At 44.6% G+C, this 122,647-nt stretch overlaps 1 protein-coding gene, 1 long non-coding RNA gene and 1 gene segment (V, D, J or C); all 3 read right to left on the bottom strand.

The window, feature by feature from the left end:
* Positions 1 to 22,343: 22,343 nt before the first annotated feature.
* LOC309354913 lies at positions 22,344 to 25,068 on the bottom strand. Its single transcript, XR_014162389.1, has 2 exons — positions 24,576 to 25,068; positions 22,344 to 22,774 (listed from the first exon to the last, which is right to left on the bottom strand). It is a non-coding gene; the product is annotated as an uncharacterized lncRNA (long non-coding RNA).
* Positions 25,069 to 30,964: 5,896 nt separating this feature from the next.
* Positions 30,965 to 60,271, bottom strand: LOC309354874 (Ig kappa chain V region Mem5-like). The segment is given in 5 exons: positions 60,190 to 60,271; positions 59,806 to 60,094; positions 36,193 to 36,230; positions 33,234 to 33,302; positions 30,965 to 30,993 (listed from the first exon to the last, which is right to left on the bottom strand).
* Positions 60,272 to 68,858: 8,587 nt separating this feature from the next.
* Positions 68,859 to 84,710, bottom strand: COX18 (cytochrome c oxidase assembly factor COX18). The gene is made up of 6 exons (XM_081886602.1): positions 84,347 to 84,710; positions 82,086 to 82,186; positions 78,722 to 78,885; positions 75,551 to 75,672; positions 74,552 to 74,659; positions 68,859 to 69,164 (listed from the first exon to the last, which is right to left on the bottom strand). Exons 1-6 carry the CDS (start codon positions 84,701 to 84,703, stop codon positions 68,994 to 68,996), a joined length of 1,023 nt encoding a protein of 340 aa, XP_081742728.1. The 5' UTR covers positions 84,704 to 84,710; the 3' UTR covers positions 68,859 to 68,993.
* Positions 84,711 to 122,647: the final 37,937 nt, after the last annotated feature.

Here is a 122,647-nt window from a genome sequence, read left to right as displayed (position 1 = left end):
TCAGAGTCTGTAACTTTCATAATAGGCAGATTATATGCGGCATTTAATTAGGACCAAATGCAAAAGCTTCATTTGGTGAGTTGAAATTCTTGCTGGTTCATCTCCTTTACGACACTGAGTATGAGGAATCCACCAACAGGACTAAGGAATAATCGTCTTAATTAAAGGTACCCCTGCCCACACGGGCCAGTCGTGTCTGACTCTAGGGTTGTGCGCCCATCTCACTTAAGAGGCCGGGGGCCAGTGCTGTCCGAAGACACTTCCGGGTCACGTGGCCAGCGTGACGAAGCTGCTCTGGCAAGCCGGCACCAGCGCAGCACATGGAAACGCCGTTTACCTTCCCGCTATAAAGCGGTACCTATTTATCTACTTGCACTTAGGGGTGCTTTCGAACTGCTAGGTGGGCAGGAGCTGGGACCGAACGACGGGAGCTCACCCCGCCGCGGGGATTCGAACCACCGACCATACGATCGGCAAGTCCTAGGCCCTGAGGTTTTACCCACAGTGCCACCCGCATCCCAATCGTCTTAATTGTTGTTGTTGTTGTTGTTTAGTCGTTTAGTCGTGTCCGACTCTTCGTGACCCCATGGACCAGAGAACGCCAGGCACCTCTGTCCTCCACTGCCTCCCGCAGTTTGGTCAAACTCATGCTGGTAACCTCGAAAACACTATCCAACCATCTCGTCCTCTGCCGTCCCCTTCTCCTTGTGCCCTCCATCTTTCCCAACATCAGGGTCTTCTCCAGGGAGTCTTCTCTTCTCATGAGGTGGCCAAAGTACTGGAGCCTCAGCTTCACAATCTGTCCTTCCAGTGAGCACTCAGGGTTGATTTCCTTCAGTATGGAGAGGTTTGATCTTCTTGCAGTCCATGGGACTCTCAAGAGTCTCCTCCAGCACCATAATTCAAAAGCATCAATTCTTCGGCGATCAGCCTTCTTTATGGTCCAGCTCTCACTTCCATACATCACTACTGGGAAAACCATAGCTTTAACTATACGAACCTTTGTTGGCAAGGTGATGTCTCTACTTCTCAAGATGCTGTCTAGGCCTGTCATTGCCCTTCTCCCAAGAAGCAGGCGTCTTTTAATTTCGTGGCTGCTGTCACCATCTGCAGTGATCATTGAGCCCAAGAAAGTAAAATCTCTCACTACCTCCATTTCTTCCCCTTCTATTTGCCAGGAGGTGATGGGACCAGTGGCCATGATCTTCGTTTTTTTGATGTTGAGCTTCAGACCATATTTTGCGCCCTCCTCTTTCACCCTCATTAAAAGGTTCTTTAATTCCTCCTCACTTTCTGCCATCAAGGTTGTGTCATCTGCATATCTGAGGTTGTTGATATTTCTTCCGGCAATCTTAATTCCGGCTAGGGATTCCTCCAGCCCAGCCTTTCGCATGATGAATTCTGCATATAAGTTAAATAAGCAGGGAGACAAAATACAGCCTTGTCGTACTCCTTTCCCAATTTTGAACCAATCAGTTGTTCCATATCCAGTTCTAACTGTAGCTTCTTGTCCCACATAGAGATTTCTCAGGAGACAGACGAGGTGATCTGGCACTCCCATTTCTTAATTAGTTGTGGTTAATTAATTTCCACAAACAGTGGCACATAAAACTGATGGTATCACCACACCTTTAAAATTAAACATTTTATAATGTCGATATACGATCTTTCAAAGAAGCTGAACATTTGATAAATGAAAGAGGCTAAACTGGACGCCTGAGCCTAGTCTTTACTTTGCCTAAGAGTTTTTTTCCTGATTCCCAATGATTGGGAATAAAAAATATTTTCTATAGGTCCACGAGTTTAATATTTTCTTTTCTGACAGCAAATTTTCATATCCTTTTGCAATGTTGTGTGTGTGGTGTCCTCATTACGGTGGTGACGGCCATAGTTCCCATTTCTTATCTTTCTATTTCTCCTATTCTGATTCAGGTGAAGCAACATAAGTGAAGAACTGGTGCCTGGAATCTGTTATGGACTGGAAGAGGATCAATAAAGGGAAACTTAGGCTCCGTCTGCACTTTGTGCTTAAAGCAGTTTCATACCACTTTAAACATCATGGGAACTGTAGGCTTACAGTTAAGGGCATTGAGTGTTGTTAGGAGACCATAGTCCTCTCACAGGGCTACAATTCTCAGAGCGGTCCAAAAATCAATGCCTCTTCACAGGGAACTCTGGGAATTGTAGCTCTGTGAGGGGAGGAGCTGTGACTTTTTTAAAGTGCCATGCTACAGTGTTAAATGTAAAATGTACATGGGGCCTTAATCAGTGGCGGAGCAACATGGCGCACCCCCCAGAGTGAAGAACAGGTGGGGGCATGGCTGGCGCGCATCCTGAGGGCGTGGCACGTGGCGTGGGGGCATGGGGTGCGTCCCAGGAGGGTGCGGCGAGCGGTATGCGTCTCGGGGGCGGTCACGATGGCACCCTTCCCCCAAATGGTACCCGGTGCAGCACGCTCCCCTGTCCCCCCTTCATACGCCAGTGGCCTTAATCCCAGCAAGGTGGCGGTTATGTGGGGAGGCAATTCTTCTGCTCCTGCTCAGGGAGATGGTATTCAACCTGTTCTTGAAAGGACTGCACTCCAACAGTAGGATCAGAGCCACTGTCTAGGGCTCCTTTCAGAACCCCCTCCCTCAAGCTGGTACCATGATGTTGAACTATTAACTGCCATTATCCCCATTTTGGCGTTGAGCCTACTTTGGAATTAAGCCTATGAGTACTGTAGCAGTATTGGCACCAGTATTATTAGTATTATTCTCTGACTACTGGACAAGCTAGGGACGTGGGTGGCGCTGTGGGTTAAACCACAGAGCCTAGGGCTTGCTGATCGGAAGGTCGGCGGTTTGAATCCCTGCGACAGGGTGAACTCCTGTTGCTCAGTCCCTGCTCCTGCCAACCTAGCAGTTCGAAAGCACGTCAAGTGCAAGTAGATAAATAGGTACCGCTCCAGTGGGAAGGTAAACGGCGTTTCAATGCGCTGCTCTGGTTCGCCAGAAGTGGCTTAATCATGCTGGCCACATGACCTGGAAACTGTATGCTGGCTCCCTCAGCCAATAAAGCGAGATGAGCGCTACAACCCCAGAGTTGTCCGCAACTGGACCTAATGGTCAGGGGTCCCTTTACCTTTACTGGCCAAGCTGACTGGATCTTTGGAAGTTCAGCAACACATCTGGAGCACACCTGAGATCCAGGTAGCCTCTATGGCGAGGAGTGCCTTTCATCAGGCTAGACTGGTGCACTAACCTATTTTAGGCAAGGATAGCTAAAGTCATCCATGCTCTGGGAGCTATCAGAATTGACTACTGCACAGTGTTGTATGTGGGGCTTCCTTTGAAGACTGCTTGGGCACTGCATCTGATTCGCAACAAGGCACTTGGCTGCTAACTGTGACCAGTCATTGGGAAGATACCTTCCAGGTACTTGAAGATCTTCTGGTCTGTTTCTGAGTTCAATGGGCTGGTGCTTACCTTAAAAGCCCTATGCTGTTTGGTACCTGGGAACCTGAAGGAATACCTTCACCCTATTAAAAGGGGGTAAAGGACCCATGATAGTCAGTGGCATAGCGTGGGTTGTTAGCACCCGGGGCAAGGCAAGTAATTTGCGCCCCCTAACCCGTAGATTTAGCAGGGGGCAGAGAGCTGCAAGTGCGAGCGCGCCCCCCCCAGATGTTGCGCCCGGCCCCCCCTGCACCCCCCACGCTACGCCACTGATGATAGTTAAGTCCAGTCACGAATGACTCTGGGGTTGCAGCGCTCATCTCGCTTTACTGGCCGAGGGAGCCGACGTTTGTCTGCAGACAGTTTTTCCGGGTCTTGTGGCTAGCATGACTAAGCCGCTTCTGGCGAACCAGAGCAGTGCACGGAAACGCTGTTTACCTTCCCACCAGAGTGGTACCTACCATATTTTTTGCTCTATAAGGCTCACTTTTCCCCTCTTTTTTGCTTCCCTCTTTTTCCTTTTCCTTCCCTCTTTTTGCTTTTCCTCACTTTCCCCCTCTTTTTTGCTGCTTTCACTGCGCAGCTGTTCTGGCTTCTGAGATTCAGAATATTTTTTTTCCTTGTTTTCCTCCTCCAAAAATTAGGTGCATCTTGTGGTCTAATGTGTCTTATAGAGCGAAAAAACCGGTATTTATCTACTTGCACTTTGACGTGCTTTCGAACTTTTAGGTTGGCAGGAGCTGGGACCGAGCAACGGGAGCTCACCCTGTCATGGGGATTCGAACTGCCGACCTTCCGTTCAGCAGGCCCTAGGCTCACCCTATTAGCATGTTGAGGTACGTTTCAGAAGATCTTTTCTGAGTGCTTCTACCAAACGAAGTCAGGGGGCAGGGGGTTGACCAAAGCTTCATTGTTGGTGGCAACCCCTGGCAGACTCACCTGGAACCAACATGCTCGCATGTTTTGCTCCAGCCAAATTCCTTTTTAATAATTTCTCCCCAGCCATAAAAGTTCTTACTGTTTTTAAACTTTTCTAGTGGTCTTCATAATATTTTGTTTCTATTGTGCTTCCATTTTGATAAAAACAAGCATGTCTAAAAGGGGATTCATAGATTTTAAAAACAAACATAATAGTCCTTAAGGTCCACAAATGATAACACTTTGGAGGTCCCAGGTCGCAAGGTGGTTAGATTGGTCTCAACTAGGGCCAGGGCCTTTTCAGTACTGGCCCTGACTTGGTGGAACGCTCTGTCACAAGAGACCAGGGCCCTGCGGGACTTGACATCTTTCCGCAGGGCCTGCAAGACAGAGCTGTTCCGCCTGGCCTTTGGTTTGGACTCAGTCTGACCCTTATGTTTCCCTTATGGTTTTGATCTATGGGGTACTATTAAAATGAGGCTGCATTTTAAATTGCATTTTAATCCATATTTTAAATTGGGGGTTTTTTTCTCCCCCCTATTATGTTTTTATTATAATTTTACTGGTGTTAGCTGCCTTGATCCTGGCTCTGGCCAGGGAGGGAGGGGTATAAATAAAAATGTATTATTATTATTAATAATAATAATATTTCTGAGTCATTGTGCCTGGCAAAGTAAGAGGCAATCCATTGAAGCTCTCAGGCATAGGAGAACCATTTTCTTCCAGATCTTCCTTTTGCCTGGGCAAAAAAATTAATTGCTTCTAACACATTATAATGAATGAACTTTATTACGGTCACAGACCAGGATAAAAAACAAACCAATAAACAACCGATAATTGTTAGAGCAAATAAGGACAAAGAAACAAGCATAGGATAAAACCTCTGAATATCTGAATAAAATACAAGATTAAACAAGGATAATGGATGGTAAAAACTGATAATTAAAACAGATAAGACCTAAAAACAAATAAAAACTCGCAGTTAAAACACCTGTAGGAGCATAAGAACTAAAAGATCCGCAGTTAAAACAACTATAACAGGCTGCAGAGTAGAAGCCTCTGAAATAGAGGACACTCACAACATTAGAAACTGATGTGCAAATATGGTTAAAACAGACAATTAAAACAATGTACAACCATAAATTTAGAAACAATGTATAACAATAAACTATCCCAGGGAGTTGACTCAGAGTCACCCATGGTACCGAGTTTGGGGATTTTCATGCCGGACTATTTTGAGTTGGGCGATGGTCTGCGCCTACAGATCTGTACACAGAATCTGGCGACCATCCAGGTCATCTTCTGATCTTTGCCTAACAGCAAAAGGTCAAATTTTTGTTTTTGCGGGAGGTCGGCAAGCCTCACCAGTAGGGGATCAATGATCTTACTACGTGCCTCTTCATAAAAGGGACATCCAAGGGTTCTGGGCTTCCTATCTCTCCCAATGGACAGGTGCAAAGTCTCTGAGCATACACATTATAATGCTTCAGGCAACGATCCTATGCCCACTTACTTGGGAGTATGTTACGTTGCACTCAATGGGACTAACTTCTGATAGCATTGTAGTGTTAGCTTTGCTTTTCTGTGGGTAAATATGAAATTATGTTTGTGACATGCTTGGAACACCTAAAATCCTCCTCCTCCTCCTCCTCCTCCTCCTTCTTCTTCTGGTTGAGCAACCATAAGCTTCAGAGACTGGTGTGCTGTTTGCGATGCTTCCAGGTGCGTTGCGGTTTTGGGGTTTCGGTTCCTCATAACGGGGCCCCAACTGATACTGTTGCCTTGGTGATCTCTAAATTGGCCGATGCGGCTACTCCCTTGAGGCCTGTTTAGACTTTCGAAACAAGTCAGGTAGAAACCGTAACCTGTAGAAAAAGTTGATTCTCTTATTCTCAGTATGGGACAGGTGTCCCTGGACTTTTTGGCCTTCGCTACCGGCTGGATGAGAGAGAGCTCCCCACACATTTCAGTTCAGATATAACATTATACTGTTATAGGTTTTTCCAAGATGTGGCATTCTGGTGTTTAAGGCTGTTCTTGCAAAGCAACACAAATATCTTTCCATTGCAGGCCAGGCAACCATTTTTATGACGCTATTTCTCCCACTGCTTCAATTGCTAGCTCAGTTCAGCAAAATGGGTACTAAGATCAGATTTGTGAGTCTTTACCCTGAAGGCTGCTTAGATGTGATGACGGAGCATTTAAATATGGGACGCAAGAGTTGAGAGTTAAGAACTTTTTTTGGCAAAGTTGTTTGGCCCTTTTTTTCTTTTTTTTTAGTTTTGCCTGAAGTTGTTGAGCTTTTCTTGCAAACTCTCAAAAAACTATTTTTAAATTTGCCAAAATCTAGACTTACAACATTGGTTGCCGTATGTCCAGATTTGCTCCAGGATGCTACTTGCGTGTCGAGGTCCCCAGGGCCACCCCAATAACTCACACATCACACAGAATTTTTGTTTAAGGTTTTTGGCATAATTTTGGCCACAACTTTATTAAAATACAAATTTGTGAGTGGTTGCTTAGGCATTGGTTGCGACTATCTGCCCCCCCCATGGGGGACAGACTGACATTCCGCACGCCTGCGAAAGTCAGAAAAGGGGAATACACTTGGGGGTTACGCGGAGCAGGGAACCTGCCCTCACCCCAAATGCAACCAGGAGCTCATTGCTATGGCCCGAGCCCCCTTGACAGAGTGGACAAGCAATAGTTAGCCCCCAATTCCTTTAACGGAATCCCTTGCAGCAGCAGCATTAGAGGGGCAGGCACAGCCAATCCATGCCCCTCAACCAACCAAACCATAAACCAATGCCTAACCGCAATCTTACAAGTTGTGACAATTTGCTAAGCAGTAGGCAAAAACCAAATGGCCCCAGCCAATCAGCCAGATGGACAAAATTCCTACCAGGCCCCCGCTCCAAAGCAGACGACCCCATGACAGGCATAGCAAGGTCAAAGCAAACAACCCTATTCTAGGGAGGGGGGGACGGGCAATCCGCTGCATGGGCGAAAAGAGGAAGCCCTAGCCTCGTGCAAGGAGTTTTAGCATTTCTGGCTGTCAGTCGATAAATGGCAACATTAATTTCTTCCCAACAACAAGGGAAGCCCCAATCGCATCAGTGGCCAACTATCAGTTAGCCCGCCCCCAACTTTGGAGTGTCCCGGCGGCCCCCACCGCAACACGTGCTCTCCATGAAGGAGAACACGCTTTGCAGGGCTGAATCTCGGACTGATGGCAACCCTAATTTAGTGTCATGCTACTTCAGTCATAGCTTTCCCCAAAGAATCTTCAGAATTGCAGTTTGTTAAGGGTGCTGTATGTTGTTAGAAATTTCCCAGAAGCTACGGCATGCACTGATCCATTGACATCATCGTCTTATGTCATGCAACTTCCTGCAAACGTATTCTAATATGACTTCATTGTGTCAATTAATATTACATATAGATATGCATCTGTAATGTATATACAGTGGTACCTCGGGTTAAGAACTTAATTCGTTCCGGAGGTCCGTTCTTAACCTGAAAGTGTTCTTAACCTGAAGCACCACTTTAGCTAATGGGGCTTCCCACTGCCGCTGCGCCGCACAATTTCTGTTCTCATCCTGAAGCAAAGTTCTTAACCCGAGGTACTATTTCTGGGTTAGCGGAGTCTGTAACCTGAAGCGTATGTAACCTGAAGTGTCTGTAACCCGAGGCACCATTGTACAAGCTGAAGATACCGGTAGGTACTTCATAGTTACCGGTAATTAAATTTCCTTTTCTTAGATGACTGTTTCCATCTTTGAACACGAGGTATGTAACTGGGTGTATAATCAAACTAAATTGGGAGTCCCACCCAAAATGTATTTTGTAAAGGCACCACAACCAAGCCTTGCCACTGCTGGATCTGTGCATTATTATTTCAGTTACAAAGCGGACAATGAACACCATCTCCATTCCATACTTTTACATGTCCAATATGTTAGAGTAAAACAACAACAACAACCACCACCAATTTGCCAGACCTTCTTTTATTTGGGGAGGTGGGAAGGGAGAATGCTGAGCATTACAGTTCACCCTTTAAACTCACTGAAATCACAGCACAAAACACGCCGATGGGAATAAAATAAGGATTGCTTCTGCTGGCCTGAAGCTGAACACATTTCCTTAGGAGGAAGCACCATTTTTTTGTAGAGAAGAATAATATATTTTAATGCAAAAATGATGGTGAAGGAGGTGAGGACAGGTGACCCCACCTAGGCCCGAAGTCACACCCACCCCCCAAAGCAGGCTCAAAGCTTCTCAAAATCATTTTCTCAGCAGCTAAGCATCTGCTCATTTGCTCTGCTGTTGCAAGGCAAAACCGTTACTTTTATCAGCACAAGAAGGCTTCAAAAAGCTAATGAATAGACTCTGTCAGAGCAGGCCTGAGAACTGAATCTTATCTCATTCAGTTGCAACATCTTGGACATGCTGAACCACCTGGGCTCCTCGACCCCTTGGCTCTCACCCCCATTTCCTGGGAAGGGTGCCAAGAGTCCAATAGTCCCGAGGCAGCTTTCTGTTCATGCTCAGGGAACTCAAGGCAGGACTCCTGAGGGAGGAGAAAGGGGAGGGAACTAGAAGGGGAATATAGTCTGTGCATATGACTGTGAACTCGTGCATGCTTTTTGTGAGTTATCACACTTGCTCCTTCTACCAGTTCATGGATGGTAGAAAGAAAGCTTTTTCTCCAAAACTATTCCTTGAGTATCTGTTGACTCCCATCTCCCTTTCCCGGGCGCAATATTTTCCCCACCCGAGGGCAAAGCCTCATAAGGCTACATTTCAACGAACACCTGTAACAGGCCAGCCTTTTCCTGACTGTAAAATGTCCTTTAGAAACAATAGGATTAGAAATGATTTTGCAGTGACCAGTGTCAGCTCTGACAGGGCTTGGCATGCTTATGGCACGCCTGCTCTCATCACCTGCCACTCTCTGGGCAGGGGTTACTGGGAACCCTGGGCTATGGAGTCCTTTTTGGTCCAGTGGTCTAGCTCTGAGTGCACTGTTTGCAAGAGCCAAACTCAAAATCTAAATGACTTAGATCATGCACAAGGAACATGAGAGAAAGTCAATAAACCAAGGAACCTAGGAAAAGAGAGAACATAGGAGCATGGATGTTTACCTATTCAGGAGAGGGTGGAAGATACAGAAGCTCTTTCCTGAGTGCTCATACTGGCCCATTTACTGGAGCCCCATCAAACAGATTATGGTTGGGTAATCAGCCCTGCCCTGTACTTTGAGGTAGGACACGCAGGCCCCCTACCCAAGAGTAGGAGAACATCTGGAGGGCTGCAGGTTGGGGGTGCCTGTCCTAGAGGCCTACGAAAGGCCTACTCTCCAACTTTAACAGCACGATCCTATGCATGCCAGTTCAGAAGTGAAGCTCATTGACTTCAATGGGGCTTAAAGGTAAAGGTAAATGTACCCCTGACCGTTAGGTCCAGTCGTGGCCGACTCTGGGGTTGCGGCGCTCATCTCGCTTTATTGGCCGAGGGAGCCGGCGTACAGCTTCCGGGTCATGTGGCCAGCAGGACTAAGCCGCTTCTGGCGAACCAGAGCAGCGCACGGAAATGCGCTTACTCCCTGGTAAATATGTATAGCACACTAACTGAGAAAAGAAAAGCTATGAAACTATGTCGCTAAGCCTGTATGGTTTTGTCCCAGAGCATCTCCTCCCATGGGCAGATGCCAAGTTTTATTTGTCGATTTGTAGAGCTCTTTCTCCTCAGTACGCCAATAAAGGTTGGTTGATTGATTGATGTTTAGGATTGCAGTTTGCTGCAAAAAGGGGGGGGGGGAGACAAGTGCATTCAAAGTACTTTTTTTTAGATATAAATTTTCTTCATTGAATTTTGATGATACAGAAAAAGAAAAATATGTAAACAAACAGAAATAGGCTACTATTTACACAAACACCATTTATTGCCCCCATCCCTGTGACAACCCATTACCACTCCCCACCGCTTCCCTCCACCTTGACTTCCATATATTTTCAGTTTGGTACAAAACATTGCAATCTTTTGGGTTTTGTATTTTAATCTCTTTATAACATGACTTATTAATGGTTTCTTTTCTGCTTTACTCCTTTGATCTAAACATATCAGCATATTCTTTTTTTGAACAGTGTTTATCCATATATTATTCAAAGCATTGTCTATGTTTTTGATTTGAATGCATTCTTATGTATGCTGTTAGTTTTGCCATTTCCATAAATTCACTTAATTTATGTAACCAGCCATCTTTTGTAGGTATTGTCTCATTCTTCCATTTGCTGGCAAACATAATCTTGGCAGCTGCTGTAGCGTATAGGAAAATTCCTTCCTTTTTCTGGGGTATATCTTTCCCCAGTGGCCCTGATAGAAACGCCTCTGGTTTCTTTTGTATAGACACATTTAGCATTTTTTAAAAGTTCTTCGTAAATCGTACCCCAATATATCTTAGATTTTTCGCAAGTCCACCAGGCATGGGAAAAGGTTCATTTTACTTTCCTGCATTTCTAGAATCATAGAATCATAGAGTTGGAAGAGACCACAAGGGCCATCGAGTCCAACCCCCTGCCAAGCAGGAAACACCATCAGAGCACTCCTGACATATGGTTGTCAAGCCTCTGCTTAAAGACCTCCAAAGAAGGAGACTCCACCACACTCCTTGACAGCAAATTCCACTGTCAAACAGCTCTTACTGTCAGGAAGTTCTTCCTAATGTTTAGGTGGAATCTTCTTTCCTGTAGTTTGGATCCATTGCTCCGTGTCTGCTTCTCTGGAGCAGCAGAAAACAACCTTTCTCCCTCCTCCATGTGACATCCTTTTATATATGAACATGGCTATCATATCACCCCTTAACCTCCTCTTCTCCAGGCTAAACATGCCCAGCTCCCTTAGCCGTTCCTCATAAGGCATCGTTTCCAGGCCTTTGACCATTTTGGTTGCCCTCCTCTGGACACGTTCCAGTTTGTCTAGCAAAGGTTGGATTTCTCTTTGTAAATTTTGGCAAGCATAGATGGTGTTTGGTACCACCTGAAAAACATCTTCTTAAAATTCTCTTTTATCACATAACAAGCGGCAAACCTAATGTCTTTATGCCAAAGTCTTTCCCACCTTTTTAAATACTTCACAGTACCCAGTAATATAGCAGCTTCTGGGGAATCATCGTATGTTGGCAGTGCACATACTATATACCTTTTTAAGCACATTGTTTTCCTCAGAGAATTGTGGGTGCTGAAGTTTAGCCTTCACAGTGTTACAATTCCCAGCATCCCAGCAAATGGAAGTACACAGTGGGAGTTGATGGTTCTCTCAGTATCATCTCTGACTAGAACCACAACAAAATGGTTCCCTGGCCTACAGTGAAAGGAGATGTGTTTTGCTTTGCTTTGCTTTGCTTCGTTGGGTGAAAAATTGGATAGCCTTACACACCAGAATGTCACAGTCCAGAAACACTATAACTTTAATGTTCAGGGTTATAGTGGACATTTATCTCAATCGGAAATGTGTGGCGAACCCCCCTCTCTCGTCCACCCACCCAGGGCTGGGACCATAAAAGTCCAGTGACATCTGTCCTCTACTGAGAATAAGCCAACTGAGTGCACCAACATTTTCTGCAGGTTACGGTTTCGCCCTGATGTGTTTCGGAAGTATAAACAGATGTCGAGGGAGTGGGCCCATCGGCCAGTTTTAGCGATCTCCAAGGCAACAGTATCAGCCAGGGCCCCATTTTGAGGAACCGAAACCCCAAGCCGCAATGCACCTGGAGGCATCGCAAGAAGACCCAACGGGTGTTTTCCATCTCGGAAGAGGAGCTGAGGCTGACTGCTTGACAACAAATGTTGAACCAGAAGAAGAAACAGTAGCATTAGTGTCTCAGGTGTTTAGAGCATGTCACAAACATGATCTCCCAAGCGTCTTTATTCATAGAAAGATGAAGCTAATAGGGCGAGCCTTTCCATGTCTACTCAGAAGTAAGTCCCCTCGAGTCCAGTGGACAGAGAGGGGACTGAAGCCTGAATTACGGCAATGTGAACGTAACAATTCTTTGCAGCCCAGGAAGACCGGAAGTGGTACTTATCCTGCCTAAAATTCCTAATGGGTTGCCTATTACTAATCTGGCAGCATCATGACAGGTAGAAAAAGGAAAAAAACCTGCCCAGGTGACTATCAGGTATACAGTGGTACCTCTGGTTACGTACTTAATTCGTTCCAGAGGTCTGTTCTTAACCTGAAACTGTTCTTAACCTGAGGTACCACTTTAGCTAATGGGGCCTCCCGCTGCTGCTGCGCTGCTCTGTTCTCATCCTGAAGCAAAGTTCTTAACCCAAGGTATTATTTCTGGGTCAGCGGAGTCTGTAACCTGAAGCGTATGTAACCTGAAACGCATGTAACCCGAGGTACCACTGTACAGTAAATGCATATTTTATTTGTTTTCAAAACAATTTTATTGAAGGTTTGTAACATATTGAGCACTACGATCCCAAAGACATTCATAAAATGATAATAAAAAGCAATATATCCAAAGAGAAATTATATATAGAGAGAGAGAGTGTGTGTATAACATAGCTGTCAACGTTTCCCTTTTTTAAAGGGAAATTCCCTTATTCCGAATAGGATTCTTCACAAGAAAAGGGAAAAGTTGACAGGTATGCAGTATAATTATTAAATATTATAATTATAAATTATGTAATTATAAAAGAACACTCATGGTCCTTACAAAACACCATTCTATAGAAAAGAGAATGAGTAAAAGCATGTTGAGGTAGTTAGGGAAATGGAGTCACAACATCAAAACTTGTTTTGTTTACCTACAATGCCTGTTCAGTGTAAGGACTATGCACATGGTGCAATAAACATGCCTATTCTGGGGCCAGGGTTTGCTGCTGTAATCTCCCTCTCCATTATGCACATTCACGGAAAGTATGTTGCACACAGGAGCAATCGTAGGAAGACAGGAAGCTGTCAGGTCAGCAGGGGCGGAGGGGGGAGGCGGTGGGGGCAGTGCGCCCCGGGTGTCACCACCGAGGGGCGTGACAAAATGCTGGGCAGCCCTCACCACGGGGCCTGCAGCGTGCCCGAGCCACGCGTCTCTCCTGGGAGTGGCATGGTGGCTTGGTTGCACGCAGGCTCTGCGCTGCCCCAAATGGTCTGCCCTCCGCCTCCCCCTCAGCTATAGGGTGGCTGAGTGGGAGGAGGCAGGCAGACTCCTCAGAGGCCCCACGGAACGTCCTGCGGCAGCCCTAGGCGCCCGATCGGCTTGCTCCGCCACTGCAGGTCAGTGGTCCACCGAGCTCAGGGGACATTGCTATTAGGATATAGTTCCGTTCCACCTTAAAGGGAACAGGCTGTTGTGTGTCACGCGCCTGTTTACTTCCAGCTTCTCGCTGGGTATAGTGGTGCCCCGCAAGACGAATGCCTCGCAAGACGGAAAACCTGCTAGACGAAAGGGTTTTCCGTTTTGGAGGAGCTTCGCAAAACGAATTTCTATGGGCTTGCTTCGCAAGACGAAAATGTCTTGCGAGTTCCTGCGGGGTTTTTTTTTCTCCCCCCCCTTTTCCCCAAGCCGCTAAACCGCTTATCAGCAGATCCGCTAAGCCGCTTAACAGCTGATCCGCTAAGCCGCTTAACAGCTGATCCGCTAAGCCGCTTAACAGCTGATCCGCTAAGCCGCTTATCAGCAGATCCGCTAAGCCGCTAAGCCGCTTATCAGCTGATCCGCTAAGCCGCTAATAGCGCTAATCCGCTAAGCTGCTAATGTGCTTGCTTCGCAAGACAAAAAAACCGCAAGACGAAGAGACTCGCGGAACGGATTCTTTTCGTCTTGCGAGGCACCACTGTACTTCCGTTTTTGTATATAGCTTTTGTTCCGGCTTTTTTCCTGGACAATGGAGCAAGCAGTCATGTTTTTCCTTTGTTCTGATCTACGTTGAATAAAGTTGTAAATATGCTCTCCTGTCTGCATCCTTTCGTTGTGGAGACTCTGCTGAATGGGTGTGCACGGGTCTTGGAATGTCTCTGAGGCTCGTGTCGCTAATTGACTGATGCTGTTCCACGGGAGGCCGGTGATCGTCCGGAGACGACTGGGGGCCTGCCTGATGCGTTCGTCTTCCTGGCAGTATCCCAACAAGAGCCAGTCCACTCAACGTTCTCCTCAAAATCACTGCCTCCTTACACTCCCCCCTCCACATTTTCTCAGGCCCTCTCCTTTTCCAAAGTATTCCCCTTTCCCAGATCCAGCCACAACCCGATGGGCATGTTTGAAGAACATGCTGCGTGAGGCAGGTTGCCTTATTGGTGGCCAGCCATGCTAAGGCAGCAAGCTAGCTTAGAGGCTGCAAGGCAGGCTATATGGAACACCGTTCCAGCCACTTTCCACCCCTCATAATTTGCTGCCTGAGGCAACTGCCTCAGACTACTTCATGGTAGGGCCGGCTCTACTATCCACATTCAATAGCAGTACAGATGAGTCTCAGGTGTAAGGTTTCATTGGCCCAGCCAAAGCAAAACACTTCAAGTCTCAGAGATTTAAATGGGAAAGGTATAGGCTGAAATTCAATCAATCAATCAATCAATTTCTTTATTCGACCGATAGTCAGAAATAAAAACACAGAAATAAAACACAATACAGAATTATGAACTAAAACATCATAGGGGTACATGAATAAGGTAGGGCCACAGCACTAAACCTCTCACAGATAACCCACATCAAGGCATTCAATTGTACGTTTCCGACGCTTGAGTGCCAGGAAAAGGAATTTAGCCACTGACAAAGATGTTTTCCTAGAAGGCTTATTTAGCAGATATGCTGTCTGCTTCCCTCTTTGTCGGGGACTAAGCTGGGGTAAGTATGGGGTTATAAGATACTGTCTTAAATCATTGTAGAAGGGACAGCTCATTAAAATGTGCTCTGTGGATTCTACCTCACCCAACACACAATGGCATAACCTCTGGTCATATGGGACTCCTCCATATCTTCCCTTCAGAACCACCGAGTCGAGAACATTCAGCCTTGCCGCGGTAAATAGTCTGCGGTATTCCACGTAGTGGATATCCGCCAGGTAGCGAGCCGGAGTAGCTCGGTACATCTGCTCCCCCAGAAACAGCCCAGGCTGAAATTCTGAACTCGCTTACCTGGGAGTAAGCCCCATTAATTTCAAGGGGCTTTCTGCTTTGTAAACATGAAGAGGACTGTGCTCTTAAAATATTTAGACGACTGCTTAGATCAGTGATATTTAGAAAATAAACCTATTCATATCTACATCAGTAAGCCCCTTGTAAATTTCATTTACGTCTGTTTGGGGAATTGTGTCTGTGTGTGTGCAAGAAATGATTGCATTAAGTTGTGCCATGCTCTTTCCTGAAGAGAAACACTTTCATTAAAAAACCCAGAAGGATTCAGTATGGCAAGACTTATCAATCTGTTCTTTTGCAGCAGTTCTCAGATTTGTGACCTGAAAGTATTTCAGAAGAAATGCTTTTGAAGAGGAAGGTTTACGTTTGTCAAGAGAGGGGGAGAATGAAACATATAATACTTTGATTTAGTCTTGTGTGCACTGGGGATGGACAAAGAAGTCTATTTTTGGTTCTCATTTTTCAAATCTTAATTTAAGTGTTCCACATTTATATAGCAATTTGTGAATTTTAGTTAAAAGAATCCTTATGAAAATTCACCAGCATTTTAGTGGAAATTTCTCCTAAGAAACACATTTTTGTATGCACTTTTTGACAAATACATGCATTCCTGCAAGCAATTTTCATTAATATATTGCATTTCTGTATGTTACTTTCACTAGTATGCATTTTTATGCACACTTACCCTCTACTACTGTATATGTATTTCCGTACACATTACTTGCCTTGAGATTTGCACTGCAAAATTTTGACAAGTACAAATCTTGAAGGATGGTTGTGCTTCAGTTCACATCTTGTTTCAGACAGTGCTATTTATGTAGATTTAACTTTCAACGTGAAGAGACTCAATTTTCTCCTCCACCCTTAACATGAAAGCCCCCTCCCTGCAGATGTTCGTGCTGATGTGTTAGGAGAATATGAACCTCTTTTGCACCCTCTTTGAAAGCGTTTCCAAATCTGTTTTGTGCCTTGTGGTCTTTGGTGGCAATCAATCCCGGATTTCTCTGTTGATGCAAATCAGGTGGCCGTACAATTATACTGGAAAACAAGACGGAAGGACATATTTGCTGGGTACACTATATTTCTGGTTTGCTTTGCAGTGAATTCTGTTCACTTTGGAGCAACTGCCTTCAGTTCAGGAAAATAAAAGGTAAAAAGGTAAAGGACCCCTGGTCGGTTAAGGCGACTATGGGGTGTGGCGCTCATCTTGCTTTTCAAACCGACGGAGCCAGCATTTGTCCACAGAGAGCTTTCTGGGTCGTGAAAATTAACTTGCCTATTGCAGTTGCCTTACTCCAGTGTCCAAAAATGCTTTCTCCCCCAAAAAATAAAAGGTTCACCTTGTCTGCAACAACTGCAAGAGCTCTATATGGGGGGAAGGTACGAATGGGCAACATTTTCCATTATTGCTATTCCACTACCATAATCGCGTTTCACCATTTATCAGGAAACACAATGTATTTCTGAAGCACCACAGAGAGTGCCGGCACTGTCAGTTTCAGTGTACAGTGGTACCTCGGGTTAAGAACTTAATTCGTTCCAGAGGTCCGTTCTTAACGTGAAACTGTTCTTAACCTGAGGTACCACTTTAGCTAATGGGGCCTCCCACTGCCACCGCCGCGCAATTTCTGTTCTCATCCTGAAGCAAAGTTCTTAACCTGAGGTACTATTTCTGGGTTAGCGGAGTCTGTAACCTGAAGCGTCTGTAACCCGAGGAACCACTGTAACTATACAACCTTTAGAAGGCATCTGAAGGCAGCCCTGTATAGGGAAGGTTTTTTATTGTACAGTGGTACCTCGGGTTACATACGCTTCAGGTTACAGACTCCGCTAACCCAGAAATAGTGCTTCAGGTTAAGAACTTTGCTTCGGGATAAGAACAGAAATCGTGCTCTGGCGGCGCAGCAGCAGCAGGAGGCCCCATTAGCTAAAGTGGTCCTTCAGGTTAAGAACAGTTTCAGGTTAAGAACGGACCTCCGGAACGAATTAAGTACTTAACCCGAGATACCACTGTATAATGTTTACTTATGTTTTTATATACAGTGGTACCTCTGGTTACGAACTTAATTCGTTCCTGAGGTCCGTTCTTAACCTGAACTGTTCTTAACCTGAGGTACTATTTCTGGGTTAGCAGAGTCTGTAACCTGAAGTGTCTGTAAACCGAGGTACCATTGTATATCAAATGCAGAAAATGACTGATGTTGCCCCCTGCACATTTTCTTTTTCTTTTTTTAAAAAAAGAACTTTGCATTGCTATCAAAAGTTTGCCTTTTGCTCCTTGGGGTTCTGTCTTGTAAAACAATCTGTAAAAGGATGGTGGCTGGCCTTGTTTGTTCATCATGTGTTTAGCACTATTCGTGTACAACATACTTTGCCGTTCTTCTTTAACTGATCTGTACCATAATCTTGCAAAGCTGCTCATTACTACACATTGTTATTCCTCATTGATATGCAATTCATGGATGGCATGAACAGACACTTTGTCCCACTGAGGCCAATGGCGCTAAGTTACTGTGAATGCAAGTACCATAGTTTAAGCCAGGCATGGGGTCTCTGTGGCCCTCAATGCTGATGGACTACGATTCCCAGAAGCACAGCTAGGGACTAGGGATGATGGGATGTGTAGTTTAACAACATCTGGAGGGCCAACGGTTCACCATACCTGCTGCAGCCTAGCAAGGTCTGGCAGACACGATGTTTACTACCCTGTAAGAGAGGGCAACTGCGGTCTTATTGGTACAGTTATTTCTTGGGAGACAAGCAATGACAAACCTAGACAGCATCCTGAAAAGCAGAGACATCACCTTGCCAACAAAGGTCTGTAGAGTTAAAGCTATGGTTTTCCCGGTAGTGATGTATGGAAGTGAGAGCTGGACCATAAAGAAGGCTGATCGCCGAAGAATTGATGCTTTTGAATTCTGGTGCTGGAGGAGACTCTTGAGAGTCCCATGGACTGCATGAAGATCAAACCTATCAACCTGAGTGCTCACTGGAAGGACTGATCGTGAAGCTGAGGCTCCAGTACTTTGGCCACCTAACAAGAAGAGAAGACTCCCTGGAAAAGACCCTGATGTTGGGAAAGATGGAGGGCACAAGGAGAAGGGGACGACAGAGGACGAGATGGTTGGACAGTGTTCTCAAAGCTACCAGCATGAGTCTGACCAAACTGCGGGAGGCAGTGGAAGACAGGAGTGCTTGGCGTGCTCTGGTCCAGGGGGTCACGAAGAGTCGGACACGACTAAATGACTAAACAACAACCACCACCTCTGGTTATGTACTTAATTCGTTCCGGAAGTCTGTTCTTAACCTGAAACTGTTCTTAACCTGAAGCACCACTTTAGCTAATGGGGCCTCCCGCTGCTGCTGCGCCACCGCAATTTCTGTTCTCATCCTGAAGCAAAGTTCTTAACCAGAGGTACTATTTTTGGGTTAGCAGAGTCTGTAACCTGAAGCATATGTAACCTGAGGTACCACTATATATGAAGCACACTGGAATATCAGGAGTCTATCCATTCAGCTGCCTTCACTGCGGGTTTGACTCAGCACTACAAGAGTATGTTTCTGAGCACAATTCAAAGTGTTAGTGCTGACCCCCTAAACCAGGGCTCAGCAACCTTTTTCAGCCGTGAACCGGTCTGTGGTGGGCCAGACTATATTTTGAAAAAAATAATGAACGAATTCCTATGCCCCACAAATAACCCAGAGATGCATTTAAAATAAAAGCACGCATTCTACTCATGTACTCATGTAAAAACACCAGGCAGGCTCCACAAATAACGCAGAAATGCATTTTAAATAAAAGGACACATTCTACTCATGTAAAAACACGCTGATTCCTGGACCGTCCACGGGCCAGATTGAGAAGGCGATTGGGCCACAGCTGGCCCCCGGGCCTTAGGTTGACTACCCCTGCCCTAAATGGCCTCACCCTGTGTACCTGAAGGAGCATATCCACCCCCATCGTTCAGCACTGAGGGCCTTCTGGAGGTTCCCTCACTGCGAGATGTGAAGCTGCAGGGAACCAGGCGGAGGGCCTTCTTGGTAGTGGCGCCCACCCTGTGGAATGCCCTCCCATCAGATGTAACAACAGATAAACAGCTATATGACTTTTTGCAGACATCTGAAGGTAGCCGTGTTTCAGGAAGCTTCCAATATTTGATGTTTTATTATGTTTTTATGTGTGTTGTAAGCCACCGAATGGCTGGGGCAACCCAGCCAGATGGGCAGGGTATTGTTGTTGTTGTTGTTGTTGATAAGGTTCAGCTTTTAGGAAAGTAATGATAAAAGGCGCATCTTCCAACTTGCTATATGGCAGTATTCCTTTATGCTCTTTTATCTTCGGCTTATTTCATTCATTTTTTCAAAAAGCGCACTTTCACACAGAAAGTTAACTTTATGGTTCTTGTACTCTTCAATTATGTTAAAACATCTTTCTTGAAGCATTGTTTTTCTATAAAGAAGGTACAACATGTTTAAAACTGGAAATGAAGCCACACACCGTGTACTGAGGAAGTGAGGAGTTTGTGTGCAGGAGGTCCATTGTATTCAAGCACTGTGGTAACCAAGCTTAGCCAGCTCACAGAAGAGAGAGCACAAACAACAGAATTAACCACCCACAAACAACAGAATTAAAAATAGTTTTATCACCCTGCAAGGTAAAGAGAGTTTGCTAGCGGCAGTAGCCTTGTCAGACGTTGAACGATAAAGCGAAACTCCACTCTTTGCTCAGAGAACGTATTTCACAAGTCTGCAGAACATAGGGTTCTTTGAAGTAACCAGTCATCTTGGTTACAACCACATACACACAATTACCTTTCAACATAAATTCAAATGAAAAACTGTGTTGTTTTTCAAAAGCATTATTACTCTGCATTCGTGGGAATTCAGATTAGCAAGTTTTGGGAGGAGCAGGACCAGCTGCGAGTTTTCATTTCAAACGGCATCACTCTGGAAGAGCATCCTCCTTTTCCTTAAAAATAAGAATGTGGAGAAAGAAATGATCTGCCCAGTCACTAGGTTGTTGCAGGATTTTGGACTGGGTTAGCTTGGAGCTCCCTCTTGTGGTCTTTTGAGATTATCAAAGCGTCAGGAGCCAGGCTGAGATAACCCAGGGGGAAAAGTTAAAGGGACCCCTGACCATTAGGTCCAGTTGTGGACGACTCTAGGGTTGCAGCGCTCATCTCGCTTTATTGGCTGAGGGAGCCGGCGTACAGCTTCCGGGTCATGTGGCCAGCATGACTAAGCTGCTTCTGGCAAACTAGAGCAGCGCACGGAAACACTGTTTACCTTCCCACCTGAGCGGTACCTATTTATCTACTTGCACTTTGATGTGCTTTCGAACTGCTAGGTTGGCAGGAGCAGGGACTGAGCAACGGGAGCTCACTCCGTCGCGGGGATTCGAACTGCCGACTTTCTGATCGGCAAGCCCCAGGCTCTGTGGTTTAACCCACAGCGCCACCCGCGTCCCTGGACTATTTCTTACTGCTAGTCTAAAGGTAAAGGGACCCCTGACCATTAGGTCCAGTCGCAGACAACTCTGGGGTTGCGGCGCTCATCTCGCTTTATTGGCCGAGGGAGCTGGCGTACAGCTTCCGGGTCATGTTGACAGCATGACTAAGCCGCTTCTGGTGAACCAGAGCAGCGCACGGAAATGCCGTTTACCTTCATCAGTTGTACATGTTTGTATGTAGTATATCAAGATAATGGAACTTACCGTATTTTTCGCTCTATAGGGCGCACTTTCCCCCCTCAAAAATTAAGGGGAAATGTGTGTGCATCCTATGGAGCGAATGAAGGCTCCTTGGCTTCAGCGATAGCAATGCGAAGCCTCCGAAGCGCAGAGGGAGCGCTCCCTCCACGCTCCTTGGCTTCGCGCTGCTTTCGCTGAAGCCTGGAGAGCAAGAGGGGGCAGTGCACACTGACCCCTCTTGCTCTCCAGGCTTCAGGGATAGCCGCCTGAAGCCTCCGGAGTGCAGCAGGAGCTCCTGCTGCGCTCCAGAGGCTTTGGGTTCCTTTTGCTGAAGCCAGGAGAGCAAGACTCTCCTGGCTTCAGCAGAGAGGGAGAGCTGCGCAGCGCCCCTTCAGCGAAGGAGGAGAAATGGAAGGGGCTCTGATTCTCCTGCCGCTTCGCTGAAGGGGCGCTCTCCCCCTCTAAAACAAGGTGCGTCCTATGGTCAGGTGCGTCCTATAGAGCGAAAAATACGGTATGGCATGGTGGTTTCTGCAGAAACAATTGATGAAGCCCAGGAGCGCGAAACAAGGCATTATTCTGGAAATCCTTGTCAAGATTCTGTGGAACTGCAGCAAGCTCCCATTTGGATTTTATGAACATACAAAGACATACGTGGAACAGAAACTAGCAAATATTTGGACTCTCTGAATGAACTGATCTATTGGGATTTCCGTTTACTTTGTTGTACTTTATGTTTAACCCAGTGCATCTTCACCTGTACGGATGGCTAGGCAGCCTCGAATTTCAGCCATCCATTATTGGGGAAGTTGGGGGGGGGGCTGAAACATTTCCGAAGTATATTATTTTATTATTTCATATATTATTTTAAAGGTATGAATTCTTTGCGTGGAATGGGCGTCGTGGCTGATCCCATGCCGTACAAATTCCATGGAGGCCAACAGCACAAATTATCAGCAAATTATCTATACTGAGACTAAACATTCCCTGTTAAAAACAGTTATGGTAAAAATCATTGAAAGGCATAAATCAGAGAACAAAAAAAGATTCTAATAAGGCATCTGTGAGTACCAACTGGGGACAACCCTCCTGCGTCAATGCATTTTTTTTTGGGGGGGGGTGTTTATGCAAATACCACAAAATGCAACTTCTATTTTCTCCCCCCGCTAGACACACCCCGAGCAACCTGATGGTTCAAGTACTGTATAAAATATCCTTTTTGGTAAAATGTTTTGTATAAAAACCAAAGTGGAAAAAAAGGTTTAAAATGCTCAAAATGATTGATTTTTTTAAAAAAATGGTTTACATGAAAAATAGTAAAAAATATAATTTACAACAACATTCATTTCCAGTATTACTGAGATCTGCTGGACCTTTGGTTACATTCACCAAGATCGGGACAGGATTTAAGGCAAGATGTCAAATTGGCACCAAAGTGATAAAACTGTATGCAATGGGCTGAAGGCAGAGTAGATTTGGGGGCTGGGTGGCGGTCAGTGGACTGGCTTCTCCCGGATGCTGACAGAACCATCTTCCATGCCAAAGTAAACCCGTTCCGCCATGTCGATAAACAGGCCTGTTTCCACCACTCCTAGAACAAAAAAGCAAAATCGCATCTGAATGCAACTGAAATATTAATAACCGCTGAAAATACTGGACTTGTAAGATACAAGTCATAGGTTTGTAATTTCATCCCACTGGGGGCAGAATGACTTTCTGACCTGTGCTATCTCTGGGCCTGTTTATATTTTAATTTTTAAAAAATAAAATTAGAGAGAGACCAGAAATGCACGTTTTGCTAAATGCTGGTTAATCATACTGATCATACTGGATCATAAAGGATCATACTGATCCTTTATATTGGTGGGTCTCAAAGGGTGTGGGAGGAGAGGGTGGCAAGCGTGGCAGGAAGATTCAAGAACAACCAAAGGAACATTTAACCAATTCAACCAATTCAATAAGTTTGATTTACCAATCTATTATTGTGGGTGTTTTGTTGAATTGGCCAAAATGACGGCAGCTATCAGAGGTCAAACAAATCAAAATTTGATAAAAGAATGGAGCTGTGTGAATGAATATACGAAAAAACACTGCTCCGGTACAGAAATATTGATATGCAAAGAAGAAAGTTTGTAAGGGGGAAAGGTTACAAATGCTAGTAAAAACAGAATATTTGTCAAATGCAATAGAACAACTCAACTGTAATGATAAGTTATAGAATCAAGGTCAAGCAACGATGGAAGCAAGTCAGATTTTAACTCACATTTCGAGTTATGTCGAACCAATGGGGGTGGGGTTTGTGTGAGGTGGTGAGATGCTTTGTGTTACTAACATATGTGTAAACATTTCTTTCTGTTATTTTGTAGAGATAAAAACTTCAATAAAAATGAATAATAAAAAACAGGAACATTTAAAACATTTCAGTGCGGTATATTGTAGCACAGCGTCAAAATATTTTTTATTATTTGCAGAATACAGATAGATATCTTTTCAAAATGAGGGAATGATCACAGGCGATACTGCGAGCTCACAACTTTTGTTGAGTTTGCATACACACTTAAGGTGCATATACATTACTTAGATATATGTAAGAGGCTCATTCATAATTAGATTTTGGGAATGATTTATGTTTTACACTTTCTGGATGACTCGTCTTCATATTATAAAGCAGTCACATTCTATGTTATGAAGCAAGCACTGCTAGGAGCTGCTTCTTTCTGTTTTCCAATGTATTTCCTATCAATAATAATAATAATAATAAATGGTGTGGCAGGAGCAAATTTTTTTCCTGGAAGTGTGGTCCAGAGAAATAAGTTTGAGAACCACTGCTTTATATAACGGTAGAACAATGTTATCAACATGTGCCACTGTCCTACACCTCAAGTTTGTTTTTCCTGTTACTATGTTTACAAAATATTCATTTTGAAACTCTTAACAAAGTTACAAAAAGTAAAATAAAATAAATGATGCTACAATATATCTTAACACAGGAGATCTGAGATAACCACATACTGTATAGAGCAATCTACACCAATGGCGCCACCTGCTGTCTAACAGTTGCAAATACAGCATTAACGCCTCCACTAGGCTTTCGGTAAAAGAAATATTTTCTAAGAATTCAAATTTATCACTGTACTAAGACGATGTACAGTCAGGGGCAAAAATAAGTTCCAAAGCACTTAATTCTGTTCTAGTGTTATTCAGGCATTAGGCATATATTTTCCCTCATTTATAAAGAAGAGGACTGGACTCACTAATTAATAACTTTTTAGAATTTTTAATTCCACAGTTGTACAGCTGTTAACAGGCCAGCTACAAGGGATTTTTTTTTAAAAAAAAAAAAACCCTCATGAAATATGCTTCTGTCACAAGACAGAATACCTGACAGATACCTGGTATCATCTTGATCGCCACATTTGCTTCACGCCAGTTATGGACTTTATCAAATTTCCAGTCCAATAAGAAGTTCCCATTGTCAGTCACGAGAGGGCCCTATCAGCGAAGAGAATAGGTAGAGATTCGTTTTTTAAGAAACAAAAATCAAAACGGGTGAAACAGAAACAAAACAAACCCCAACTTCCAAGTGAAAACTTAAGCACCCTAAAACTGAATCATCATGAACCTGAACAGGTTCATGTATGCATAAGTGGTGGGAATGTGAAAGAATAAGAGAGTTCTGGGATATTATATACAATGAATTAAAAAAGATACTCAAGTTCCCATTTACATAAAGACCGGAGGCCTTCCTATTAGAATGTATAGTGTTTAAGGAGTATTTAAAAAATTGTTGTGACGACAAAAATCTCCTGGCAGATCTTGGATGATTCTTGTAATATATAGGTGATAAATAACAGAACATCGTGAAAATATTTATAATGGGTGGAGGAAAGGTGTCAGCACCTGGCCTAGACGGCTCTGGTTGCCCTAACAGATGATCTCCGTAGACAACTGGATCGAGGCGGGTCAGGACTGCTGATCCTTTTAGATTTGTCAGCAACCTTTGACATGGTTGATCATGATCTTCTGGACCACCGCCTCGCAGACGTGGGGATACAGGGCATAGCCCGTAACTGGTTGTGCTCTTTTATCTCTGGTCGGGGACAGAGGGTGGCATTAGGGAGGGAAATGTCGTCGCGCCATTCCTTGGTGTGTGGAGTGCCGCAGGGCGCAATTCTCTCCCCGATGCTTTTTAACATCTTTATGGGCCCCCTTGCCCAGATTATCCGGAGCTTTGGGCTGGGCTGTCACCAATATGCTGATGACACTCAGCTCTATCTGCTGATGGATGGCCACACCGACTCGGCCCCAAACACACTGACCAGATGCTTGGAAGCTGTGGCTGGATGGTTTCGTGGGAGCCGATTGAAACTAAATCCTTCGAAGACAGAGGTCCTATGGGTGGGTCGGGATGGCATGGGGATGAGGGACCAACTCCCTTCTCTTGCGGGGGCCCAATTAGTGCCATTGCCTTCCGTTAAGAGTTTGGGTGTAATCCTTGACGCCTCCCTTTCCAAGGAGGCGCAAGTTACAGCAACAGCCAAGGCGACATTTTTCCACCTCCGCCGCATCAAGCAGTTGGTCCCTTACCTTTCCCGCCCCGACCTGGCCACAGTGATCCATGTGACGGTCACCTCCAGGCTTGACTACTGTAATTCGCTCTATGCAGGGCTGCCCTTGAAGCTGTCCCAGAAACTCCAGCAGGTGCAGAATGCTGCAGCAAGGCTCCTCACTGGGTCTCTGATTTCTTTCCGCAGGGCCTGTAAAGGATGAGATCTGCCTTCATCCTCACTTGGTAAGCGTACACAAAGGTAAGGGGACCTCGGGCCGCAGGCAGCCTGGCCTAGCGGGAATGGAAGGGGCGGCCTGGGGCAACACTCTGCATGCAAGATTAAGTGACCCAGCAAGATCGGATCTGATGAAACATCACTTGCTTCAGAGGAAGTATTACAAAATAACTTCCTTCAAGGCAGACAGCTTCTCCATAGGCAAGTGGTATGTTTTAGCAATGATATCCATCTGGATCCCTAAATAAATGTGATTGGCTTGCCCTGCCAGGCTCAAGGCCGGTGTACATGATGATGAAGGGACCCCAGGCCATGAAGGGGTGGGGTGGGAAATCAAAGAGGAAAATAAAAGGGGTGGCATTAAATTAATTAAGGGACTAGAGGGGATTAAAGAGAAAGGGGATATAAAGAAATGTAACCAGACAATGAGATGATAACTCCACGGTCCAAGTGCTTTGGTGATCCGAAGCACGCAGCGAAAGAGGCAGTGGCGTAGCGTAGGGGGTGCAGGGGGGCTGGCCGCACCGGGCACAACATCTGGGGGTTAGGGTTAGGGGGCGCAAATCCACGGGTTAGGGGGCGCAAATTACTTGCCTTGCCCCGGGTGCTGACAACCCACGCTACACCACTGGAAAGAGGCACGTTGCAGCGTGCCTTGTATTTAACAAATAGGGCTGTCAATCAACAAATGGCAACATCTAGATTTCCCCAGTAACAGCCCACCCCTGCTTAAAGGATGGCCAAACCATTTGCTTAGTAACAGTGAGGTGTCTTGTCAGCCCCACCCACAACCTGTGCTCTCCATGAGGGAGAACACACTTAGCAAGAGCCAAAAAGTCCAGGGACACCTGTCCCATACTGAGAATAAGAGAATCAACTTTTTCTACAGGTTACGGTTTCAACCTGACTTGTTTCGAAAGTCTAAACAGGCCTCAAGGGAGTAGCCACAGCGGCCAATTTAGAAATCACCAAGGCAACAGTATCAGTTGGGGCCCAGTTATGAGGAACCGAAACCCCAAAACCGCAACGCACCTGGACGCATCGCAAACAGCACACCAGTCTCTGAAGCTTATGGTTGCTCAACCAGAAGAAGGAGGAGGAGGAGGAGGAGGAGGAGGAGGATTTTAGGTGTTCCAAGCATGTCACAAACATTATTTCATATTTACCCACAGAAAAGCAAAGCTAACACTACAATGCTATCAGAAGTTAGTCACAATGAGTGCAACGTAACATACTCCCAAGTAAGTGGGCATAGGATCGTTGCCTGAAGCATAGTTACCGGTAACTATGAAATACCTACCGGTATCTTCAGCTTGTACAATGGTGCCTCGGGTTACAGACACTTCAGATTACATACGCTTCAGGTTACAGACTCTGCTAACCCAGAAATAGTACCTCGGGTTAAGAACTTTGCTTCAGGATGAGAACAGAAATTGTGCGGCGCAGCAGCAGTGGGAGGCCCCATTAGCTAAAGTGGTGCTTCAGGTTAAGAACAGTTTCAGGTTAAGAACGGACCTCCGGAACGAATTAAGTACTTAACCCGAGGTACCACTGTATATACATTACAGATGCATATCTATATGTAATATTAATTGACACAATGAAGTCATATTAGAATACGTTTGCAGGAAGTTGCATGACATAAGACGATGATGTCAATGGATCAGTGCATGCCGTAGCTTCTGGGAAATTTCTAACAGGTTTCAACCTGACTTGTTTCGAGAGTCTAAACAGGCCTCAAGGGAGTAGCCGCAGCGGCCAATTTAGAGATCACCAAGGCAACAGTATCAGCTGGGGTCCCGTTATGAGGAACCAAAACCCCAAAACCGCAACGCACCTGTCTCGGAAGCTGAAGCTGATGGTTGCTCAACCAAAGGAAGAAGAAGCATTTTAGGTGTTCCAAGCATGTCACAAACCTTTTTTCATATTTACCACATAAAAACTGCGAGTTTTTATTTGTTTTTAGTTCTTATCTGTTTTAATTATCAGTTTTTACCCATCCATTATCCATGTTTAATCTTGTATTTTATTCAGATGTTTTATCCTATGCTTCTTTCTTTGTCCTTATTTGCTCTAACAATTATCGGGTTTTAAAAAAACAAACTGCTATTTTATTTATATTCCCCCCCTTTTTTGTTTGTTTTTTATCCTGGTCTCTGACCGTAATAAAGTTCATTCATTATAATGTGTTAGAAGCAATTAATTTTTTTGCCCAGGCAAAAGGAAGATCTGGAAGAAAATGGTTCTCCTATGCCTGAGAGCTTCAATGGATTGCCTCTTACTTTGCCAGGCAGTATGACTCAGAAATATTATTATTATTATTATTATTATTATTATTATTATTATTATTATTATTATTACATTTTTATTTATACCCCGCCCTCCCTGACCAGAGCCGGGCTCAAGGCGGCTAACACCAGTAAAATTACAATAAAAACATAATGGGGGGGAGAAGGAAAAAAAACAACCCAATTTAAAATACGGGTTAAAATACAATTTAAAATGCAGCCTCATTTTAATAGTAGCCCATAGATCAAAACCATAAGGGAAACATAAGGGTCAGACTGAGTCCAAACCAAAGGCCAGGCAGAACAGCAATGTCTTGCAGGCCCTGCGGAAAGATGTCAAGTCCCGCAGGGCCCTGGTCTCATGAGGCAGAGCGTTCCACCAAGTCGGGGCCAGTACTGAAAAGGCCCTGGCCCTAGTTGAGACCAATCTAACCACCTAGCGACCTGGGACCTCCAAAATGTTGTCATTTGTGGACCTTAAGGACTGTTATGTTTGTTTTTAAAATCTATGAATCCCCTTTTAGACATGCTTGTTTTTATCAAAATGGAAGCACAATATAAAAAAAATATTATGAAGACCACTAGAAAAGTTTAAAAACAGTAAGAACTTTTATGGCCAGGGAGAATTTTTTAAAAAGGAATTTGGCTGGAGCAAAACATGCGAGCATGTTGGTGCCAGGTGAGTCTGCCGGGGGATTGCCACCAACAACGAAGCTTTGGTCAGCCCCCTGCCCCCTGCAACCCAACTTTGTTTGGTAGGAGCACTCAGAAGGGATCTTCTGAAACATACCTCAATATATGGGCATGCTAATAGGGTGAGCCTAAGGCATGCCAATCGGAAGGTCAGCAGTTTGAATCCCCGTGACGGGGTGAGCTCCCATTGCTGGGTCCCAGCTCCTGCCAACCTAGCAGTTCGAAAGCACATCAAAGTGCAAGTAGATAAATAGGTACCGCTCCGGCGGGAAGGTAAACGGCGTTTCTGTGCGCTGCTCTGGTTTCATCAGAAGCGGCTTAGTCCTGATGGCCACATGACCTGGAAAAACTTTCTGCAGACAAACACTGGCTCCCTCAGCCAGTAAAGCAAGATGAGCGCCACAACCCCAGAGTCATTCACGACTGGACTTAACTGTCAGGGGTCCTTTACCTTTTTTAAAAAATAGGGTGAAGGTATTCCTTCAGGTTCCCAGGTACCAAACAGCATAGGGCTTTTAAGGTAAGCACCAGCCCCTTGAACTCAGAAACAGACCAGAAGATCTTCAAGTACCTGGAAGGTAACTTCCCAGTGACTGGTCTCAGTTAGCAGCCAAGGGTCGTGTTGCGAATCAGATGCAGTGCCCAAGCAGTCTTCAAAGGAAGCCCAACACTGTGCAGTAGTCAATCCTGACAGTTATCAGAGCATGGGTGACTGTGGCTAGCCTTGCCTAAAATAGTTTAGTGCACCAGTCTAACCTGATGAAAGGTCTCCTTGCCATAGAGGCTACCTGGGTCTCAGGTGATAAAGCCAGATTTAGGACATCCTTCCCCAAACTGGTGTGCTCCAGATGTGTTGCTGAACTTCCAAAAATCCAGTCAGCTTGGCCAGTAGTCAGAGAATAATATTAATAATACTGATGCCAATACTGCTACAGTACTAATAGCCTTATTAGTGTGGATTTTAGGAAATGTAAATTGAATATTCAGCCACTCATTATTGAGGTGAAGTGTGCGGAACAGGTCTCAGTGTTTCGATTTCTGGGAATGGAGTTGAGAGATGACCTAACCTGAGGAGAAAACAGCAAAGACCTGATGAAGAGAGCACAGCAGAGGTTATATTTTCTGAGGATCCTTTGGAAAAATAATCTCTCAAAGGACCTGTTGATGGCATTTGGCCATTGTACTGTTGAGAGTGTATTAACTTACGGTCTCTGTGTGTGGTTTGGGAGCTGCACGGTTAGGGGGAAAACAATGCTGTCCATGGTTGTAAAGACTGTGGAGAGAATAATAAGGTGCACTCTTCCCACCTAGGATCAAATCTATGCTTCCAGGTGTCATAAGAAAGCTGCAGAGATAGCGCAGGATAGTGCGCACCCCAGAAATGATCTCTTTCAGCTTCTGCCTTCTGGAAGAAGGCACAGGGTTATCAAGACTAGGACTAGCCGCCTGAGAAACAGTTTCTATCCAAAAGCGATTTTGGTTTTAAATGCAGTGTAAGGTAGTCTCTATGGGAGTATATTGTATTTAATTATGGGGTATCAGAGTTTTAGGGGGCTAAACAGGCTGGGATAGCTGGGATAGCAGGCTTGTTGGTTTTGAATGTCTGATGTAGATTTTTTCAATTTCGTTGTTCTGTATAGGACAATGACAATAAAGATTATTGTATCGTATTAACACCGGGGACACGGGTGGCACTGTGGGCTAAACCACAGAGCCTAGGACTTGCCTAGGTCTGTGGTTCGAATCCCCGTGACGGGGTGAGCTTCCATTGCTCAGTCCCTGCTCCTGCCAACCTAGCAATTTGAAAGCACGTCAAAGTGCAAGTAGATAAATAGGTACCGCTCCGGCGGGAAGGTAAACGGCGTTTCCATGCGCTGCTCTGGTTTTCCAGAAGCGGCTTAGTCATGCTGGCCACATGACCCGGAAGCTGTACTCCAGCTCCCTTGGCCAATAAAGCGAGATGAGCGCCGCAACCCCAGAGTCGGCCACGACTGGACCTAACGGTCAGGGGTCCCTTTACCCTTTACCTTTACCATAGCTTAATGCTAAAATGGGGATAATGGGTGTTAATATAAACATCATGATACCAGCTTGAGGAAGGGGGTTCTGAAACACTGAGCCCTAGGCAGTGGCTCTGATCCTACAGTTAGAGTACAGTCCTGTCGAGAACAGGTTGAATACCATCTCCCTGAGCTGGAGCAGAAGAATTGCCTCCCCACATAACCGCCACCTTGCTGGGATTAAGGCCACTGGCGTACGAAGGGGGGACAGGAGAGTGCGCTGCATCGGGTACCACTTGGGGGAAGGGTGCCATCGCAACCACCCCCGAGACGCATACCGCTCGCCACATGCTCCTGGGACGCACAACCCCGGGACGCATGCCACGCCTCCACGGCATATGCCACGCCCCCATCTGTTTTCCGCTCCGGGGGGTGCAGCATGTTGCTCCGCCACTGATTAAGGCCCCATGTACATTTTACATTTACCTTAACAGCATCATCTTTTAAAATTTTAAATAGTTCAGCTGGAATATCATCACTTCCACTGGCCTTGTTATTAGCAGTGCTTTCTAAGGCCCATTTGACTTCACTCTCCAGGATGTCTGGCTCAAGGTCAGCAACCCCACTACCTGGGGTATATGAGACATCCATTTCTTTCTGGTATAGTTCCTCTGTGTATTCTTGCCACCTCTTCTTGATGTCTTCTGCTTCTGTTAGGTCCTTACCGCTTTTGTCCTTTATTATGGTAATCTTTGTACGAAATGTCCCTTTCATATCTCCAATTTTCTTGAACAGATCTCTGGTTCTTCCCATTCTGTTGTTTTCCTCTATTTCTTTGCATTGATTGTTTAAGAAGGCTTTCTTGTCTCTCCTTGCTATTTTTTTGGAAATCTGCATTCAATTTCCTGTGTCTTTCACTATCTCCCTTGCATTTTGCTTGCCTTCTCTTCTCCGCTATTTGTAAGGCCTCGTTGGACAGCCACTTTGCTTTCTTGCATTTCCTTTTCATTGGGATGGTTTTTGTTGCTGCCTCCTGTATAATGTTGTGAGCCTCCATCCATAGTTCTTCAGGCACTCTGTCCAGCAAATCTAAATCCTTAAACCTGTTCCTCACTTCCACTGTGTATTCATAAGGGATTTGACTTAGATTGTATGTTACCGGCCCAGTGGTTTTTCCTACTTTCTTCAGTTTAAGCTTGAATTTTGCTATAAGAAGCTGATGATCTGAGCCACAGTCTACTCCAGGTCTTGTTTTTGCTGACTGTATAGAGCTTCTCCATCTTTGGCTGCAGAGAATATACCATATTTTTCGCTCTATAACACGCACCTGACCATAACACGCACACAGTTTTTAGAGGAGGAAAACAAGAAAAAAAAATTCTAAATGAAACAGTGGATGTATGATTTTTGTGGTTCATGCTGTGGCCACAGACATGTGATCTGACAGTGAGTTTGGGGTAGCCCAATACAAAAATCCTGAGGATCCATGTGGATCCGTGCTTTGTAACCACGTTTTAAGTGGGGAGGGAAGGAAAAACACTCAAGGGACAAGGAGCACATGTGGGGGGTGTGGAGAAGGATGCTGCGAATAATGCAGGAGAGGCTCCTCTCCGGCTTTGCTCCTTTAAAACAAGCAGGCTCTGCTTCTCTCCCTCCTCCCCAGCAAGAAAACCACGATAGTAACCACTCTGAGACAAATCAAGAAAAATTGCGACCAACACTCTCCCCCAACAAGCGCAGTGAGGTCAAAACACACACACAGAGAGAGAGAGAACTGGCCCTAAAGTTGCAGGGCGCTGGGAGAGCGCAGGGGCGCAGGGAGAGTGAATGGAAGCAAGAGAAGGAGAAGGAGCCCTCAGACACAGAGAGACACACAGTGTCAATCCTAAAGTCGCAGGGGCGCAGGGAGAGTGAACGGAAGCAAGAGAAGGAGAAGGAGCCCTCACACACACACAGACACACAGTGTCAATCCTAAAGTCGCAGGGGCGCGCAGGGGCGCGGGGAGAGTGAACGGGAAGCAAGAGAAGGAGCCCTCACACACACACACAGAGACACACAGAGTGTCAATTCTAAAGTCACATGGGCGCAGGGAGAGTGAAGGGGAAGCAGGAGGAGGAGAACAATAGCTCAAGCACACACACACAGCCCCTACAGTGGCTAATCCAAAATCGGACAGCAAAAAACTGCAGGCAGGGACAGAGAGCACGGGGTTGTTTTAAAGCAGCCAACCCCGCTCTGCTTCTCTCCCTCCTCCCGGCTCCGCTAGCTGACAGAAACCGCTTACACCCGCTTTGCTGTTTCAAAGCGAGCCACGGTGGGAAAATGAGTGCCGATGGGGTGGAATCTTCTCTTCCTGCGTAAAGAAACAAGAACACGGAATATTGCATCATTCAGGTGTACCACAGGGCCAGTGAAAGATCACAGTGCTAGTTCAAAACATTTTGCTGCAAATGGCGCCGCTGCCCCCAAAATTGTGAAGGTACCAAGTGCCTGAGGCAACGAAAATCCACAAGTTTCCCCTCTACTTCTTCACCTCCCAAATAAATAAGTGAAGTATCTGCTGCTGTTTCATGACAACCCCTAGTTGGCTACCTTGATCAGACCAGAAATGCAAATAGCATTCAGGCTCAGATTTGCCAACATCATCATCATCATCAATATTATTATTGCTTCCCCCACACCTTTAGCGTCTCCACCCCCATCATTCTACCCAGACACTGAGGTCCAGCGCCGAGGGCCTTCTGGTGGTTCCCTCACTGTGAGAAGCCAAGTTGCAGGGAACCAGGCAGAGGGCCTTCTCGGTAGTGGCACCCGCCCTGTGGAACGCCCTCCCACCAGATGTCAGCTCGTGGGGAGAACACATACAGAAAGCTGCAAAATTTGAAATATTCTTCATTACTTTGGCTTGGATAATTGGTGTGTGGTGCATTGTTATAAATTTGTCTAGAGTGTAAGTGCAGATATTTCTTTACTTCTTCATACATGGTTTTTACATTTTGTATCCTATAGATGAAATGTGCTGTTTAAACCCTTCTCTAAGCACCAATACATGAATCACATAGGAGAGTTAACTTCTATATTCCATCATAAAACTTACGTTTTTACCATATTTTACATTGTTTCTCCTTTCTTGATTACTTCAGAAATGCCCAAGTAACTAACAATGGCGCAAACCAGTAAAATATGAAGTCCCCCAATTAATTTCAACGGCAAATAATTAAGCATGTGCTAAGCATACAGTGGGCTTAACATTGATCAGCCTGTGCTCTAAGTTTTACTTGCTGTAACTGATCTGTGCAAATTATTGCACCATCAGATTGGTAGGGACAAAATAAATACTATACAGTGGTACCTCGGGTTACATATGCTTCAGGTTACATTCGCTTCAGGTTACAGACTCCACTAACCCAGAAATAGTGCTTCCGGTTAAGAACTTTGATTCAGGATGAGAACAGAAATCGTGCTCTGGCGACGTGGCAGCAGCATTTAGCCCCATTAACTAAAATGGTGCTGCAGGTTAAGAACAGTTTCAGGTTAAGTATGGACCTCCGGAATGAATTAAGTACTTAACCCGAGGTACCACTGTATTCACTTTGAAAATAGCCTTGAAATTTCACTCTTTTTCTTTCCCCCCTAACTTTCCTTATTGCAGAATTCTGTCTCTGCTATAAATTAATAGCATCTTCAATCCCATCTTCAATAGCCTTCAATCTCTGTCTTTGACAGAGCGCATTGACAAAATTCCTGCTTCTTTTTATTTTTTTAGGTTCCACTTGACTTATCTATGATATCAATGTATTTGTTGATCAATCAATACATTTGCACAGCACCATCAATATGCATGGTACGCCACAGCCAAAAGAAGGGGAAAAGGGCTTTACTGTGCCATTTGGGCAAAGGTCCTCCAATTACGGTAGTCTATAGAGCTATATCTATATCTATTTCTAACATAGGTTTTTGCAGAACAGTCAGACTAAAACCCCTGTGAAAATCAATGATAGAGTATTTCTAGCATCTTAGTTACAATGCTAGACTTAACTACAGACAAATAGGATCTCACCTAGAAATACCTGTATTTTCAAATTAATGTATTCTCAAATTAACGAGTCCAGAAATCATCTGTTGTGTTCTTGCTACTTTATCAAGTGCATAAATCACTGTTTACTGCTCTCATGGGATTTCTTTCCATTCATTCAGATGAATGTGTGCTAAATCGATACCCAGTGGTGCCATACAACCCAATCCTATGCAGGTTTAATTGAATTCTCCCCCCCCCCAAAAAAAAATTAAGTTTACATATCCTGGCAGGTTTGGTTCTATGCAGTCAAGCCAGGAGTTACCTAATTTTTACCACCCAGCCATCCATTGGGACTTAAGGGTACCAAAATATTCCAAATTGTGCCCATATACATTGAAATAAATTGCCCTGAAATGAACTGGGCTGGTTTCCAAGTGCTTGATAGTGCAAAAAAACCCATTCCCTCCCCACTGTAATTTATTTCAAATAAAGTGCTTTCTATGAGGGTTACATGTTTTTATTAGCAACTGCTGAACACCCAGTGTAAAAACCTGGTAAAGTGTAGAAAGGGGAACTTTGTTTCAACTGAATATTCAGTTCTTTTTTTCTGCCCTTCTCTGTCTGTGATCTGGTTTCTTCATCATGTTTTCAACAATTAGCAGTTTTTTTAAAACAGTAAGTCTGAATTGTTATTGGTTTGTCTAGAGGCAACACAATTTAGCTTCTGGGACGACCCCCTAGGTTCTGAAAACCTTTAAACTGTTTCTTTAAATTGGCTCTCCTTTGGAAATCACTTAGTTTATACCAAATTAAACCAGTTAGAGATGTTATTCCCACCTTTACTGCAGCTTTGGCTAGAAATTCTGCTAGCATCAATTTCATGCAGAGCTCAAGACATTGTGGGGAAAGAGGCAGAGGTGACACAAGGGAACAATGAAATGCATACTCTTTTATCTCCCGTTTGGTCCCATTGCTGAGAGTGAATCGCAGCATTTTTCCACACGCTGAAGTTTTTTACTGACCACCCAGCAGAGCTCTTAGCAGCTTCAGTTAGGGAAAAATACAATCCCAAACCCTACCTCAGTTTTCTGTCATCATCGTTCATTCCCCAGCTTGTGTAGTTTTTCTCCCAATGCCCAGATGCTTGCCAACACTCAACAAAAATGAAAATATAGATTTCTGACACACTGTACCACAAAGCAGCAGAGAGAGAAAACAGACTTACGCCTCAATTCTAACTTGGTCCCGTCACCAAAAATGAGCCACAGTGGTTTGCCATTGCTCATGCCCTCGGCAAAAACCCAAGTCCCTCCCAGCTGTGGCCACTGAAGGGAAGATTTCAAAGTTTATACAAGTAAGCAAAGCGGTTTCGCTCCTAGAGATCTGGAAACAAGGTACCAGTCTCACGACAAACTGAGTGCCTACAAAGTGGAACATTAAGCGTAGTCGTTGAACAGAGAAAAACGACGTCTATTTTCTTCACTTAGGTGGCAGTCTTAAGCTCACCTACCTGGAAGCAAATGCCATTGAACTGAAAAGTAAACCCACAAAGGGTTCCAAACATATCCCAGCAAAATCTGCACAATTAAAGCTGATTTGAAGCTGTTGCAAAACAATCCCCGTCCCACAAAAGATAGGGCCTTTTCCTGCAAGGTAAACGCACAAATGACCCAACACTGTCTAAACTTACAATGGGTTTAACTCTGACCACTTTTTGTCCTCAGCTCCTTGAAGGACTTACACGTTTTACCTGTTGCAACGTACATTTTCAAACGATTACGACGTCAGGTTGATATATCTGACACCACAGGGATAAGAGGCCCACTGTGTACCCTTTGAAAAGAACTTCACCAGTTTACGATTTTTATCTGAGGTCCAGCGCCGAGGGCCTTCTGGCGATTCCCTCGCTGCAAGAAGCCAAGTTGCAGGGAACCAGGCAGAGGGCCTTCTCGGTGGTGGCACCTGCCCTGTGGAACGCCCTCCCACCAGATGTCAAGGAAATAAACAACTATCCAAATTTTAGAAGACATCTGAAGGCTGCCCTGTTTAGGGAAGTTTTTAATGTTTAATAGGTTATTGTATTTTGGTGTTCTGTTGGAAGCCGCCCAGAGTGGCTGGGGAAACCCAGCCAGATGGGTGGGATATAAATAAATTATTATTATTATTATTATTATTATTATTATTATTATTATTATTATTATTACTATTACTATTACTATTACTATTATTATTTTCCTTATCGCACCAGTGATCAGAATTCTGCCTCTGACAGAGTTAACTCTGGGCAAACATGACATTCCCTGGAAATACTTGATTCGCAAATTAATGTATTGCTGTAGAGTCCAGAATTTCAGCTGTGGTCTTCTCATACTCATAGAATCATAGACTTGGAAGAGTTGGTAGAGTTGGAAGGGACCACGAGGGTCATCTAGACCAACCCCTGCAATGCAGGGATCTTTTGCCCAATGTGGGGCTCAGACCCACCAACCTGAGATCAAGAGGCTCAAGCTCCTCCAACTGAGTCAGGTGAAGTATGTGCTTTCACAAGTTCATATCAACTCAGTCCTATTACAGAAGTCATTCTAATCTTCACCTCAACTTTGGCTAGAAATTCCGCTGGCATTATTTTCATGCAGAGCCCCAAGATGTTGGGGGATGGAGGGGAGAAAGAAAAGAACAATAAGGCACACTCTTTCCCCCCTCTCCCTTGGTCCCATTGCTGAGAGTGACCCACAGCTTTTGCCCCATGGATTTGCCCCACATGCTGACATTTTTCACTGCTCGAGCAACTCTAAATTCCACTGCAATACACTGTTATCCATTCCTCATAATGCACCGGCAAGTCCTAGGCTCTGTGGTTTAACCCACAGCGCCACCCATGTCCCCACAGCAACAGTACCATGTCCCTAAAGCTAGAGCAAGCAGAGGGGGCACCACTTTGTGGTTCGCCTCACGTGCCAAAATGTCTTGGGCTGATATAACATTAAACTATGGGAGTTTTGTCAAGAGCTGGTGATACCATGCCACGCGGACCTGTGGCAATGGCTGATCGTCAGTTCAGAATGGCAAAATGGCAACGGAAACGATGCCCATATTCAGTTCATGGTTCCAGCTCACAAATCAGGAGAAACACCTGGGAGTCAATTAATGTAAAGAGTCGTTCTCTTAGAAGGTTTTACTGTGCTTAAGATTTTTAATCGATTTTGCCAAAGCATAAAAAAGTTATAGGCATTTGTTGGTTTCCTCACTGCGCGCCCAGGCGCCCCCCATCTAACGGACTGTCTTAAACCACAAATAACGAAGCACGACAAGTTCTATTTTGGGTCACATCAGGCCACAACTTTATTGACTACAGATGTAAGAGGTTTGGCACAGGCATTAGGTAGACCGCACCCCTACTGGTCCCCCCAACAGAAGTACCTAATATGGAGTCAACCAGAAGAGAGGGAGTTCTTTACCTACATCAAAGAGTTGTTAACCTTCTGGGTTGTACTTGGAGAGTCTGGGTGTCCAGACATAAGCATCTCACCTGGCTCCCTTTAATGGGATATCCCAATTTCCAGAGAGGCAGGCAGAGGCTACGACCTCCCCTCTCTCCAAAACTAGGCCTACCCAATGCCTAAACTGCCCCGAGTTGTTCCAGCTTCACCAATCTACCTGAGAAACTCAGCATGTGAGGAGGTTTGAGTTGGTTTCTCCAGCTCAGCCACATGGGTCTCACAAAGGAGAGGGGTTTGGTCACCATGATGACTTGTGGTTAGGGAATGATAGTTCTACTGCTTTTGCTTTTCTCTGTTTCCCTATTTTTCCATCTTGAATTCAGTTTGCCAAACTTCTCCAATTGGTGAAGCTTTTTTTTTTTTTAATCCTCATGAAAATTCACCACACCTTTGTGCTAATTTCTCATTATAAATTCATTTTAGAATACAGTGGTACCTCAGTGTCCTAGGATTTGAGGATCGGAAGGTTGGTGGTTCGAATCCCCGTGACGGGGTGAGCTCCTGTTGCTCGGTCCCTGCTCCTGCCCACCTAGCAGTTCGAAAGCACGTCAAAGTGCAAGTAGATAAATAGGTACTGCTCCAGCGGGAAGGTAAACGGCGTTTCCATGCGCTGCTCTGGTTCGCCAGAAGCGGCTTAGTCATGCTCTGGCCCAATGGTGGCTTGAATTTAATTAATTTTATAATGAATGATTTTAGAGTGTTGTTTGTGCTGTACTTTTGTACTGTTTTATTGTTGTTAGCCGCCCTGAGCCCGGCTTCGGCTGGGGAGGGCGGAACATAAATAAAATTTATTATTATTATTATTATTGTTGTTGTTGTTGTTGTTGTTGTTGTTATTATTATGCTGGCCACATGACCCGGAAGCAGTACGCCAGCTCCCTTGCCCAATAAAGCAAGATGAGCACCGCAACCCAGAGTTGGCCACGACTGGACCTAATGGTCAGGGGTCCCTTTACCTTACCTTTTACTGGTTGGTGGCAGCAGGGAAGCAAGCACAGTGGTGGCACAGGGATCAATAGACCGTTAAATGTCCGGGGACCCTGTGTGATCGCCACACCTTCTGACTTCAAAAAAGATGCTCTGCCAATGAATGCCGCTGATGCAGAACACCCACCGTAATTCCCTCCTGCCTTCTTAGGCCACCGAGCTGGTTTTTGTACTGAATTGTTTCACTTTGGAGAGGGAACTTTTGGCGTTGAAAACAGTAGTATTCTGCCTCGTCCTCAGCATGGACACCGTTGATTGTGAAGGAGAAGCCAGTGTTGCTGTGGCTGCCACTGAAACGATCCGGAGTCTCTCCAAAACGGCTTGAACCTGAATAAATCAGCACCTTGGGTTTCTGCCCTGGTTTAAACTGATAGAAGTCCATATTGCTGCTGACAGAAGAGGAGGCCCTGCAGAAGATGGTGACTCTGTCCCCAGGACTTGCCTGTAGGAAAGCTGGTGTCTGAGTAATGACAATCTGCCCCCTGGATTCTAGGAGGAGAGAAAAGAAGATGGTGAAGGATTTCCCCGAGAAACTCAGGAAGAACAACACTTCCCTGGGAGATAAGATGGCGCCGGCAGTAAGTCTTCTGTGAGCCTCAACAGAGTGAGTAGGAGCTTTTTATAGAATAATAACAACAACACAGAAAGACACTCGGAAAAATCAAAGTTTAGCCTGATAAAGAATCCGGGAGCTACCAGGAGGTATTTTAAACCTCCCCTTTCTCCTCTCCCCTCCGGAGCTTCTTTTTTCCTTTTTCTATCTGCCCTTTGTATCCCGCGGAAGCTATTTAAATCTTCCAAGGCCATCCAGTGCTATTTTGAGGCTATTTGAGCGCTATTTTGAGGCTATCTGAGGCAAATTCCAACCTCTGAGCTCCTTTTGAATAAGGTCCTAGCACACGGCTAGAGAAGATAACTCAAATGGTACTTACAAGACAGAATTACAAAGAACTGGGGATTCCTTTAGCTCAAGTACAAGCTGTTGAACCCCCTGCCCCAAAGAAAAAGCAGGCAAAAATTCCATATTATTTTAAACCAAAAGAAGAAGAAATTAAAGGAAATAAAAACACAGAGACCCTGCATTTGCACGAATGGTCTGTCGACCGTACCTCGTTCGGAAGGGGCATGGAAGCAGAGGGTGGTGGAGGAAAAGGAGTCGACCTGGCAACCGAGTTAAAGCAGGCTACTACAGAAAATACAGCCCTTGAGGCCCGACCGGAACAGGAGCCTCAACTGGGAAACCCAGAAGCTAGGTCAGGGGAACCCACTCATCAATCTATGCTTGGAGGAAAGGGGGGGTCTCCTGCCCCGATCGAGGTGGAGGAGTGGCTAAACGACACAAGAGCTCGACATCCAGATCTGGGCAGTTTTAATTACATAATGACAGGGTTGTACAAAGATCTGCTGGAAGAACATCAAACTCAGCTAATTAAAGAACTGGGGCCAATTAAAAACTTTCTTTCAGAATGTTTGGGTTTGCTCACCTCCCTGATTGAACTAATCAGGAGGAAAGAGGACTGCCACTTTCACAAAGAAGCCAGCAATAAGCCAAATGGAAATAAAATCCAGCCCAACATCAAAGAAAGGAAAACAAGCAGAGCCAAACTAGTCCAAGGGAAAGTACTGGCCACTAGGAAACCTTCCTTAAAGGGAAAGACACCAATGCATAAGAAGAAGCCGAAGAATGTGAAGATAGGCCGAAAGGCTAAGCTGCCCTCCTGGACGGGGAAAATGAACTTCTCAAAGTTATTCAAGATTTTGGAGAACTCAAGCACAAAGAACCCCAGCATAACAACGCCAAATAAGAGTCAAAGCCCAAACATTTTAAATAAACGTCAGGTGGCTAGCCCTCCAAGGCAAGTAAAACAATCGCTGCCCCCTAGTGGCAAACTAAAGAAAACTCCAGACCCAAAGCAAGAAACTCCCCAGAAGGGAGCACAAAAGAGCCAGAACTTAATTTTAATTAAACATAAACTAGTCCTCCTCCCTCTCTTCAAGCATGGAGGCCTTTCCACACCTGCACAACAGAGAATTTATATACTTAAGAAAATTGACTTAGTCATCAGAGGCCTTATTCCAGCAGAAAATATTGTTAGCGTGAAATTTCTTCCTTTTGATAAGGCCCAAAACAGAGTCGTGGTGACCTTTAAGGACTGGTCGGTAACTAAACAAATCTTGGACAAGAGGGACAGGCTCCAGAGGGCTGGCCTGTTGGTGACCCGCCTATTCGAAGAGTCTGGCGTTCCACCATCCCTCTTAGGAACTCGCAAAGACAAACTGGAACATACTGAGCAAGGGTCCTTGAAACTAAGACAGGAGATGAGACTGCCTAATGAGGGGACGGATAACTTCTATCCAGAAGAAAAGGCATTAATAAATCAGTTTGGATTGTTGCCTTTCCTTGCCCAATCTGAGATCTTGAGAAGATTGGAGACCCTTAGAAATAAGCTAACAGAGATGAATGCTCAGGAAAAAGTAAGAGAGAAAGAACCGGCAACGGACCAATTAAAGAAAGAGAACCTCTCTGAAAAAGCCAAGACAGACCCCATGAAAGATTACCCTTATAATACCTCTGCAACTGCAGAGATAAACCTGTTAACAACAGATCTAACACAGTGCGCAAGGGATAAACTACCATCTAAGAAGGAAACCATCCCTATGGCAACCATGAAAGACTACCTTTATAATACCTCTGCAGCTGCAGAGATAAACCTGACAGCAACAGATCTAACACAGTGCGTAAGGGACAGCAACAATCTACCATCTAAGAAGGAAACCATCCCTATGACAACCACAACGCGCTCTTGGACCAGCATGAGATACCTGGATGAGGATGAACTTGGTATCAGTCAAATAGAACACCTCAAGGTAGATTCGCCAAAAAAAGGAGTACTGATCACTAATGTTAGCACGCTGCACCCTTCAATTGATTCCATTGAGTACCTGGGCGATAATACATCTATGGACATTGCCAAAATGAACGAAATTCAACCAATAGATAAAAAGATAGGCCCTAAAAATCTTTCAAAGGCAAATTGACTAAGATCAACTTTTGGCAAGACAACGTGCAACCTTGCCTTGCTAACTTGGAATATTGCAGGTTGGCAAAAGAGGGTTTCTGACCAATCCTTTGCTAAATATATCCAGAGACATGACATTGTGTTTCTCCAGGAGACCTGGAGCACAAGTGAAGTGGAGTTAAATGGCTTTTCTGCGTTCTCCCTCCCAGGTCTTTTAAGTACTAGAGGGGGGCGAGTTAAAGGTGGGTTAGTTACTTTAATCTCAACAAGGCTAAGGGCCATATTTAAAAAACTAGACCCACTAGACCATCTGGCCACAGCTGTGCAAGTACAGTGGAGAACCCACAGCTTGCTGCTGATTAACGTATACCTACCCCCACAAAGAGAGAAAAGACTGATAAGAAATACTTGGGCTCAGTTAGAACAGTATCTTGACAAACTATCAAATCAATTTCCTGATGCCTCTGTAGTGGTGGCAGGCGACCTAAATGCCAGAACTGGACAATCTGATGAGGCCTTGTATGCCCATTTCCATGAAACAGCCCCCATTATAGAGGAAGCCCACTCAATACCAGCTAGAATCTCAAAGGATAAAGGCTGCAATTATGCTGGCTTATGCCTATTACACTTGGCCAACAAGTTGGACTTGGTTATACTAAATGGCCGTACAGAGGGGGAGAAGGTCGGAGAATTCACATTTATATCTAACAATGGTGCCTCCACAATTGATTATATAATCGTGTCGTATGATCTTCAAAACAAAGTTCTGGAATGCAAAGTGGAGGAGCGCTTAGACAGTGACCATCTGCCATTAAGTGCACTCGTAGCTGCGGGAAAGGATTTATCCTGCGCTGAGAAAATTGAACATTCGAGCCCTACAGCTTTGGAGCTCAGATATTCTCGTATCAGATGGACAGATGAACTGCATAAGGAAATTTCAAGTAGGCTATGCTCAAAGGAATTCCTCACTAAGAGAGAAAACCTTATAACTTCCTCAAGCCATGAATTAAAGATAAATTTATTTCAGGAGTTAATTTCACTCCTTCAAGATTCCCTGAAGGAAAAAAGGAACAGGTCAAGTAGGCAATCCTTAGTATATAAAAACTCCAAACCCTGGTTTGATCAAGAATGTCAGGACATGAAGCTAAACTTACTGAAAAAATACAAGAATTATAGATCTGCCAATTTACCCCAACTCCCCACGGTCTGGTTTGAAGATAAACGAAATTATAAAATCTTGATCAAAAATAAAAAAATCCTGGCACAGAAAAGAGAATGGAAATGCCTAATAGATGCATCCAGAGAGAGAGATTCGGCCACCTTCTGGAGACTGGTAGCAAATGGAGTGTGATCTACTTCCTCAGAAGTGGAGTATACTATACCTGCAGGGACTTGGGAGGCATTTTTCCAATCTTCATATTCAGCTCTGCCTTTGACACAGCCACTAATACAGTGTGCGGCAGGTGATGAGTGGCCTCCGGTGTCGGTTGCGGAGATCAGGAGACTTATTCAGGCACTCAAACACAGAAAAGCCCCGGGAGCAGATAATATCGCTCCTGAGCTTCTCAAAGCCAATATTGACTGGTGGACCCCAGTCCTTGCCACCCTATTCACCAGCATAGATCAAACAGCAATAATACCAGAGGACTGGGGATTGGCAATTATCGTTCCCATATTCAAGAAAGGCTGTAAACTTGATCCAGCCAATTACAGACCAATCAGTCTCTTAAGCATCATTAGCAAACTTTATGCAACTCACTTACGTGAAAAGTTTGCGGACTGGCTGGAACAGGAGCACATCCTAAAGGAAGCCCAGGCTGGTTTCAGGGCACATAGATCAACTCTAGACCAAGGATTGCTATTGCAACATCTAGTGGAGAAATACACCTCAAAGAAAGGAGGCTCCCTCTATGTAGCCTTTATAGACTTCAAATCAGCTTTCGATTTGATACCCCGGCACAGACTTTGGGAAAAATTAAATGCCACAAACATCGATAGACGTCTTTTGCTTCTTATCCGTAGACTACATGAAAATACTCGGATCCGTGTTAGATGCGACCGTTATGGGAACCTATCAAAGGAAATCCAAAGTTTCCATGGTGTCAAGCAAGGCTGTGTTCTTGCCCCTATTCTATTTAACTTCTATATAAACTCCTTAGTCGGAAAGATGGAGGAAGCAAGTACTCATCCCCCAAACCTAAATAATATACCAATCCCAGTCCTTTTGTACGCAGATGATGCGGCACTTATTTCCTTCTCTTGTGTGGGTCTAAGAAAACTTTTACGAGCTCTTACAGAGTATTGCGAAGCTGAACACCTAATAATAAATTACACTAAATCAAAAATTATGGTGTTCTCCAAGAGAAAACTCCGACATAAATGGAAAATTAATAACCAACCTATTGAGCAAGTAACATCTTTTAGATATCTTGGAATAATTTTTGATGAGAAGGGATCTTGGTGCCATCAGATTAAGAACTCCATTGTAAATGCGCAAAGATCTTCCAGAGCTATCATAAGATTCTTTTACAGAAAAGGAGGTCAATATGTTCCTGCTGCCTCCCAGGTCTTTGTTGCAAAAATACTTCCACAATTGATGTATGGCACCCAGATATTTAATTGTCAAAAACTCAAGTCCCTGGAATCTGTACAAACTAAATTTTACCGCTCCCTACTAGGGTTACCTACCTGTGTCTCCAACACAGCCATCAGGCTGGAGGTAGGTCAACTCCCTATTAATGCCAGGATATGGATCCTGAAGATTCACTTCTGGCTAAAACTCATATTTTTCCCAGTGGGAGTGGCTCCATTGACTCTACTAGACCCGTTCCAGTCTAAATGGAGATTGTCGCTTTATGAAAAATTGAAGGGCCTGGGGCTTTCCCCACAAGAACTTATAGCCTCAGGTTTTGAAAAGGCTAAAAGGATGGTGAGCCAGCGAATAGGAGATGTAGAGCTTCAGGACCATATGAGCAAGATAGATAAATATCCAGCTATCCAAGATTATGGAAAAGGGTTTAATCTAACACCATATTTGCTGGATCTACAAATCGCAAAATACAGGCGGGCGTTTACCCTTACCAGATTTGATGTACTGCCATCTGCCTTACTAAAGGGCAGATACGAGGGCACACCCTATGCTGAACGAGTTTGCCCATGTGGTCTGAAAGAGGTGGAAACGGCTTCACATGTGTTGTTACACTGCGACCTTTACGGGGATATTAGGTCACTGTTTATTTCCCCTATCGCTCAGAAATTTCCAGGTCGATCTGAATCTCAGCGGCTGAAAATCCTACTAGGAGATAAAAACCCAGAAGTAACACTGAAAGTGGCCAAATTTTCTGCGGCTGCGATCAAGCGGAGGGCATTAGCTGTAAAAAAGTAAAAGACTTGACCCCTGGACAAGCCCCCCCCATTTTTTTAAGTCTATACATATACTGTAGTGCATATATGTGTGTGTGTGTGTGTGGGTGTGTGTGTGGGTGTGTGTGCATATGTGTATTGCTTTTATGTATAATTTTACAATTTTTAATTGACACCATTATTCCCTTTGTAAACTATTGTTGCTTTTTATGTTTTTTCTGGTCTATGACCGTAATAAATTCATTCATTCATTCATTCATTCATTCATTCATTCATTCATTCATTCCCTTAAAACAGCCGTGGGCAACCTTTTTCAGCCGTGGGCTGGTCCACCGTCCCTCAGACCATGTGGTGGACCGGACTATATTTTCTTTTGAGAGGGGGGATAAACGAATTCCTATGCCCCACAAATAACCCAGAGATGCATTTTAAATAAAAGCACACATTCTACTCATGTAAAAACACGCTGATTCCTTGACTGTCCGCAGGCCGGATTGAGAAGGCTATTGGGCCGCATCCGGCCCATGGGCTTTAGGTTGCCTACCCCTGCCATAAAACCTACCCTCAAAGAAACTTGAGACCAGCCAAATCAAACAAATCTGAAACATGATGCTGCTGTTCATGAAACCTTTCCCTTTCCCTCCGGGATATTCTCACCGCCAGACAACCCCTCCAGAATGACGGGGATAAAACTAGGGGAGTTATGAAGTGTCAAGGATGGAAATGTATGCAAATGAGTAGAAGAATGTCCCGCCCTGTGAGATTGTGCTTCAGGGCAGAAGAAATGTCTGTGGTGAATGTTGCAAGGCATGAAGCAGAAGGAAATCAAGGGAGATTTCAAGCAAACTTAATGAAACGAAGAGAAGTTCTCACCTCCTCATAGACAATCATCTTCATTAATGGATAATTTTTGGGCTAAGAATTGTCTAGCACTGTCTATAGCATAAAAGGTAAAGGTAAAGGTACCCCTGCCCGTACGGGCCAGTCTTGCCAGACTCTGGGGTTGTGCGCCCATCTCACTTAAGAGGCCAGGGGCCAGCGCTGTCCGAAGACACTTCCGGGTCACGTGGCCAGCGTGACATCGCTGCTCTGGCGAGCCAGAGCTGCACACGGAAACGCCGTTTACCTTCCCGCTAGAAAGCGGTCCCTATTTATCTACTTGCACCCGAGGGTGCTTTCGAACTGCTAGGTTGGCAGGCGTTGGGACCGAGCAGCGGGAGCGCACCCCGCTGCGGGGATTCGAACCGCCGACCTTTCGATCGGCAAGCCCTAGGCACTGAGGCTTTTACCCACAGCGCCACCCGCGTCCCCAAGTGTCATCCCATGTTGCCAAGCAAGAGGGTGGGAATTATTCTTCATGCCAATGACATGAATATAAGATCCTACACTCATATGTAGGATCGATCATGCCAAAACCACGCTTAGACTCTGTTGCCTCTCTTCATTCTTTCATGTTGCTGTCCATTAAGCGCATGCATTGTAAATATACACAACTAAGTGTGAAACCTTTGTTCTATGTGCATGCCAAGAGATTAGCTTTCTCATATGTGCTCTGCAAATATGAACCATTGTGAAGTCTAGAACAGGCCTAGGGAACCAGAAAGGTGAGGGAACTCAGATATTCCAAGGATCCCTTGTTTTCCAGGGACAGTCCTGGATTTCCAGAAACCATCTCAGTTTATGATTTGATGCTTGCATGTCCCGCTTTTCCTTAGGATGTTCCTGTTTCCATGAGAGGAATTTTGGCAGTTATGTGACCCCCAGAGTCATGGAGATAATAACTATACAAGCTTAGAAGACACCAGAAACTGACAGCTGCTTTGTCACCTGCCAAAGTGGCAACGAAAACGCTGTGATCTGAGCAGGTGGTCACAGGGGATTTCTATGAGACACGGTTGAGGCGTCAGCTGGCAATCTCTAAAGTCCTGCCAATTCAGGTTTCTAGCACATTGGTAGGCAGCATGAGGAGTAAACACATGAAAAATCATTTTTTGAATATGGAGTAATCATACTTGCAGCTATATGCCTAGAACCTAAATATCCTGGTTATGTGACATGCACAGAATTAAAGCCAAGTGTCATCCCATGTTGCCAAGCAAGAGGGTGGGAATTATTCTTCATGCCAATGACATGAATATAAGATAGTCACCCCTGGACTCTCCTTTGCAAAGTCCATGAACAGAAAAACGACAAGTATGAGATGTAAATATTTGAAATATTGGGGGAGTTCAGGAAATAATCTGGATGTGAGAGTGCCTCAAGTATGCCCTGAATGTATATTTACAATTTAGAATCATGGCATCAGCCTAAAAGGTAAAGGGACCCCTGACCATTAGGTCCAGTCGCAGGTGACTCTGGGGTTGCGGCGCTCATCTCGCTTTATTGGCCGAGGGAGCTGACGTACAGCTTCTGGGTCATGTGGCCAGCATGACTAAGCCACTTCTGGCGAACCAGAGCAGCGCAGGGAAACGCCGTTTACTTTCCCGCAGGAGCAGTACCTATTTATCTACTTGCACTTTTGACGTGCTTTCGAAGGTTGGCAGGAGCAAGGATTGAGCAACGGGAGCTCCCCCCGTCTACAGTGGGCAAGAATCCCGTAAAAGAAATGGAGTGGCCCTCATAGTCAACAAAAGAGTGGCAAAAGCTGTACTGATATGCAATCTCAAAAATGATAGAATGATCTCAATACGAATCCAAGGCAGACCTTTTAACATCACAGTAATCCAAGTTTATGCACCAACAACTGGTGCTGAAGAAACTGAAATTGACCAATTCTATGAAGACTTACAACACCTTATAGAAATGACACCAAAGAAGGATGTTCTTCTCATTATAGGGGATTGGAATACTAAAGTAGGGTGTCAAGAGATAAAAGGAACAACTAGCAAGTTTGGTCTTGGAGTTCAAAACGAAGCAGGGCAAAGGCTAATAGAGTTCTGCCAAGAGAACAAGCTGGTCATCACAAACACTCTTTTCCAACAACACAAGAGACGACTCAGATCATCAGCTTCTTATAGCAAAATTCAAGCTTAAACTGAAGAAAGTAGGAAAAACCACTGGGCCGGTAAGATACAATCTAAGTCAAATCCCTTATGAATACATAGTGGAAGTGAGGAACAGGTTTAAGGATTTAGATTTGCTGGACAGAGTGCCTGAAGAACTATGGATGGAGGCTTGTAACATTATACAGGAGGCAGCAACTAAAACCATCCCAATGAAAAGGAAATGTAAGAAAGCAAAGTGGCTGTCCAACGAGGCCTTACAAATAGCGGGGGAGAGAAGGCAAGCAAAATGTGAGGGAGATAGTGAAAGATACAGGAAATTGAATGCAGATTTCCAAAAAATAGCAAAGAGAGACAAGAAGGCCTTCTTAAACAATCAATGCAAAGAAATAGAGTAAAACAATAGAATAGTACAGCTTCCGGGTCATGTGGCCAGCATGACTAAGCCACTTCTGGCGAACCAGAGAAGCACACAGAAACCCCGTTTACCTTCCCGCCGGAACAGTACCTATTTATCTACTTGCACTTTGACGTGCTTTCGAACTTCTAGGTTGGCAGGAGCTGGGGATTCAAACCGCCAACCTTCTAATCGGCAAGTCCTAGGCTCTGTGGTTTAACCCACAGCACCACCCGCGTCCCTATGATGAACTATAATCCACTGTAATCCCCTCTGGTGCCCTTGAGAGAAGCAGTGAGCTGTCTTGGCAAACCAAGCATCTCACAAAGTTACCCCTCTCCTGTCTTTTCAGGTCCTTAGTTCTCAGCTTAGGTCTTTCATTAATTGATATATTTTTTTGTCTAGTTCTTGTTGAAATCTCAAATAACGTGTGGATTTCTCCATTAGAGCCGTATCTCATCTCCTGAACTGATATCCAGAGAGCCAGGGCACGGAAGCAGTTAGTGTGTTGGAATGGCACGAGCCAACCAGGGTCCAAATCTCACTCAGCCAAGGAGTTCTCGGGATGAGCTTGAACTAAGCACATCTTCTTATATCCTAACATACCTCATGGGGTTGCTGTAACAATACAATGGGAAAGGGAGAATTTTGTTAGCCAGCGTGAGCTCCTTGGAGCAAAGGTGGCATGGATGGATGGATGGATGGATGGATGGATGGATGGATGGATGGATCAATTGATCCATCGATTGATCTAATTCCCACACACACTGCAGAACTCAGCCAGCTTCTGAATATACTCTGGGTGGTGGAGCAAGGTTTGGATCCCACTCAGCAAGGGGGTCCAGTGGGTCAACTTGGGCTTTGGGAGAGTTGGGTGTGTGTGTGTGTGTGTGTGTGTGTGAGAGAGAGAGAGAGAGAGAGAGAGAGAGAGAGAGAGAGAGAGAGAGAGAGAGAGAGAGAGAATGGTAGAAGCACAACTTGAATTGCCCTCCAAGATGGCGCTGAAGCTGTGATATGTTGGAGAGACTGTTGGAACGATGGGAGCTGTGTCAAGACATAGCAATTTGGGGCCACTGGAACCTGTGAGAAGGACTGAATATCAGTTCAGAAACTTGACAGTTGCACCAGCACCTGCCCGAGTGGCAACGATAATTCTGCCATCTGAGCAGGTGGCCACAGGGGATTTCAGTGGGGCATGGTCGAGGTGCCAGCTGGCAATTGCTAAAGTGCAGTCAATAGAGTTTTCTAGCATGTTGGTAGGCAGCATGAGGAAAAATATATATGAAAAGCAGCAGTTTGAATATGAAGTGATACTTGCAGCTACATACCTAGAACCTAAATATTATGCTGTTTGACATGGACAGAATTAAAGTGTCGTCACATGTTGTCTTGGAGAAGGAAGGGAGTCGTTCTTAATGCCAATAACATGGATATAGAATCACCATCCCAGAACTCCACTCTTCATATTCCATGTACAGAACAGGAACAAGGATGAGCTGGAATCATTCCTGAAGTCAAGAGGTAACTTGAAGTAGCATGACCTTCTGAAACTCTTTTTAAGATGAGCTATTGTTGAATAGAGGGATGTGGGTGGCGCTATGGTGCAAACCACTGCGCTGCTTGGACTTGCCGATCGGAAGGTCAGCGGCTCGAATCCCTGCGACAAGGTGATCTTCCATTGTTCGGTCCCAGCTTCTGCCAACCTAGCAGTTCAAAAGCACGTCAAAAGTGCTCAGCATGTCATGGAACTCATGAGCTGTACCAGTTGGCTCAACTAACTTTGTCAGTGTTATGAACTCAAATAAGCACTGAATGGGCATTTCAAATTTAAAATGCACATTGTCTTCAAAAAGCCCAATATGAAGAAGGTAACATTGGAGGATATGTTGTTAGTAAGGCTGAGTGGGAATTACGGAAAGCTCTAACATGGAATATAAAACAACTGTGCATGTTGGAATATGATAGGCCAATGTCAACTCAGGGACCTTCGTTTACGGTTAATACTTCTTTGCTTCCAGTTTTCTTAACTGTGTTGGAAAACAATACAATTTAGGATTTAACCAATCAGAGTGACAGTTCTGTGGTGATTTACCATGTCATGTCCTTCCCTCCCTCCTATAAAATTGATTTGGTTGCTTCTTTCTTCCCAAATGATATTATTGTGAAATCAGAGTGCAAAACACAGCCCAAATTCATGTATGCTTCATTGTACTTGTTTCACACATCCTACACAGCACTTGCAGACACTTAGTCGCAACAGTTATCAATGTATTGACTTCCTCCACCCCACTCCGGAAATGTGATCCTTACAAATCATATTCCTTATTTGGAAATGATTTCATGCAAACCAGAAATGAAGTGGTCAGTTACGTGTACTGACATGGTTACAGAGCCTTTATTGGCCGCAAACACAACAAAACGGAATAATGTCAGTTGCAGCTGAACGTGAGTTGAACCCAGCATGTCCTTATCTTAGGTAAAGTAAAGGACCCCTGACAGTTAAGTCCAGTCGTGAATGACTCTGCGGTTGCGGCACTCATCTCGCTTTACAGGCCAAGGGAGCCGGCATTTGTCCGCAGACAGTTTTTCCGGGTCATGTGGCCAGCATGACTAAGCCGCTTCTGGCAAACCAGAGCAGCACACGGAAACACCGTTTACCTTCACGCCGGAGCAGTACCTATTTATCTACTTTTGAACTGCTAGGTTGGCAGGAGCAGGAACCGAGCAACAGGAGCTCACTCTGTCGCAGGGATTCGAACTGCCGACCTTCCAACCGGCAAGCCCTAGGCTCAGTGGTTTAGACCACTGTACAGCCTGCGTCCTCATCTTGCTTAGTGGTTAATCTAGCCCTGGGCTGGGTGGACCAATAGTTTGACTCAGTGCAATGCAGCTTCATAGGCGCCGACTCCATGGGGCCTGAGGGGGCCCGAGCCCCCTCAAAAATTCGTTTGGGGGGGGCTCCACCCCCCCAATAATTTAAGAAAATTATTACCGTAAATTTCGCTCTGTGCGTGTTATTGAGCGAATGTGTGGTCCTTGGAGCTGACTCGCCGGAGCGCAGGGGCAAAAATAGGCAAAAATCAGGCAAAAATAAGATCGGGCAGTCGGGCGGAGGGAAGGCAGAAGCTTTCCTCAGGGTCTTACTGCCCACCCGCTTCTGTTGCTGCGTTTGCTCAAACTCAACAAAGAGCAGGGAATCCCCTGCCCTCCTGGCAAGCAGAGAGTTAAGGAAAGGATCGAGTCCTTCCTTCTAATTCTTTCCTAGTCACACTGCGTGCAGGCTCCAGGTGGGGGAGAGAGAGAGAGAGAGGGCTGGCTTGGGGGGGGGGGACTTTTGCCTTCCTTTCCTCCCCCCCACCCCGTTAAACTCATCGCCTGCATTCTTAGCCAGCTGCTTCTCCGCACACCCCTCTTGTGCTTCTTGTCCCTTCTGTGTTTTTCCTTCCCTCCCCATTTAAAACGTGGTGACAAAGCACGGATCCACATGGATCCTCAGGATTTTTGCATTGGGTCACCCCAAATTCACCATCAGATCACATTACATGTCCATGGCTACAGTCTGTACCAAAAAAATCACGCACCCACTGTTGCCTGGGGCTTCAATGGTGCAAAAACGTGGTTACAAAGCATGGATCCACAGGATCTTTGCACTGGGTCACCTCAAATTCACCATCAGATAACATAGCATGTCCATGGCTACAGCCTGCACCAAAAAAATCACGCACCCACTGTTGCCTAGGGTCACAGTGGTGCAAAAACGTGGTTACAAAGCACGGATCCACATGGATCCTCAGGATTTTTGCATTGGGTCACCCCAAATTCACCATCAGATCACATAGCATGTTCATGGCTACATCTTGCACCAAAAAAATCTGGCACCCACTGTTGCCTAGGGTCACAGTGGTGCAAAAACGTGGTTACAAAGCACGGATCCACATAGATCCTCAGGATTTTTGCATTGGGTCACCCCAAATTCACCATCAGATCACATAGCATGTCCATGGCTACATCTTGCACCAAAAAAATCACGCACCCACTGTTGCCTAGGGTCACAGTGGTGCAAAAACGTGGTTACAAAGCATGGATCCACATGGATCCTCAGGATTTTTGCATTGGGTCACCGCAAAATCACCATCAGATCACATAGCATGTCCATGGCTACATCTTGCACCAAAAAAATCACGCACCCACTGTTGCCTAGGGTCACAGTGGTGCAAAAACGTGGTTACAAAGCATGGATCCACATGGATCCTCAGGATTTTTGCATTGGGTCACCGCAAAATCACCATCAGATCACATAGCATGTCCATGGCTACATCTTGCACCAAAAAAATCACGCACCCACTGTTGCCTAGGGTCACAGTGGTGCAAAAACGTGGTTACAAAGCATGGATCCACATGGATCCTCAGGATTTTTGCATTGGGCTACTCCAAACTCACTGTCAGATATTAAAAATCTTTATAAAATAGAGAATTAAATACATACAGAATGTTAAATTTTCAGTTTCGAAATATTAGTACTAGTTTAGTACTGTATTTCTATATTACAATAGTACTGTATTAGTTATTTTCAAATACTTAAATATTTTTAGGGTGTATGACCCAATTAAAGCCCGTTATTTACATACAGTATTACAGTATTTACATACAGTATTAGGCATACTGTATTAACTTTATTAACTGTATTAAAGCATTAACTTTGAGATATTATTTTTATTTAATGAACCCTCAGCCTTATTCAAAGTAAGCTTAAATTAGCTATTTCACTTTTTAATCAAAGTGCTATTACCGTGCGACAGCAATATTTTATGTTTTATTCTTTTAATGATAGTTTAGGATTTATTTAAATATCATTTCAGTCTTTTCAGAGCTATATATTCACTGCTCTGTAATAGTCTATAAGCATAATTGTTACTGTAAATTAAATTAGCTTTTTACGAAAATACCAAGCGTGTTTATGTTTTGTTTCTTTTTTCAAAGCCAAAAAGTGTTTCAGGCTTGTCGAGTTTCCCGGAGTGTGGAGTTATAGAGAGTCGAGTTTTCGGGGTTCTAATGTTGATCATATGACTCTAAAATACTTTTAAAAAACTTTAAAACTCACTAATTTTCATCTAAAATTTAGAAAACTTCCAGGGGCAGGACCCCGGTATGGGCCCCCCCAATATTTTTTATAAGTCGGCGCCCCTGCGCAGCTTCTGAATCACCTGTGCCTTGGACTGAGGCTGAGGTGAAGCTGCCACCTCTTTAACATTGTGCACAGCTTCCCTGGAAGCAAAGTTCTTAGAGAATCCAAAAACCTGGCCTTCTTTTGGTTTATCTGCATGGGCTTTCAGTTGTTCTCTCACCCTCATTCCAGCAAGCTAGAAGGGTGCTGCTGCTGCTGCTGCTGCTGCTGCTGCAAAATACCAGTTCCATTTCTCTCCCCTGCCTTCATGCACTGAGGTGGTTTTTGTACTGAAGTGTATCACTGTGGAGAGGAGTGCTGTACTCTTGGATACAGTAATAGTCTGCTTCGTCCTCAGCACGGACGTCGCTGATAGTGAAGGAGAAGTCAGTGTTATTGTAGGTACCATTGAAGCGATCTGGGGTCCCTTCAAAACGGCTCTTAGCATCATGAATAAGTAGCTTGGGTCTCTGTCCTGGTTTAAACTGATATAAGGCCATATCATCACTCATGGAAGAGGAAGCTTGGCACTTGATGGTGACTGTGTCCCCAAAACGTGCCTTTAAGGAAGCTGGGGTCTGAGTGATGGCAATCTGTCCCATGGATTCTAGGAGGAGAGGAATAAAGCACAATCGTAAATCCATTACATTTACCTTAGAAGCTCAGAGAGAACAACACCACTCTTAAAACTTACGCTCCGAGAAGCACAAGATGAGCCAAATGGAACAAATCTGTAACATGATGCTGCTGTTCACGTAACCTTTCTGTTGCCTCCCAGGTACTATCGCCCCCAATCAGCCCAGCTTCAGAATGATGGGGATAAAACTGGAGCAGTTATTAAGTGTCAAGAATGGAAATCGATGCAAATGAGTAGAAGAGGCGCAAGGGATTTAGTGCCCCTTCCTGTGGGGATTGTGCTTCAGGGCAGAAGAAGTGTCATGGAGGAGGTTCTAGCTCATGATGCAGAAGGAACTCAAGGAAGATACGGAGAGCAATCTTACTGAGAGCAATGAATGACAGACCCTCTTTTCCAGGGACGTCCCTGATTTAGAGAAGCCGTCCCGGATTCTGATTTGATACTTAGATTCCTAAGGATGTTCCTATTTTCATTGGTGAAATGTTGTCGGGTATGGAGTTAAACGACAGCAGAGCTGTCTGAAGGCAATCCTGTGCAGGGAAGTTTTTTTTTAAATGTTTAATGTTTTATTACGTTTTTATATATGTCGGAAGATGCCCAGAGTGACTGGTGAAACCCAGTCAGATGGGTGGGTAGTAATAGTAACAGTAACAGTAACAGTAACAGTAACAGTAACAGTAATAGTAATAGTAATAGGAGTAATAGTAATAGTAATAGCATGTTGTTGTTGTTGTTTAGTCGTTTAGTCGTGTCCGACTCTTCGTGACCCCATGGACCAGAGAACGCCAGGCACCTCTGTCCTCCACTGCCTCCCGCAGTTTGGTCAAACTCATGCTGGTAACCTCGAAAACACTATCCAACCATCTCGTCCTCTGCCGTCCCCTTCTCCTTGTGCCCTCCATCTTTCCCAACATCAGGGTCTTCTCCAGGGAGTCTTCTCTTCTCATGAGGTGGCCAAAGTACTGGAGCCTCAGCTTCACAATCTGTCCTTCCAGTGAGCACTCAGGGTTGATTTCCTTCAGTATGGAGAGGTTTGATCTTCTTGCAGTCCATGGGACTCTCAAGAGTCTCCTCCAGCACCATAATTCAAAAGCATCAATTCTTCGGCGATCAGCCTTCTTTATGGTCCAGCTCTCACTTCCATACATCACTACTGGGAAAACCATAGCTTTAACTATACGAACCTTTGTTGGCAAGGTGATGTCTCTACTTCTCAAGATGCTGTCTAGGCCTGTCATTGCCCTTCTCCCAAGAAGCAGGCGTCTTTTAATTTCGTGGCTGCTGTCACCATCTGCAGTGATCATTGAGCCCAAGAAAGTAAAATCTCTCACTACCTCCATTTCTTCCCCTTCTATTTGCCAGGAGGTGATGGGACCAGTGGCCATGATCTTCGTTTTTTTGATGCTGAGCTTCAGACCATATTTTGCGCTCTCCTCTTTCACCCTCATTAAAAGGTTCTTTAATTCCTCCTCACTTTCTGCCATCAAGGTTGTGTCATCTGCATATCTGAGGTTGTTGATATTTCTTCCGGCAATCTTAATTCCGGCTAGGGATTCATCCAGTCCAGCCTTTCGCATGATGAATTCTGCATATAAGTTAAATAAGCAGGGAGACAAAATACAGCCTTGTCGTACTCCTTTCCCAATTTTGAACCAATCAGTTGTTCCATATCCAGTTCTAACTGTAGCTTCTTGTCCCACATAGAGATTTCTCAGGAGACAGATGAGGTGATCAGGCACTCCCATTTCTTTAAGAACTTGCCATAGTTTGCCGTGGTCGACACAGTCAAAGGCTTTTGCATAGTCAATGAAGCAGAAGTAGATGTCTTTCTGGAACTCTCTAGCTTTCTCCATAATCCAGCGCATGTTTGCAATTTGGTCTCTGGTTCCTCTGCCTCTTCTAAATCCAGCTTGCACTTCTGGGAGTTCTCGGTCCACATACTGCTTGAGCCTTCCTTGTAGAATTTTAAGCATAACCTTGCTAGCGTGTGAAATGAGTGCAATTGTGCGGTAGTTGGAGCATTCTTTGGCACTGCCCTTCTTTGGGATTGGGATGTAGACTGATCTTCTCCAATCTTCTGGCCACTGCTGAGTTTTCCAAACTTGCTGGCATATTGAGTGTAGCACCTTAACAGCATCATCTTTTAAAATTTTAAATAGTTCAGCTGGAATACCATCACTTCCACTGGCCTTGTTATTTGCAGTGCTTTCTAAGGCCCATTTGACTTCACTCTGCAGGATGTCTGGCTCAAGGTCAGCAACCACACTACCTGGGGTATACGAGACATCCATTTCTTTCTGGTATAATTCCTCTGTGTATTCTTGCCACCTCTTCTTGATGTCTTCTGCTTCTGTTAGGTCCTTTCCACTTTTGTCCTTTATTATGGAAATCTTTGTACGAAATGTTCCTTTCATATCTCCAATTTTCTTGAACAGATCTCTGGTTCTTCCCATTCTATTGCTTTCCTCTATTTCTTTGCACTGCTCGTTTAAGAAGGTCTTCTTGTCTCTCCTTGCTATTCTTTGGAAATCTGCATTCAATTTCCTGTATCTTTCACCATCTCCCTCGCATTTTGCTTGCCTTCTCTCCCCCGCTATTTGTAAGGCCTCATTGGACAGCCACTTTGCTTTCTTGCATTTCCTTTTCATTGGGATGGTTTTCGTTGCTGCCTCCTGTATAATGTTACAAGCCTCCATCCATAGTTCTTCAGGCATTCTGTCCACCAAATTTAAATCTATTACTATTACTATTTAAATTTAAATAGTAATAGCATAGGATATCCTTATTTTCATTGGAGAAATGTTGGAGGGTATGACATACAGAGATCTGTTCAAATCTGCTGTTTACTGAAAACAGCACTTGGGGGTGAGGGGTACAAATAGAAACCAGATCGCAGTCTTCAGTGGGTAACTGGTAGAGCCCTAATCCAGTTCAGGTCCCTCTTTGGCTGCTTTGCCGTCAAAATGAGTATGCATGTTTTTTTTAAAACGTGTGCTTAGTACAGTGGTACCTTGGTTCTCAAACTTAATCCATTCTGGAAGCGTTCCAAAACCAAGGTACGCTTTCCCATAGGAAGTAATGGAAAATGGATTAATCCGTTCCAGACTTTTAAAAACAACCCCTAAAACAGCAATTTAACATGGATTTTACTATCTAATGAGACAATTGATCTATAAAATGAAAGCAATGAACAATGTACTGCAGTCACATAGTCAATCAATCAATCAGTAGCTGAACTGGGTTCCACACAGTCACAAAAACAAAACAAAAAGAGCCGCAAGAACAAAAACACAAAATAAATAGCAAAAACAGACAGCCCTCAGCGTAACACTCAAAACGGAACACATTCGGCTTCTGAGAAAGGTTCACAAACCGGAACACTTACTTCCAGGTTTGCAGTATTTGGGTTCCAAGTTGTTTGAGTACCAAGGTGTTTGAGAACCAAGGTACTACTGTATAGCATGCATTTTGGTCCTTAATAAACCAGCCATTTAATCCTCACGATTCAAAAAGTCAATTGCTTCATATTTTTGATCCCTTAGAGATGAGAAGTGGTTGATCTGGTTTCTGCTGGTACCAGTGATTCTGGCATCTGATTCACCCCAAGCAGACCACACCACATCAGTGTGTCACCACACCTATCGCCAGGTGCGCCCTCTAGGGGCGGCTGAGGGGCTGAGGACCCCCCAAAATTTTCAAGGAAGGGCACGCCCCCCTCAATATTCCACAGCAACATGCTCACGCCATGCGCACCCGCTGCGCAAGGTGCTCACATCACATGTACAAGCCACTCGGTGCGCACGCAACACATCAGCATGTGGCGCTGGCCCCCTCAATCGTGGGTGCAAACTGGCGCATCACTCTGTCCCACAACTTCCTAATCCACAGATGCATCTAGGAAAACCAACTGCTTCTATATTTATAAGACATTCAGCTTGCCTTGTCGCATGGCTGCTCTGTTGGGATTTTTTAATATACTTCAACTCAGAAAAGGAATGCTCAGCAGTGCAATTTGTGACCATTAATGTAAAAACTTGGCAAAGAGATATTTCTGTGGTGCCCCCATTCTCTTGATGCCCTAAGCATGTCCTTATCTTAGGTAAAGGTACAGGATCCCTAACAGTTAAGTCCAGTCGCGAACGACTCTGGGGTTGCAGCACTCATCTCGCTTTACAGGCCAACAGACAGTTTCTCTGGGTCATGTGGCCAGCATGACTAAGCCGCTTCTGGCAAAACCAGAGCAGCACACGGAAACGCCGTTTACCTTCCCGCTGGAGCAGTACCTATTTATCTACTTTCGAACTGCTAGGTGGGCAGGAGCTGGGACCGAGCAACAGGAGCTCACTCTGTCGCAGGGATTCGAACTGCCGACCTTCCGACCAGCAAGCCCTAGGCTCAGTGGTTTAGACCACTGTACCGCCTGCGTCCTTATCTTGCTTAGTGGCTAATCCAGCCCTGGGCTGGGTGGACCAATAGTTTGACTCAGTGCAAGGCAGCTTTTGGTGTACCTGTGCCTTGGACTGAGGCTGAGGTGAAGCTGCCGCCTCTTTAACACAGCTTCCCTGGAAGCAAAGTTCTTAGAGAATCCAAAAACCTGGCCTTCTTTTGGTTGATCTGCATGGGCTTTCAGTTGTTCTCTCACCCTCCATTCCAGCAAGCTAGAAGGGTGCTGCTGCTGCTGCTGCTGCTGCAAAACACCAGTTCCATTTCTCTCCCCTGCCTTCATGCACTGAGGTGGTTTTTGTACTGAAGTGTATCACTGTGGAGAGGAAAGCTGTAGTTTTGGGCACAGAAATATATCCCTTCGTCCTCTTCATGGACGTCGCTGATGGTGAAGGAGAAGTCAGTGTTACTGTAGGTACCATTGAAGCGATCTGGGGTCCCTTCAAAACGGCTCGTAGCATCATGAAGCTTGGGTCTCTGTCCTGGTTTAAACTGATATAAGGCCATATCATCACTCATGGAAGAGAAAGCTTGGCACTCGATGGTGACTTCGTCCCCAGGATTCGCCTGTAAAGAAGCTGGGGTCTGGGTGACGACAATCTGCCCTCTGGCTTCTGAGAGGAGAGGAGGAAAAAACAACAATAGGTTACTGAATCCTTAACGCCTGCCGGAGAAATTTGCAAAGAATGACATCTCTGTGAAAAGTTACCCTCAAAGAAACTCAAGATGAGCCAAATCAAACAAATCTGTAGCATGATGCTGCCGTTGGCGGAACTCTTGTCTCACCACTAAGCAGCCCAGCTTCCTAATGATGGGGATAAAATTGGGGGAGTTATTAAGTGCCAGGGATGGAAATCTATGCAAATGATCTAGATGGCAGACTTACTCAGAAGATCTCACGCCATGAATTACAAGATACGTTTGGGTTTTTTTTCAACAAGCAGTTATTACCTAGCGATCTTTTTAGTCCCAGCTTTCCACATTACAGATTTCTTTTTTTTGTTGTTGTTGTTAGAGTGTTTATTAATTTTCCTATAAAAAACATCAAATTAACATATCAAATAATAATCCAATAAAAATAATAAAATAAAATTAAAAAGATCAAATTGTCTTCCGAATTGTAATTTTGATCTTATGACTTCCCACAGTCTGAACCTCAAAGCGTATCAATATCTCAGTCCTGCCTCTCACAATATTTTCATATTTTCATATTTGATTTTATCTCTCCAGACCTCTTTGCCTCTGGCTCTGCAATCCTCAATCACGTCCAAAAAACAGATAACTGCGCCATCGCAGATTTCTTATCTTCTAACTGTCTCAATTAGAAAACAAGGCACAACGCCAAATTCAATGGCAAAAATGTAAAATATTTGCCAGGCTTCAGAACACAGAAAATCTGCACATAGCAATATAAGGTACATATCTCTCCTTTTTTGGAGAAAATACAGCTTACAGGTAAAATTCATTAGGTGAACCACTCATTGTGATCTCCTGCAACCTCTTCCTTTGGAACTTCTTCTGTGTCACTCAAAAGGTTTCAAAACACCAAAAAGGTATTAAGAAACACACAGAATACGGTTTTCCCCAATGTAAAGTGAAAGGCACACTTTGTTCAAGAGCAGTTAATTGGTTAACAACACAACCATGAGCAACATGTCCAGGCCCCACTGCTTGACTTTGGACTTCACCAGGCCCCACCACAGAAGCCTGAAGTTATGGGGTGCTGAAGGGACCTAGCAAGCCAAATGGGTGACCCAAATGATTCCTCACATGTTTCTTGACTGGTTTTTCAAGGAAACAAACAGGAAGGGGGTTAGTTTTGGTTGAAATTCCTCATCAACACAGAGTGTGCACAGCGAATGGCGCATAGGAATAAACAGTTGTCCACAATACCTTTTCTTGGTTTTATTTTCAAAAACGTAACAACCAAACATTGCAAGCCATCACTCCTCCTCACCAGCAGCTTACAAGACCTTTGATCAAATTAAGCACAGTTTCAATTAACCAATTATCCTACCACATCCCTTCCTTCACCCGGTGCAGAAAGTAACTCCCCTTTTAATTAGGCAAAAAGTCGAGAGACCACATGTGTGCAGCTAAGGAAGGTCAAACTGCAAACATACATCTCTGAAACCAACCTGGGTCCTAAGTAGCAATATTGACCACTTTAAGATAAAGAAAAAACCAACAGTTTTGGTCTGTGTGTCTATCTGAGTGACAAAGAGAGAAAATGTGTGCACATTTCAGGTCCACAAAGCATGAAACCAACAATAGCCCCACAATAACCCAATCACCAAGGCTGAGGGAAATTTGAACCCAGGCCTCACTCCAGCCGCAAAACCTGGCTCTTCCAAATTTACGACAAACCGGAGCATCTCAGAAGCAATATTCTACCCAGCTTCAGCAGGAGTTAACATAGCAGGGGTCAGCAAACATTTTCAGCAGGGGGCCGGTCCACTGTCCCTCAGACCTTGTGGGGGGCCGGACTATATTGGGGGGGGATGAACAAATTTCTATGCCCCACAAATAATGCAGATGCATTTTAAATAAAAGCACACATTCTACTCATGTAAAAACACGCTGATTCCTGGACTGTCTGTGGGCCGGATTGAGAAGGCGATTGGGCCGGATCCGGCCCCTGGGCCTTAGTTTGCCTACCCATGAACTAAAGTATTAACTGTTATGTACTGAAGTTCTCACCCTGGGCCAGCAGGGAGATACTGCAGATAGTTTTCACTCAGGCCCACATATGCAAATAAGGGATTGAAAGTGATGTTCAGTGATTGGATAGTTACAGAAAGTGGTTACTGTTGCGTTGTAGTGGAGCTCTGTATAAGCAAGCTGGCTGAACCCTTCAGTTCAGTTCTGTTCTGTTCTGTGAATAAACAAGAGCTGTTTGAAGAATTGCTGTGTCGTCTGATATGTTCACCCACAACTTAACATTAACCATCACCAAAGAATGGCCAGGCTGCCCAAGAATGCAACCAGTGACCATTATCAGGTATCCTGGCAGACAGGATTTCTGCTGTAGACTACCTCCTATGATGATTTTGGGGTGGTCTTTGGCTAAGGGGCTGGGCAATGTCAAGTTTTACAAGGTTCCTGCACTCTTTGGGTCAGGGTCTCTCGCTACTTGGAAGGAGGAAAATAAAGATCTGCCTTGCTTTCCACTGGATCCTGCCTCCATCCATTCTTCTCTGACCGATCATGGGCTTTGGGGACTCAGAGTCCCATGGGGAGTTGGGCAGCAAAAACCAAACGCCAATTTTAAATCAGCGCCAAAGCACTTGCTCGAACCTGCCTCCCTGACACCATGCCAAAAGTGACCCACATGGCCAGATGACCTACACAGAGCTGATTTCATGTGCTCACATCTCCCCTCACACTTCTCTCAATGTAAAGCAAATTGGCAACCTGTGACCTCTCAGTCTCTCTCTATACACAAACATCTTCTCCCCAGCAGTGCAGGATTAGCCGGTTACCCATTTTTGGGGTGGGGGGGGTGAGTTAAAGGTGAATGCTTTGCTCCTTTCTCTAATTCACCATGGGAAAGTATGAGGTGGTGTCTCATACTAGTTGTTGTTGTTAAATTTATATTCTGCCCTTCATTGGAAGATCCTTGGGCGGTGTACATTAAAAACGCAATTTACACACCCACACCCATTTTCCTCTTCTTTCATTTTCCAAAAAATGGAAAAGAAGAACTCCCAGCAAAAGAAGAATGGATACCAAAACTTATGGAATATGCAGAAATGGCGAGACTTACTGGAAGAATAAGAAATCAAGATAACAAACTTTTTACAAATAATGGAAATGGTTTATTGAATATTTACAAATAAATTGTAAACAGATTAAGAACGTGGGCAGGATTATTGCAATAACCTGCAATTTTATAAGAGTATATATTTAAAGTAGACAAATAATGAGTCAATTAAGTTAATTTGGAACATGCACAAAATATTAAAAACAAATCTAAGGAACCTCAGAAAGAGGGGGAAGCAAGTCGATTGTTGAAATGTTAAAATGGTTGTAAAATTATTGAAATGCATGAAGCTGAAAATCATAAATAAAATAATAATAAAAAATGTAATTTGCATAGCATAATAATAAAAAATTAAAACAATCACAGAAAAAACCATAATAATAGCCCCCAAAAAACATTTAAAAGACACCTCCAAAACTTTCAGGGTTTGGTCTCGATTTGGGGGCACAGGGAAGGCCTGTGGCTCAGAAGCAGATGTGTGGCCTCAAATAAGCAGAAATTAAGGCACAGGTAGTAAACCAGGTGCAGGGAATGAGGGGATATCACAACAGATACAGTTTGCAAAGTCTAGCCTTCCTCAATCTGGTGCATTTCAGATGATGCAGACTACAAAACCCATCACTCCTGGGCCTTTCCAGCTTGGGCTGATGGGAACTGCAGTCCAAAACATCTGGAGGGCACCAAGTTGGTGAGGAAGGCTGCCTTGGACCAAGGAGCTCTGAGTTCAAAAGGCTCTGTATTGCTGCCCCTGAGGGAGACTAACTACCTCACAAGAAACCTGCACATGCACAGACACTACTAAATGCTGCCTAAACTTAACATGGTGAGGAAACAATTCGAAGCACTGAAAGCTTGCAAAATACCTGCTTGGTCCAATTAGCTTACAGTTAGGAAGCTTCCTCTAAACTGCTAGGCCTACACGTTACGGTAGGCAACACTGCCACTGCGTGTCCACAACTAGAAATGCATGGGGAATTTCAAGCAATTCAAAACAAAAATTTATGGAAAACATGGGATAGATATGAAACATACGTTCAAAAATACAGTAAAGGTTCGCTATCTATGCTAGCATTTGATTGACGTTGGAGTGAGACTGAGTTGAGAAATAAGACTAAGAGCACATATTGATATAGGAATGTATTAGATAATATGTAAAGAAATATACAATAATAAGAGTACATTCATTTGTAAAAAAGGAATATACAACGGGAAAGACAGGAAGTCTAGTGTGTTGGTATGTATATGATTTTGGGGTTTTTTGTCATTTCTCTTTGTTCTTTCTTTTTCTTTTGTTTCAGTTTCTTTCTAGGTATATAAAATTTATATATAATTTTTGTATACATGTTGGAAATTATATTATAGTAAGTCCTGTAATGTAATATGACAACGTTTACCGATGTTATATAAGAATGTTAACAAATAAATAAAATGCAAATTCAAAAAAGAAGAAAGAAATGCATGGGGAATTTCAGCTTTGCATCTAAAGGTCTTAGCAGAATTTTATGGCCATGTATTCGAAGAGGGGTAGTACCTCTGGTGGGGGACACATCAGGTGACTTCTGGGGTAGTTTTCAGCAAATCCAAGTAAACTTGCTTTAGTTCAGATCTTTTAAAAATAAGTCAAAAAAGCAAGGTGTGCTCTTTGTCATTTTGCAAACTATACTTGTTAACTGCATGAAAGGTACAGTCGTACCTCGGAAAACGTTTGGGAACCAAAATGTTCGGGAACCAAGGCGCAGCTTCTGATTGGCTGCAGGAAGCTCCTACAACCAACCGGAAGCCAAGGAAGCTGCAGCGGAACATTTGGGTTCCAAAGAACGTTCGCAAACCAAAACACGCACTTCCGGGTTTGTGGCGCTCGGGAGCCAAAACGTTTGACTCGCAAGGGATTCGACTTCTGAGATACAACTGTACTTGATTTTGTATTTCACTTCCTAGTTTTCAAGTGACTGAAGATTTTGTAGAATGCTTGGGGTCCATAGGAAGTAAAGCAACTATTGTGGAGACGAGGGCCGGATTTAGGTTTGATGAGGCCCTAAGCTGCTGAAGGTAATGGGGCCCTTTATATGTCCAGCTGCCCTTTGTCAACAACAAATTGTTGCTGTTTTTTGTGCTGAATATATGCTATATGAATTGATGCTTTTGAATTATGGTGCTGGAGGAGACTCTTGAGAGTCCCATGGACTGCATGAAGATCAAACCGATCCATTCTTAAGGAAATCAGCCCTGAGTGGTCACTGGAAGGACAGATCCTGAAGCTGAGGCTCCAATACTTTGAACACCTCGTGAGAAGAGAAGACTCCCTGGAAAAGACCCTGATGTTGGGAAAGATGGAGGGCACAAGGAGAAGGGGATGACAGAGGACGAGATTGGTTGGACAGTGTTCTCGAAGCGACCAGCATGAGTTTGACCAAACTGCGGGAGGCAGTGGAAGACAGGAGTGCCTGGCGTGCTCTGGTCCATGGGGCCATGAAGAGTCGGACACGACTAAACAACTAAAGAACAACAACATATGCTATATGGTAATTTATGGACCTAATAGGTATCTAAAGCCATTTGCAACATGCAGAATGTAGGCACCCTATATATAGAAATGAGCAAACCAGTGATATTTTAGGGAGCAGACTAGCAGGCGGGGCCCATTACTTACATCATAGGAGCCTACGCAACACAAAACACTGTTGCTGTATGTAGGTTTTCTTTTATTTCTTTTTTATCTTATATTTTGGAAATGTACATCCAGTTTTTTCCCCTTTAATTTTTTTGGGGGCCCCCAAGAGAGCGGAGCCCTAAGCTATACCTTGTTTAGCTTATATGTAAATCCAGCACTAGCTGAGACGTTTCATTCTGAATCTGCTGGGCAGAACCAGACAGAGGATGATGATGATGATGATAATTTATTATTTATACCCTGCCCATCTGGCTATTTCCCCAGCCACTCTGGGCGGTTTCCGTCAAAACACTAAAATACAGCAACTTATTAAACAATAAAAGCTTCCCTAAATGGGGCTGCCTTCAGATGTCTTCTAAAAGTTTGGTAGTTATTTTTCTCTTTGACATTTGGTGGGACGCCATTCCACAGGACGGGTGCCACTACCGAGAAGGCCCTCTGCCTGGTTCCCTGTAGCTTGGCTTCTCGCAGTGAGGGAACCGCCAGAAGGCCCTCGGCGCTGGACCCCAGGGTCCGGACTGAATGATGGGGGTGGAGATGCTCCTTCAGGTGTACTGGGCTGAGGCAGTTTAGGGCTTTAAAGGTCAGCACCAACACTTTGACTTCTGCTCAGAAACGTACTGGGAGCCAATGCAGAACTCTCAGGACTGGTGTTATGTGGTCCCGGTGGCTGCTCCCAGTCACCAGTCTAGCTGCTGCATTCTGGATTAGTTGTAGTTTATGGGTCACCTTCAAAGGTAGCCCCATGTAGAGCGCATTGCAGTAGTCCATGCGGGAGATAACCAGAGCATGCAGCACTCTGGCGAGACAGTCTGCGGGCAGGTAGGGTCTCAGCCTGCGTACCAGATGGAGCTGATAAACAGCTGCCCTGGACACAGAATTGACCTGTTTTTTTTAAAAAAAAATATATATACTTTAAAAATATTTTTTTTATTGAATTTTTAAATTATAACAACAAATTTTCCACAAATCTTAACTGAACAATTTATACATCCATTATTTCTCCCCTCCCACCATTTTGGCTTCCCCCGTATTGACTTATTAAACAAATTCTATAGCCTGCTGATTTTACCTCTTATATAGTTGTGAAAGTTTAGTCAAAACCTGCCAATGGGTCCAAATCTTTATACTGTCTTTTTATATAGTTTATAACTGGTTCCCATTCCTTTTTGAAATCAATATTTTTCTCTCTCATGTATCCTCTCTGTCAGCTTAGCCAGTTCCGCGTAGTCCATTAAGTTTGGCTCACCATTCTTCCTGTTTGTGTTTTCTGTTTTCCATACTTGTGCTAATAAAATTTTCGCTGCTGTTGTCGCATACATAAACAATCTCCAATTTCCCTCTCTTATATCATGATCTAAAATTCCGAGCAGGAAAGATTCTGTTTTTTTAACAAACGCTTTTTTCAACTCATTATATATCATTTCCCAATATTCTTTAACCTTCTTGCATTCCCACCATACATGAAAGAAAGTACCATCTTTCTCTTTACATCTCCAACATATCTTAGATCCTGTTATATATATATTTCTTGGGGGGGGGAATGCATTTGATCCTACCCTTGATATCTTGTGTATCAGGCATTTTTTAATAATAAGAGTACAAGAGGAAATATTTTTGTTTATTCCAATTCATCATAATTGCATCATGAGATAATATTAGGTGGTCTTGCTTATTTAGAGACCACCCTAAAGGAATTATGGCTAGGAGGCTCTGTGATTGCTAGTGGAGAGACATTCTCAGTCTGGTTCTAAGGATGGATGTGAATGTCGTTCTGTCTGGGTTTTTTCAACAAACTGACTTAATTCACATCTATCCATCTAATATATGGATTGCAACATAATTGTTCTTCAGATTTTGTGCATCCCAAAATTCTGCAATACACCTCTCATCTCAAAAAGCGATTCGAAAAAGATTAAATATGTGTGTTTTGGGGGATACAGAGATGCATACACTGTGATAAAATAGGTATTTAAATATGTATGCAAATAAGCTACAAACTTAAGTATGCATCTAATCACAAATTTCAGTATAGCGTTTTTTAAAATGCAGATTAATACAAAGGCTGAGACCCTACCTGCCCACGGACTGTCTCACCAGAGGGGTGCATGCTCTAGTTATCTCCCGCTTGGACTACTGCAATGTGCTCTATGTGGGGCTACCTTTGAAGGTGACCTGGAAACTACAACTAATCCAGAATGCGGCAGCTAGACTGGTGACGGCCGCCGAGACCACATAACACCGGTCTTGAAAGACCTACATTGGCTTCTAGTACGTTTCCAAGCACAATTCAAAGTGTTGGTGTTGACCTTTAAATCCCTAAACGGCCTCGGCCCAGTATACCTGAAGGAGCGTTTTCACCCCATCGTTCTGCCTGGACACTGAGGTCCAGCACCAAGGGCCTTCTGGCGGTTCCCTCATTGCGAGAAGCAAAGCTACAGGGTACGCCCTCACATCAGATGTCAGAGCGATAAACAACTACCTGACATTCAGAAGACATCTTAAGGCAGCCCTGTTCAGGGAAGTTTTTAATCTGTGACATTTTAGTGTATTTTTGGTCTCTGTGGAAGCCGCCCAGAGTGGCTGGGGAAGCCCAGCCAGATGGGTGGGGTACAAATAATAAATTATTATTATTTTTATTATTAAAGATGGGGACTTTCAGAAATCCAAGACACTCTGAAAGCATGCACAATGTTTTAGAATGGGCATCCCCAACTTGCGGCCCTCCAGCTGTTTTTGGACTACAATTCCCATCATCCCTGACCACTGGTCCTGTTAGCTAGGGATGATGGGAGTTGTAGTCCAAAAACAGCTGGAGGGCCGCAAGTTGGGGATGCCTGTTTTAGAAGCTGAACAAAATGTAGAGATGAAATTATTACTGGTACTGGTGAAGGATCGGCACATTTCCCCACTTTGCCAACATATTAGCCACAAGGCCTCTCAATGTAACGACATGTATTCTTTTATTAGGAAAATAAATAAATACGGTGTCACAATTCTCATCAGTTCAATGGAGCCACATGAAATAAGTCTTTTATAGCAGAGCACAGCTCAATTCCAAATCTAAACAAAGAGTATTTCACTTTGGGAAATACTTTGCATAGATTCCAGCAGCAATATCTCTGTAAGGAGTGTCTGAATCAGACTTGGTCCGGGGTATGTGACAGAGTCTACGGAAAGCAGGAGAACGAAGCAGGAGGTTGTGCGAAAGGCCCATGAAACTCGAGGAGACCCAGTACAAAGCCATTGCCTGAAACCAGAGAGGAAAGAAGCATTATTTTCAACAAAGCCAGGATGCTGAAAAAGTATCGCAACCACCCAAGAGGACATACACTATCTTCCGCTTTTAGCAATATCAAATGCTGAAAAGTAAGTGTGTGTTCCAGTTTTCGAACGTTTTTCAGAAGCTGAACATCCGATGCATCTGTGGACTATTGTTTCCAGGGCACCTGCACCAATCAGAAGCTGCGCCTTGGTTTTCAAACATTTCAGAAGTCAAACAAACCTCTGGAACGGATTAGATTTGGAGCTTTTGCTATTTACCGTATTTTTCGCACCATAGGACGCACTTTTTCCCTCCTAAAAAGCAAGGGAAAATGTGTGTGCATCCTATGGAGCGAATGCAGGCTTTCGCTGAAGGCTGGAGAGTGAGAGGGGTCGGTGCGCACCGACCTCTCTCGCTCTCCAGGCTTCAGGAAGCTATCCGCTAGCCGTGGGAGACCCAGCTCTCCCACGGCTAGCGGAGCGCTGCATTAATCCCGAAGCTTGGGGCGTGCGGAGCTCAGCGCGCCCCAAGCTTCTGGGTGCCGGCAAGGTCTCCGCTAGCCGTCTAGACCTTGCCGGCACCCAGAAGCTTGGGGCGCGCTGAGCTCCGCACGCCCCAAGCTTCGGGATTAGCGCTCCGCTAGCTGTGTCTAGGCCGAGGATAGCAGCCTGCTTCCCGGAGCATCGGGCGCCCTGAAAGCAGAGTGCCCGGTGCTTCGGGAACACATCCGCAGCGTGGGGAGCCTTGCAGGAGTTCCCCGCAGGGCTCCCCACGCTGCGGATAGCAGCCTGCTGCCCGGCGGGTGGGGCGCCCTGAAGCAGAGCGCCCCTCGTGCCCGGCACACATCCGCAGCGTGCGAAGCCCTGCAGGAGTTCCCTGCAGGGGTCCCCACACTGCGGATAGCAGCCTGCTGCCCGGAGCGTCAAGCGCCCTGAAAGCAGAGCGCCCGGCGCTTCGGGAACACATCCGCAGCATGGGGAGTCTTGCAGGAGTTCCCTGCAGGGCTCCCCACGCTGCGGATAGCAACCTGCCGCCCGGCGGGTGGGGCGCCCTGAAGCAGAGCGCCCCTCGCGCCAGGCAGACATCCGGAGAGTGGGGAGCCCTGCAGGAGTTCCCCACAGGGCTCCCCACGCTGCGGATAGCAGCCTGCTTCCCGGAGCATCGGGCGCCCTGAAAGCAGAGCACCCGGTGCTTCAGGAACACATCCGCAGCGTGGGGAGCCTTGCAGGAGTTCCCTGCAGGGCTCCACACGCTGCGGATAGCAGCCTGCTGCCCGGCGGGTGGGGCGCCCTGAAGCAGAGCGCCCCTCGTGCCCGGCACACATCCGCAGCGTGCGGAGCCCTGCAGGAGTTTCCTGCAGGGCTCCCCACGCTGCGGATAGCAGCCTGCTTCCCGGAGCATCAGGCGCCCTGAAAGCAGAGCGCCCGGCACTTCGGGAACACATCCGCAGCGTGGGGAGTCTTGCAGGAGTTCCCTGCAGGGCTCCCCACGCTGCGGATAGTAGCCTGCCGCCCGGCGGGTAGGGCGCCCTGAAGCAGAGCGCCCCTCGCACCAGGCACACATCCGCAGCGTGCGGAGCCTTGCAGGAGTTCCCTGCAGGGCTCCCCACGCTGCGGATAGCAACCTCCGCCCGGCGGGTAGGGTGCCCTGAAGCAGAGCGCCCCTTGCGCCAGGCAGACATCCGGAGAGTGGGGAGCCCTGCAAGAGTTCCCCACAGGGCTCCCCACGCTGCGGATAGCAGCCTGCTTCCCGGAGCATCGGGCGCCCTGAAAGCAGAGCACCCCGCGCTTCGGGAACACATCCGCAGAATGGGGAGCCTTGCAGGAGTTCCCCGCAGGGATCCCCACGCTGCGGATAGCAGCCTGCTGCCTGGCAGGTGGGGCCCGCTGAAGCAGAGTGCCCCGCGCGCCAGGCAGACATCAGCCAGCCCCACAAGCTCAGGGGACAGCAGGGAGGCGCAGCGCCACTATCCCTCTGTTCCTCGACCTGGTTTGGTTTCCCTGACCTGCTTTTGGGGGGGAAATAAAGGGATTTTTTTTTTCCTTTATTTCCCCCCAAAAATACTAGCTGCGTCCAATGGTCCGGTGCGTCCAATCGTGCGAAAAATACGGTATTTTGCGTTTTTGTTTTTGAGGCCTTTTCGGTTGTTTTTGTGATGGTGTGGAACCCAGTTCAGCTCCTGATTGAATGTGTGACTGAGGAAATGGATAAAAGACCCCCATTCAAATAATGACTATCACCAGTGCAGCTAAGAAAAAAAAAAGAATTTTAATTTTCATCATCTACAATACCATATTATTTATTCTATAATACAGTACATTGATTAATGCTTTCATTTTATGGATCAATGGTCTCATTACATAGTAAAATCCATGTTAAATTGCTGTTTTAGGGGTTGTTTTTAAAAGTCTGGAATGGATTAATCCGTTTTGCATTACTTTCTATGGGAAAGCGTGCCTTGGTTTTGGAACGCTTTGGTTTTGGAACGGATTTCTGGAATGGATTAAGTTTGAGAACCAAGGTACCACTATATGTGCGAAACTTGATGGGATACATTTCAGCCCACCTTCCTCCAAAAAGCTCAGGGTGACAAAGCGCTCTCAGTCCCCTATTTTATCCTCCTCCTAACCACCTCTTGAGGTACATTAGGGTGAAAGATGGTCCAATCACCAAGGCTGAGGGGAATTTGAGGCCTCACTCCAGCCACAAAATTTGGCTCTTCCAAATTTACGAAGCCGTCTTAAAAACTGTTAATGACTGATCACCGAAGAATTGATGCTTTTGAATTCTGGTGCTGGAGGAGACTCTCGAGAGTCCCATGGACTGCAAGAAGATCAAACCTCTCCATTCTGAAGGAAATCAGCCCTGAGTGCTCACTGGAAGGACAGATCCTGAAGCTGAGGCTCCAGTACTTTGGCCCCCTCATGAGAAGAGAAGACTCCCTGGAAAAGACCCTGATGTTGGGAGAGATTGAGGGCACAAGGAGAAGGGGACGACAGACGACTGCAATTGGTCTTACAGGAAAAAGCAAGGGGTGAGATGGCTCAAAATAGTTTTATCAAGTCAAGTCAAGTCAAGTCAAGTTCTTTATTACGGTCATAGACCAGCATAAGCAAAACATCTAAATAAGTAGCATAACAGTATGAATCTAAGTGAATAATTATTAAATAAATAAGAGCAAGAACCAAACATATACATAGAATACTTAATTAGGCATAGATAATGGGTGAGTAAAAATTTATAAGAAAAATTAAAAGATCGGTTAACACAGCAATATGGGGTGGGCTTCAGAAGTCCAGGTTTACCAAGTTTACCAAGTTTTGTTGCGGCAAAAGCCAGCGACACCAAACATCACAAGGTCAAACAAAAAGGAGATCCACAAGAACATCAAGAAGAAGAAGAAAAAAGATTACACAAGGGAACTTCGCTATGTGCCATTCAACAGCAGAAATCTACGCTTCCTGATTGCTAAAGCGCAAAATTTGGCCACCTCATATGATATTGAGCCCGAGGAATCTTCCAGAAGGTATTTTCTTAGAATTTTGGGGGAGGATTCCAAATAATGCCGTAGGGGTACGAATTTTGACAAAAGCGGCAAGATAAGTCGAGCTCGCTCTTCACTATAAAATCTGCAGGACAGAAGGATGTGTGTAACAGATTCTACACTATCAGACATACAGGGGCAGAGACGTGCATGCATCGGTACCCGCGTGAATTTGCCGTACAGCACTGCTGAGGGCATTGTCTCAAAGCGGGCTCTGGAGAAAGCCCATCTATAAGCTTCGTTAGTGATGTTAGTTAAATAAGGGGCAGCTGCAAAGTTAGGCCAAGCTTTTAAACATCTGTATGTCTCCGGGAGTAAGGCGTCTTCTTGTTGTAATTCGACATCGTAAAGTCTCTGAGTGATAATTGCCTTTGCCTTGTTCTGAGTTCCAAGAAAGAGATTTTCAGGGTTTAGGCCAATTTGTTTGATCTTGTTAGTTATTTGCATAAGCCAAGGAGGATAGGGAACTGCGGCCAGGAAGCAAGGTAACAGTCCCTTAGGATTGTAATGGATTTTCAGCCAGAGGGATATTGCTTGCTCCCAGACTTTTAATTCCACTCTGGGTAGTCCTGCCTCTTGCCTTAAGACTGCATTAGGTGTACACTTTGGGGTGGCAAATAGTGATCTTAAGAATTTTGATTGTACTGTTTCAAGGGTCTTAAGGTTGACAGAGGGGCTAATTTGAGTGCCATATAGGAGTTGGGCTAAAGATTTTGCCTGAAAAACTTTTAGGGCCATCGGTAGAAAGCCAGCTCCTTTCCTTCTGAATAATCTAAGGATGGCATTTGCACTTCTTCCTGCTGATATAGCTGATGTGGTCAGGTGTGTTGACAATTTGGCATTGTAAGAGAAAGTAATGCCTAAGTATTGGAAGGTCTTAGTCTGTTCAATGGCGTTTCCCTTTACGCTCCAATTATCTTTCCTGAAGGAGCGGTTAAAATGTACAATTTTGGTTTTGGCAAAGTTAATTGTTAACAGTTCAGTGTTACATTGGTCACTAAACTTTCCTAAGGCACGTTTCAGACCCACTTTGGTTTGAGAGAGAAGAACAGCGTCATCCGCATACATTAAAACTGGTACTTTTCTGCCGTTAGAGAACACGGGGGGGTGGGTTTCGATTTCACGGCAGCATGTGACCAGGGAGTTAACATAGATGTTAAATAAAAATGGGGCTAATAGGCATCCTTGTCTAACTCCTCTTTGGACTGGGAATAGTTTTATCATGTATAATGAGCTAAGAATCCAATGTCTCTATTCAGGCCAGGTCTCTCCATGGTTTTAAGTTTGGTAATAAGTTGCAATTCAGCAACTTCTCTTTCCAGTCTATGAAATTCTTTTGCAATAAGACAGCTACTTTGAGATCTTGTATAGAATGTCCTGGGAGACTGAAGTGTTCTCCTACTGGTTTCTCTGTCTTGTGATTCCTGATATCAGATTTATGTCCATTTATCCTTGGGCGTAGGGTTTGTTCTGTTTGTCCAATACGGTGGTGCCTCGCAAGACGAAATTAATCCGTTCCGCGAGTCTCTTCGTCTTGCGGTTTTTTCGTCTTGCGAAGCACGGTTATTAGTGGCTTAGCGGCTATTAACGGCTTAGCGGCTTTAAGAAAAAGGAAAAAAACTCGCAAGAACTCGCAAGACGTTTCGTCTTGTGATGCAAGCCCATAGGGAAATTCGTCTAGCGAAGCGACGCTAAAACCGAAAAACCCTTTCGTCTTGCGCGTTTTTTGTTTTGTGAGGCATTCGTCTTGCGGGGCACCGCTGTACAGAGAGCTGAAGGGCACTGTTGGCATTTGATGGCATACACAATGTTGTTCTAGGTTACTTACTGATGGTACAGTTGCAGCGATTGGAATCATAAGCACCGAGACACCTCGAAAGAAGTTAGTGCCGTACCTCTGAAGGCGGGACAGTTCAGTTTTTCGCAAAGCAAAAATCTGGAGAGACAAATTTCACTTGTAAGAAATTTGGGGAACAAAATGTCAGGCAGAGTGTCGAGGAGGCAAATATGCAACTCAAAGTGCTTCCCAGTTTTAAAGCGTGAGAACTCCCAATGTGGCCAGCAATCTGCTTTATATATCAAGCTTCTCACCTCCTTTAAGAACTGTATCTAACGGTCGAAAGACAATGTTAACTGAAACAGTTTTTGTTTTTAAGAAGTATAGCTCTGCTATTCCAAAGTGGCAATTAAATGCCATTACAGTGTTTGCTTATCTGTTTCTGCTGACAAACTGCTGTGCTATTTTATTTACAATACAGTGGTCCCTTTGTTCTCAAACGCCTTGGTACTCAAACATCTTGGACCCCAAACACTGCAAACCCGGAAATTAAGTGTTCCAGTTTGTGAACTTTTTTCAGAAGCCAAACGTGCTCTGTTTTAAGTGCCACGCTTCCGTTTTGAGTGTTACACTGAGGCCTGTCTGTTTTTGCTATTTATTTTGTGTTTTTGTTTTTGTGGCTTTTATGTTTTGTTTCTGTGACTGTGTGGAACCCAATTCAGCTATTGATTGATTGATTGATTGATTGATTGATTGATTTTGTGACTGAAGTACATTGTTTATTGCTTTCGTTTTATGGATCAATGGATAGTAAAATTCATATTAAATTTCTGTTTTAGGGGTTGTTTTTAAAAGTCTGGAACGGATTAATCCGTTTTGCATTACTTTCTATGGGAAAGTGCACCTTGGTTTTGGAACGCTTTGGTTTTGGAACGGACTTCTGGAACGGATTACATTTGAGAACCAAGGTACCACTGCATAGTAAATTGCAAGTCGGCCAAATAGCTGTAGATGTGATTTGATTATGGTCCCAGAGTCAGCCTTCCATACCTCCACTATCAGCAGATTGAGGAGTCCGAGAGCAATTGGCAGAATCCAAGTTGAGTCAGGTACAGTGAGGTCCGGAAACCAGAGGACCCCTCCTGTGGAAAGTTGCTCCTGAATTAAGAACCCTGTTGAAAAACCACACACACGGTTGGCGCATTTTGTTGCCTTAAACATTCATCACTTTAGCGGATTAGGTTGAGGACAGACAAGGCTGAATCCAGACAAGAAAACATTGTTGGCAGATCTTGGATAAACGACTAACAACTTCTGGAACGTAACCTTTCTCCTTCTCCATGATTCAGATTAGCAATCGCTAGATCTGTCCCTGCAGCTGGAAAGTCAAGCGGGCAGTGGTAGCTAAGGAGTCCTTTCAACAGTTCATGCTGTTGAACAGCTAACCAAGTACAGTGGTACCTTGGGTTAAGTACTTATTTCGTTCCGGAGCTCCGTTCTTAACCTGAAGCACCACTTTAGCTAATGGGGCCTCCTGCTGCTGCCACGCCGCCGGAGCACGATTTCTGTTCTCATCCTGAAGCAAAGTTCTTAACCCGAGGTACTATTTCTGGGTTAGCAGAGTCTGTGACCTGAAGCATATGTAAACTGAAGCGTATGTAACCCGAGGTACCACTGTACAGAAAAGGAGACGCATTCAGTTAAGCCAAGGGATGAGAAATAGGGTTTGGGGAAACAGTGGACAGTGGGACCTCTAGTCACGACCACAGTCTGTTCCAGAAGCCCGTCCTTATGACGAAACGGGTCGCTGGTAGAAGCGCCGTTGTGCACAGGCACATTTAGAATCATAGAATCATAGAATAGAATCATAGAGTTGGAAGAGACCACAAGGGCCATCGAGTCCAACCCCCTGCCAAGCAGGAAACACCATCAGAGCACTCCTGACATATGGTTGTCAAGCCTCTGCTTAAAGACCTCCAAAGAAGGAGACTCCACCACACTCCTTGGCAGCAAATTCCACTGTCGAACAGCTCTTACTGTCAGGAAGTTCTTCCTAATGTTGAGGTGGAATCTTCTTTCTTGTAGTTTGGATCCATTGCTCCGTGTCCGCTTCTCTGGAGCAGCAGAAAACAACCTTTCTCCCTCCTCTATGTGACATCCTTTTATATATTTGAACATGGCTATCATATCACCCCTTAACCTCCTCTTCTCCAGGCTAAACATGCCCAGCTCCCTTAGGCGTTCCTCATAAGGCATCGTTTCCAGGCCTTTTGGCGGCAGCTGCTTCTGCACATGCGTAAATCGCGGCAAACCCGGTGTTTACTTCCGGGTTTGCCACGGTCACGACTTGGAACGGGCCTAAGTAGAGCGGGACGTAAGTAGAGTTTCTACTGTACATTTTATATTGGAGGTTGCCAATATAACTTCAACTACGCATGTTGCAGGTGTGGTGGCTCCTCTGTAAAACCTCTTTAAACAGCCCATAGCAGAGCTCCTTCCTGGCGGCAGACGACAAGAGACTACAAGACTTGTACAAAATACTCAGGCAAGAGTTTATTTCTTGGCTGGTTCACGAGCATTTTAGTTGCGACTATATACAAAACTATTTACATACATATTTCCACCACGGGATAAACCAGGAATAGGGAAACTCCAGCCCTCCAGATGTTTGGGACTACAATTCCTATCATTCCTAGCTAACAGGACCAGTGGTCAGGGGCGATGGGAATTGTAGTCCCAAACATCTGGAGGGCTGGAGTTTCCCAATGCCTGGTATATACAGGACTTGATCTCCTTCCGCAGGGCCTGTAAGACAGAGCTATTCCACCTGGCCTTCAATCTGAATCAGCCTGATCCTCTATTCCCTTTTCCCTTTCCTCTTCTATGAAGAAACCCTTTCTGGGACCGCACATTTAAATTCTTATTCACACACCTCCTTGCTGGCCCTAGTAGGACCAACTTGGCCACTTAGCCCTGCTGATCATTTGATGTCTGCTGACTGGATTCACCCCCCCCCCACACACACACACAAAAACGACCCCTGAATTTTTGGATTTTATTGATTCAAAATTGATTGGGAGTCATTTTGGACTCGCAGCTGTCCATGGAGGCACAGGTCAAATCTGTGTCCAGGGCAGCTGTTTACCAGCTCCATCTGGTACGTAGGCTGAGACCCTATCTGCCTGCGGACTGTCTCGCCAGAGTGGTGCATGCTCTGGTTATCTCCCGCTTGGATTACTGCAATGCACTCTACGTGGGGCTACCTTTGAAGGTGACCCGGAAACTACAACTAATCCAGAATGCGGCAGCTAGACTGGTGACTGGGGGTGGCCGCCGAGACCATATAACACCGGTCTTGAAAGACCTACATTGGCTCCCAGTACGTTTCCGAGCACAATTCAAAGTGTTGGCCTGACCTTTAAAGCCCTAAACGGCCTCGGTCCAGTATAACTGAAGGAGCGTCACCACCCCCATCATTCTGCCCGGACGCTGAGGTCCAGTGCCGAGGGCCTTCTGGCGGTTCCCTCATTGCGAGAAGCAAAGCTACAGGGAACCAGGCAGAGGGCCTTCTCGGTAGTGGCGCCCGCCCTGTGGAACGCCCTTCCAGCAGATGTCAAAGCGATAAACAACTACCTGACATTCAGAAGACAGCTTAAGGCAGCCCTGTTCAGGGAAGTTTTTAACGTGTGATATTTTACTGTATTTTTGGTTTCTATGGAAGCCGCCCAGAGTGGCTGGGGAGGCCCAGCCAGATGGGCGGGGTATAAATAATAAATTATTATTATTATTATTATTATTATTATTATTATTATTATTATTATTAATTATTTTGATGCTGCATTTTATGTTGTATTCTATGCTGTTTTAAAGTTGCATTTTAATCAATGTTTTATATTTGCTGTTAGCCACCCTGAGCCTGGTTTTTAAACTGAGAAGGGCGGGGTATAAATAAAAAAATATTTATTATTACTGTATTATTATTATTATTATTATTATTATTATTATTATTATTAACTCACACCGTGTGGGTACTCTTTCCTTGTGCAGGGAAGTGCAACCTGCAATTTCCTTCTTTTTATTTCCATTCCCAGCTGTAACCAATCAGCCAAGTGTGTCACTCCTAACCTTTAAAGAAAACTTCTTTAAAGTTACAAGCACCTTTTTCTGTTGGTTTGAAGAATGACTTCCTAATGTTTCACGACACCAGTTTAAAAGCCTTACCATCAGCAGCTGCTCTGCCGAGGCTGAAGTTGCGCAAAGCCATGGAAACGAAGACCCACATTGGAATCTGAATCCATACGAGCAAGGTGGCCTTCAAAGGGTGGCAGTTGTCTCGCACGTACAACTCGGAAACAATCCTTTTCAGATTCTTCTTGAAATGGAACCTGGTTGGGCAGAGGGAAACAGAAGTGAGGGAAGAACAAGGAGGTTATAGTGATCTTTATAAAGGGGCTTACTAGCAGTAAGTGGGCAATATAAAGGAACAGAGAAGGAGTGGAAGAACCCGTAGACAGGTGTGTGTGAAGTGCTGAAAGGCCAATCGCAGAACAATTGAAATTGAATTGAAATACTTTATTGTGGAGGGGACGCAGGTGGCGCTGTGGGTTAAACCACGGAGCCTGGGGCTTGCCGATCAGAAGGTCGGCGGTTCGAATCCCCGTGACGAGGTGAACTCCTGTTGCTCGGTCCCAGCTTCTGCCAACCTAGCAGTTCGAAAGCACATCCAAGTGCAAGTAGATAAATAGGTACTGCTCTAGCGGGAAGGTAAACGGCGTTTCCGTGCGCTGCTCTGGTTCGCCAGAAGCGGCTTAGTCATGCCAGCCACATGACCCGGAAGCTGTACGCCGGCTCCCTCGGCCAATAAAGCGAGATGAGCACCACAACTCCAGAGTCGGCCACGACTGGACCTCATGGTGAGGGGTCCCTTTACCTTTACCTTATTGCAACTTGTACAACTTGTATACAGTGAGATTACATGAGCACCCCCCACTCAGCTCTCTTAGTCTTAATTCCCCTCGTTTACTGACGCAAACCCATGAAACCCAATGTCAGTTGCCCTGCTGTTATCTTTTCATTCAGCAGCCTAACAGCCCACGAATAGAAGCTGTTCTTTACCCTGTTGGTGCGACTAATCGTGCTTCTATATCTTCTGTCCGAGGGCAGGAGATCAAGAAAGTGCCGGCCAGGGTGTGAATCATCCCTGGGAATTTTCCTCACTCTCCTGAGGCAACGTTCTTCCGCTATTTCACGAGACATCCCATCATATCTTCTGCTGTATTCACCACCCTCTATAGGCACTTCCTATCAGTTGATGTCAAACCAGCAATATGATGCACTATGAAAGGACACTTTCTATTGTTGACCGGTAGAAGATCATCAGATGTTGACTGACATCGTTCTTCCGCAATACTCTGAGGAGATGGAGTCTCTGTTGGGCTTTCTTAACCACCTGGGTTGTATTTATTTTCCAAGTAAGGTCTTCACTTAGATAAACTCCTAGGAATTTAAAGGAAGAGACTCTCCATTGCATTATGTGCCGCATCCTGGTTGGCATCCGTCTCGGGAGACAATGGAGGAGTGCGCCTTTGGGGATGAAGTCAAACCGTTGGAGAGTTACAGCGCCTGCTGTGGCTGTAGAGAACGATAAGGGAGAGACATGTTTTCTTGAAGCTGGGGCAGAGGAAGGCGTCCGGTCGTGCTGCTGAAGGTGAACCAGGGCATTTCTTCTCTCTGCACTCCTCCCAGCGGTCATTCCTCCTCTGGTCACTGCTACGGATACATGACCTGACTGCCTGCGTTCATGGGCAAGGGGTTCCCATTGTTAGGATATACAGTGGTACCTCGGGTTACATATGCTTCAGGTTACAGACTCCGCTAACCCAGAAATAGTGCTTCAGGTTAAGAACTTTGCTTCAGGATAAGAACAGAAATCGTGCTCCGGCGGCGCAGCGGCAGCAGGAGGCCCCATTAGCTAAAGTGGTGCTTCAGGTTAAGAACAGTTTCAGGTTAAGTATGGACCTCTGGAACGAATTAAGTACTTAACCCGAGGTACCACTGTAGTTCCGTTCCAACTTAAAAGGGTACAGGCATGATGTTTGTGTGTCACATGCCTGTTTACTTCCAGCACTCGCTGGGAACTTCCATTTGTATATAGCTTTTGTGTTGCTGCTGTTTTGCTGGAGATGAAGGGAAGCAGACATGTTTTCCTCTGTTCCTGAACTATGCTGGATAAAATGTTGTACATTATGCTTACACGTCTCTCTGCCCGCCTCTTCTGCTGTGAGAAGATTTACACACTCTGCTGATAGAGCGTGCACGGGTCTCTAAATGTATCTGAGGCTCTTGTCGCTGTTGGATGCTGTTCCAAGGGAGACCGGTGATCGTCCGGCCGCCGGCCAGTGGCTGGAACCAGCTGTGGGCCTGATGTGCCCATCTTCCCGGCAGTATCCCAACACCCACATGGCAATCTTCATATCACGTTTGCGAACATTTTTGTAATGCAGAGTTACAGAGTCTGCGAGGGGGCCTGGTGCCTGAAGCCAGCTCCCCACAGAGCACGTCCTTGGGGATCCTGCTATCTTCCGTTCTGTGGACATGACCTAGCCAGTGTAGACGTTGCTGAGACAGGAGTGCGAACATGCTGGGTATGTGGGCTTCAGACTGTCCTGCCATTTGATACCCAAAACCCTCCTGGCGCAACGTATGTGGGGGGCACTGAGACGTCATTCTTGGCAGGCGTACGTTGCCCACGACTCGCTTCCATAAAGCAGCGTGCACTCAACAGACAAGCTTGGTAGATCTTCCCCACAGAAGCACTGTTCACATGGGAATCTTACAAGTACAGTGGTACCTTGGTTCTCAAACGCCTTGGTTTCCAAACGCTGAAAAGTAAGCAAGTGTTCCGGTTTTCGAACATTTCTCAGAAACCGAACGTCCAATGCGTCTGTGGGCTATAGTTTCCGGGGCACCTGAACCATTCAGAAGCTGCGCCTTGGTTTTCAAATATTTCAGAAGTCAAACAGACTTCTGGAAAGGATTAAGTTTGATGCTTTTGTTTTTGCTATTTATTTGGCGTTTTAGTTTTGGAGGCTTTTTTGGGTTAATTTCTTTTTGTGACAGTTCCGCTACTGATTGATTGATTGATTGTGTGACTGCGGAAATGGCTAAAAGCCCCCCATCCAAACAATATCATCAGTGCAGGTAAGAAAAAAAAACATTTTAATTTTTATCATCTACAATACTGTCTTATTTATTTTATAGTACAGCACATTGATTATTGCTTTCATTTTATGGAGCAATGGTCTCATTAGATAGTAAAATCCATGTTAAATTGCTGTTTTAGGGGTTGTTTTTAAAAGTCTGGAACGGATTAATCGGTTTTGCATTACTTTCTATGGGCAAGCCTGCCTTGGTTTTGGAACGCTTTGGTTTTGGAACGGACTTCAGGAACGGATTAAGTTTGAGAACTAAGGTGCCACTGTATTCTGCTAGATGGCTTGCAGTGGCCACGAGCAAGAGAAATGTTTAATGCCACAGAATATTATTCTAGCTGGATGAGCTGAGATACTGCTCAAAATGCTCTTACCTGGCTTCCTTTTCAGACCAACTCCGCTGTTTTGCACAAACGGAAACTTCATAGCGAAGGTGTTTGGCTAGGCTGTGGATTTCAGGCTTCAGGTTTTCAAGCTAGCTGGAAAGACACGGACGACTTAGTTATAAACCAGTTAAGTGCTTCTCCCCCCCCCCCCCAGCACTGTCCCTTGAAGCGCTCTCCCTTAGCATTAATGGTTTACTCTTGCTTACCTGCCAAAATAGGGGACACAGGTGGCGCTGTGGGTTAAAGCCTCAGCGCCTAGGACTTGCTGATCGAAAGGTCGGCGGTTCGAATCCCTGCGGCGGGGTGCGCTCCCGCTGCTCGGTCCCAGCGCCTGCCAACCTAGCAGTTCGAAAGCACCTCCGGGTGCAAGTAGATAAATAGGGACCGCTTACCAGCGGGAAGGTAAACGGCGTTTCCGTGTGCAGCTCTGGCTCGCCAGAGCAGCGATGTCACGCTGGCCACGTGACCCGGAAGTGTCTCCGGACAGCGCTGGCCCCTGGCCTCTTGAGTGAGATGGGCGCACAACCCCAGAGTCTGTCAAGACTGGCCCGTACGGGCAGGGGTACCTTTACCTTTACCTTTTACCTGCCAAAATGTAGACCCAGGCTCACTAGCATCACTATAGAAACATAGTAAGTGGGCAATATAAATACAAGTCAAACCATGGCTCTATCTATCTGAGTATTGTCTATCCCATGGACTGCAAGAAGATCAAACCTCTCCATTCTTAAGGAAATCGGCCCTGAGTGCTTACTGGAAGGACAGATCCTGAAGCTGAGGCTCCAAGACTTTGGCCACTTCATGAGAAGAGAAGACTCCCTGGAAAAGACCCTGATGTTGGGAAAGATGGAAGGCACAAGGAGAAGGGGACGACAGAGGATGAGATGGTTGGGCAGTGTTCTCGAAGCTACAAACATGACTCTGACCAAACTGCGGGAGGCAGTGGAAGAAGGAGGGCCTGGCATGCTCTGGTCCATGGGGTCACAAAGAGTCGGACACGATTGTCTATGCTGCCCAGGAATAGCTCTCTGGGGTTTCAGGTGGGGCTCTTTCCCAGCCATAGGTAAAGGTACCCCTGATGATTAGGTCCAGTCGTGACTGACTCGGGGGTTGCGGCGCTCATCTCGCTTTATTGGCCGCGGGAGCCAGCGTACAGCTTCCGGGTCATGTGGCCAGCATGACTAAGCCGCTTCTGGTGAACCAGAGCAGTGCACGGAAACGCCGTTTACCTTCCCGCCAGAGCGGTACCTATTTATCTACTTGCATTTTGATGTGCTTTCAAACTGCTAGGTTGGCAAGAGCAGGGACCGAGCAACGGGAGCTCACCCCGTCGCGGGGATTCGAACCTCCGACCTTCTGATCGGCAAGTCCTAGGCTCTGTACAGCACCACCAGCATCTTTCTTTCCCAGCCATACCAGGGATTAAATCTGGGGCCTTGTGCGTGGGAAAAAATTAATCATGCACCCTACCACTGAGTACAGCTCAGTATTTTGCTAGAAACAGTAGTATCCTCATGCAGAAGTACAAGTTATAAAGTTGCCACATAAGTGCTTAAAGGCTCTATAGGTAGTGAAATATCTGGATGAGAAATAGCTGAAGGGCTATGCTAAATGGTCTGGATGATGAGACATAAAATCACAGAATTGTAGACTTGGAAGGGACCAAAAAATAACCCCAATTCCAGGCCATGAGACAATCTGAGCAAGGAGCTCTGCAGCCAAGAGCAGTTATTCATTTGACAAAGAAAAGCATCTCCCACACTTCATCCTGCATCTAGATAAAACTGTTCCCCCCTCAAAAACATATTATTAAATTATACGGGCTCATTTGCAAGGCGGCAGCTTTTTATATATATGCACTTTTAAGAAAACCCTTAAACTAATTATAACCTAACCTAACATTTCCAAATTGGACCAAAAAAAATATTAATCGGGTCCTTACACAAATACGCATTAAAATAACTTTTGAAGTATCATGTGTATATGGACAGGCTTAAACTTTTTAAAAGCTTTACCGGACTCGAATTATTTTGTCGGATTTGGGTCATCTGATGTTTATTTAAATTTCGCGCGGACAACACCGACCTACTCCGACCCCTGCCACGGAAAGTCATGCCGTACATTATATTTTTTTCCTCCCAGTTTACACACGTTCCACCCTCTCCGTGCGCCCCCTTGCTCCACGCGCGGGCAGCCCTCTGCAGATGCTCAGGAACCCCCCTCTCCGTGCGCCCCTGCGCAAAGCCCACCTTGGCGAGGACGCGGCTCTGCAGGGCGGCGAGCGGGAGGGTGACGCCGGTGCGCAGGAGGGCGCTGGCGGCGACCACGGCGGCCCACCAGGGCAGCCCGGACGCGGCCTGCAGCGCCACCAGGCTCGACTCCATCCACGCCACGGGCGCCGAGGTCGACAAAGCTTCGTACCAGGCCCAGGACGCGGAGGGCTCTCCGGGGCCGGCGCCGCTACCTCCGGGCGCGCAGAGGGCGCGCGAGGCGCCGCCGCAGCCGCGGAAAAGCAGCAGCAGCCGCGGGCCCGGGCGGAGAGGGGCGCGCAAGCTGCGCGCGGCCGAAGCGGCAACCAGGAGCGCAGGGGAGGCGCAGGGCACCATCTTGGTCACCGCGCAGCGCGTGCGCCCAGGGCGCGCGGTGGCGCTCCTCCCCGCGCTCCTCCTCCAAGCCCCGTGGTTGGAGCGCCCCAAACGGCCCGCACGCAACCTTCGGAAGTTGCTTCCCAATTGCATGCAGTGGCGGATTTACGTAGAAGCTAAACAAGCTATAGCTTAGGGCCAAAAAATTTAAAGGCGAAAAAAACTGGATGTACATTTCCAAAATGTAATATAAAAAACAAATAAAATTAAACCTGCAATTATAATTTCAGGTTATAGCAAGTTTCTAGAGACTAGATTATGAGTTGGCCAATTGGTGTTAAAGAAGGATAGAACTTTCTTTATGTACGCCACAGCAGCAGCAAGAATACTCATCGCAAAGCATTGGAAGACACAAGACCTACCCACTTTGGAAGAATGGCAGATGCAAGTAATGGACTATATGGAAATGGCGGAAATGACTGGCAGGATCCGAGATCAGGGAGAAGAGTTGGTGGAAGAAGATTGGAGGAATATTAAATTTTATTTACAGAAATATTGTAAAATTTTTGAATGTTGATGACATTGAAATGAACTGAAGGGGTTCTAGCAACAAGGTAAAAAATAAGATTGGATTGATAATAGATAAATTAATTGGATATGAATTTGCTGAACAAATATTTAAAAGGGATACAAAAAAGGGAGGCGTGAGGAAGTCAGGAAAATAAGTGAGTCAAAGATGAGAAATTAAAAAGGGATTTTTGTTTTGTGTGTGTGTGTTTTTTGTTTTTTGTTTTTTCCTAGGTTAAATGTTTGTATTTTTTGTAATTTGTAACTTTGTACTTTTGTGCCTTTATGTCTTCTTTGTGGTTTTTTTTTCTTGTTTTTGTTGTTTGTTGTTACCCTTAAAACTTAATAAAATATTATTTAAAAAATAAAAATGAGTTTTTGTAAATTGTGTTTCCAAAGGAGCTTTCGTGTTTGCATTAAGTTTGTTATGAAAACCCCTTCATGGATCACTGCCTTGTCGTGGCGAAGGGGCTTGAAGAACTCAGAGAAGCTATGAACTATGCCGAGCAGGGCACCCAAGATGAACAGGTCATAGTGGAGAGTTTTGACCAAACGTGATCCACCTGGAGGAGGAACCGGCAAGCCACTCCAGTATCCCTGCCAAGAAAACTCCATGGACAAAGACAACAGGCATATAAAAGATATGACGCTGGAAGATGAGCCCCTCAGGTCGGAAGGCGTCCAACATGCTACTGGGGAAGAGCGGAGGGCAAGTACAAGTAGATCCAGAGCTGATGAAGCGGCTGGGCCAAAGCCGAAAGGACGCTCAGTTGCGGATATGCCTGGAAGCGAAAGGAAAGTCCAATGCTGTAAAGAAAAATATTGCATAGGAACCTGGAATGTAAGAACCATGAACCTGGGTAAGTTGGAGGTGGTCAAAAATGAGATGGCAAGAATAAATATTGACATCCTGGGCATCAGTGAACTAAAATGGACGGGAATGGGTGAATTCAGTTCGGATGACCATCATATCTACTACTGTGGGCAATAAACCCGTAAAAGAAATGGAGTGGCCCTCATAGTCAACAAAAGAGTGGCGAAAGCTGTACTGGGATGCAATCTCAAAAATGATAGAATGATCTCAATACGAATCCAAGGCAGACCTTTTAACATCACAGTAATCCAAGTTTATGCACCAACTACTTGTGCTGAAGAAACTGAAATTGACCAATTCTATGAAGACTTACAAGACCTTATAGAAGTGACACCAAGAAGGATGTTCTTCTCATTATAGGGGATTGGAATGCTAAAGTAGGGAGTCAAGAGATAAAAGGAACAACTGGCAAGTTTGGCCTTGGAGATCAAAACGAAGCAGGGCAAAGGCTAATAGAGTTCTGTCAAGAGAACAAGATGGTCATCACAAACACGCTTTTCCAACAACACAAGAGACGACTCTACACATGGACATCACCAGATGGGCAGCATCGAAATCAGATTGATTATATTCTCTGCAGCCAAAGATGGAGAAGCTCTATACAGTCAGCAAAAACAAGACCTGGAGCTGACTGTGGCTCAGATCATCAGCTTCTTATAGCAAAATTCAAGCTTAAACTGAAGAAAGTAGGAAAAACAACTAGGCCGGTAAGATACAATCTAAGTCAAATCCCTTATGAATACACAGTGGAAGTGAGGAACAGGTTTAAGGATTTAGATTTGGTGGACAGAGTGCCTGAAGAACTATGGATGGAGGCTCGTAACATTATACAGGAGGCAGCAACGAAAACCATCCCAATGAAAAGGAAATGCAAGAAAGCAAAGTGGCTGTCCAATGAGGCCTTACAAATAGCGGGGGAGAGAAGGCAAGCAAAATGCGAGGGAGATGGTGAAAGAAACAGGAAATTGAATGCAGATTTCCAAAGAATAGCAAGGAGAGACAAGAAGACCTTCTTAAACGAGCAATGCAAAGAAATAGAGGAAAGCAATAGAATGGGAAGAACCAGAGATCTGTTCAAGAAAATTGGAGATATGAAAGGAACATTTCGTACAAAGATTTCCATAATAAAGGACAAAAGTGGAAAGGACCTAACAGAAGCAGAAGACATCAAGAAGAGGTGGCAAGAATACACAGAGGAATTATACCAGAAAGAAATGGATGTCTCGTATACCCCAGGTAGTGTGGTTGCTGACCTTGAGCCAGACATCCTGGAAAGTGAAGTCAAATGGGCCTTAGAAAGCACTGCAAATAACAAGGCCAGTGGAAGTGATGGTATTCCAGCTGAACTATTTAAAATTTTAAAAGATGATGCTGTTAAGGTGCTACACTCAATATGCCAGCAAGTTTGGAAAACTCAGCAGTGGCCAGAAGATTGGAGAAGATCAGTCTACATCCCAATCCCAAAGAAGGGCAGTGCCAAATAGTGCTCCAACTACCGCACAATTGCACTCATTTCACACGCTAGCAAGGTTATGCTTAAAATTCTACAAGGAAGGCTCAAGCAGTATGTGGACCGAGAACTCCCAGAAGTGCAAGCTGGATTTAGAAGAGGCAGAGGAACCAGAGACCAAATTGCAAACATGCGCTGGATTATGGAGAAAGCTAGAGAGTTCCAGAAAGACATCTACTTCTGCTTCATTGACTATGCAAAAGCCTTTGACTGTGTCGACCACGGCAAACTATGGCAAGTTCTTAAAGAAATGGGAGTGCCAGATCACCTCATCTGTCTCCTGAGAAATCTCTATGTGGGACAAGAAGCTACAGTTAGAACTGGATATGGAACAACTGATTGGTTCAAAATTGGGAAAGGAGTACGACAAGGCTGTATTTTGTCTCCCTGCTTATTTAACTTATATGCAGAATTCATCATGCGAAAGGCTGGGCTGGATGAATCCCTAGCTGGAATTAAGATTGCCGGAAGAAATATCAACAACCTCAGATATGCAGATGACACAACCTTGATGGCAGAAAGTGAGGAGGAATTAAAGAACCTTTTAATGAGGGTGAAAGAGGAGAGCGCAAAATATGGTCTGAAGCTCAACATCAAAAAAACGAAGATCATGGCCACTGGTCCCATCACCTCCTGGCAAATAGAAGGGGAAGAAATGGAGGTAGTGAGAGATTTTACTTTCTTGGGCTCAATGATCACTGCAGATGGTGACAGCAGCCACGAAATTAAAAGACGCCTGCTTCTTGGGAGAAGGGCAATGACAGGCCTAGACAGCATCTTGAGAAGTAGAGACATCACCTTGCCAACAAAGGTTCGTATAGTTAAAGCTATGGTTTTCCCAGTAGTGATGTATGGAAGTGAGAGCTGGACCATAAAGAAGGCTGATTGCCGAAGAATTGATGCTTTTGAATTATGGTGCTGGAGGAGACTCTTGAGAGTCCCATGGACTGCAAGAAGAACAAACCTCTCCATACTGAAGGAAATCAACCCTGAGTGCTCACTGGAAGGACAGATTGTGAAGCTGAGGCTCCAGTACTTTGGCCACCTCATGAGAAGATAAGACTCCCTGGAAAAGACCCTGATGTTGGGAAAGATGGAGGGCACAAGGAGAAGGGGACGGCAGAGGACAAGATGGTTGGATAGTGTTTTCGAGGTTACCAGCATGAGTTTGACCAAACTGCGGGAGGCAGTGGAGGACAGAGGTGCCTGGCGTTCTCTGGTCCATGGGGTCACGAAGAGTCGGACACGACTAAACGACTAAACAACAACAACAACTTGTTATGAAAAAAAAAATCATTTTAGGTTAGAGCTTAATAATTATTTCACTATTAATATACTTCTTCTGAATTGTATTTCAGTTCAACAATTACTTTGCTAAAATACATATTTTGTTATGTGCAAATGGCTTTAGATACCTATTAGGTCCATAAATTACCATACAGTCCATACCTCGGGTTGAACGTGCTTCAGGATGAGTGTGTTCGAGTTGCACTCCGCTGCAACCCAGAAGTAATGGAGCGCGTTGCTTCTGGGTTTCGCTGCATGCGCAGACGCTCAAAATGACGTCACATGGCTGCGCAGAAGCGGCGAAAAGCAACACGTGCATGTGCAGACGTACCGTCGCTGGTTACGTTTGCTTCTAGATGCGAACAGGGCTCCAGAACGGATCCCGTTTGCATCTAGAGGTACCACTGTATAGCATATATTCAACACAAAAAACAGCAACCTTTGTTGTTGACAAAAGACCGCCTTCAGGAGCTCAGGGCCCCATTAAACCTAACAGTGGCATAGCGTGGGTTGTCAGCACCCGGGGCAAGGCAAGTAATTTGCACCCCCTAACCCGTGGATTTGCGCCCCCTAACCCTAACCCCCAGATGTTGCGCCCGGTGCGGCCAGCCCCCCCTGCACCCACCACGCTATGCCACTGAAACCTAAATCCAGCCCTGATTGCATCCTGAATGTGTAGAGTCAGAAGGGACCCTCATCTAGTCCAGGGTTTCCCAAGAGTGGTTTTTTGGACTACAACTTCCATCATCCCATTGGTCCTGCTAAGTACAATGGGAGTTGTAGTGCAACAACAGCCAGACACCCAAGTTTGGGAAACCCGCGCGGTCCCCCCGTCATGTGGAATAACGGCTCAAGACAACGTGCTATGGGATTAAATTGGCCACAACTTTATTAAATTTCAAATGTGGGTAGACCTTGGCTCAGGCATTGCGCGTTCTCCCTCCCCAGTCCCCAGCCGGGGACCTAGGGAGCATCAGGGTTATCCAGTGGGGGGGGGGGCGGCTCTGTAGAACATATGTTCAAGCAAAGATAGCCGTCCCCGTAACGCCGCTGCCGCAGGGGAAAGCAATGATGACCTTTCGGCGTACGGTCAAAACCTCCCTTCAGAAAAACCCTTTAACGGGGAACCCTGGTATCGCCGCCGCAAAGAGGAAGATGGACAAAAGGATTCCGCCCAAGGCCTGATACCGCTAAAGTTGTGACGTTTTGCTACGGGAAAGGCGAAACCTGCCAATGCAGGAAAATTCCTTTCCGGCCCTTTAACAGCAACCTTAACGTAGCAGCGCCCGCATACCTGTGAAGAAAAGTTAACCTGCAAAACCTGTGAGGAAAGGTTAACCTGCAAAATAAGATATTAACTGAGGGTGGGTAGGGTGGGAGAAGCTCTGGAGCCAAGTGAGGATTCCCAGGTAAGATCCTCCCTCTATTGTGTGGGCAGGTAATCCCTCCCCTACCTGGCCTGGTCTCCTTGGCAACGCTTCCACCAGGTGGGATTGGACAACTGACTGAGGTAGGCGGAGACCTCCAGGTATCCCACCTGAGGGAAGGCAAAGCCAAGCCTATGCTGTTGGAGCCGCTCCAGATCTAGGGGCTGCACGCGTCCACGTAAAGGGCGCCCCCCGTTTTAAGCGCAGAGCGGTCATTTTGAGTGAATTGCCAAAAGTCAGATTTTTGCTGAAATTGTGACCCCGGGGCTTAGGAATTTTTCAAAAAAATCTTTTTCCGCCGGTTAACTTTCTGAGGGCTGATTCCTTCTGTTTCGACTGCTGAACCTTTCAGGGGAGAATTTGCAAACGTTTGGTACCATTTTTGAGTGAATTGCCAAAAGTCAGATTTTTGCTGAAATTGTGACCCCGGGGCTTAGGGATTTTTTCAAAAAAATCTTTTTCAGAGAGCCAGACTGAGGCCATTTTATAGAGAGCAAGCTAATCCAAAAACGCCATTTTATAAGGAGCAAGCTAAAAAGGCTAAAAGCTATCTCTCTTCTGTTTGCAAAAGCATTCTTTGCAAATGCAGCAAGTGTGGTCAGAGCACTTCACACCTGTAGCTAGCTGTTGACCAAAATTCTGGTAAACACCAAGGAGAGAGCAAGAAGCAGGATGTCTAGCTCACCACAAAATTCTAAAAGCCGACTTAAGCAGAGCAACTGCTAAAACCACAGACACAGGTGGGGGTCAAGTGGTATTTACTGGAACTAGTAAATAGGTCAGATAGATTTTAAGCCATCAGTGCCACCTAATGGATAAAGCAGTTTGGAACCAAAAGGCCACCACCAATTTTCTCATTGGTAGAGCTTTAATGAATATGCATAGAAGGGATTGCTAAGGGGGTTGAACCATTGTTTTTGCCTGAGGGGATAAAAACTGTATGCCCCTGGTGTTCGGGGGCATTCTCTCATTTCTTCCTGAATGCACCCCTTTTTGCTTTTGTCTGACAAAATCAAACTGAATAAAAAATCTTTTCTTAAAGAAATATTGCTGCCTGGAGTTTTTCCATTTCTGGTCTGTATTCTGAAGTCCCTAACATTTCTGGTGCCTGCGTGACTCGGATGTAGGGACCTTAAGTCCCCAAAAGACCAGAAGGCAACTGGCAGCTTGCTCCAAGCGCGCACCGAGGTTTTTCTTCGGAGGAGGGCGAAGCCAATTTGACTCTCCTGCTGGACCCTGGGAGAGAAGCCCCGAATAAAGTTTAAAATATTAACGGATTCGAAAGAAAGAGGGGGTTTTGCCCTGCCGGACTTGAGGTTATATTATGAATCTGCAGCCTTCTGCTGGTTGAAAGATTGGTTCTTGTTGGAAAACACTGATGTCCTGGATCTGGAAGGGTTCGATAATGCTTTTGGTTGGCATGCATATTTGTGGTACGACAAGGTAAAAGTTCACAAATTGTTTAAAAATCATATTGTCCGAAGAGCAATATTTATGGTCTGGATAAAATACAAAGACTTATTAGAGAGTAAGACCCCGAGGTGGCTATCACCGGTGGAGGCCAAGGCTCGAAAAAAACTTAACATGGAGGCCTACTGGCCAAAATATTGGGAAATCATCGAAAAAACTGGAGACAATTGGAGGTTGCAGAGTTTGGAAAAACTAAGAAATAAGGTGCAAGATTGGTTACACTATGCTCAAATTCAAGAGGTCTTTAAAATAGACAAAAAGGTTGGGTTCCAGGTGGAAAAATCGAAACTAGAGACGGAATTGTTAGAACCAAAAACTAAGACACTTTCGAGAATGTATAATTTGCTGCTTAAATGGAATACACAGGATGAGATAGTTAAATCAGCCATGATAAAATGGGCACAGGATATTGGGCATAACATTATGTTTGAAGACTGGGAAAGGTTATGGAACACCGGAATGAAATTTACAGCATGTAATGCCTTGAAGGAAAACATTATGAAAATGATATACCGGTGGTACATGACCCCAGTCAAGCTTGCTAAGATATATCACCTGTCTGACAATAAATGTTGGAAATGTAAGGAGGCTGAAGGGACATTCTTCCACCTCTGGTGGACCTGCCCAAAAGTGAAGGCCTTCTGGGAAGTGATCTACAATGAGCTAAAAAAGGTATTTAAGTATACCTTTCCCAAGAAACCAGAGGCCATTCTTCTGGGTATGGTGGACCAGAAAGTGTTAAAAAAGGACAGAACTTTCTTTATGTACGCTACCACAGCAGCAGGAATTCTTATTGCAAAGTATTGGAAGTCACAAGATTTACCCACGCTGGAGGAATGGCAGACACAGTTGATGGACTATATGGAACTGGCCGAAATGACTGGCAGAATCCGGGACTTGGGAGAGGAAACACTGGAAGAGGACTGGAAAAAATTTAAGGACTATTTGCAAAAATACTATAAGTTGTATGAATGTTAAGAAAAATGCATGACTAAGAAAATCTAGCTTCAGTAACGTGATGATGTGAATTCAGAATTAAGGTATAAGAAAGAAAAGGCGGAATCATGAGACAAGCTTATCATGTTTATTTTAATCATATAAGAATTGGGATACAATCATGAATTTAGAAACATGATAAATTGAAAGATATAACAAGTAATGAAATAAGGTAACAAATTGCTGATGTTTTTATCGCAGGGAACGCAGGGTTTGGAGGATGTGGGGAAGTCCAATTGGACTGTGAAAAACATTATGGAAAGTTGGATCTTATCTATATATTTCTTTCTTTATCTACTCTTCTTTCTTCTTTTTTCTAAGCTTTATATTTGTGTTTGTAAGAAAAGAAACTTAATAAAATATTATTTAAAAAAAAAAAGAGAAGACAACGGATTGAAGAACCGAGGTTGGGAGGACAGGACAGAAGTCAGGCGGCTGGGGTGAGTACATGGCAACAGGTCCTGTGGGAATAGGAATACCAGTGCCTCCTTCTGAGTAAGGTGAAGGGGGATCTTGATCACATCTCCAGCATGTGGTGGCAGTAAGGGAAGGATTGACCCCTGACAACCACCCACACTTAAGTATTAGGAAGAAGGAAACGGGGCAGAGGGAATTGGTGTTTGTGTTTTGTGTGTTGTGTGTCAGATACTCCGGTGACTGAATTATTGAATGAGGGCCGGGGCATAGTGTCCCCTTGGCCGAGCGATTGTAGGGTTGTGGATTTTCTGGCAGCGTGAGCTCGTCCAGATCACAATCTGTAGCATGTGGAGAGTGGAAGCAATTTTGAAACCCGGTTAGGAGTGGAGTATCTGAAAAATGGGGTCTGAAGCAAGCCAATGTAGTCCTCTTGAATGCTTTTGATGAGGGCTTTATGGGCCACACCCTTGAGTGGATGTTAGAATTGGCCCAAACTACTTACAATCAGAGAGAGGAGGCCTCAAAGGAATAACCACCTCCAAATTTTTCTGATGCCTACTCCTCAGTCAACAGGCATCAAATCTTTCAGAAGCATAGGGACCCTAGCTGGGACAGGACAACAAAGAGTATCTTTTGAGGCTGAATACCTACTTAGGGAAGAGTTTCAGACTCAGATGCAGCTTTGGGAGCGATGGAGGGGATCGCTCCAGAGATCCCTTAGGTTATCCAAGTTGGTATACTGAACTAGAATGCATACAGAACTTTCAGATCTCTGGACCTCAATGAAGGCCAGAGTTCAGCCAGGCAAAGCTGGAGGGTTCTCTGCTGAGCTGTGGCTTTGGTAGTAAGGCAAGCCTCCTAGTTTCTCCAAAGTCCATCACTGAACTGGAAAGCACATGAGCCTCGCAGACCTCCAACAGTTTTGATCCCTATAGTAGCTACAGCTTGACCACGGAGGGCAACCTAAATCCCAGAACTTAGCTAGGGAAGAGCTGGGTAGCTCTGTGACCAGCGGCAGCTTGGAACACATCAGGGAAAACACCAACAGCCCCCTAGTTCCTCTGATGACCAACGAGCGGTGGTCTATGGCTAGGAACTACGAAATGCTTTCAGACCTATAGCAGTTACAGTTGAGACAGGGAGGACAACCTACCTGGTGCCCTGAACCAGGCACCAGCTGGATGGCTCAGTGCTCAGGTGTGTCTCAGAGAACACTGCAGCAGACCCCTAGTTTGAGGCTCAGGCAGAGGAGCCTCAAGAGAAGACCTGCATCTCTGTGGCCACCACAGTGATGAAGGAAGAGATGAAGAATAATCCGGACACCTGAAGCTGTCAGGTGTGAGCAGCCAAGGTCAGGTGTCTGCTGTGAGAACTACTAGAAGTTTAGAGGAAAGAAAAAACTGCACAAAACCAAAAGAGGAAGAAGAGCTTTCTCCATTTAACTTGGATGAGTTTATGACCATGGATGAAGTTCTAGAGGTTCACGTGATAATAGAGAACCCCCCCCCCGACTGAAGAAATGTAAGACTGATCAATGCAAAATTATGACCCTTAGGACTGAAATTAAAGGAGGACAGGCAGGAAAATGTCTGTTCCCATTGCCATGGTGGCCCCCTTGAGAGGACAGGGACAGCCCCATATCCCCAAAGCTCCACCACTGCCTCAGTATGTGGCCCCGGGAGCCGAAGCAGGAAAGGGGGGGCTGCCAGACACCCCAGAAGTAGACAAGGCAGAGCCCAGCGACCAGACCCTGGAGGAAATATACCCCAAGGTTAAAGAATTGAGAGAACAGATGGGCAAATACAGAAGTTCGACCCCTATGTATCGAGAAGCTGCAGAAGCTTATTGCAATGCTCGAGCCAAAGCATTGGGGGAGCACCTAAAGCGGTCCAGGTCCACCGCAGAGGCAAGAGCAGAAGTCCTGACCCCCCCCCCTTCGTGCAGTTTGGGACAAGCCGCTCCCTGCGCCTCCGTTCACCCTCCAATACGTCCCCTTCACCACCACTGATTTGATGAATTGGAAGACCCACAACCCTGCATTCACTGAAAAACCCCAGGCAATGGTGGACTTGCTGTCCTCCATATTTGCAGCAGCTGAGGGAAGCCTCCAGGACCAAGGTGGAGGAGCTGCAGCACCAGATGGCAGAGCTTTCCTCTGTGGTTGCCAAAAGACACCCAGGGGAGCTGGGGAGACTTAAGGAGAAGGTCCAAGTCCTGAGCGGGAGCAGGAGCAGGACCAGGAGCAGGCCCACCTGAGGCTGTTGGCCGAGCAGCAGAAGGTGGGTTGATTGGTTTGGCTATGCGTTCGTTAAGTGGTTAATTGGTGAGCTATGAGATGAAGGGAGGGTCAGATGCCTTGTCAATCAAAGAATGCCTTGGCAACCAAACAGAGGCAGCTCTGTCAATCCCAGAAGCCTTGGCAACCAAACAAAGGCCACTATGTCAATCCCAGCAGCCTTGGCAACCAATCCGAGGCACCTCTGTCAATCCCAGCAGCCTCGGCAAGCAACCAATCAGAGGCAGCTTTGTCAAGCCCAGCAGCAGGTATAAAACCAGCAGGCCATTGGCCTGCGCTCAGGCCATTGGCCTGTGCTTCTTTCACTCTCGTCCAGATTGTGCAAAGTTTCCGTTTTCCTTCCATGTCCTTTTGTCTCATGCTTTTGCACTGGTCAGCCCAAAAGGAGGAGGAGGAGGAGGAGGATTTCTATATGGTAAATGCTTCAAAGTAGGGACGTCATCTGTGGTGTGTCACAAATGGGACCTGCAAGGAAATGTTGCAGTGTGTTCTGCTGCTTCTGTTTAGACTTCCAGCCGGCTCTTCCCTCCAAGTGCATTACACAAACACACAAAACATGGGACGCCCCATTCCATAATAAAAATTTTTTTCTTTATACCCCACACGACTGACTGGGTTGCCCCAGCCACTCTGGGCGGCATCCAACATGTATAAAAACATAATAAAACACTAGACGTTTTAAAAAAAACCCTTCACTGTACAGGATTGCCTTCAGAGGCTCGGGAGTCGGAGAACGCCATACCCCCCAACATTTCTCCAATGAAAATAGGGACACCCTAAGGAAAAGAGATTAACAGAAAAACTTCAAGTGGGTTGATTGGTTTGGCTATGCGTTTGTTAAGTGGTTAATTGGTGAGCTATGAGATGAAGGGGAGGGTCAGATGCCTTGTCAATCAAAGAATGCCTTGGCAACCAAACAGAGGCAGCTCCGTCAATCCCAGAAGCCTTGGCAACCAATCAAAGGCCACGATGTCAATCCCAGCAGCCTTGGCAACCAATCCGAGGCACCTCTGTCAATCCCAGCAGCCTCGGCAAGCAACCAATCAGAGGCAGCTTTGTCAAGCCCAGCAGCAGGTATAAAACCAGCAGGCCATTGGCCTGCGCTTCTTTCACTCTCGTCCAGATTGTGCAAAGTTTCCGTTTTCCTTCCATCTCCTTTTGTCTCATGCTTTTGCACTGGTCAGCCCAAAAGGAGGAGGAGGAGGAGGAGGATTTCTATATGGTAAATGCTTCAAAGTAGGGACGTCATCTGTGGTGTGTCACAAATGGGACCTGCAAGGAAATGTTGCAGTGTGTTCTGCTGCTTCTGTTTAGACTTCCAGCTGGCTCTTCCCTCCAAGTGCATTACACAAGCACACAAAACATGGGACGCCCCATTCCATAATAAAAATTTTATTCTTTATACCCCACACGGCTGACTGGGTTGCCCCAGCCACTCTGAAGTTTTTATTATGGAATGGGGCGTCCCATGTTTTGTGTGCTTGTGTAATGCACTTGGAGGGAAGAGCCGGCTGGAAGTCTAAACAAAAGCAGCAGAACACACTGCAACATTTCCTTGCAGGTCCCATTTGTGACACACCACAGATGACGTCCCTACTTTGAAGCATTTACCATATAGAAATCCTCCTCCTCCTCCTTTTGGGCTGACCAGTGCAAAAGCATGAGACAAAAGGAGATGGAAGGAAAACGGAAACTTTGCACAATCTGGACGAGAGTTAAAGAAGCGCAGGCCAGGCCTGCTGGTTTTATACCTGCTGCTGGGCTTGACAAAGCTGCCTCTGATTGGTTGCTTGCCGAGGCTGCTGGGATTGACAGAGGTGCCTCGGATTGGTTGCCAAGGCTGCTGGGATTGACATAGTGGCCTTTGATTGGTTGCCAAGGCTTCTGGGATTGACAGAGCTGCCTCTGTTTGGTTGCCAAGGCATTCTTTGATTGACAAGGCATCTGACCCTCCCCTTCATCTCATAGCTCACCAATTAACCACTTAACGAACGCATAGCCAAACCAATCAACCCTCTTTTTTCTTTTTTTTATAAATATTTATTAAGATTTTTAAAGAAAAAAGAAAAAAGTACATTAATAATAAACAGTATTATTTTGCTTTAACAAAGTTTCCTGTCATCTTTGAACTTCCTCACGCCTCCCGCTCCCATTTACGTCGTTAATAAGTTTTTGTCAAGCAAATTATCATCTTATTTCCAACTTGTATACCAATAAAATACATTAAAATAATTGTCCTTCAACTTTGTTTCTCTTAATCTCTCTTGTCATCATTTCCTGATCTATTTTAGTGATGGCCAATTATTTATAACCAAGCATCTTTCTTAACATTCCATTAAATCACAATATTTTTGTAAATAAGTCTTAAATTTCTTCCAGTCCTCTTCCATCCTTTCTTCTCCCAGGTCTCGGATTCTGCCGGTCATCTCCGCCAGCTGCATATAGTCCATCAGTTGCATCTGCCATTCTTCCAGTGTGGGTAGATCTTGAGTTTTCCAGTTCTTGGCAAGTAATATCCTTGCTGCTGTTGTCGCATACATGAAAAATGTTCTGTCTTTCTTTAACACCTTCTGGTCGACAATGCCCAGGAGGAAGGCCTCTGGTTTCTTAGTGAAGGTATACTTAAATACCTTTTTCAGCTCATTATATATCATTTCCCAGAAGGCCTTCACCTTAGGGCAGGTCCACCAGAGGTGGTAAAATGTTCCTTCATTTTCCTTACATTTCCAGCATTTGTTATCTGACGAATGGTATATTTTGGCAAGTTTAACTGGGGTCATGTACCATCTGTATATCATTTTCATTACATTTTCTTTCAAAGCATTACATGCAGTAAAATTCAACCCAGTGGTCCACAACCTTTCCCAGTCCTCAAACATAATGTTATGCCCAATGTCCTGTGCCCATTTTATCATAGCCGACTTAACCATTTCGTCTTGTGTATTCCATTTCAACAGCAAGTTATACATTCTTGAAAGTACCTTAGTCTTAGGTTCTAGCAGCTCTGTTTCCAACTTCGATTTCTCCACCTGGAATCCTAACTTTTTGTCACTTTTAAAAACTTCCTTGATCTGAGCGTAGTGTAACCTGTCTCGCACTTTATCCTTCATTTTCTCCATACTCTGCAATTTCCAATTGTCTCCGTCTTTTTCTAGCAATTCCCAATATTTTGGCCAATAGGCTTCCATATTGGTTCCTTTTCGGGCCTTAGCTTCCAAAGGTGAAAGCCACCTTGGTGTTTTATTTTCCAATAAGTCTTTATATTTTGTCCAGACATTAAACACTGCTTTCCTGACAATATGGTTCTTAAAGGCCTTGTTGATCTTAACTTTATCATACCATAAATATGCATGCCAACCAAACGCATTGTTATAACCTTCCAGGTCTAAAACATCAGTGTCCTCAAGAAGTAGCCAATCTTTTAGCCAGCAGAAAGCTGCGGCTTCATAGTACAACCTTAAGTCTGGCAGGGCAAAGCCCCCTCTTTCCTTTGCATCTGTTAATATCTTAAACTTGATTCTGGGCTTTTTGCCCTGCCAGACAAATTTGGAAATATCTCTCTGCCACTTCCGGAAACACTCCGTTTTGTCCACAATTTGCAATGTTTGAAACAAAAACAACATCTTTGGCAGCACATTCATCTTAATTGCAGCAATTCGGCCTAACAAAGAAAGCTTCAGCTTTGCCCAGCTTTCCAAGTCTCTCTTAATTTCAGACCAACATTTTTCATAATTATCTTTGAATAGACTGAGATTTTTGGTTGTTATATTAACCCCTAGGTATTTTACCCTTTTCACCAGTGATAATTCTGTTTCTCTCTGAAACCGTTCTGACTCTATTTCTGTCATATTTTTTCCTAACACCTTCGTTTTTTGTTTATTTAGCTTAAATCCTGCAACCTGACCAAAGTCATGTATCAGTTGTAAAACTCTTTTCGTGCTAGATTCTGGCTCCTGCAATGTCAAAACTAGGTCATCTGCGAAAGCTTTCAGTTTATATTGTTTCGCTCCGACCTGAATCCCCTTCACCAACCGGTCACCTCTAATCATATTCAAGAGCACCTCCAGAACTGAGATAAATAACAGAGGGGAAATCGGGCAGCCTTGTCGTGTTCCTTTTTCAATTTTGAATTCTTCCGTTACCACATTATTAACTATCAGTTTAGCTTTTTGTTCTGAATATATCGCATCAATCCCATTTTCAAAACCCCACTCCCATTTCTTTTAAGTTTCCCTTCATGAATTTCCAAGAGATGTTGTCAAAGGCCTTCTCCGCGTCTATGAATATCAGCACTGCTCTAGTGTTTATGTCTGTTTGCAAAAGTTCCAAAATGTCAATAATGTTCCTTGTGTTTGCAAACATATGTCTACCTGGGAGAAAGCCAGCCTGGTCCTTGTGAATTACTTCATTCAAAACTTTTTTAAGTCTTCCTGCCAAAACATCAGCAAATATTTTATAATCCACATTTAAAAGGGAGATGGGGCGATAGTTCTTAAGTTGTGTCTTTTCAGTTTCTGATTTTGGTATCAGCGTGATAAAAGCTTCCTTCCACGATTCCGGCGCCTTCTTTCCCTCCAAAATTTCGTTGCTGACCTCCATTAAGGGTTGAATCAAATAGTCACTCATTATCTTATAATACTTGGAGGTAAGACCATCTGGTCCTGGAGATTTGCCCAGCTTCGTATTCTGAATGGCATGTTCAATTTCTTGTCGTGTTATTTGACTGTTCAGGAGTAATCTATTTTCTTGTGTGAGTTTTTTAAGGCTGTTCTTTTCCAAAAATTGTTCAATCTCAACCTCATTTTGCGGCCCTTGAGTATATAGTTTCTTGAAATATTTCTGAAAGGATTTCCTGATTTCCACAGGGTTCTGGATGTTTTTTCCTTCAATTTCCAGATTTGTAACTGTGTTCAGCTTTTGTCTCTTCTTCAACTGCCAGGCCAGCAGTTTCCCACATTTATTAGCCGATTCAAACGTTTTTTGTTTCATTGACTTAATCTTCCATTCTATTTCCTGATTGATCAGTCTAGCATATTGTGCCTGGTGGAGTTTAATTTCTCTCAGAGTCGGCTGCGACTTCGGGTTTCCTCTTAGCTTCTTTTCTAGCTCTTTTATTTTTTCCAAGATCTTATCTTTCTTTTCATTTTGTTTCCTTTTCTTAATAGCATTCTGTTGTATTAAGAACCCTCTCATCACGGCTTTACTCGCGTCCCAAATTGTTCTTTTTTCCACCGTTGTGTTCAAATTTATTTCAAAATAGTCCTTCAAAACTTTTTGGGCCTTCTTAATAATCTCCTGATCTCTAAATAGATTGTCATTCATCTTCCATCGAAAGGAGCCGGATGGTATTAGTGTCAGGTCCATTCTCAAAGCGTTATGGTCGGAGCAGGTCTTTGGGCAGATTTCCACTTTTCTGACCTTAGGTGCCAGACATCTAGAAATCCATATTTGGTCAATTCTTGTCCAGGTCAGATGGGCTTCAGAGAAGAATGTTCCTTCCTTTTCCAAGGGGTTCCTCGTTCTCCAAATGTCAATCCAGTCCATATTGTCTGTCATTTCAAAAAAGGTCTTTGGTAGTCTGCCATCTTTGGTAACTTTTTGACTTTGCGACTTATCCATGTTGGTTGATACAATTCCGTTCATATCTCCCATCATAATGATGTTGTCAAAGTCCAGATATTCCAGCATGCTCTCATGCAACTTCTTGTAAAATTCCGATTTCCCTTCATTTGGTGCATAAATTCCTAATAACAAAATTTTTTCTCCTTGGTGCTGTATTTCAACTGCCAAGATTCTGCCTTGTTCATCTTTAAATAATAATTTAGGTGAAAGGCTCTCCTTTGCATATATCACTACTCCTCTCTTCTTTACTCTATCCGAAGATATAAATTCCTGGCCAAGTCTTTTATTTACAAGTATTTTTCTGTGGAGCCTAGTCACATGTGTTTCTTGCAAGCAAATAATGTCCAATTGTTCCTTTTTTAATATGTGGAAAATTTTCTTCCTTTTCTCGGGAATGTTGCAGCCATTTATGTTCCAGCTCAGAAGTTGCAGAGACATCCTGTATAAATCTGGTTATTTTTCAGGGGGTGGTACTTTGTCAACCAAGGGTGCCGGTTCCTTTGGTGCTCCGGGCTCCGGCAGTGATCCAAGTCCTTTATGAAGGTCTTCTCCTTATTGGCTCAAAAATTTATCTCTGTCTTCCAATGTTCTGATTTTAATCTTCCTTCCTCTAAAAGTAAATGATAGTCCTTGAGGAAAGTCCCACCTAAAGATGATTGAGTTGCTCCTCAGTAGTTTTGCTAGTTCCGAGTATTCAGATCTCAAGTCCAACAGCTGTCTAGGAATATCCTTATAAATTTCAATTCTTTTACCCAGAATGTCCAGTGGATTTTTGTAATGTAGGCCCAGGATCTTGTCCCTTTCCTCCTTTGATCTCAGTGTTATCAAGCAGTCTCTGGGTTTGTCTTTTCTTATCAATCTTCCCAGCCTGAAAGCTGATATAATTTTAAAGTCTTTTTCCTCAAGTTTCCACTGCACCGAGATTATTTTGGTCAGGAACTCAGCCAGTTTGTCTTCCTCTACTTCAGATACAGATCTTATCCTTAAATTAGTCTCCCTATTCTTCAATTCAATCATCGAAAGATAGGTCTGATGTTCACCCACTTGTTTGTTGAGTGGTCTTACTTCTTTTTCCAACTGTCCAAGTCTTTGGCTCGTGTCTTCAACCAATTTCCTATTTTCCCCTGAAGCCTCCTCCAATTTTGCAATCAATTGAGTGTTCTGTGCCACCTGCCCAGTTATTCTATTTAGGCATTCTGTGTTCTGATCTATTTTCGCAGTTTGCTCGTCGGCCTTCTTGTCCAAGGATTCCACTCTCTTATCCAAAGATTCCAATTTTTCATAGATTTTTTCTAAAATAGAAGAAGCTGATCCTGAGGCCATATCCTCCAATTGCAAATCCTCTGTCTCTCCTCCCCCTGCCTGTGGCAAGGAGGCAGCTTCTTCTTCAGAGAGTAAAATAGGCACAGATGATCTACGTTGCTGTAAAGTTGAGGCTAAAGTTGTTTGTCTCGTTCTTGGTCTTTGTTCTTTTTCCTTAGTCTCCTTAATCTCCTTTTTCTTTGCGCCACTCATTCCAAACTTATCTAATAGTCAAGGTCAAACTGACTGTTCCCATGAGAAAGAGACAAGCCAGGTGCAGCACTCAGCCAGCAGGCCAAGAAATAGAAAGTAAAATAAAGTCACTGCCGTTCAGTCCAAAAACCTCTAGGGGGAGCCTAAAATGTCTTCTCGGAAGGATTACTCAAAAGTAAAAGTTAAAGTCCAAAAACCTTCCAAATTTAGTTTTTAGCAGAGTTGGTAATATATAGTCACAATGTCTCAAAACAGTGCTTGCTGGTACTTCAATTGATGTTAAAAAGTAGCAAAGTTCGTACCTCTCAGATTTTCCCAGTTATTGTATCCAACTGCTTGGGTCTGCAAACTGATTGTTACTGTTATCAGGCAGTTCCAGCCCTGGTTTCTCTCTTTAAAATTATAACTTTAGCAGAAAGGGATTTCAAAGTCCAAGCTAGCATGTAAGTCCAGTGCTTAAACTCCTTTTCTGTCTTTAAATACACCTCAATAAATGCCCAGATCCAATCATAAAAAACAGGGTTACTCACAGCCTTCACTCCTCCAGCTCTTTGCGTTCAAGTTCAATGGCGGCGGAAGACGGACTTCCTTTTTCTTTTTCGTCCTCCGCTTTCAGCCAAATACAACACTTTGGTCTCGAATTGGTCTCCAATCGATTAAAAGTCTCTTTTTACTCACGGGTTGCTTAGTTTAAGAGCCAAATCCAGGAAGAAAGGTCGGCGCTCACCGGCAACGGCTTCGCGGCTTCTCTCCGCCGATCGCGGAACGACTCTCAGCGCCGCTGCCTCCTTGACGATCCGGAGCCCCTTACGGGGTTCCTTCCACGTTTCGGGGACAGCTTCTGGCGCCCGCCGGGTCCCAAGGCTGCAGGCTTCTGCCGCCTGCAGTTTTCCGGTATGGGTCTCCGCTTCGCCGTAGCGGACGACCCGATCTCGAACGGAGTTCCCTTCCCGACTAGGAAAGGGCAGCCATTACCCTTCGCGCCGCCTCCGGAAGTCCTCAAACCAATCAACCCTCTTGAAGTTTTTCTGTTAATCTCTTTTCCTTAGGGTGTCCCTATTTTCATTGGAGAAATGTTGGGGGGTATGGCGTTCTCCGACTACCGAGACTCTGAAGGCAATCCTGTACAGTGAAGGGTTTTTTTTTAAACGTCTAGTGTTTTATTATGTTTTTATACATGTTGGATGCCACCCAGAGTGGCTGGGGCAACCCAGTCAGTCGTGTGGGGTATAAAGAATAAAAATTTTATTATGGAATGGGGCGTCCCATGTTTTGTGTGCTTGTGTAATGCACTTGGAGGGAAGAGCCGGCTGGAAGTCTAAACAGAAGCAGCAGAACACACTGCAACATTTCCTTGCAGGTCCCATTTGTGACACACCACAGATGACGTCCCTACTTTGAAGCATTTACCATATAGAAATCCTCCTCCTCCTCCTCCTCCTTTTGGGCTGACCAGTGCAAAAGCATGAGACAAAAGGAGATGGAAGGAAAACGGAAACTTTGCACAATCTGGACGAGAGTGAAAGAAGCGCAGGCCAATGGCCTGAGCGCAGGCCAATGGCCTGCTGGTTTTATACCTGCTGCTGGGCTTGACAAAGCTGCCTCTGATTGGTTGCTTGCCGAGGCTGCTGGGATTGACAGAGGTGCCTCGGATTGGTTGCCAAGGCTGCTGGGATTGACATCGTGGCCTTTGATTGGTTGCCAAGGCTTCTGGGATTGACAGAGCTGCCTCTGTTTGGTTGCCAAGGCATTCTTTGATTGACAAGGCATCTGACCCTCCCCTTCATCTCATAGCTCACCAATTAACCACTTAACGAACGCATAGCCAAACCAATCAACCCTCTTGAAGTTTTTCTGTTAATCTCTTTTCCTTAGGGTGTCCCTATTTTCATTGGAGAAATGTTGGGGGGTATGGCCTTCTCCGACTCCCGAGCCTCTGAAGGCAATCCTGTACAGTGAAGGGTTTTTAAAAAAACGTCTAGTGTTTTATTATGTTTTTATACATGTTGGATGCCGCCCAGAGTGGCTGGGGCAACCCAGTCAGTCGTGTGGGGTATAAAGAATAAAATTTTTATTATGGAATGGGGCGTCCCATGTTTTGTGTGTTTGTGTGTGTGTGTAATGCACTTGGAGGGAAGAGCCGGCTGGAAGTCTAAACAGAAGCAGCAGAACACACTGCAACATTTCCTTGCAGGTCCCATTTGTGACACACCACAGATGACGTCCCTACTTTGAAGCATTTACCATATAGAAATCCTCCTCCTCCTCCTCCTCCTCCTCCTCCTTTTGGGCTGACCAGTGCAAAAGCATGAGACAAAAGGAGCTGGAAGGAAAACGGAAACTTTGCACAATCTGGACGAGAGTGAAAGAAGCGCAGGCCAATGGCCTGCTGGTTTTATACCTGCTGCTGGGCTTGACAAAGCTGCCTCTGATTGGTTGCTTGCCGAGGCTGCTGGGATCGACAGAGGTGCCTCGGATTGGTTGCCAAGGCTGCTGGGATTGACATAGTGGCCTTTGATTGGTTGCCAAGGCTTCTGGGATTGACAGAGCTGCTTCTGATTGGTTGCCAAGGCATTCTTTGATTGACAAGGCATCTGACCCTCCCCTTCATCTCATAGCTCACCAATTAACCACTTAACGAACGCATAGCCAAACCAATCAACCCACTTGAAGTTTTTCTGTTAATCTCTTTTCCTTAGGGTGTCCCTATTTTCATTGGAGAAATGTTGGGGGGTATGGCCTTCTCCGACTCCCGAGCCTCTGAAGGCAATCCTGTACAGTGAAGGGTTTTTTAAAAACGTCTAATGTTTTATTATGTTTTTATACATGTTGGATGCCGCCCAGAGTGGCTGGGGCAACCCAGTCAGTCGTGTGGGGTATAAAGAATAAAAATTTTATTATGGAATGGGGCGTCCCATGTTCTGTGTGTGTGTGTGTGTGTGTGTGTGTGTGTGTAATGCACTTGGAGGGAAGAGCCGGCTGGAAGTCTAAACAGAAGCAGCAGAACACACTGCAACATTTCCTTGCAGGTCCCATTTGTGACCTGCTGGGATTGACAGAGCTGCCTCTGATTGGTTGCCAAGGCATTCTTTGATTGACAAGGCATCTGCACAATCTGGACGAGAGTGAAAGAAGGAAAGAGTGGTAAAGGAGCCAATGGCCTGAGCGCCGGTTAAGTTCCTGAGGGCTGATTTCTTGTCCTGTGATAAAAAGCCTTCTGTTTCCAACGCCAAAGCTTTCACGGGAGCATCTGCAAGCGTTTGGGACCATTTTTGAGTGAATTGTCAAAACTCAAATTTTTGCTGAAATTGTGACCCCGGGGCTTAGGGATTTTTCAAAAAAATCTTTTTCCGCCGGTTAACTTTGTGAGAGCTGATTTCTGGTCCTGTGATAAAAAGCCTTCTGTTTCCATCACAAAAGCTTTCAGGGGAGCATTTGCAAGCATTTGGCATCATTTTTGAGTGAATTGCCAAAAGTCAGATTTTTGCTGAGATTTTGACCCCGGGGTAGGGATTTTTCAAAAAAAATCTTTTTCTGCCGGTTAACTTTCTGAGGGCTGATTTCTGGTCCTGTGATAAAAAGCCTCTGTTTCGACCGGCAATCCTTTCAGGGGAGCATTTGCAAGCGTTTGGCACCATTTTTGAGTGAATTGCCAAAAGTCAGATTTTTGCTGAAATTGTGACCGTGGGGCTTAGGGTTTTTTTCAAAAAAATCTTTTTCCGCCGGTTAACTTTCTGAGGGCTGATTTCTGGTCCTGTGATAAAAAGCCTTCTGTTTCCATCGCCAAAGCTTTCAGGGGAGCATTTGCAAACGTTTCGATCGGCAAACATTTCAGGGGAGCATTTGCAAGCGTTTGGCACCATTTTTGGGTGAATTGCCAAAAGTCAGATTTTTGCTGAAATTGTGACCCCGGGGCTTAGGGATTTTTTCAAAAAAATATTTTTCCACCGGTTAACTTTCTGAGGCCTGATTTCTTGTCCTGTGATAAAAAGCCTTCTGTTTCGACTGCCAAACATTTCATGGGAGCATTTGCAAGCGTTCAGGTCCATTTTTGAGTGAATTGCCAAAAGTCAGATTTTTGCAGAAATTTTGACCCAGGGGCTTAGGGATTTTTCAAAAAAATCTTTTTCCGCCGGTTAACTTTGTGAGGGCTGATTTCTTGTCCTGTCATAAAAAGCCTTCTGTTTCGATCGCCAAGCATTTCAGGGGAGCATTTGCAAGCATTTTGCACCATTTTTGAGTGAATTGCCAAAAGTCAGATTTTTGCTGAAATTGTAACCCCGGGGCTTAGGGATTTTTCAAAAAAACTTTTTCTGCCGGTAAAGTTGCTGAGGGCTGATTTCTGGTCCTGTGATAAAAAGCCTTCTGTTTCCACCGCCAAAGCTTTCAGGGGAGCATTTGCAAACGTTTCGATCGGTAAACATTTCAGGGGAGCATTTTCAAGCGTTTGGCATTATTTTTGAGTGAATTGCCAAAAGTCAGATTTTTGCTGAAATTGTGACCTCGGGGCTTAGGGCTTTTTCAAAAAAAACTTTTTCTGCCGGTAAAGTTACTGAGGGCTGATTTCTTGTCCTGTGATAAAAAGCCTTCTGTTTCGACCGCCAAGCATTTCAGGGGAGCATTTGCAAGCCTTTGGCACCATTTTTGAGTGAATTTCCAAAACTCAGATATTTGCTGAAATTGTGACCGTGGGGCTTAGGGTTTTTTCAAAAAAATCTTTTTCTGCCGGTTAACTTTGTGAGGGCTGATTTCAGTCCTGTGATAAAAAGCCTTCTGTTTCCATCGCCAAAGCTTTCAGGGGAGCATTTGCAAACGTTTCGACCGGCAAACATTTCAGGGGAGCATTTGCAAGAGTTTGGCATCATTTTTGAGTGAATTGCCAAAAGTCAGATTTTTGCTGAAATTATGACCCCGGGGTAGGGATTTTTCAAAAAAAATCTTTTTCTGCCGGTAAAGTTGCTGAGGGCTGATTTCTTGTCCTGTGATAAAAAGGCTTCTGTTTCGACCGCCAAGCATTTCAGGGAATTTCAAAAAAATCTTTTTCCGCCGGTTAACTTTGTGAGGGCTGATTTCAGTCCTGTGATAAAAAGCCTTCTGTTTCCATCACCAACTTTCTGAGGGCTGATTTCAGTCCTGTGATAAAAAGCCTTCGGTTTCCGTCACCAAAGCTTTCAGGGGAGCATTTGCACGCGTTTGGCATCATTTTTGAGTGACTTGCCAAGAGTCAGATTTTTGCTGAAATTATGACCCCAGGGTAGGGATTTTTCAAAAAAAATCTTTTTCTGCCGGTAAAGTTGCTGAGGGCCGATTTCTTGTCCTGTGATAAAAAGCCTTCTGTTTCGACCGCCAAGCATTTCAGGGGAGCATTTGCAAGCGTTTGGCACCATTTTTGAGTGAATTGCCCAAAGTCAGATTTTTGCTGAAATTATGACCCCGGGGTAGGGATTATTCAAAAAAAATCTTTTTCTGCCGGTAAAGTTGCTGAGGGCTGATTTCTTGTCCTGTGATAAAAAGCCTTCTGTTTCGACCGCCAAGCATTTCAGGGGAGCATTTGCAAGCGTTTGGCACCATTTTTGAGTGAATTGCCAAAGTCAGATTTTTGCTGAGATTGTGACCCCGGGGCTTAGGGATTTTTCAAAAAAATCTTTTTCTGCTGGTAAAGTTATTGAGGGCTGAATTCTTGTCCTGTGATAAAAAGGCTTCTGTTTCGACCGCCAAGCATTTCAGGGAATTTCAAAAAAATCTTTTTCCGCCGGTTAACTTTGTGAGGGCTGATTTCTGGTCCTGTGATAAAAAGCCTTCCGTTTCGACAGCCAAGCATTTCAGGGGAGCATTTGCAAGCGTTTGGCACCATTTTTGAGTGAATTGACAAAACTCAGATTTTTGCTGAAATTGTGACCCCGGGGCTTAGGGATTTTTCAAAAAAACTTTTTCTGCCGGTAAAGTTGCTGAGGGCTGATTTCTTGTCCTGTGATAAAAAGCCTTCTGTTTCGACAGCCAAACCTTTCAGGGGAGCATCTGCAAGCGTTTGGCACCATTTTTGAGTGAATTGCCAAAAGTCAGATTTTTGCTGAAATTGTGACCCCGGGGCTTAGGGCTTTTTCAAAAAAAACTTTTTCTGCCGGTAAAGTTACTGAGGGCTGATTTCTTGTCCTGTGATAAAAAGCCTTCTGTTTCGACCGCCAAGCATTTCAGGGGAGCATTTGCAAGCCTTTGGCACCATTTTTGAGTGAATTTCCAAAACTCAGATATTTGCTGAAATTGTGACCGTGGGGCTTAGGGTTTTTTCAAAAAAATCTTTTTCTGCCGGTTAACTTTGTGAGGGCTGATTTCAGTCCTGTGATAAAAAGCCTTCTGTTTCCATCGCCAAAGCTTTCAGGGGAGCATTTGCAAACGTTTCGACCGGCAAACATTTCAGGGGAGCATTTGCAAGAGTTTGGCATCATTTTTGAGTGAATTGCCAAAAGTCAGATTTTTGCTGAAATTATGACCCCGGGGTAGGGATTTTTCAAAAAAAATCTTTTTCTGCCGGTAAAGTTGCTGAGGGCTGATTTCTTGTCCTGTGATAAAAAGGCTTCTGTTTCGACCGCCAAGCATTTCAGGGAATTTCAAAAAAATCTTTTTCCGCCGGTTAACTTTGTGAGGGCTGATTTCAGTCCTGTGATAAAAAGCCTTCTGTTTCCATCACCAACTTTCTGAGGGCTGATTTCAGTCCTGTGATAAAAAGCCTTCGGTTTCCGTCACCAAAGCTTTCAGGGGAGCATTTGCACGCGTTTGGCATCATTTTTGAGTGAATTGCCAAGAGTCAGATTTTTGCTGAAATTATGATCCCGGGGTAGGGATTTTTCAAAAAAAATCTTTTTCTGCCGGTAAAGTTGCTGAGGGCCGATTTCTTGTCCTGTGATAAAAAGCCTTCTGTTTCGACCGCCAAGCATTTCAGGGGAGCATTTGCAAGCGTTTGGCACCATTTTTGAGTGAATTGCCCAAAGTCAGATTTTTGCTGAAATTATGACCCCGGGGTAGGGATTTTTCAAAAAAAATCTTTTTCTGCCGGTAAAGTTGCTGAGGGCTGATTTCTTGTCCTGTGATAAAAAGCCTTCTGTTTCGACCGCCAAGCATTTCAGGGGAGCATTTGCAAGCGTTTGGCACCATTTTTGAGTGAATTGCCAAAGTCAGATTTTTGCTGAGATTGTGACCCCGGGGCTTAGGGATTTTTCAAAAAAATCTTTTTCTGCTGGTAAAGTTACTGAGGGCTGAATTCTTGTCCTGTGATAAAAAGGCTTCTGTTTCGACCGCCAAGCATTTCAGGGATTTTTCAAAAAAACTTTTTCTGCCGGTAAAGTTGCTGAGGGCTGATTTCTTGTCCTGTGATAAAAAGCCTTCTGTTTCGACTGCCAAGCATTTCAGGAGAGCATTTGCAAGCGTTTGGCACCATTTTTGAGTGAATTGCCCAAAGTCAGATTTTTGCTGAAATTATGACCCCGGGGTAGGGATTTTTCAAAAAAATCTTTTTCTGCTGGTAAAGTTGCTTAGGGCTGATTTCTTGTCCAATGATAAAAAGCCTTCTGTTTCCATCGCCAAAGCTTTCAGGGGAGCATTTGCAAACGTTTCAACCGGCAAACATTTCAGCGGAGCATTTCAAAGCGTTTGGCACCATTTTTGAGTGAATTGCCAAAGTCAGATTTTTGCTGAGATTGTGACTCCGGGGCTTAGGGATTTTTCAAAAAAATCGTTTTCTGCTGGTAAAGTTACTGAGGGCTGAATTCTTGTCCTGTGATAAAAAGGCTTCTGTTTCGACCGCCAAGCATTTCAGGGAATTTCAAAAAAATCTTTTTCCGCCGGTTAACTTTGTGAGGGCTGATTTCTGGTCCTGTGATAAAAAGCCTTCCGTTTCGACAGCCAAGCATTTCAGGGGAGCATTTGCAAGCGTTTGGCACCATTTTTGAGTGAATTGACAAAACTCAGATTTTTGCTGAAATTGTGACCCCGGGGCTTAGGGATTTTTCAAAAAAACTTTTTCTGCCGGTAAAGTTGCTGAGGGCTGATTTCTTGTCCTGTGATAAAAAGCCTTCTGTTTCGACAGCCAAACCTTTAAGGGGAGCATCTGCAAGCGTTTGGCACCATTTTTGAGTGAATTGCCAAAAGTCAGATTTTTGCTGAAATTGTGACCCCGGGGCTTAGGGCTTTTTCAAAAAAAACTTTTTCTGCCGGTAAAGTTACTGAGGGCTGATTTCTTGTCCTGTGATAAAAAGCCTTCTGTTTCGACCGCCAAGCATTTCAGGGGAGCATTTGCAAGCCTTTGGCACCATTTTTGAGTGAATTTCCAAAACTCAGATATTTGCTGAAATTGTGACCGTGGGGCTTAGGGTTTTTTCAAAAAAATCTTTTTTTGCCGGTTAACTTTGTGAGGGCTGATTTCAGTCCTGTGATAAAAAGCCTTCTGTTTCCATCGCCAAAGCTTTCAGGGGAGCATTTGCAAACGTTTCGACCGGCAAACATTTCAGGGGAGCATTTGCAAGAGTTTGGCATCATTTTTGAGTGAATTGCCAAAAGTCAGATTTTTGCTGAAATTATGACCCCGGGGTAGGGATTTTTCAAAAAAAATCTTTTTCTGCCGGTAAAGTTGCTGAGGGCTGATTTCTTGTCCTGTGATAAAAAGGCTTCTGTTTCGACCGCCAAGCATTTCAGGGAATTTCAAAAAAATCTTTTTCCGCCGGTTAACTTTGTGAGGGCTGATTTCAGTCCTGTGATAAAAAGCCTTCTGTTTCCATCACCAACTTTCTGAGGGCTGATTTCAGTCCTGTGATAAAAAGCCTTCGGTTTCCGTCACCAAAGCTTTCAGGGGAGCATTTGCACGCGTTTGGCATCATTTTTGAGTGAATTGCCAAGAGTCAGATTTTTGCTGAAATTGTGACCCCGGGGTAGGGATTTTTCAAAAAAAATCTTTTTCTGCCGGTAAAGTTGCTGAGGGCCGATTTCTTGTCCTGTGATAAAAAGCCTTCTGTTTCGACAGCCAAACCTTTCAGGGGAGCATCTGCAAGCGTTTGGCACCATTTTTGAGTGAATTGCCAAAAGTCAGATTTTTGCTGAAATTGTGACCCCGGGGCTTAGGGCTTTTTCAAAAAAAACTTTTTCTGCCGGTAAAGTTACTGAGGGCTGATTTCTTGTCCTGTGATAAAAAGCCTTCTGTTTCGACCGCCAAGCATTTCAGGGGAGCATTTGCAAGCCTTTGGCACCATTTTTGAGTGAATTTCCAAAACTCAGATATTTGCTGAAATTGTGACCGTGGGGCTTAGGGTTTTTTCAAAAAAATCTTTTTCTGCCGGTTAACTTTGTGAGGGCTGATTTCAGTCCTGTGATAAAAAGCCTTCTGTTTCCATCGCCAAAGCTTTCAGGGGAGCATTTGCAAACGTTTCGACCGGCAAACATTTCAGGGGAGCATTTGCAAGAGTTTGGCATCATTTTTGAGTGAATTGCCAAAAGTCAGATTTTTGCTGAAATTATGACCCCGGGGTAGGGATTTTTCAAAAAAAATCTTTTTCTGCCGGTAAAGTTGCTGAGGGCTGATTTCTTGTCCTGTGATAAAAAGGCTTCTGTTTCGACCGCCAAGCATTTCAGGGAATTTCAAAAAAATCTTTTTCCGCCGGTTAACTTTGTGAGGGCTGATTTCAGTCCTGTGATAAAAAGCCTTCTGTTTCCATCACCAACTTTCTGAGGGCTGATTTCAGTCCTGTGATAAAAAGCCTTCGGTTTCCGTCACCAAAGCTTTCAGGGGAGCATTTGCACGCGTTTGGCATCATTTTTTAGTGAATTGCCAAGAGTCAGATTTTTGCTGAAATTATGACCCCGGGGTAGGGATTTTTCAAAAAAAATCTTTTTCTGCCGGTAAAGTTGCTGAGGGCCGATTTCTTGTCCTGTGGTAAAAAGCCTTCTGTTTCGACCGCCAAGCATTTCAGGGGAGCATTTGCAAGCGTTTGGCACCATTTTTGAGTGAATTGCCCAAAGTCAGATTTTTGCTGAAATTATGACCCCGGGGTAAGGATTTTTCAAAAAAAATCTTTTTCTGCCGGTAAAGTTGCTGAGGGCTGATTTCTTGTCCTGTGATAAAAAGCCTTCTGTTTCGACCGCCAAGCATTTCAGGGGAGCATTTGCAAGCGTTTGGCACCATTTTTGAGTGAATTGCCAAAGTCAGATTTTTGCTGAGATTGTGACCCCGGGGCTTAGGGATTTTTCAAAAAAATCTTTTTCTGCTGGTAAAGTTACTGAGGGCTGAATTCTTGTCCTGTGATAAAAAGGCTTCTGTTTCGACCGCCAAGCATTTCAGGGATTTTTCAAAAAAACTTTTTCTGCCGGTAAAGTTGCTGAGGGCTGATTTCTTGTCCTGTGATAAAAAGCCTTCTGTTTCGACTGCCAAGCATTTCAGGAGAGCATTTGCAAGCGTTTGGCAACATTTTTGAGTGAATTGCCAAAAGTCAGATTTTTGCAGAAATTGTGACCCTGGGGCTTAGGGTTTTTTTCAAAAAAATCTTTTTCCGCCGGTTAACTTTCTGAGGGCTGATTTCTGTTCCTGTGATAAAAAGCCTTCTGTTTCCACCGCCAAAGCTTTCAGGGGAGCATTTGCAAACGTTTCGATCGGTAAACATTTCAGGCGAGCATTTTCAAGCGTTTGGCATTATTTTTGAGTGAATTGCCAAAAGTCAGATTTTTGCTGAAATTGTGACCCCAGGGCTTAGGGATTTTTTCAAAAAAAAAATTTGTGCCGGTTAAATTTCTGAGGGCTGATTTCTGGTCCTGTGATAAAAAGCCTTCTGTTTCGACAGCCAAACCTTTCAGGGGAGCATTTGCAAGCGTTTGGCACCATTTTTGAGTGAATTGCCAAAAGTCAGATTTTTGCTGAAATTGTGACCCTGGGGCTTAGGGCTTTTTCAAAAAAATCTTTTTCTGCCGGTAATGTTGCTGAGGGCTGATTTCTTGTCCTGTGATAAAAAGCCTTCTGTTTCCATCGCCAAAGCTTTCAGGGGAGCATTTGCAAACGTTTCGACCGGCAAACATTTCAGCGGAGCATTTGCAAGCGTTTGGCACCATTTTTGAATGAATTGCCAAATGTCAGATTTTTGCTGAAATTGTGACCCCGGGGCTTAGGGATTTTTTCAAAAAAATCTTTTTCTGCCGGTTAACTTTCTGAGGGCTGATTTCAGGTCCTTTGATAAAAAGCCTTCTGTTTCGACAGCCAAACCTTTCAGGGGAGCATTTGCAAGCGTTTCGCACCATTTTTGAGTGAATTGCCCAAAGTCAGATTTTTGCTGAAATTGTGACCCCGGGGCTTAGGGATTTTTTCAAAAAAATCTATTTCTGCCAGTTAACTTTCGGAGGCCTGATTTCTGGTCCTGTGATAAAAAGCCTTCTGTTTCGACAGCCAAAGCTTTCAGGGGAGCATTTGCAAGCGTTTGGCACCATTTTTGAGTGAATTGCCAAAAGTCAGATTTTTGCTGAAATTGTGACCCCGGGGCTTAGGGATTTTTGCAATAAAATCTTTTTCTGCCGGTTAAGTTTGTGAGGGCTGATTTCAGTCCTGTGATAAAAAGCCTTCTGTTTCCATCACCAAAGCTTTCAGGGGAGCATTTGCAAGCGTTTGGCACCATTTTTGAGTGAATTGCCAAAAGTCAGATTTTTGCTGAAATTGTGACCCCGGGCTTAGGGCTTTTTCAAAAAAATCTTCTTCTGCCGGTAAAGTTGCTGAGGGCTGATTTCTTGTCCTGTGATAAAAAGCCTTCTGTTTCGACCGCCAAGCATTTCAGGGGAGCATTTGCAAGCCTTTGGCACCATTTTTGAGTGAATTGCCAAAACTAAGATTTTTGCTGAAATTGTGACCCTGGGGCTTAGGGGTTTTTCAAAAAAATCTTTTTCTGCCGGTTAACTTTCTGAGGGTGGATTTCTGGTCCTGTGATAAAAAGCCTTCTGTTTCCACATCCAAACCTTTCAGGGGAGCATTTGCAAGCGTTTGGCACCATTTTTGAGTGAATTGCCAAAAGTCAGATTTTTGCTGAAATTATGACCCCGGGGTAGGGATTTTTCAAAAAAAAACTTTTTCTGTCGGTAAAGTTGCTGAGGGCTGATTTCTTGTCCTGTGATAAAAAGCCTTCTGTTTCGACCGCCAAGCATTTCAGGGGAGCATTTGCAAGCGTTTGGCACCATTTTTGAGTGAATTGCCAAAAGTCAGATTTTTGCTGAAATTGTGACCCCGGGGCTTAGGGCTTTTTCAAAAAAATCTTTTTCTGCCGGTAAAGTTGCTGAGGGCTGATTTCTTGTCCAGTGATAAAAAGCCTTCTGTTTCCATCGACAAAGCTTTCAGGGGAGCATTTGCAAACGTTTCGACCGGCAAACATTTTAGCGGAGCATTTGCAAGCTTTTGGCACCAGTTTTGAGTGAATTGCCAAAAGTCAGATTTTTGCTGAAATTGTGACACCGGGGCTTAGCGATTTTTCAAAAAAACTTTTTCTGCTGGTAAGGTTGCTGAGGGCTGATTTCTTGTCCTGTGATAAAAAGCCTTCTGTTTTGACCGCCAAGCATTTAAGGAGAGCATTTGCAAGCGTTTGGCAACATTTTTGAGTGAATTGCCAAAAGTCAGATTTTTGCTGAAATTGTGGCCGTGGGGCTTAGGGTTTTTTTCAAAAAAATCTTTTTCTGCCGGTAAAGTTACTGAGGGCTGATTTCTTGTCCTGTGATAAAAAGCCTTCTGTTTCGACCGCCAAGCATTTCAGGGGAGCATTTGCAAGCGTTTGGCACCATTTTTGAGTGAATTGCCAAAACTCAGATTTTTGCTGAAATTCTGACCCCGGGGCTTAGGGATTTTTCAAAAAAATCTTTTTATGCGGGTTAACTTTCTGAGGGCTGATTTCTGGTCCTGTGATAAAAAGCCTTCCGTTTCGACAGCCAAACCTTTCAGGGGAGCATTTGTAAGCATTTGGCACCATTTTTGAGTGAATTGCCAAAAGTCAGATTTTTGCTGAAATTGTGACCCCGGAGCTTAGGGATTTTTCAAAAAAATCTTTTTCCGCCAGTTAACTTTGTGAGGGCTGATTTCTGGTCCTGTGATAAAAAGCCTTCTGTTTCGACCGCCAAGCATTTCAGGAGAGCATTTGCAAGCGTTTGGCAACATTTTTGAGTGAATTGCCAAAAGTCAGTTTTTTGCTGAAATTGTGACCCTGGGGCTTAAGGTTTTTTTCAAAAAAATCTTTTTCCGCCGGTTACCTTTCTGAGGGCTGATTTCTGGTCCTGTGATAAAAAGCCTTCTGTTTCCATCGCCAAAGCTTTCAGGGGAGCATTTGCAAACGTTTCGATCGGCAAACATTTCAGGGGAGCATTTTCAAGCGTTTGGCACCATTTTTGAATGAATTGACAAAAGTCAGATTTTTGCTGAAATTGTGACCCCGGGGCGTACGGAATTTCAAAAAAATCTTTTTCCCCCAGTTAACTTTGTGAGGGCTGATATCAGTCCTGTGACAAAAAGCCTTCTGTTTCCATCACCAAAGCTTTCAGGGGAGCATTTTCAAGCGTTTGGCATTATTTTTGAGTGAATTGACAAAACTCAGATTTTTGCTGAAATTGTGACCCCGGGGCTTAGGGATTTTTTCAAAAAAAAAAATTCTGCCGGTTAAATTTCTGAGAGCTGATTTCTGGTCCTGTGATAAAAAGCCTTCTGTTTCCATCGCCAAAGCTTTCAGGGGAGCATTTGTAAGCATTTGGCACCATTTTTGAGTGAATTGCCAAAAGTCAGATTTTTGCTGAAATTGTGACCCCGGGGCTTAGGGATTTTTCAAAAAAATCTTTTTCCGCCGGTTAACTTTGTGAGGGCTGATTTCTGGTCCTGTGATAAAAAGCCTTCTGTTTCGACCGCCAAGCATTTCAGGAGAGCATTTGCAAGCGTTTGGCAGCATTTTTGAGTGAATTGCCAAAAGTCTGATTTTTTCTGAAATTGTGACCCCGGGGCTTAGGGATTTTTTCAAAAAAAAAATTTCTGCCGGTTAAATTTCTCAGGGCTGATTTCTAGTCCTGTGATAAAAAGCCTTCTGTTTCGACAGCCAAACCTTTCAGGGGTGCATTTGCAAGCGCTCAGGTCCACTTTTGAGTGAATTGCCGAAAGTCAGATTTTTGCTGAAATTGTGAACCCGGGGCTTAGGGATTTTTTCAAAAAAATCTTTGTCCGCCGGTTAAGTTGCTGAGGGGCTGATTTCTTGTCCTGTGATAAAAAGCCTTCTGTTTCGACCGCCAAACATTTCAGGGGAGCATTTGCAAGCGTTTGGCACCATTTTTGAGTGAATTGCCAAAAGTCAGATTTTTGCAGAAATTGTGGCCTCGGGGCTTAAGGATTTTTTCAAAAAAATCTTTTTCTGCCGGTTAACTTTCTGAGGGCTGATTTCTTGTCCTGTGATAAAAAGCCTTCTGTTTCAACAGCCAAACATTTCAGGGGAGCATTTGCAAGCATTTGTCACCATTTTTGAGTGAATTGCCAAAAGTCAGAGTTTTCCTGAAATTGTGACCCCGGGGCTTAGGGATTTTTCAAAAAAATCTTTTTCCGCCGGTTAAGTTGCTGAGGGCTGATTTGTTGTCCTGTGATAAAAAGCCTTCTGTTTCGACCGCCAAACATTTCAGGGGAGCATTTGCAAGCGTTTGGCACCATTTTTGAGTGAATTGCCAAAAGTCAGATTTTTGCTGAAATTGTGACCCCGGGGCTTAGGGATTTTTTCAAAAAAATCTTTTTCCGCCGGTTAAGTTGCTGAGGGGCTGATTTCTTGTCCTGTGATAAAAAGCCTTCTGTTTCGACCGCCAAACATTTCAGGGGAGCATTTGCAAGCGCTTGGCACCATTTTTGAGTGAATTGCCAAAAGTCAGATTTTTGCAGAAATTGTGGCCTCGGGGCTTAAGGATTTTTTCAAAAAAATCTTTTTCCGCCGGTTAACTTTCTGAGGGCTGATTTCTTGTCCTGTGATAAAAAGCCTTCTGTTTCGACAGCCAAACATTTCAGGGGAGCATTTGCAAGCATTTGTCACCATTTTTGAGTGAATTGCCAAAAGTCAGATTTTTGCTGAAATTGTGACCCCGGGGCTTAGGGATTTTTTCAAAAAAATCTTTTTCCGCCGGTTAAGTTGCTGAGGGCTGATTTCTTTTCCTGTGATAAAAAGCCTTCTGTTTCGACCGCCAAACATTTCAGGGGAGCATTTGCAAGCGCTTGGCACCATTTTTGAATTAATCGCCAAAAGTCAGATTTTTGCAGAAATTGTGAACCCGGGGCTTAGGGATTTTTCAAAAAAATCTTTTTCCGCCGGTTAAGTTGCTGAGGGCTGATTTCTTGTCCTGTGATAAAAAGCCTTCTGTTTCGACTGCCAAACATTTCAGGGGAGCATTTGCAAGCGTTCAGGTCCATTTTTGAGTGAATTGCCAAAAGTCTGAGTTTTTCTGAAATTGTGACCCCGGGGCTTAGGGATTTTTTCAAAAAAATCTTTTTCCGCCGGTTAAGTTGCTGAGGGGCTGATTTCTTGTCCTGTGATAAAAAGCCTTCTGTTTCGACCGCCAAACATTTCAGTGGAGCATTTGCAAGCGCTTGGCACCATTTTTGAGTGAATTGCCAAAAGTCAGATTTTTGCAGAAATTGTGACCTCGGGGTTTAGGGATTTTTTCAAAAAAATCTTTTTCCGCCGGTTAACTTTCTGAGGGCTGATTTCTTGTCCTGTGATAAAAAGCCTTCTGCTTCAACAGCCAAACATTTCAGGGGAGCATTTGCAAGCATTTGTCACCATTTTTGAGTGAATTGCCAAAAGTCAGAGTTTTGCTGAAATTGTGACCCCGGGGCTTAGGGATTTTTCAAAAAAATCATTTTCCGCCGGTTAAGTTGCTGAGGGCTGATTTCTTGTCCTGTGATAAAAAGCCTCCTGTTTCGACCGCCAAACATTTCAGGGGAGCATTTGCAAGCATTTAGCACCATTTTTGAGTGAATTGCCAAAAGTCAGAGTTTTCCTGAAATTGTGACCCCGGGGCTTAGGGATTTTTCAAAAAAATCTTTTTCCGCCGGTTAACTTTCTGAGGGCTGATTTCTTGTCCTGTGATACAAAGCCTTCTGTTTCAACAGCGAAACATTTCAGGGGAGCATTTACAAGCATTTGGCACCATTTTTGAGTGAATTGCCAAAAGTCAGATTTTTGCTGAAATTGTGAACCCGGGGCTTAGGGGTTTTTTCAAACAAAATCTTTTTCCGCCGGTTAAGTTGCTGAGGGCTGATTTCTTGTCCTATGATAAAAAGCCTTCTGTTTCGACCGCCAAACATTTCAGGGGAGCATTTGCAAGCGTTTGGCACCATTTTTGATTTTATTGCCAAAAGTCAGATTTTTGCTGAAATTGTGACCCCGGGGCTTAGGTATTTTTTCAAAAAAATCTTTTTCCGCCGGTTAAGTTGCTGAGGGCTGATTTCTTGTCCTGTGATAAAAAGCCTTCTGTTTCGAATGCCAAACATTTCATGGGAGCATTTGCAAGCGTTCAGGTCCATTTTTGAGTGAATTGCCAAAAGTCAGAGTTTTGCTGAAATTGTGGCCTCGGGGCTTAAGGATTTTTTCAAAAAAATCTTTTTCCGCCGGTTAACTTTCTGAGGGCTGATTTCTTGTCCTGTGATAAAAAGCCTTCTGTTTCGACAGCCAAACATTTCAGGGGAGCATTTGCAAGCATATGTCACCATTTTTGAGTGAATTGCCAAAAGTCAGAGTTTTCCTGAAATTGTGACCCGGGGCTTAGGGATTTTTCAAAAAAATCTTTTTCCGCCGGTTAAGTTGCTGAGGGCTGATTTGTTGTCCTGTGATAAAAAGCCTTCTGTTTCGACCGCCAAACATTTCAGGGGAGCATTTGCAAGCGTTTGGCACCATTTTTGAGTGAATTGCCAAAAGTCAGATTTTTGCTGAAATTGTGACCCCGGGGCTTAGGGATTTTTTCAAAAAAATCTTTTTCCGCCGGTTAACTTTCTGAGGGCTGATTTCTTGTCCTGTGATAAAAAGCCTTCTGTTTCAACAGCCAAACATTTCAGGGGAGCATTTACAAGCATTTGGCACCATTTTTGAGTGAATTGCCAAAAGTCAGAGTTTTGCTGAAATTGTGACCCCGGGGCTTAGGGATTTTTCAAAAAAATCTTTTTCCGCCGGTTAACTTTCTGAGGGCTGATTTCTTGTCCTGTGATAAAAAGCCTTCTGTTTCGACCGCCAAACATTTCAGGGGAGCATTTGCAAGCGTTCAGGTCCGTTTTTGAGTGAATTGCCAAAAGTCTGATTTTTTCTGAAATTGTGACCCCGGGGCTTAGGGATTTTTTCAAAAAAATCTTTTTCCGCCGGTTAAGTTGCTGAGGGGCTGATTTCTTCTCCAGTGATAAAAAGCCTTCTGTTTAGACCGCCAAACATTTCAGTGGAGCATTTGCAAGCGCTTGGCACCATTTTTGAGTGAATTGCCAAAAGTCAGATTTTTGTAGAAATTGTGACCTCGGGGTTTAGGGATTTTTTCAAAAAAATCTTTTTCCGCCGGTTAACTTTCTGAAGGCTGATTTCTTGTCCTGTGATAAAAAGCCTTCTGTTTCAACAGCCAAACATTTCAGGGGAGCATTTGCAAGCATTTGTCACCATTTTTGAGTGAATTGCCAAAAGTCAGAGTTTTGCTGAAATTGTGACCCCGGGGCTTAGTGATTTTTTCAAAAAACTCTTTTTCCGCCGGTTAAGTTGCTGAGGGCTGATTTCTTGTCCTGTGATAAAAAGCCTTCTGTTTCGACTGCCAAACATTTCAAGGGAGCATATGCAAGCGTTCAGGTCCATTTTTGAGTGAATTGCCAAAAGTCTGATTTTTCCTGAAATTGTGACCCCGGGGCTTAGGGATTTTTCAAAAAAATCTTTTTCCGCCGGTTAACTTTCTGAGGGCTGATTTCTTGTCCTGTGATACAAAGCCTTCTGTTTCAACAGCGAAACATTTCAGGGGAGCATTTGCAAGCGTTTGTCACCATTTTTGAGTGAATTGCCAAAAGTCAGATTTTTGCTGAAATTGTGAACCCGGGGCTTAGGGGTTTTTTCAAACAAAATCTTTTTCCGCCGGTTAAGTTGCTGAGGGCTGATTTCTTGTCCTATGATAAAAAGCCTTCTGTTTCGACCGCCAAACATTTCAGGGGAGCATTTGCAAGCGTATGGCACCATTTTTGAGTGAATTGCCAAAAGTCAGATTTTTGCTGAAATTGTGACCCCGGGGCTTAGGTATTTTTTCAAAAAAATCTTTTTCCGCCGGTTAAGTTGCTGAGGGCTGATTTCTTGTCCTGTGATAAAAAGCCTTCTGTTTCGACTGCCAAACATTTCATGGGAGCATTTGCAAGCGTTCAGGTCCATTTTTGAGTGAATTGCCAAAAGTCAGAGTTTTGCTGAAATTGTGGCCTCGGGGCTTAAGGATTTTTTCAAAAAAATCTTTTTCCGCCGGTTAACTTTCTGAGGGCTGATTTCTTGTCCTGTGATAAAAAGCCTTCTGTTTCGACAGCCAAACATTTCAGGGGAGCATTTGCAAGCATATGTCACCATTTTTGAGTGAATTGCCAAAAGTCAGAGTTTTCCTGAAATTGTGACCCGGGGCTTAGGGATTTTTCAAAAAAATCTTTTTCCGCCGGTTAAGTTGCTGAGGGCTGATTTGTTGTCCTGTGATAAAAAGCCTTCTGTTTCGACCGCCAAACATTTCAGGGGAGCATTTGCAAGCGTTTGGCACCATTTTTGAGTGAATTGCCAAAAGTCAGATTTTTGCTGAAATTGTGACCCCGGGGCTTAGGGATTTTTTCAAAAAAATCTTTTTCCGCCGGTTAACTTTCTGAGGGCTGATTTCTTGTCCTGTGATAAAAAGCCTTCTGTTTCAACAGCCAAACATTTCAGGGGAGCATTTGCAAGCGATTGGCACCATTTTTGAATGAATCGCCAAAAGTCAGATTTTTGCTGAAATTGTGAACCCGGGGCTTATGGATTTTTCAAAAAAATTTTTTTCCGCCGGTTAAGTTGCTGAGGGCTGATTTCTTTTCCTGTGATAAAAAGCCTTCTGTTTCGACCGCCAAACATTTCAGGGGAGCATTTGCAAGCGATTGGCACCATTTTTGAATGAATCGCCAAAAGTCAGATTTTTGCTGAAATTGTGAACCCGGGGCTTAGGGATTTTTCAAAAAAAAAATTTTCCGCCGGTTAAGTTGCTGAGGGCTGATTTCTTGTCCTGTGATAAAAAGCCTTCTGTTTCGACTGCCAAACATTTCAGGGGAGCATTTCCAAGCGTTCAGGTCCATTTTTGAGTGAATTGCCAAAAGTCTGATTTTTTCTGAAATTGTGACCCCGGGGCTTAGGGATTTTTTCAAAAAAATCTTTTTCCGCCGGTTAAGTTGCTGAGGGGCTGATTTCTTCTCCTGTGATAAAAAGCCTTCTATTTAGACCGCCAAACATTTCAGTGGAGCATTTGCAAGCGCTTGGCACCATTTTTGAGTGAATTGCCAAAAGTCAGATTTTTGCAGAAATTGTGACCTCGGGGTTTAGGGATTTTTTCAAAAAAATCTTTTTCCGCCGGTTAACTTTCTGAAGGCTGATTTCTTGTCCTGTGATAAAAAGCCTTCTGTTTCAACAGCCAAACATTTCAGGGGAGCATTTGCAAGCATTTGTCACCATTTTTGAGTGAATTGCCAAAAGTCAGAGTTTTGCTGAAATTGTGACCCCGGGGCTTAGGGATTTTTTCAAAAAAAATCTTTTTCCGCCGGTTAAGTTGCTGAGGGCTGATTTCTTGTCCTGTGATAAAAAGCCTTCTGTTTCGACTGCCAAACATTTCAAGGGAGCATATGCAAGCGTTCAGGTCCATTTTTGAGTGAATTGCCAAAAGTCTGATTTTTTCTGAAATTGTGACCCCGGGGCTTAGGGATTTTTTCAAAAAAATCTTTTTCCGCCGGTTAAGTTGCTGA

Source organism: Podarcis melisellensis (genome assembly GCF_964234715.1).
Source record: "Podarcis melisellensis genome assembly, chromosome: 13".
Classification (NCBI taxonomy): domain Eukaryota; kingdom Metazoa; phylum Chordata; class Lepidosauria; order Squamata; family Lacertidae; genus Podarcis; species Podarcis melisellensis.
This window is presented reverse-complemented; position numbering and strand designations above follow the sequence as displayed.

Excerpts from the sequence above, each read along its gene's own strand:
- COX18 (XM_081886602.1), bottom strand. The coding sequence starts at position 84,703 with ATGGTGCCCTGCGCCTCCCCTGCGCTCCTGGTTGCCGCTTCGGCCGCG. Across the intron at positions 75,673-78,721 it reads CGGCAGAGCAGCTGCTGATG|GGTTCTTAATTCAGGAGCAA; the intron begins GTAAGGCTTTTA and ends GTTTTTCAACAG. Across the intron at positions 69,165-74,551 it reads TCGCTGCAACTGTACCATCA|GCAATGGCTTTGTACTGGGT; the intron begins GTAAGTAACCTA and ends CTCTGGTTTCAG.